At 44.2% G+C, this 123,896-nt stretch overlaps 1 protein-coding gene across 2 annotated transcripts; it reads left to right on the top strand.

The window, feature by feature from the left end:
* Positions 1 to 3,278: 3,278 nt before the first annotated feature.
* On the top strand, positions 3,279 to 100,705 carry LOC129335940 (V-type proton ATPase subunit S1-like). 2 transcript variants are annotated; one of them, XM_054988834.1, is made up of 10 exons: positions 3,279 to 3,419; positions 26,784 to 26,910; positions 27,015 to 27,083; positions 45,768 to 45,961; positions 46,396 to 46,436; positions 48,265 to 48,350; positions 75,177 to 75,421; positions 84,921 to 84,974; positions 95,186 to 95,423; positions 99,486 to 100,705. In XM_054988834.1, the coding sequence occupies exons 1-10, from the start codon at positions 3,307 to 3,309 to the stop codon at positions 99,693 to 99,695; spliced, it is 1,377 nt and encodes a 458-aa protein (XP_054844809.1). In that variant the 5' UTR covers positions 3,279 to 3,306; the 3' UTR covers positions 99,696 to 100,705. The 2 variants fall into 2 exon arrangements, with proteins under 2 accessions (XP_054844809.1, XP_054844808.1); XM_054988833.1 differs by having other exon boundaries at positions 46,393 to 46,436.
* Positions 100,706 to 123,896: the final 23,191 nt, after the last annotated feature.

The following is a 123,896-nucleotide window of genomic DNA, read 5'->3' as shown; positions in this document are numbered from 1 at the left end:
GTCACGCACCCTTTCTCCTTTTTATCACCGTAACCTTTGTTCCAGTGTTAACTATCCATCGAGTGGCAAGGGACATCTGTGTCTTGATCTTAAGCAAAATCTATGACTATTCTGTCTTGAGCAAAATCTATGACTTCAGTAACTGACAGTGCACCAGGAAGGGCCATCTTCCAAGCTGGCTTTCTCACTGGCGGGGCTAGTGACACTAAGTCCAAACTCCCAGTGCTCAATGACCATAACTCCCAAAGCAAAATTCTGCTTTTTAACATCTCCTTTTGAGAAACTGAGTCTTCCTCTGGTCAGGTGTTGATAGTCAGAAACCATCAATCGGAGGAGCTTGCCATCTGTCATAGTTCCAAACCAGATGTGTGCATTAGGACTTCAAGTCTAGTAACAAGGGTAGAATGTTAATGTTAAGTCTAGTCCCCTGGTTATTTTCCCGGAGGTTTATTTATTTATTTATTTTAAATACAGATTATTATTGTGGAGATGGTAGTTTCAAAATATTGGCGTGATTGAAGACAGGCTGTTTAATTGTAGGACTTGTTTTCTGCCACACTCACAATCCTGAAAATACTTTCCTTAAAAGTGCCAGTATGTTTTCCTTGAGTGATTCCGCACATGTTGGATAATGCACGTCCAATCCTCTTTATAGATCATTTGGAACAGATGTTTTTGTGTACAGAACAAAAAATCCACCTCAAATGATTGATAAAGTGCATTGAAAGTGCATTATCCGATGTGTGCGGAATCAGCCCTTAGAAAGGGTAAATGCAAGTTGAGTGTGTGTGGAATTTTTGGCAAGGAAAGAACTACTCCCCCTCCTTCTCCATATTAGTCTTGTCTTTAAATCGTGATCTCTGCAGTTCCTATAAAAAACGTATTTTTAAAAGAAAAAAACTTGCCTGCCCAACTAATCACAGGACTACACAGAAGAAATAAATGGCACCTGGGCTGTGCTACTTTGGACTGCTTGGGAGAGAGGGTTCACATAAGTACTCCTGTATACATAAAAATTCAGATTGAGGAGAAGGCTACGTTAGAGTCTTTCTCCCTGATATTTATTTACATGGATGAAATTTGTTTGTTGGATAATCGTTTAATCAAGCCAGCCCCGATCTGAACTCTGAAGGGGGAGAGCCCGGATGCCGCTGTTCAGCAAACTTTTATAAATGCTGAACAAAAATAGAAAAGTTAGAATTGTTTAGTTGTCTGTACCTAGGTCAGGTAGTTTACCTTTCCGTGTTTATCTCTAAATCTATCTTTTAAAATTAAAATGCTGTAAACTTGTTTAATTCAGTGTACTCAATAATTCCACGAGCCTAGATGATTCAATACCATTCATAGCCTGAATAGGAGTAGGTGAGCTAGAAAAGATCCCTCTCACTGAAAGAATGGGGAGGGGGGATACACCCCAGCTCCTGGGTACTCTTCCTCCAATCCCAGCAACGTCTCCAAAGGTGATTCCTACCCTAGAGAAGAAATATATGAGGTCCAAGAGCAGCAAATTTATTCTGATAGTCCCTGCAGGGTCGGATCGAGAGGGGGTAGTCTGCCCCTGGCGCCGCCAAGGAGGGGGTGCCGGGTGCAGTTGCCAGCCGCTGGGAGAGTGCGGGTGGCAGCGCGGGTGGCCTCCCAGCCCCCCATGCTGCCTTTCGCCTGCCCCGCAGGACAGGGGGCGTGCAGCAAGCCGGCTGCCCCCTGTCCTGCAGGGCAGGTGAATGGTGCGGGTGGCTTCCCAGCCCTTGGTGCTGCCTCCGCCAACTCTGTGGCGCGCCGGGGCACCCGGCTTGCTGCGTGGGTGGCACGCTCCACCCTGTGTGATGATGTCACAGAAATGACATCATCACACAGCACCAGGAGCACGCGCGAGGAGCCGGACTTGGGTTGCCCTGGTCTCCAGCAACCCTAGATCCGGCCCTGAGTCCCAGAGACGGAGTTTTCACTCATCATCTATGAGAATCTGTGTAGAACGTGGTGATCAAACCTCTTCAAGTGAGCAGGCTTGCCTCACAGGCAATACACATTCAACAAGAGAGGACAATTTATGAGAAGAATTTCAGTACAGATGTAGGAAACTGAATTTATGAAATGAATGGGATAGTTTGTCTTTTCTGTAACTACAAAACACAATAAAAAAGATTACCCTGAGGCACAGTTCTGAGAAGGGTGCTACATTTGAAATATATTATGATAAGGCTTCTGTGGAACATAGAAAGAGCTTTATTAGATTGGACTCTGTTTCCTCTCTCTGCCGATGACTTGTCCAGGCTATTCTGCTTTACAATACATGCCCAGAAGCGATAGACATAACTGAGACTGGCAACATGTTTCTTTTACGAAAACCCCACTTCTGTTCTACACATTTTGGGCCTAAATGGCACCAAACTTTAATTCAAGCTGAAACGAAATAGATATGTGAGAACTGTGTTCCTTTTCCTGTACCACTGGTCTAGGCTGCTGAAACCCATTCCTCACATAGAACTGACATAAACTGCTGTCTTATTGTTTCCTCCTCCACAAGGAACTATGATGTACAAATATATGCTACAGTTGCAACTTGCCAACACTCAAATGTGCGACATCAGCTTTCAGAAATGTGTGAAGGAGAATTAAAGTGAGGGACATAAGAATAAACGAATAAATAAAAATAAGTGAAATGAGACAAATATCTGAAACCAAGGCCCAAGATTTTCTGCAGATCTCACTTTAGACCGTGAAATATCATCAGTGAATGTTGTGTGTGGAGTTGAACTGCTTTGGGATGTCTGAATGTATGCATGTGGACTTTGCAGCCAGTGCCTATGTTAACGCTTAGTCTTGCAAGCTCGCCAATATGCACATTCAGTCTCAGAGAGTTCCAACTACCACAGACTATGGCCCTAATGTGTTATCCTTTGATAGACAGATAAAGAGATGGCTTCTTCCTTCACCTGTGAATCTATCTCTAAGCATCAGTAATAGGAAATTCAGTAGAGGTAAGCTAAGAATGTACCAGAGTAGCTCTATTGTAATGTGACAGGTAATTGCTAACATGGGCTAAAATAAATTTCCTTTACGGCAAATGCTGCTATGGTCTAAAGTCTACACAGGGGCCCAGATGGGTGCATGCTGTAAAAGCATGGCAAAGTTCCCAACCAGGTGAGAATTTATTCTGTTTGAAAGCAGTGTTTTCACAAAACAGCCTCACCCAGCATCCGAGCTGAATCTAGATGCTTCCAGGGTCATAAAAAAGCTGACTCTTCCATTGCCAAGGGCAGTGTTGCCTTTGCAGCTGACAAGTCAAGAACAAGGCCAGCAGGGATCATGGCCAGAGGCAGTCGTGTTTCATGGGTTCAACTATTTGGCTTCTTCGGCGTTCTGTGCAGAGGGGTTTTCTCTGTGGCTCATACACCTATGCTTCTCTGGTCCTCAGACCGGTAAGAAATCCAGCATTGTGCTATGATTTGTTCCTGGGGGGGGGGCTTGCTAGGAAAACAGTGGCCATGGTAATATTTTGTGTAGCACTAACTGCACGTGAATTAGGAACTCTGGCTTTCGGTCTGCCTTTTAAAAGTTGTGAAGGCCACCACTTACTGGTTGGGTGTGTCTTTAGGTCTTGGAACCCAGTGGAGAGAGGCAAGCCTAGAGAATGGTCTGAGGGTCACAAATTTCAGATCAGTCACCACACAGTTGGGAGAAGGCCCAGGAGCTTCGTGAATGTATAACACAGGGTTAATGCCTCCTTTCTTGAATATTTACTTCCTTTCACCTTGGTGCTGTGCTAGAGCGTGTCTAACTATGGGATTAACATCGTTGCTTTCCCACCCTCTCCAAAGCACCATGTTAGGTGGCTCAGCTCATCTGATTAGACATCCTATGTTGCACCCAAAGTTTTTGGGTGTGGAATATCAACAGTAGGACAGCCTGCTTATTCAAAATGAGTACTTTTTAAAGAATGTCATAAAAGATGCAGATGTCATTGTTATAATGTTATTGTAATGTATTTACAATCAGCAGAATGCTGTGGCAGACGAACTACCCTTTGGTTGCTTTTTTTGGGTCACAAGCATCATCGTATAGCTAGAGTGCTTTTGCTGAAGATTTTGATTTCTCTATTTACTTCACTTACACTCCACCCTTCTTCTCTCCTCCATTTTATGTTCACAACAACCCTGTGAGGTATGTTAGACTGAGAATGGGCAAATCCACATGCCCTCAGAGCGTCCCGGCATTGTGTTAAATGTTCGTTAAACACCCAGAAGTATAGCGTCTTTCTAGCACGATTTCTGAAATCACGCTAGAAAGACGCTATACTTCTGGGTGTTTAGCGAACACTTAGCACAACGCTGAGAAGTGCCAAGGGCGTGTGGATTTGCCCAATGATTGGCCTAAGATGACCAAGTAAGCTTCCATGGCAGCGTGGTGATTCAAACCTGGGTCTCACAGATTCTACTTGGATGCTCTAGACACTACACCACACCACATTAGAAATCTTCAGTAATTACAGGTTCCTTTGTAGAATAAGAAATGATATGCTCCAAAGGTGCAAACCTATCATCGGATCATCTCCAAGCATTCAACAGTTTTGCACAGTTTCTCTACTTTTACAACAACAGGAGCTCTGAACCGAAATGGTAACGGCTCTCCTCAGCGTCAGTGTTGCAAGCTTCTGCACGAAGGATTATATTGTCAGGATTCTAGATCGTGCATCAGTTCTGACAGGCATGATGAGTTGACTTGTGTGAATGTTACCCTGTGTTGTTTAAGAGGACAGACTAATCAAATCTTAGCATGCAAAAGAAATGTGTATGCAGGGCTTTTTTTCAGCGGGAACGCAGTGGAACGGAGTTCCGGAACCTCTTGAAAATGGTCACATGGCTGGTGGCCCCGCCCCCTGATCTCCAGGCAGAGGGGAGTTTAGATTGCAATCTAAACTCCCCTCTGCCTGGAGATCAGGGGGCGGGACCACCAGCCATGTGACCATTTTCTCTGAGGGCAACCCACTGAGTTCCACCATGTCTTTTCCTAGAAAAAAAGCCCTGTGTATATGGATTTCTTTCCTCCATTGATATGAATGGGTAAAATCATCATGTGCTGCATACAGCCCTGGAGCTCCTGTGCCCTGTGGATAGGTCACATCTTCTCCTTCTAAGAACATATTATGCACAAGGACATTCTGCACTGAACTTGCCAGGTTGATGCTGATCATCTTTTTTCAGAGGCTAGGAACTTACAGTTAATAGTTCAGTGAATTTCAAATAAAAGAGTCAATGGGGAAATCTGATTTTTTTTTTAAAAAAAAGGAGAATGAATAGTTTTACGGCTGGTTTGTCTTTTGTCTTCCCTTGGGAACTCTTGCTTCTGTTGTCTCCATAAACACCCAGAGCAGCACCTGACCGGCAGCCAGAAACTGGTTCCGTGCAGGTTGCGCTACCTGATGGCTTCAAGTTCCATGTTCAAACCAGCCTGTGTTTACCCTGCATTGTAATCAGTAAACACTAAGCCTAAAGCGGCTGTGACCTTTGCCTTGTAAAAATCCAACTGCCTGACATAAAAGATGTTTGTTGACTGGTTAAAGCAAATGACGCTGGGGAGGAAAGGAGCAGAGAGGAAGCAGCTGCTTTGTAGATCAAGGAGGAAGAGGCTATGTTGAGCAAGCAGGAGATACTCCACCTTAAAAGCAGTATAGTTTATTTCTCCTGCTGAGTAATTTAGCTCATGGTTACTAGGGACCTCAAGTCTCAAGCAGACTTGAGATCAAAGCAAGATCTGCTTCCTGTCCAGGATTCCAGCTTCATGCAGTGCTGAGGGTCATTTCTCCTCCTTTTAACTTGTCTGCAATTGCATGCTTCTTGCTTAAAGTATGCCCTGCTAGCCTTAATGTTTGCTTGGTCTGTCTTTCCTACATGCTGACTCCATGCCCTAATTAATTTTCTGGGCCTCTTTGGTCTTGCACCTAGGGTTGCCAGATTCAGGTTGCAAAATTCCTGGAGATTTGGGGGGTGGAGTCTGGAGAGGGTGGAATTTAGGGAGGGGAGGAACTTCAGCAAGGTATAATGCCATACATTCCACCTTCTAAAGCAGCCAGAGAAACAGATGCCTGTTGGCTGGAGATCAGTTGTAATTCTGGGAGATCTCCAGCTACCACCTGGAGGCTGGCAACCATACATATTGCACCCTTCTTTTGCCAGCCCTGCCCTCAGGATGGATTGGGCCTCTAAAACAGCCTAGGACCAAGCTGAACTCCAGGCTCAGACCCAACCAGCAGCAGTGCAGCGCACGAGGAAGATGATGAGTCAAGGGGGAGGTTGTGGCTCATTGGTAGAGTATTTGTTTTGCATGCAGAAGGTCCCAGGCATCTGCATTCCAAACAATCAGGTAGGGGATGGTCCCTGCCTGAGACCCCGTGAGTTAGGGTTGCCAGCCTCCAGATGGTGGCTAGAGATCTCCCGGAATTACAACTGGTCTCCAGGCCACGAAGATCAGTTCCCCTGGAGAAAATGGCTGCTTTGGAGGGTGGACTCTATGGCATCATACCCTGCTGAGAGCTCTCTGCTCCCCAAACGCCACACTGTCTAGGCTCCGCCCCCCCAAATCTCCAGGAATTTTCCAACCTGGAGCTGGCAACCCTACCACAGGAACTTATACAGTTCTGACCTGAATAGGTCAATGGCTTGACTCACAATAAAGTAGCTTCATGTGTTGTTTAAGTGCTGTTACTTCTGATGGCAATGCTGGGGCTTGGCTGGGTAGCTCGTGGTCCCCAGCAGACTTCTGGGGTGATGATCCACTGTGAAAAGGCCAATTCATCCCTGCCCCCCCACCTTTCTGCTCCACTTCAGAGATCCCTAAATACACAGTCAATATACTTTTAAATTAACTTCATGAACTGAAAAAAGGACATCTCGTGAAATCCCTTCTGCTCCCCAAGTATTATTTATGGATGTGACAGTGTTGCTATAAATAGGACAGCTTAAAAAAGAAAGCCACATTAAAGCTGTCCTTTGCAAAGTGAGCCTTTGGAAAGGTGTGCTTTCAAGCCTTTCTTGATTGACATGTGAAGTTAAGAGCAACAGGGCTGTAAATGGCAGCATCCATTTTAACAACAGACAAGCATAAGTAATGGGGCATTTGCTAAATGATTATTGAAAGCAGGGGAATAGCTGAGAGCTGCAATATTTCAGCAGGAGATAAACGGGTATCAGATATAGGTGGCAAGGTCGGATGCAACACAACGCCTCCTTCTCAGCCCCTCTGCTTAACATTGCATAGCATTTACTTGAGTCTTCAATTCTTTTTCCCTCTGGAAACTCGCCAGCGCATTAGCACAGACGTTCCCCACTCCTCCTCCAAATAAGCACCATCACCAATCAGTTTTGCAAACCTTTTTGTGCCAGCACAAATCATTCTCTCTCTTAAAAAGGGTGGGCAGGCTGATCCCGAACTGCTCTTTTGATGCTGCAGTGTGCTTGCAAGAAGCTAGTTTTGTGGACATCTTTCTGCTTTTCTGTCCTGTATTGGACTGCTCCCTAATAAGGATTACATGAAGGTACCATTTCAGGAAGAGTCACACTGATCTATATGGAGCTATATGTTTTCCCTTTTAGGGCAAACACAATGCATTTGGCCACAGTCTTATAGAATTGAGCTGAAATCGAAGGACAAGGCAATAGAACAACTTCTAACAATTTCCAGTTCTTTTATTAATGCTCATAGACCAACAGGTCATAAGAGAACAGGAAGAAATACAATAATGTATCAATGTACAAACACAAATACAGAGTTTTGCATTAAGAAATAATGACATTAAATGCCAACTGCAGGAGTCACACATTTGGATCAGTATCTGCCAATGATTTAGCTACAATCTCTTGTTTTGCAACAAAACTCCATTTTTGATATACATTGTACTCCATTTGTTACGAGCCAAATTAAATTTGTTGCAATCAGTAAAGAAATGCCAGGCAGTGTCTACGTCCCTGGATTTGCAATCACAAAGCCGTTCAGAGAAAGGCATTCCTAGAAACCTACCTGCAAGTTCCTCTAATGGCAGGACATTTAGTCTTGCCTTAGAAAATAATAGTCTATATTAGGTAACCATTAAAAACTTGCAATAGGCAGGTAAAGTCTTTGGGATTGGGAGACCCATATAATATAAGGAATATACCCTTGTGGATATACAGCCAGTACTCTTATTTATCATAGTGTAGGATGCTAGATTTAATAAGCTTATGTGCAGCACGGTAGTGATGTAGTGGTTAAGAATGGCAGGACTCTAATCTGGAGAACCGGGTTTGATTCCCCACTCTTCCTCTTGAAGCCAGCTGGGTGACCTTGGATCATTCACAGCTCTTTCAGAGCTCTCCCAGATCCACCCACCTCATAGGGTGATTGTCATAATAATAATAATAATAACACACATTGTAAACTGCTCTGAGTGGGTGTTTAGTTGTCCTGAAGGGTGGTATATAAATCAAATGTTGCTATTGTTATTGTTGTTGCTGTTGTTGTTGTTGTTACTTACAGTGTAGATACTCAGTGTAGTCACTCTACCTCCTGTTTACAACCTCAAAATATATTTTCAAAATGTTAACTTCCTAGTGATATTCCATAAAGTTGGTGAGAACAGTGGTAAAGCAGGCCAAATGTGTCTGTTGTTCAGAAATATCAATTGTTTTCAATCAGAGAAAACCTTTGACAGTTTATAGTGACAGCCAGCTTGTGCCAAGATTGGGAATGAAAGCATCTTGTAAATGATTTTCTCCAATTTGTCAAGACTGGTCTATCCAATATTCCCCCTGCCGCCTGCAAGAAGCTTAAAGGGAGACATAGGCTGTTTTATTTGGCATGTGGAAGTGATCCAGTGAATACAAACAAGGTGAGCAATTTCATAGTTTCCCGAGGAGAATTTTCCTCTGAGGAATCCAAGGTGCTAAATTGTAAGATGACATTTCATACCAGGCCTTTGTTGGGTTGCCACTCCGAATAAAATTCCTTCAGGTAGAAGTGAATTAGGCTGTCACAACAATATCATTCGGTGAGATGCTTCGGTACCTTTCTGAAATTCTACTACAACAGTCATTGATTTTAATTCTGTAGCCCCTTCAGCTGCCACTGGCAATCGGGGCATTTGACTTTGATATCTAGCCGTTGTATGTATGTCATGAAAATATATTTATTATCTGGACTGTTTGCTTATACGAGACAAGGAAAGGCATGGCTGTTTTTATCTATTAGGCTTCCTCTGATTTGAAAAGACAACTAAAATCTATTAAAATATATCCAGTCTCCAAATCTGATTGTTTTTTGGCCACTCTGAAAAGGAAGTGAAGGAGGGTGGAACAATTTTTCCTTCTGCAGAATTCTACCAAGTACTGTATCTAAAGTCATTGGTCTCCTTGTCCTCTGCTTATTTGTTTTCTACTGAGAACTAGGAGTGTGACTACAAGTAACTTTCTTCACATGGAGAACACTAGATTTTTCTCGCAAGGTTACCTGGGAAGTGAAGTCTGAGTGGTCCTTCCCCTCTCTGATAGAATCACTGCCTGAAGAGCCAGAAGAGGGCTTTGTTTCAGAGGATACTGACAAACATCACCTCAGTTTTTTCCTGACAATCTTCATGAGAAGTGATCTAATAGCATCACCTGGGAGTTTGTTCTGTGACTCTTTTCAGGTTCCCTAGCTCGATCTCCCGTTAAAGGATCTGGCAGTAGAGGATGTAAAAGATCTCTGACTGAGATCCTGGAGAGCCACTGCCAGTCTGAGTAGACAATACTGACTTTGATATATGTGTAGAGACCCATTAGTTTGCAGGTAAGGACAAATATGAAGCACTCTTGGCACATAAACCGTGGATTCCGATGTCTCTACACTAATATATGGAGTATGGGAAACAAAGAAGAATAACTTGAAGTATTAATACAGGAACTATGACCTAATTTCCATTACTGAAAATTGGTGGGATGAGGCACACAATTAGAATATTAGGACTGAGAGGTACAATTTGTTTAAAAGGAATAAATTAATAAGGAAGGGTGAGGAAATACATGAATCTGAGCATGTAAGGTCAATTAAAAGTGTCTGGGTAAAAATAAAAGAAATAATAGTGATATTATGGCGACAGTCTACAACTGACCACCAGGCCAGGCAGAGTACTTTAATGATATACCCCTAGACCAGACTGCAATATTTTCAAAGAGAAGGGACATAGTGATCATGGGAGATTTCAATTACCCTGATATCTGTTGGAATTCAAACTCTGATAAAAACTTAAGGTCTAATACATTCCTGACTTGTCTTGCTGGTAAGTTCATCTTCCAGAAAGGGGAGAAGAAAACAAGGGGCTTGATTCTCACCAACATGGGAGAACTGGTTGATGAAGTGGAAATATTGTGACCATGTAATTTTGAAGTTTAAGATATTGGGTAAGGGAAAAAATGAATGTAGTCAGACATATAGGTTGGATTTTAGAAAAGCTAATTTTAAGAAGATCAAAGTTATGTTGAGTAGAATCCCATGGTCAGAAATACTCAAAGAGAAGGGAGTTCAAGATGGGTGGGTGTTTCTTAAAAACTATATATTGAAAGCACAATAAAAATGAGTCCAATGAGAAGGAAAAATAGGAGGAACCTAAATAACCCAGAGTGGCTCTATAAACAGTTTTCTAAAGATCTGAGATTTAAAGAAACACATTTAAAAATGATAGGAGGGCCATAGAACCAAAGATGAATATAAACTAATAGCCAATGCTTGTAGGGAGAGTGTTAGAAAGGCTAAAGCTTAGTCATAGCATAGGTAAGCAAGAGATGCTAAATACAATGAAAAATGTTCTTTGGTTATGTTTGGAGCAAGAAAAAGAATAAGGAAGTAATAGGCCCACTGTGGAGGAAGGAAATTGGGAGTTTGACAGGTGATAAAGATAGGGCAGAAATGCTCAGTTCCTACTTTGCTTTGGTTTTCACTTGCAAGGGAACTGTGCTCAGCCTGGCAAAAAGAGAACACATGAGGAAGGAAGGGAATTTCAGCCTAGGATAGACATAGGGGTGGTATGTAAATGCCTATTTTCTTTAAATAAAATCAAGGCTTCTGGGCCAGATGAATTGTTTCCTGGGGTACTAAAAGAACTTGCTGATGTAATTTCAGAGTTTCTGTCATCTTAGAGAATTTTTGGAGAACAGGTGAGGTGCTGGAAGACTGGAGGCGGGAAAATGTTGTTCCCATCTTCAAGAAGGGGGAAAAGGAGGCTACAGATAACTATTGACCCATCGGCTTAACATCTATACCTGGAAAGATGTTGGAACAAATAATCAAATATGATGAGTTCTCCTTCAGGAGAGCTCATTCACAGCTATGGAGTTGGATGTCATCAATATGCAGATGGCACCCAACTCTGTATCTCGCTATCCAGGTCCCCACAGGATGCAGTAGAAATCTTAGATCGCTGCCTGACAGCTGAGGTGAAATGGTTGAAAAACAACAAATTGAAATTGAACCCAGACAAGACTGAAGTGATGCTTGTTGGAAAAGCAGTGATCTTGAAGAACATTGTACTCCCCACTTTCAATGGAGTTTGTCTTACTCTTGTAGACTCAGTTAAGAGCCTAAGGTTTATACTGGATCCAGCATTATTACTAGAAAAGCCAGTTAAGGCAGCGGCAAAAAATGCTTTCTACAACCTCACTCTAGCCTGGAAGATGGCTTCTTGTCTTGACACGGCTGACCTGGCCACTTGGATCCATGCTATGGTAACATCAAGGTTTGACTATTGTAATGGTCTATACATAGGTCTCCCGTCTAAGTTAACTAGGAGGCTCTAATTAGTGCAAAATGCTGCAGCTCAACTGTTATCAGGAGCGAGCAGGAGCATGAACATCACTCCCATCCTACAGTCGCTCCATTGGCTACCCATCAGTTACTGTGCTTAGTTCAAGGTATTAGCTTTTACATACAAAGTTCTTCATGGCTTTGTTCCGGCATACCTATGGGACCTCTTCCTTCCCTATGTTCCTCCACAGCAGCTTCGCTCATCTGAACAAGGTCTCCCGCAGGAGTAGGGCTGCCAGACCCCTGGTGGGGGTGGGGGATCCCCCGCCCCCACACTCCCACCCCCACCCCCACCTACCTGGCCAGCAGGGGGGGCGCACACCAATGCACGCCCCCCTGCGGAGCTGCACGCCCCCACGCACAGCAGCAGCCAGGATCAGGCCTGTTTCGGCCTGGATTGGGGCCCCTGTGGAGCACGGGAGGCCCACAATGGACCCAATCCATGCCAAAACGGGCCCGATCCATGCCAAAACGGGTGCGGATCGGGCCCATTTTTGCATGGATTGGGCCCGTTGTGGGCCCCTGCAGAGTGCAGGAATGCTCCCATGCTCCACAGGGGCCTTAAACGGGCCCGGTCTGTGCCAAAACGGACCTGATCCTTGCCCAAATGGGCACAGATTGGGCCCATTTTGGCGTGGATTGGGCCCGTTGGGGGCCCCTGCAGAGCGCAGGAATGCTCCTGCGCTCCGCAGGGACCCACAACGGGCCCAATCCATGCGTGGTGATGTCACTAAGTGACATCATCGCGCTTGCAGGAGCGCGCACCCCCCCCCTCAGGTAAGTGCCAGGCCCCAATCTCCTGCTGGGAGATCGAGGGGGCCTCGCAACCCTATGCAGGAGCCAGTCTGCACACAGGTGAACTCAGCAGCAGCCCGTACACAGGCTTTCTCTGTGGTGGCCCCTATCCTGTGGAATGACCTGCCTGAGGAAGTCAGAAGAGCCCCCACTCTCCTGGCTTTTCATAAATGATGCAAAACCGAATGATTCAAAAGGCTTTTTACTCAAATGGGAGGGCTGTATTGTAGGGATGGGGTCTCAGATGTTTCGCTAATGAGTTAGGGACCATAGACTTCCATCACTATATTACATTACATATTAACTGCTGCTTTAAATATGTACTCCTATGTACTACCAGTGCTCCATATTGTCTAATGTTAGTCCTAGAACTGATTATGTTCTGCTTCAGTATTTCTTCTACTCTATATTGTATTCTTGCTAATACTGTGTCTTTTAAACTTGTATCTATTTACCTTATAGTATTGTTTATGAAATGTCCTTGATACTGTATTGAAATGTCCGTGATACTGATTGTACTAATCTCATACTGTGTAATCCGCCTTGGGTCTCAGTGAGAAAGGCGGACTACAAATGACATAAGTAAATAAAATAAATAAATAAATAGAATAGTCAGTACTCGAACGTTTAGAAAAGGCAGCTGTGATTACTAAGAGGCATCACAGCTTCTTCAAGAACAAGTCATGTCAGACTAAACTTATCTCCTTTTTTGAGAATGTTACTACTTTGGTGGATCAGGGGAATGCTGTGGACGTAGTTTATCTTGATTTTAGTAAGGCTTTTGATAAAGTTTCACATGATATTTTTGTTGACAAGTTGGTAAAATATGGTTTGAAACCTATTTACTGTTAGGTGGATTTGTAACTGGTTGACAGATGGCACTCAAAGAGTGCTTGTAAATGGTTCCTCATCCTCTTGGAGAGATGATATGATAGCCCAAGTATTTGAAAGGCTGTCACATAGAGGATGGAGCAGAGTTGCTTTCTGCTGCCCCAGAGGATTGGACCAGAAACAAGGAGTTAAGATTAAAGCAAAAGAGTTTTCAATTACACATCAGGAAGAATTTCCTGATAAGAGTGGTTCCTCAGTGGAACAGGCTTCCTCGAGAGGTGGTGGGCTCTCCTTCCTTGGAGGTATTTAAAAAGAGGCTAGATGGCCACCTGACAGCTATGATGATTCTCTGACTTAATATGAATGTAGACAGATCAAGAGAGGGAGTGCATGAAGGAATGAGCTGGTGCTTGGCTCTTTCTTATATGCCCAGGGTAATGCCAATACTATTTGGGGGTCAAGAAGGAATTTTCCTCAAGGCCAGATTGGCCAGGGATCCTGGAGCTTTCTTGCCTTCCTTTGGGCACAGAGCAGGGGTCACTGAGGGAGGTGGGGGAGGATAACTGTGAATTTCCTGCATTGTGCAGGGGTTGGACTAGATGACCCTTGGAGTCACCTCCAGCTGTATGTTTCTATGCTTCTATGATGGACCAGGGTGCTGATTCAGTATAAGGCAGCTTCATGTATCCATATGTTCTTTCTACAATGACATACTTTTGATTTCAGAACTTTTAGACAATTATGTTTGTGGTTTGTAACATCAGACTCTTCATCAGTGACATATATTGTGGAAACAAGGGTAGGGAAGTTGGCAGATTCTTTTGTCTTACAGTATCTCATCATGCAGTTCTTTGGAAATCTGTGACATTTAGTTCCATAAGACCTAGGCATTGTGTGAAGGTGAAGGTGAAAAGCAGACGGAGTGAAGTGTGTGTGGGGGGGTGGTCAGTACTTGTCCATACTGCATTTCTATTTTATCATATGCTTTTACATGACCCACCTAAGCATAGAGCCAGTTTGGTGTAGTGGTTAAGAGCGGCAGTACTCTAATCTGGAGAGCTGGGTTTGATTCCCCACTCCTCCGCTTGAAGCTGGCTGGGTGACCCTGGGTCAGTCACAGCTAACCACTCTGAGTGGGTGCTAATTTGTCCTGAAGGGCGGTTTATAAATCAAATGTTGTTGCTATCATATTACCATACTGCATGCCTCCTGAATAATCCACTTAGGGTTACCAATGTCAGGGTGGAGCCTGGAGTTCTCCCATAATTAAAACTGACCTCTACACTATGTTGAACAATTCACCTGAAGGAAATGGCGGCTTTGGAAGGTGAACCCTATGGGATCACATCCTTGCTGAGTTCCCTGCCCTCCCCAAACTCCATCACCTCTAGATACCTTCCCCAAGTCTTCAGGAATTTCCCAAGCTGGAACTGGCAACCCTAATGACAGTGCAATTTCACAACCACCAATGCTTATAAGTAGACATGGGTACGAACGAAAAAAAACCCCGAACACCCTGTTTGTCATTCAGTGCCATCCACGAACAACAAACAACGAACATGGATGAACATTAACTGTTCCTGGACATGTTCATTGATCGTTGTTTGTGGGGGCCAGAACCACTCCCACCCCCACCCCCCACTTAGCCCCCCTCCCCTCAAACCCACTTACCTGGCCCTTTAAAGATCCCTTTAAACTATCAGCTGGCAGGCAGCAGGGGGTTCCCCCCTGCCACCTGCCAGCTGATAGTTTAAAGGGCCCTTTCCTGCCACATGCAAGGGGCAGGGCCCTTAAACACCCCACAAACTGATCTTCTCAATGTCCAATACCCACCAAATTTGCAGGGGACATAGTCCTCACTGTCCTCTGAAGATCCCCCAAGTTTCAGAGAGATTGCACACCGGGAAAGTCATAATCCACAGGTCTCCCCGTTGGCTGTCATTTTCTCTTCACAGTGGCAAAAATGGGACTCTCTGCTGGAAGTACTTTGAAGGGTTAAAGCCAGAAGGAAAGACAGAAGGAGTTCAGACAGAGTTCAGTCCCTCCTTCCCTCCGGTTGCCAAGGGGATTGATTGCAGCAGGTGCCAGACTGTCTGGCTTGCCGAAAGGCTGCTGAAGGCAATGAGCTAGGCTTTTAACAACTACCTGTTTGGTTAGGATGGGGCCTCACGAACAGCTTGTTCAAGAACAGCAGATAAGGCTGTTCGTGGGTTTTTTCTGTTCATAATGCTGTTTGTACCCATGTCTACTTATAAATACTAATCAGGTTATCTATAAGGTGGATTGTGCATTTTTATTCTAACTTCGCCCCACTTAGAATTTGGCTTCTAAAAATCTTCAAAAAATAGCCCTTACATAGGTTATTTGAATTAATGAATTACATAGGTTATTTGAGTTAATTAATTAAACAGGTTATTTGAATTAATTAATGCTTCATTGCTGGTTGTCTGGGCAGACCCACATGGTCTGTGCATGTGCAAGCCTGCCAGTTGGTAGGTTCTGTAGCTTTAAATCTGTGAAGAGGAATGTTTTTCCTTCCCGGGTGTGTGCACAGCTGTTTCCTGCCCTCACAGCCCATGCTTTGGGCAAGAAGACGCCTCTACCCCCAGTTTCTCTTTTGCTGCTGTTTAGTGAGAAATGTTATAGCGGGCTCATTGATCTCAGGCTTCTTTTGGGTCGTTGTTGCAGGAGATATGTAGAAGAAAGTACAAAATATTTGTGAGATCCATGGCTGATAAGGCCTTATTCAAAAAGTACATGCAATATGGCATTAAAATGATGAAGACACACAGGCATTCCTTCTGGCTTCTGGCTTGGAGAAGGGCATAATGTTGGGGCGTATAAGCAGTGACAGGTCTTCATGTCCAAAGGCTGCACTGAAAGAGCCATGCTGAAAGCTTTTCTTTGGGAAAGAGCTGTCTCTAGCTTCAGCAGCGAAATCTTCTGCATTAGCAGAGTTTAAGGATCATTCGAACCCGACACAGTCAGCTGCCCCAAACCAGAGTACCACAGGAGCATCAGATCTGACCCCACCGAGTTTAATCTGCTCAAGATCTGCTTTGGACCTGCCAGAACTGATATCTAAGGTTCCTTCTTTGACCCTGATGCTGGCTGGCTCTCATTCAGATCCACACATCACAAGGTCGAGATATCTGGAGGAGAGAGATCCAACTCATAGCACTTTGGAGCCCCCAGAGACGATGGCAAAGACAAAGGCATTCTGGCAAGCATAAGTTTGCTCATCGAACCCAAACCAGTATGGGAAGATGTTGAGATCATTGAATCCCACCACACTCCATCAGTTCAATTTAGGTCTCCCTCACTGTTTTCCTTGGAGGAGGAGGGCAAGTTGGTCCGCTCTCGATCAGACCAGACTCTGTGGAGTTATAGACATACACATCAACAGAAATGCTGTGCTCATAGGTGCCCTTGATAGTGTTGAAAATACAATGTCTTGTGTACAAAGAAGGCAGAAGACACAGAATACCTGCAAGGGGCAGCGGGTCTGACAGTTAGATAGATGGCAGAGTGGGATCCTTCTTTCCTCCTCTCTTCTGTCCTTCTTGCATGTCTCCAGATTGGTATTCTTAGGCTACTTCCTGCTTCTTCCTGGAAGTCCCTCCTCCCTGTTTACTGAAGTAGTATCTATTCTGTTTTTCTCTCCTTTCTATCAAAGTTGTAGTTCCTGAATAAACTCTCTTCATTCACTCCTTAATCAGACTCAAGATCATTCCTAAGATATATCAGACCCTACAGATAGTACCCTCATGGCATGCCTCTGCTAGCCAACACTGATTGGGGTGACATGTATCACCCAGAATCTATATTCCAGATCTGACCCAGTCAAAGATGTATCAATGCTTTTCATTCGGGATTCCAGCATGGTCCTCCATGGTGTTTCATCTTTCAGAGTTGGAGGCTGAGATGGATGCTGCAGATTGGAACCCTAGCATCCCATTGGATCTGTCCCCTGATGAGTTTGTGGGGGGACAGGGAGCCAGTGTTGCCAACAAATTAATTCAAATTATATACTGAGCAAATGCTGCAGATGGCAAAGTCATTGAATACAGATGTTTTGTCAACAAACCGAAGGATAACATTCTTCAACATCTATATTCAGGAAACTCCTCCAACATTGCTTTCCCTGTGATCGAAGGATTCATTGAGTTGATGTCTGCCTTCTGCAATGTCAAAGAAGAGAGTAGGGTCCTATAAAACCAAGGAGGATAATTATGCCTTCCTATTCACACATTCTCCCCCATCATCGCTGATAATGGAGGAAATGCAATCCACACATTGTCAGGATATGCACGCTATGACAAAGGGCAAGAAGTTGGATGCAGTCATTAGGAAGTTTTATACCTCCTTGGTGCTGAACATCAAAATTGCTAATTATATCACTATAATGGGTGCATACTAGAGGTGGGCACGAACTGAAATATGAACCAAAATTCATCACGAACCGGGCCGGTTCATGGTTTGCAAACTGGAGGTTTGTCAGAGCCCATTTCGACGAACTGCCATTAGGCCAGTTCATTTGGTTCACTTTTTGGTTCATCATTGCAGACAGCCTGGTGCTGATCAATCAGTTTCCTAGGCAACGGGGGGGGTAGGCTTTCTGTAGCCCCGGAAGTGACCTCCTGCTGCCCCAGAAGTGACGTTTTCATGAACCAAACGAACTGGTTCATGAACCAGGGCAAGTTCGTGAAAGTTCGTGGTCCATGGTTCATGAAACACGATGAACTACGAACCACACAGTTCGGTATTTTCCCCGTTCATGCCCACCTCTAGTGCATACCAGATCTTTCTATGGAATAAAATGGCTGTGTACAATGAATACTTACTCAAAGACCAAAAAATCTCTTATCAAGGTCATCCAGGAGAAGATGCTCCAGTTTTCTAAAGAGCAGATTAAGGCTGGTTACAATGTGGCAAACTCTTCTACCAGGGCACCTCCCTCTGTTGTCCTCAGGAGATATGCCTGGTTGCATTCCATTGCACTCCCTCTGGAGACAAGGAACAAGGTGGAGGATATGCCCTTCAGAGGCAAGAGCTCTTTCCCCCTAGATGAATGTCTGTCCCAAAAGAGAAAGGACCATCATATGGCCAGATCCTATGGGAGCCTACCCCCTTAATCATTTGCCTCTGTGCCCCTTTAATTAAACCTTGCAAAAAGCCAGCAGCAAGATTTTGTACAGGACAACACAGAATAGGAATAGGCAAAAAGCAGTACATTTCTACCAGATCTCTTCCTTCAAAAAGCAGAAAACTCTTGAAAGCAATGAAACTGATCTCAAGAAAGAGTTTCAGACCAGAATGTAAGGATTGGTAAATAAGATATAAAAAGTACCACATTTCAACACAGGATGTTTAGCTTTCCAAAAGTTTTGCTTCCTCATATCGTTTTTATATATAATCGCATCTATTCTTTTGTTACATCTAATTAATTCAGATTCATGTTTCACATACTATTTTTAAATTAATAGCAGAGTTTTGAAAAAACTCTTTAAAAGACCCATCTGGGTATTTATTTCACACCAACTTCCCACATGAAAAAAAACACCGAGTTTAAACAGGGAGTTCTTTTCCTGTAAAATCATTTCTGTTATTTCTTATTTCTCTGTCCTGATGTTTACCATTAAGAGAATTAAACAAAACCACATTGTAAATCTTTTAAAAAGTCTTAAAAGGTTACTTAAATTCATTGACTCTCTTTCTCTCTCTAATCTTTAGAAGACATACAAAAAATTTAGTAAATCCACACAAGGTTTCCATTAGGATATTTTAGCTATTTGTAAGACTGAATAAGGTAGGTGCGTATTTTTAATTGGTATGTTTTTATAGATCTGTTTTTATTTATTTATTGTACTGGTCCGGCTGTTTTATCAACTTGTTTTATTGTGTGATTCGTTTTCCTGACTTATTTTATGGACTAGTTTTGTTTTGTTTTTATTGTTTCAGTTTTGATCTGCCTCAAGCTGATCTGGAGAGGTGGCATACAGATTTCCTAAACAAATTAAGAAACGTTTGTTGGTGTGTGTCCCCCCCCCGCCCCATTATGAAACTCAAAGCAGAAGACAAAGAGTTCCTGGGAATGCTTCCATCCCAGCACTGGCTGCAGCTTGATCTCTGCTTTGTTTCAGCAAGCTTACTGTATGGCGTGTGCTTTCCAGCCATGCCACAGTAATCACAAGGAAACAGTTCACTTTGTCAGTATACTGAAATTGTACGATTAGCTATCCCATAGTCTAAAACATAAATATTTGTGTTCACACTCTGTTTCCCATGAGGTATACTTCTGCTGTGAAGTTCTAGAAGTGTTTGAAAATTAGAAAACCAGCATTTTAAGGAAGCAATAACTTCCCCACTCCATAGAGTGGTGGGCCTAATCTGATCTTTCTCCCCCCTTGGCCCTGTCATGGTTACTTTAATCTTAAAACGAAAAGCCCACAGGAATTCCTGATCATGAGTCTCCAACATCAACCCCTCTATATGGCGGTGTGCAGGGCTTTTTTTCAGCTGGAACGTGGTGGAACGGAGTTCCAGCTCCTCCTACCTCGGGCACAAGATTCTGAGGGGCTGTTTGGCACTGCATGGAGATCCAGCGTGAGTGACTGCTTGAGGAGGGGAGGCTGGATCGTTGTGAGGAACAGGTCTCCCAAATAGATATGAGGGACTCACCTCAGCTGCCTTGAGGAGGATACAGAGGCAGGGCTGGAGAAATTCTACAACCCTCAGAATTCTGCACCCAGGGCAAGAGTTCACGACTATTGTGATAAGTATGATCTTACTGGGTAGTTCCTATGTCATTTAATACCACGCTCCACACACAAGATAGGGGGTTTGTGTCTCACATTTGATGTAACCCCATAGCGCATGAAAATATTATTTCAAAGATTCCCATGTGTTTCTCCCTCATTTCCCTCTTGAGAGTTCCACCACCTCTTTTCCCAGAAAAAAAAGCCCTGGCAGTGAGCAACTTGCTCTTTGCCTAAGAAACACAACAGGGGGGCTTGTGTGCTTCTTGAATGTTCCCTGTCACCATTTGCTTGAGTGTCTGAAGGGGCTTCAAAAGCACTATGCATTTCTATCATTGTGGAGAGGTGAGATGTGGGCCATTTTGGTAGGTACTGGGATCTGACACCCTCGCTCCCTGCTAGCTATCCTTCTTATTCATATGCTGGGGTCTCATCTCTGAATTAAATAAAATTAGAACCAACTCTGAAGTGAAATGTACAAAACCCAAGGGCTTTACATTCTGTATGACTTTAGAAACTGTATAATGTTGAAGAAGTCAATTAACAGCAGATAACAAGCAAAAATTCTGAATTGTCCGGGCTTTCCCTTCTGAGCATTAAAGATATATTTAAACCTTTTACTCAGATCTATGTCAGAGCTGACATCTGTTTCTCTGGAAGTTGTAGGCACAAGTAATTTGTAGTATCCTGGGCTTTGTACTTGTTAGTTTAATATAGTTTTGAAACTCAAACAAATTAGCTAACAGTGAGAGACTGCGTGGTATAGTGGTTAGAGTTTTGGACTAGGACCTGAGAGACCAGTTTCAAATTCCCATGCTACCATCAAGTTTACAGAGTGACTTCGAGACGGTCATTCTTTCTCAACCTAATGTACATATTAAGGTTGTTGTGAAGTTAAAATGGAGGAGGGGAGATCCATGTACATCTCCCTGAACTTTGTGGAACTTTGTGCTCAATGAAACATATTGTAAATGCTTATGCAAACAAGGACTGAGAAAATAGCTTCAAAATGTGTCTTTGATATTTCACTTGGAAACTTTGCCAACAGAATAATAGATTATTAAAACTAATAGATATTATGAATTTGCTGTGGGTCCAGGTAAGTCACCAAATGTCCAGGTAATTCATTATATGAGGTTGGCAGTGAAAAGGAATCCTTTCTGTATTGGGGTGTGTGGAATAAAAGGAGGTGAACTCCATGTTAGCGACCTGAGCAAGTTCCATATCTCGCAAGCTAGAATGAGTGGTAGTGGGGTCCTATTTTGCTACACATTCCACAGATTATGAATTTAGAGATCTATGTGTCTCATTATCTGGACATGTAGACAAGTGTATCACATGAGGTTGGGTTTGGGATTTTTCTTTGGACCAAGATAGATACATGGAGCTTCTCTGTAGAAGATTATTGATTACATTTTCTTTCCTGAAACAAATCAACTGAGAACCAAACTACACGAGATGAATTACATGCGTATGACACATGAATGCACTTAACACATGTTTCCCGTGTCCGGCGATGCCGGCCTTTTGTCCACCCCGACACCCTCTTTAGGCCCTGCAGCACAGCCTCTGGCAGTACCTCAGTTGCAGGAGCCCCTACAGGCCTCCAGGCCTCTCTCACCCTTAGGCCAGTTGCAGCCGACGCCCAGGCACAACTCTGGGGAACAGCCTGCAGCCACTCAGCAGACTCACCTGTCTCCTGCAGTTGCCCAGATGGCTCCATTCCATCCAGGTTCACAGGAGGTTGCCATCAGCATAAGCCAGGCAGGCACAGGCTTCAAGATGCCAAGGGAGCCACTGGGGAGGGTTCAGAAGCAGCAGGGGTGAGCCAGGCAGAGAGCAGACCAAATGCCCCACCCTAGGTGGGGATGGAGTGGGTGGGGCCAGGAGACTGCAGAGTCTACCCAGCCCTCCTATCAGATAGGCTGGGAGCAGGGCCAGTCAGGGAGACTGGGTGGTGATTGGGGGCAGAGCCAGGGAGGTGGGGCAAGGGGAGGCCTTTAAATTCAGCTTCCTGATTTTGCAGGGAGAGACCGCTGGATGGTGCTGCTACTCCCAGGGCAGGAGAAGGAACAAGGTGGTGCAACCCCCTTCCCTGCCCATCTGAGGCCGGAGGACACCTGCCTGGAGAGCTGGTAGGATGGCAAGCCATCAGGAGAGGGCGCCAGTGAGGGAGGAGCCTCACACCCATTGCTTTCCTGTTCACTCACACACCGTGGCTACACTGCACACGATGAGCACTCGATCCCGTGCTCGGACTGGAACGTGTTTCTTCCCTATTCCTCCCAGACGAGAGATGGTATCCCATGATATACCTTCTCTTCACGCATGCTCAAACTTTCTTCTGAAGCTTTTCTGAGAGGGAGACTTGTTTACTCAATTGGACGTATCAGGAAAAAAACCCACTGAGTTTCCTGGGGGGGGGGGACTAAAAATGGGGGTTCCACACCTTTTCACAGATGCCCTCCAGGAAGGGGGCTGGACAATCCCCACTTTGGGAGCTGTGGCAGCATTTCTTGCTGTCAGCCAAAATCAACTCTTTCCTACCTGTTTGTCCCCAGCCACCTCCGATCTCCATTATTACATATGGGCAAAACTATGGGGACTATCCAGGGGGATGGGGTTGGCATTTTGCAAAATAAATCTACAAATTTTTCTGGGAACCTACTGCTAACTGTCCTCTAAAGACCCCCCAAGTTTCAGGGAGCTTGGAGCTTGGGGAGCTGTTTTATGGCCCCCCAAAGAAGGTGCCATCAGCCATTGCATTTTTTCCTACTGTGGAGAGAAACTCACAGCAACTGGGGTAACACATTGATCATGCCTTTTCTGGGGTCCAATCTCCCTGAAACTTGGAGGGTCTTTAGAGGACAGTTAGCAGTAGGCCCCCTGAAAATTTGGTGGATTTTGGACCTTGGGAGCCATTTTATAGCTCCCCAAAGAAAGTGCCATCAGCCACTCCATTTTTTTCTATTGTGTGTCAGACAGGCAAGCCAGCCTGTCTGCCATACCTGTGAATTTAGATCTACTGGGGGGGGGGGAGGTAGTAGTGTAGAGTAGTGTAGTTGCTTTCTTGCTTCGCTGTATCTCTGCTACATTTTGTTTGGGTTATCAGTACTGACCGTTTGGGAACCAACTTTGGGAAACTCGGCTCTGCATCTTTTCCAGGACTTTCATGCTTCTGAGCTCTGCACCAGCTTTAACTAACTGTCATTTGAACTGTGAGGGAGGAGACTGGGGGTCTAACCTTTCTGGGAAGACTTTGCTTTGCCATTCCAGGCAATTACTATGTACAAGTGCATTTCTAGGGATCAATCTCTAAGAAAGACCTTTAACTCATATAATGGTGTTTGATGAATTGGAAAGTCTGAAAGAATCCCCTAGCCAGATCTGACATTGTGGAGAGAAACTCACAGCAACTGGGGAAATCCATCGATCATGCCATTCTCAGGGTCCAATCCTCCTGAAACTTGGGGGTCTTTAGAGGACAGTGAGGAGTAGGTCAACTGCAAATTTGGTGGATTTTGAACTTTTAGAAGGTCATTTTAGAGCCCGCAGCCACCCCATTTTTTCCTATTGGGGACAGAAAATGATAGCAACTGGGGAAACCCATAGAGCATGCCTTTCCTGTGGTCCTATCTCCATGAAACTTTGGAGTTCTTTAGAGGACAGTGAGGAGTAGGTGCTCTGCAAATCTGGAGGATTTTTCTTGCAAAATGCCACCTCAGCCCCCTAGATAGCTTCCCTAGTTTTCCCCACCGGGAATAATGGAGATTGGAGGTGGCTGGGGGCATCTTCTTTTGGGGCACATAAAGTGCCCCCCTGAAGTCCAATATTCATGAAACTTGGGAAGTCTTTAGATAACAGCTAGAGGTAGGTTCCCAGCAAATTTGGTAGAATTCGGTCCTAAAATCCCCCCCCTGATCCCTAGATCCCTGGAAAGCCCTGAATCGCAATTCCCATTGGAAATAATGGACAAATTTTACCCAATTTGCTCTGTATTGCTGATCTGAACTGAAGAACTAGGCATGTTTCTGAACTTTTACTCAGATGTTTAATCATGTTTCCATGATCTTTCTTCCCACCTCCTTCTTACCTCGACCGAAGACGCTGTATGGAGAGGAGGAGGAAGTTAAGAGGGGAGGAGAGTGCAGGAAGGAGGAGTAGGGAGGCAGTGGTATCAACTAGAAGATGGGAATTAAAAACATGCCAGATTAAAAGCAAAACAGTTTGGGTGTAAGACAGATCTAATGGCAAAAAGAGGGGACAGGGAAGTGGAAGCTGCCCAAAATTGACACTCTGCAATGATGACTTGCTGATTATGACCATGGACACTTTCCAACCGTGACTATACCAGTTACACAACATGTGCATGGATAGGACTACAGGACTTGTGTTCACCCTGGTAAAATGGACATGAGCAGGTAGGAACAGACATGATTCTAGACACTTGCGTAACCTCGTGTAATTTGTCTCGTGTGGTTTGGTTCTGAGAGCATATAAGAACAACCTTGCTAGAACAGACCAGGAGTCCATCTTGTTAAGCATCCTTTCTTCCCCTCAATGACTGACCAGGTAGCTTCAAAAATCATGCTATCAGGGCAGGAAGACAACAACTCACCCCTTCCAGTGCTGCTGCTGTTCAGCCAGTGATATTCAGAGCCACACTCTTTCGTTATGCCACTTTAAGGAACTTAAATTTGCACTTGCTTTTAGAAATGGATGGATGGAGTCATCCAATATTTTCACAACATCGTCTCCAAATTCTCTCTTTACTACAAGCCCTGCCCCACATAGCTTTTGTATATGCAGGCCCCATGGCCCCCAGAGTAGCATTTTGGGGTGGTCAAAGGGGACTGCTTCCTCCCTTTTATTATATAATAATGTGTGATATGTTAGCCAAATATTGCTACATTGGATTGGCCTGCTGAAATGTCGGCTGTCTTGCTATATTATAACATCCAATAATCATGACTGAGGGATGTCATTATCTTTTGTCAACCTATATTGAAGACGTTATGACATTTTTTTAATATTTAAAAAGAGATTGTAGCAGGTTCAGCTATGCAGTGGAAGAGGTGGCCCAGTGCACCTGCGATTTAGCGATCTATAAAGATGTAGCAGCTATAAATCCATATTTCAGGAAGTTCTGCCTGGAATATAAATTCAGAAGCATCCTAGTATCTGAAGGAAAAAGAAAGGTCTCCTGGTGGATAGGAAGCGAAGCAGAGAGGGAAAAGAGGGTTGCAACACATCCATGTTTTAATAACTAATATTTTGGTTAGAAAGATATATCTAGGGGTGTGCACCAAAAAGAAAACCTGGGTAATCCAAGTTTCATGTTTTTTTAAAAGTCTGGGATTCCTGGAATCTGTATCAGATTCTCTGAACTGAGTTAAAGAATCCCAGAATTAACTAGCCATTGGGGGAAAATGTCTTGGGGGCCGGGGGGCATTTTTTAAGCAATATCCACCAAATTTTGAGGGAACCAACTCTTGACTGTCCCCTTGAGATCCTTCAAATTTCAGGAGGATTGCACGCCAGGGTCCAATTCTATGAACCCCTTAACAAGCTGCCCCCAGCTACTGTCCATTGTTTCCTATGGAGGAAACATTTCTAAGTCCTTTAAACTCTGTGGCTTCCCCCTACCTCCTTGCTTGGGATTCTCTGGTTCAACATTAAATCACTTGCAAGGTTATTGTCAAACCAGAGAATCCCAATGTAGAATCAGAGAGTTCCTATGTCAAACCAGAGAATCGTAAGCCTGCAGCTGCCTGCAACTCTGTGCTACAGCCAAATAATCCAACCCAGCAGTGTCCAGGAACCTGGATCTGATCCAGGGTTCTTCATTGGCAACTGGGGGAACTGGTTTTCACTGGAATAAATCTGGCTTTTTCCCTGGTTCCTAGACCCAGATTGCACACCACCAAATATATCCCACTACATGGAAATTAATCTTAAAGAGATGGTGAAAATCATATTGGGATACCTTTCCATGTCAAACACAAACATAAGAAGTAAGCCAAACTCACAAGTGACCATTAACCTTGATTAAAATATCTGCACTTAAGCCCCTATTTATGACAGGGAGTTGGTTTCGGGGATACAAGAAAATGCTTGCAGATCACCTCTAAAACGTGACAATTGCAGTGCCTGCGCCTTTTTAAACGATGGGAAAACGTGCTTTTGAGAGACTGTCTGGTGTAGTAGTTAGAGAGTTGGACTAGGACCTGGGCTTGGAATCCCCTCTCTGGTGGGTAAACTTGGGCCAATCACACACTCTCAGTTAAACCTACCTCAAAGGGTTGTTTAAATAGAAGTGAGGAGAATGATGCAAGCCACTTCTGGTCCCTACTGGGGAGAAAGATAGTCTATAAATGAAGCAAATATATACAAATAAATAAAAGGCATGGCTAAGGAATGGTGTCTGTGCATGTGCAGAATGCCTCTCCCTCGCCCCCAAAGCACGCAGCCAGCCTCAGGACCAAAGGACGTTGCTGGCACTTGACTGCCTCCTCTTCTCTAAGATTAACTACTCCCTTGATGTTTCAGCATCTGTGCTAAGGGGAAAAAAACAAGTTGCTGTTTTATTTTTAGATCTCTCCAAGGCTTGGCAAGTAATTTACACGAAGGAGGCATTATCTCCCAGCAGAAGCTGCATAAGTTACTGCAACACACCATTCCTGCAGATTCCAGAAACCTTGTCGTGTTTCTTCAAGACACTGTAAGTATCAGTAATTTGTCTCGTCTCATGGCCCCTGAGTGCAGCTTGTGGGTAATGAGCCACGATGCCCCCCCTGCGACCTACGCTCTCTTTTTGTTTTCCAGCTTAGCGTGGATGACTTCACACGTTACGCAGACTCTGCTGGAAATGAAACACCATTTCTCAATGTTCAGGCAAGCATAACTGTCCCATATGGCGTTCCCCCAGCAGCCTTCAAAATCAAAACAAAATGATGGTTGAAAGAAGCGATGGAGTCATTGTAATTCTGGTAACAAGGCAAAGGCACTCTCAGATTTGATAAATGTCATAAAAGAAGTTTTAAGTGGCAGTAATTTTCTTTACAGCTTTTGGAAGGGCATCTGAATTTACAGTTTGGTTCTGCAACTTGATTGTTGGCAATGAAACTGAACAGGGAACAAACCATTCTCCGTTCCCAACCTGCTACTGGGAAGTCCATTTATACATATGGTACCTTTAAAAAATTCAAAACCAAGCTGGTTGTTTAAAAGGGGTAAATTTATCCTAATAATTAATTTATTTTTCTGACAAGCTTTTCCTCATAAACATATACTGGAAAATACTAATTTGTTAAGACATTTCTTAAGAACAGGGGCACTTTTAAATTTTGTTTTGCTCTATGGGGTCACAAGAACTCCAAAACAGAGAAGTAGTGTCTGTGCAAATGCAGGAAAGAATCAGTGTGAGTTCCGATGATGATGATGATAAAGAAGAATTGGCAGCGTTGCTCTTTGCTTTCTTCTTGAGGCACTGCTCCTGTCAGGGAGAGATAATGGACACGTGGTGGCAGCTGGGGAGAGATGAAGGCGCTGCTGCTTCTTTCTCCTTTCCCAGACTCTTGGCCAATGCAGCAGAAAAGCAGGCGAGCACTAGCCAGGAAAAGATGGATGTGCTGCTGCTGTTTTCTCTTTTCCTCATCTTGCACCTGCTACCCCAGCCCCACCTGAGAGAGAAGATGAGCAAGTGGCAGGGCAGAGGAGGGCTTCCCTCCACACCTTCTCAGAGCCTTCTCCCTTTCCTGACTACCACTGCTGCCACCTGCCTACCCTTGGCTGCATGGATGGAACCTGGAGCTTGGAAAAGGAGAAAGGACCAACAACACCTCCATTTCTTCCTGGTTGCTGCCACACATAGGGTTTATCCTATTCCTAGAGCCCCGTGGGGCAGAGTGGTAAGCGGCAGTACTGCAGCCCAAGCTCTGCTCACGACCTGAGTTCGATCCTGGCGGAAGCCAGGTTCAGGTAGCCGGCTCAAGGTTGACTCAGCCTTCCATCCCTCTGAGGTCGGTAAAATGAGTACCCAGTTTCCTGGAGGTAAAGTGTAGATGACTGGGGAAGGCAATGGCAAACCACCCTGCAAAAATAGTCTGCCAAGAAAACGTCGTGATGCAATGTCCCCCCATGGGTCAGTAATGACTCAGTGCTTGCACCGGGGACTACCTTTACCTTTACCTAGTCTTAAACCTATATCTCAATTTTATATATTCCTAGTCTTAAACCTATATCTCAATTTTATATATTCCTAGTCTTAAACCTATATCTCAATTTTATATAGAAATCGATTGTTTGGTTGGTCAGATCAAGTTTAACCCTGTTGACCCCATAGGAGAAATAGTTTAGCTCCTTACAGAATCTAACAGAACTTCATCTTAAGTCCAGTCAATTTTCCCTCAGACCAGATTCCTGCAACAACATTTAACTTGAAACTTCCACCATTTTATGATTGCCTTCCATGGCAGCCATTTTAAAAATTGGTCTCCCACAATGGCAATTTTGTGATGGCACCCACCATCTACCCTTTCTTAAAATTCCAAAAGTGGGCACAGTCTTAAAAGGGTTGGGGTTATTTATACTTTTTGGCCCAACATCATTGCTCTAAACATACTTAAGCACATAATTTCAAAGCACATTAATCACACAAAACGTTTCATCATCCTGTGAGAGATACTGCATTATAGCATAGCACATGCTTTTATTGTCACATCTACTCCAGACCATCATGGCTACCCACCTGAAACAGTGAGACATATGTTATTCTATTAAGGCGTGATTAAAACCTATCTGGAATTTCTATCTTATAATTTGGAACTCCTGCAAATATTATTATTGGGCTTTCCTGCTCACTTCACCACCTTTAATTATACTTCAGACTTAATTTATTTTCCATGTTGTCAGACCATTCAGCCAACCTGTCTGTGGCCTGCACTGTCTTAGAAACTCACTCACTACGAGCGGAACTACAAGTGACAAAAGGCACAGGTTGGACACTTGTCAGCTTCCCTCAGGTTTTGATGGGAAATGTAGGCCGCTTGGCGGAATGTTGGACAAGTGACAGTTGAAAAGTCCATTGGACAGCAGTCGGAGAGCCAAGCTGCAAGACTAGGATGCCTACATTTCCCATCAAAACTTGAGGGAAGCTGACAAGTGTCCAACCTGTGCCTTTTGTCACTTTTAGTTCTGCTCTACAGCACTCTCTGTTTGGAAAAACAACAACAACTGCAGCACCCAAGTATAAAATAGATTAACTGAACGTAGGCACTCGAAATATTTTTTTTTCTTCTTTGAAATTCCCACTTTATTTAAAGATGCACTTGCCTCAGACCATTTCCACATGGCTTACCTTCCCTCGGAATGACCCGGAGCATCACGCAAAAAAACACGGAAGGTCGTGTTTTCTCATGCAAGATTTGTGTGACGTTGTGCAAGTCTCGCACGAGAAAATGTGATCTTCTGCTTTTTTTGCGCAATGTTCCGGGTCGTTCCGAGGGAAGGTAAGCCATGTGGAAATGGCCCATATGACCACAACCTGTCCCCAGTGTTTTAACTGTTGTCAGCCCCAAAACCTGTTTACAGTGCAGGTTGAGCCCTGTTGTAGATGGAGCCACAATAAAGTGCTTCTGAGCATGTGCAGAATGAAACCAGCAGGACACAGGTTCAGTGTAGTCCAACTGATTTTACAATGCCAGTTTGGTGTAGTGGCTAAGAGCGCTGGACTCTAATCTGGAGAACCGGGTTTGATTCCTCACTCCTCCACTTGAAGCCAACGTGACCTTGGGTCAGTCACAGTTTCTAGGAGCTCTCTCAGCCCCGCCCACCTCACAGGGTGTTTGTTGTTGTGGGGATAATAATGACATACTTTGTAAACCGCTCTGAGTGGGTGTTAAGTCATCCTGAAAGGTGGTATATAAATCGAATGTTATTATTATTATTATTTATATATTGCATATGGTGTGTGGAATTAGAACCAGAATACATGAAGGGCCATTTTCTCTATTATAAACTTCCCCATTATCTAAGATTTTCCTTGGAAGCCCTGCCATGTGTTCCCATGTGTCTGAATGGCAGTGGGCTGCTATGCAGGATAGTGCCTTCTCAGCAGTTAGGGACTTTGCTTCTCAGGGAAGTTCACAGAGCCCCATCGAGTGTCAGGAAAAGGCAGGGTTTTTTTCCACAAAGTGTTGGGCAATGGGCATATGATGCGTATTTTGCCTATGGATTATTTCATTTGAAGCTAATTTCAGATGATTCAGTTGAGATGCTGATAGTCTTATACTTACGTGTTACTTGGTACAAGGCAGTAGTCTTACAGCGGGACTACAAGTGACAAAAGGCACAGATTGGACACTTGTCAGCTTCCCTCAAGTTTTGATGGGAAATGTAGGCGTCCTAGTCTTGCAGCTTGGCTCTCCGACTGCTGTCCAATGGACTTTTCAACTGTCACTTGTCCAACATTCCGCCAAGCTGCCTACATTTCCCATCAAAACTTGAGGGAAGCTGACAAGTGTCCAATCTGTGCCTTTTGTTACTTGTAGTTCCGCTCTTAGAGAGGCATAACTCTACTTAGGACAGGACGATATGCTTTGTTATTTATGGTGATTTTTATTTTGTATTGTAATTTTCATTGATTGTGGCTACTTTGGAGAATGTATTTTAATGTTTGTTTTATTTATTTCACTTACTTTAATAAGTAAGTGCAAATTTATTCACTGAAGCTCTTAATTGTGGTTGTGCGAGCATGGAGCAGTATGTATTATACAAGCCAGAAACTCCACTACTTGCAGAGGAAAGCTATCAGACTGCAGACCTTGGAGATGTTTGCAGTCAGATATTAGATTTGTTCAGCTACATTAGCAGCTGTTTAGATCCTTGGGGATTAATGGCTTTGTATGCCACTAAAGTTGCATTTCCATTTCAGAAGGGAATTTTGCAAACTGGCTTGCCATTTGTCTTCAATATTCAATTTACTTCCTATTTCAACGGCGAAGTACAGCAGTTGAGCATTTTTGAAGATTTCTTTTATAACCGATAACTTGTGAATTGTCTTGCTCAAATATGAGCGATCATTCTCTCATTTTCAAGCTTTCATTTTTGTTTATTTTTGTGCCATACTCATATACCAGAATGGTTTATATGCTTAAAAGAGACATAGCCTGTTGTTGTTGTTGTTGTTGTTGTTGTGTGTGTATAGTTTTAAAATGCACAGCCTCATCACAGGATCAAAATGGCTATCCACACAGTTAACTTCTTAAATACAAACCAATTACCGATGTATTAAACGTAAGTGTTACAAGTTAACAAGCTAAAACATTCCAAAGTCTCAATGAGTAGCATCATAGACCTCCAAGTGCTTGCTGAAGAACTGCTTTACACTGTCACTTGAAGACAAACAAGGAAGTGACTCTGAAGTATGGAACCCAGAATGAAGGATTGTAATAAGGTTGCCAGGCTGAGCCTGGGAACTGGTGGGAGGGTTGGGGGTGGGAACATGGTGGGGGGCATTGTTGTGAGCATGATGATATCACCTCTGGGGAAAACAGGAAGTGATAAGGGGTAACTCTAGGAATTACCATCACTATATGGTAAAACTGTAGACTCTATAGTAAAACAGTAGGGTTTCTGGTGATTCCTAAAGCTACCTGTTGTCACTTCTGAGTTTTCCATCTGGGCTTATGATGATGCTTTTTTGTTATTTTCCTCCTGCTGACACTTGGAGATGCTGTGGGCAATGATAGCTTGGGTGAAGGATGCCCTGCCTCCACCTGGAACTTGGCAGCCCTGAGCTAGAACCACAGCAGAAAAGCTCTTGCTTTTGTTCAGGAAGTCTTGGACAGAGGATATCATCAGGAGAAGTTGTTTTGATGGCCTAAACCAGTGCGTGAGTTTGTATTGGGAGAGGCAGCCCTTCAGGTACAGATCTCCCCCATGGCAGGCAGCCCTTCAGGTACAGATCTTCCCCATGGCAGGAGACCACCTACTGGAACCTTAGTTCCCCATCACTGCTCCTTTGGGAAGCAGGAGAAAATTTTAAAAATCACTGTCACAATGACAACGTGAAGTCACTTCCAGGGAAAAGCAGAAGTGACATCATGCTGCTCTAGGAATTGTTGGAAACAGAACGGTGTGACATCGCTTCTGGTTTTCCTGAGAAGTGACATCACATTGTGCACACTGACTGCACCCCCATCCTAGGTTTATTCCATTAAGATAAAATTCATTTAATAATTCTTGCACTGAATTCTGATTTTTTTTAAAAAATTAACATCTGCCCCGAAGAATATTTTTGCAAAGAGGAGCAAGCATATTCACTTAATTTGGCCCTTCAGTACAATACAGCCTGGTCACAGCAATACTTTATTGTAGTGTACCATACTTAAAATTTATTGCCAGCAGATATGAGGGAATTTTTACTCTGGTGTGTTTTAATACCCTTACCCTTCTTGGAAGGCAGATATCTCCACATTCTTTTTCTCATTTGGGTTTGTTCTTGCCAAATTGGAAAGGTAGAGACCGTTGACTATGTATTGCTACAATTTCCTTACTATAAGGACATAAATTATCAATATATACACTGGTATTAATTAAACTTTACAGCATTGATCAGAGACAAAACATTGGCCATTTCCATACGGCTTACCTTATTCTGCAAAATTGCGAAATCTCGCGACATTACGCTGTTATCGCATCTTCTCGCACTATAACAGTGTCTTGCGAGATTTCGCTATTTTGCAGAATAAGGTAAGCCGTGTGGAAACGGCCATTGTCTCTCTTTTTGGCTAACTGGAAACCCTTTATTGACTTCCTGCACGAAATGAGGAGCGACTTGATGATTTATGGTTTTGATCATTAAGAAGATAATGAGGGAATATAAAACAAGTAGAAGGGAGAAGTAATGGAAAATAAAATTTTGGAGAGACTAATTTTGCTTTTTAAAAAAAGGTAAGTGTTGTAGAGAAGAATGGAAATGAACTGTGTTATTGTTTTTTCTTTTTTAAGCTCCAAATTCTGTAACTGTTTACTCTTTTCTTATTCTTGTCTTTCTGCCCTTTCTATGGGCCTTTATTTCTATTAATAAACAGGTATAAATTGCAAAAAAATGTTCTTTTTAAGCTGATCTTGCATGAAAATAATCTGAACAAATGGATATTCCACTTCATATTAAGTAACAGATATGGAGGATTTCCCCAATTCCTGCAAAATCACTGGAGATAGAGTGGGAAATGCATGATTTTATCATTGCCACAAGTTTATCATACAGCATCCAAGATTCTCTTTTCCTTCATTTTATTTCTCTCTTTTTTTGAAGAATACTTTTTATTTAAAAGTATTTTATTTATTTATTTTATTAAAAAGCTCAATAAAAAGGGTAGAGAAAAGAGAAAGAAAAGAAGAAGTAATACAAAAGAGAGAGAAAAGGAGAAAAAACCAAAAATTAAAGAAAAAAGCGAAGAAAAATAATACATATTTCATTTTCCATTTTTCTCTACACCACCTACCATATCTTTACAAACATTATACTTGTAGTTCTGATACCTCCAAAATTTACCTTTTCAGTTCTGCCCCTAAATTTATCTTCTTAGAAATCAAATTCACAAATCATCAGTTTGTTTTTTCTCATCTCATGCAGAAAGTCAATAAGGGGTTTCCAATTAACCATAAAGATAGACAGTGTTTTACCTCTGATCAGAGCTGTAAGCTTAGCCATCTCTGCTAACGCCATCATTTTCACATCCAGTCATCCATTGAAGGCAATACTGTACTTTTCCATTTTTGCACATACAAAAGCCTAGCTGTTGTTGTCATATATAGAAACAGGATACCATATGTATTTTCCAACTGTTTGTCTGTTAGTCAAACAAAAAGTCTTCTGGCTTAAATTGTATATTGATCTTCAAACTTTTCTGTATTTTTTGTGACCAAATTTTTTTGGATTTAAGACAAGTCCACCAAACTTGATAAACTATTCTTTCATATTGCTCACATTTTCAACATATGTTTGACATACCTTTACTCATTTTTGCTAATTTAGCAGGAGACATATACCACTGATCCTTCATTTTATTTCTCAACAACCCTGTGAGGTAGGCGAGGCTTATAGAGTGAGTAACAGGTCAAAGGTTACCCTGTGAGCTACGTGGGGATTTGAACCCAGGCCTCTCCAGCCCTCGTCCGTCACCCCGATCATGAATCCACTCTGGCTCTCAGGACAAATATCGCAAGGCAAAAACCAGCTGGCATGTGCTGTAGACTAGTGTCACTGAGTACCACTAAATTAATACTTTGCAGGTCAACTGTTATGAACACATTTAACAGAGATTATAGATAATGATGAAAAAACTCATTTTTCATTACATTTTTTTGTCCCCACTGTATCAGCTGCTCTGCCCTTTCTCAGCTGGTTCTCTTTAGGAGATTATGTCAAGTTCAGATGAATATTTTATCAACTGAGTGATATACCTTTCAGCAGAGTTAAAAGAATGATTAGTGGGTGAATTCTCAATCCAGCGATAGGGCATGTGTTAGAAATATAAAAACTGGATTATCAGCAATATAAACCAAACGTTTCGAGAACAGCAGCCGTGCTAATTATCTCTTAGCTTATCATGATGATGGCCAAATAGCTATTACCTGAGAGGAAACAGATGGTTCTTTGATTTACTTTTAACAAATGACGCTAATGGATCAGCTTTATAGATAATGATCATGTTATTCAGGTCCTTTAAATGGCTTCCTGATGTGTAAAGCAGTGAGGCACAGGCAGGAATGTAGCTTAGGGTGCATGTGCTTTACATGGTTATAGGTCTTACCTACAGCAGAAGATGCATCCCCCTGGTCTAGTGGTGATCAGATGACCGCTGTGACGAAGATGCATATTCAGATCAGTTATGGGTATCACCTTTTCTGGAACTGGGTGACAATAATTGGACACAATCCTGGTCCTCCAAGTATGGACAGCAGATTGAGTCTCTACACGCTTTGACGCATGTTCATCAAGTGTAGTGAGATACAATGTTAGTCAGGATTCAGGAAGCGTAGTTTAAAAAGACAGAGCCGGCAGAGATCTTGCCTCAGAGGGTTTGTTAATTTCAACTTCGCCTCCCTGAAGGCTCTGTCAATTCCACCTCTCCAGAGAGAGACTCTGGGGGTGTTTTTCATAGGAATCAATGCCTCTTTCTCCCTCCATGCTACTACTATACCATGCAGCCACTGTACTCTGACGTGGCCAAACAATTTTATTTATTGGTTTACTTTATATAGTCTGCTTTTCTTGCCAAGGCTCAAGGCAGATTGCACAATATGAAACAATGCAATATAACAAAATGGTGAATGTATTGTTCTGTTCTCACTGCTTTATTTTCTACATATGTATTACCATTCTCTGCATTTTAGAGCATATTGTGCATAATACTCCATGCTTTGTTTTCCAGTTTCAGTAACCCTAGTCTTATTGCATTGCTTAATATATATCTCATAGTATTAATTGCATCAATGTACACTGTATATCCTATATTAAGTCTCGGTGAGAAAAGCAGACTATAAATATGTTATCATGCGGGGGGGGGGGCTTATAAATTTATATACAATAGGGCCAAGCTACACATGACGAAAGACACTTGCCTGGCAAGTGGATTGAGTGGAGGGCAAGTGAACAGGGAGAAATACACTTGCCGTTCAAGTGTCATTCGTCACTTGTAGCTTGGCCCTGAGACATCCAATAAACAGTACAATAGGACTAGGATTACAAAATTAGAAATCAGTACAAAAATCTATCAGATATGAGATATCATAAACAATGCAATATATGGAATTACAAAAGTAGGAGACAATGCAGTAATAGCAAGATAATAAATAAAATAAACAGTAGAATAAACTACAGCCCCGTTCCCTCCTGAACTATTCCAAATGTCTACTATTCCAACAAGCCAAGGATCTCTGACAGTTCACATAGGACAATCAGCCAATTATTCCATCCCATGTCTCTTTGAGTCTCAAAATGGTCTGCTGTATGGCCCTATGTTTGTTTTGCTTGCATAGTCATTTGTACCCTGCTTTTCTCTTCATCGGGGGACTCAAAGCAGTTTCCAAAATAAATGTAAAAGTGTAACTGGAATCAAACAGGCAAGCTGAAACACGTGCAGCATGATGTTTCAACATTCAATAGTTTGGCTCTCACAGAGCCACAGACAACAAGCTTGCCAAAAGCTCGTGTTGCTACCTGCAAAGGAGAAGGAACAGAAGCTCAGCCCAGATCTTCTTTGACTGGCAAAAAAGCTGTTCTCCACCTTTGCTCCCCTGTTCATTTGATAGGAGTGGCTTGACTGTTTGAATCACACCCAGAATTTCCCCCTGTTGTCATCTCTGTAGTGTTGCCGTTCTTAGCCTGTTAATTGACCTACCTGAGGAAGCTGATAAAATGGTTCACGTAGTTTCTTCCTTTGAAATCAGCGTCCTAAGGGGAGCTCAGGCAGTACGGAAATATCTGAGCAATCAAAATGAGATATGAAAAGGTCAAGGAAGTGCTAGCAGCCAGAGGAAAGGAAGCAAGAGTAGAGGGAGAAATCTAGCAACTTTAACAGCTAAGAGATGGTGTGCAACAAACTGTTAATGTTAGGAAACTAGACAGAACAGACATTGATCTTAAATGAAATATATATATACTGGTGGTTGTTACACTATGAACCAAGGCAGCATCTTTGCACAAGAATCTCTACAACTTCGTGTTTAATTCTGATGTTCATACTTTTTGTCATTTGGCAGCCTAGGAATGGTTTAATGTATTAGCCTACATGCTGCTTTAATTGGAATTTTTCGTATTCAGATGAATCCAGAATATGACTTTTCCAAATGTACTTCTATATTACAATAAATTGATCCAGCACAAACTGATCCAGCTCTAATTCAAGGTGGTATTGACTTATAAATCCCTATATGGTTTGGGACCAGCAGGGCTTTTTTTATGGGGAAAGAGGTGGTGGAACTCAGCTCCCAGGACTGCACAATGATATCGCTTTGGGTCAGCTGAAACAAGGGGGGAGTTTTTTACAGTTTAAATCGCCGCTGGCAAAAATGGTCACATGACCGGTGGCCCCGCCCCCTGATCTCCAGACAGAAGGGAGTTTAGATTGCCTTCCACGCCGCCAGCAGCACGGAGGGCAATCTAAACTCCCCTCTGTCTGGAGATTGGGGGCGGGGCCACCAGTCATGTGACCATTTTCAAGAGGTGCTGGAACTCCGTTCCACCGCATTCCAACTGAAAAAAAGCCCTGGGGACCAGCATATCTTAAGAAGCACTTTCTCTCACATGAACCTACCCATCCACTCCTGTCATCTTTGGATGCCCCGCTTCAGGTGCCTTACCATCTGAAGCCGGACAGGTGGCGACCGAAAAAAGAGACTTCTTGGTCATGGTGTCAAAACTTTGGAACTCCCTCCCCAAAGAGATTCATCTGTCTCCCTCTATTGCTGTCTTCTCCTTCCGCATACCCCCAGTAACTGTTATTAGCCTTCTCCCTGGTTTTTGGTGTTATGTGCATTTATATGTTTTTATTGCATATATACTTTATTTTAAAAGTTTTCAATGTTGGAGGACTCTATTTGGGTGGGAAGACAGTATAGCAATGTTTTAAATCAAATAAATAAATTCCTTAGAGAAGATGTGTTGGCTTATCAAACTCATAAGCAAAACGCATGGATCTCTAAAGCGAGAGCAGCATTCTTGGCTGGTGCATCTTGTGTATTGTCAGCCTGGCTGCCTGATCGTCTGAATCAGAACAGCTTCATCATTGCTGACAACACCTTTCAAGATAGTTTTAAAATATGTATGAGTGGAGAGCTGTACTTTTGTAGCGTATGATTGAAGCTAAGCAGTTTCATTTGGGAGGGCATTAGGTTTTCGTTGGTATAATAAACTGGGTGGCAACTGTGTGCTTCCTAAAGGCACCAGGGAAAAAATGGAAGGGTGAACTGATCTTATGCAAAAGTTTTAACAGAATGATAAGGAAGCATGAGGTAGTCAGCTAGATATGATTAGGCAACTTGGGAATTTAATAAGAAAAGTCACCATTCAAATTGTGGGAGGAAAGGTAGAAGGGCAATTAATGAATCACGGCCAAATTATTCCCCCCCCTTTAGCCATCTAAAAACAGTAGCTATGGGGGCTGTCACACAAGGTAGGAGGCCAGCAAGGCCCAGTAATTGGAGCCAATGTCTATATAATTGACTGCTATATGAAAGAGGATACTGGAGAAGAAACTCAGTTGCTACATTCAGTTGCAACATTCAGTTGCTACATTCTTGCTACAACTGCAAGAATTCCTGAATGATGCTGTAGTCCTGGACCTATTCCAGTCCGGCTTCCGTCCTGGCCATGGGATGGAGACGATCTTGGTTGCCCTCACAGATGACCTTCGCAGGCATCTGGATCGAGGCGGGTCGGCTCTGCTTGTGTTACTTGATCTCACAGCAGCATTTGACACGGTCGACTACGACTTGTTGGCCAGCCACCTCGCCGACGTGGGGATTAGGGAGACAGCCTTACAATGGCTGGTCTCCTTTCTCCAGGGTCGGGGACAGAGGGTGGCGCTCTGGGGAGATCTATCGCCCCCTCACCCCTTGGTGTGTGGGGTTCCGCAAGGGGCGATACTCTCCCCAATGTTATTTAACATCTACATGCGCCCCCTCGCCCAGTTGGTGCGGAGGTTTGGGCTGGGCTGTCATCAATACGCGGATGATACCCAGCTTTTTCTGTTGATGGACAGCCGGCCAGACACGGCCCCAGACAATCTGGCCAGAGCTCTGGAGGCTGCGATGACATGGTTGAAACAGAGCAGGCTGAAATTGAACCCAGTGAAGATGGAGGTCCTGCAGCTGAGACAGGGGCTGCCAGATGTTGGGATCCAGCTCCCTGCCCTGGATAGGACACCACTGGCAACTTTGCCAGTGGTGAAGAGTCTGGGTGTGCTCCTGGATGCCTCCCTATCGATGGAGGCCCAGGTCACGGCGGTTGCCAAGTCTGCATTTTTCCATCTTTGTCAGATCAGGCAACTTGCCCCCTACCTGACGCCCCAGGACCTGGCTACAGTGACCCATGAAACAGTCACCTCCAGGCTAGATTACTGTAACTCACTCTACACTGGGCTACCCCTGGGCCTGATCTGGAAACTACAACTGGTCCAGAATGCGGTGGCACGAGTCCTGACTGGTATATCCTACCAGTCACATATCACACCTGTCCTGCGCCAGCTGCACTGGCTTCTGGTTGAATTCCGAATCAGGTTCAAGGTGTTGGTTCTTACCTTTCAAGCCTTGAGCGGGTTGGGACCGGCATATCTTCGGGATTGCCTCTCCCTGTATGTTCCCCAGAGACCGCTTCGATCAGCAGATAAATGTTTACTGGTGGTCCCCGGCCCTAAGGAAGCCCTCCTCGCTTCAACCAGGGCCAGGGCCTTTTCAGTCCTGGCCCCAGCCTGGTCGAACGCTCTGTCAATGGAGACCAGGGCCCAGTGGGACATATTATCATTCCGCCGGGCCTGTAAGACAGAGCTGTTCCACCAGGCATTTGGTGGTTGAAAGGGGCAGTGCCATGTTGGCCTCCCACCTTTGGGGTGGGGGGTTCTCCCCACCATTGCACCTTAATGTATTTGGTTAATTTATTTTATTATTGTTTATTGTATGTTGATTTTAGAATTATTGGGTTTTTTGTTTTTATTGATTTTAACTGATGTTCACTGCCCAGAGCCACTGAGGATGGGCAGTTTATAAATCAAAGTAATAAATAAATAATAAATACATCTAGCATAATCACAATATTGGGGAAAGACTTGGCTCAGTGTCAAGGAAGTTCCCCAGTTTAATTCCTGGTATTTCCAGGTAAAAGACTCCCAGATAGAAGGTGCTTGTAAAGACTGTTCTTTGAATGAGCCATTGCCAATCTAAATGAGAGTGGACCATATGAACCAATGGTCTCAGTCAGACGGTCAGTCAGTCAGTCCCTTTATTGGCATAAAACAAAGTTAGACAAAATCAATATTTGAATATACAAAATAGAATCCAAAATCAATCATCTCTCCAGAGCTTAGATCTTATAGTTCCTAATCTGAAGAAATCTCGCTACTGAGATGGTAATATGGGGGCACTGATCTGATAAAAGGAGGGAAACATGACTCACTTCTGGTAGCCTGCACCTGTTGTGCAAAATAGGGTTAATTAGGGCTTCCTGTATCTGGATGTGAAAATCACACCAGAGAAGAATATGAGCAATCGAGTCTGGTTCCCTGTTACTGCATGAGCACGTTCTTTCGTGGTAGGATAATTTCACAAACCTTTCATAAAGAACTGTGTACGGGAAGAAATTAATCTTGCTAACATAAAGGCATGACGTAAATGTGGGGCTGTGAGCTGTGTGAAATAAGTAGCGGGAAGCTGCTGTCTCAATGTTATAGTGAACTGAAGAGGACAGCAAGCTTTGTCTGGAAGGGGTCAGAGAGTTTGTTTCTCAATGTCGAGGAGTTTCTGTTTCAGGGATCAAATGCATGAGTTTCATCTAGCATAAAGAGGGGGTCCAGAGGTATACCAACTGACTGGCTTTTGTATTGTCGAAGGCTTTCACGGCCGGAGAACAATGGTTGTTGTGGGTTTTCCGGGCTGTATTGCCGTGGTCTTGGCATTGTAGTTCCTGACGTTTCGCCAGCAGCTGTGGCTGGCATCTTCAGAGGTGTAGCACCAAAAGACAGAGATCTCTCACCAAAAGACACTGAGAGATCTCTGTCTTTTGGTGCTACACCTCTGAAGATGCCAGCCACAGCTGCTGGCGAAACATCAGGAACTACAATGCCAAGACCATGGCAATACAGCCCGGAAAACCCACAACAACCATCATGACTGGCTTTTCCTCAAGATTAAATGAAATCAGTTAGAGAAAAATGAGTCCGACAACATTAGGGAGATATAGCTGTTAGATCCTGCCCAGTAATGGAGGCGTAGTCAGAATTTCAGTGTCGAGAGCCAAGCTCTAGTCGTCAGGAGACCCTGCCCTGTCTTCAGGCACATGGCCTCATAGCCGCCGCAATTTGGAACCCCAAGAGTACATTGCAAGAATATAGCTTGGATCTGCTCAACATGGGAGTTGAACGAATTGATCCAAATTAGGGATGCCATAAAGTAATTGGGGAACACCACTTTGGCATTAAAAACTTTCACGGCTGCAGGGACAAATTGGTTTCTCTTCACATAAGAAAACCTAATAATCGTGGACAGACTACTTTTGGCCAGCTTTAATGCATATTTCCTCTGAGCTGTCCACTTGTTATTATACGGAAAGAGGACTCCCAAGTATTTGAAATATTTAACTTGCTCTAATGTATCAAGTTAAGTGCCTCCAAGACCTCGAAAACACCAAAATTTTTGCTTTTTCAAAGTTGACGGAGAGCAAGTTGGCCTCACAAAAAGATATAAATGTAAGTTGCTTGAGACCTTTTTGAGGGTGGGATAATACAACCACATCATCTGCATACAATAAGGGGACCACTTGAGAGCTCAGTTTAGGAAAGTGACCATCAACGGCGTGTAGGGTAGGATCTAGGTCGTTCAAAAATAGATTGAATAAATAAGGAGCCAGAATACAGACTTGCTTAACTCTACAATTTATGGGGATCTTAAATGTTAACTGATCTGAGCCCCCATGTCTAACTAGACAGGTGTTAGATTAATATATTTTCCAAATAAGAAATTATAGTCATTTTTCTATACCCATCATATGTAGCTTATCCCACAGGAGGTTCCTAGGTATTGAGTAAAAAGCCCCTTTTAAATCTAGAAAGGCAGTAAATAGTCCCCCTCCCCGCCTCGACACCGCTGTATTTGCCTTCCAAATGGGCAAGGGTTATTGTAATGATTTCAAATGTGTGTGTGTGTCTTTAAATGCTTGGTGTGGTGCAGATGGATGGCAGATGGACAGCAGTCCATGGCAGATAGACCCTCAAACCCCTCACAGCAAGCACTCCAGTGCATTGGTTGAAAAGGATTTGATTTAGAGATCCATTAAGTTCATGGATACATCCATAGGTAGGAAAGGTTGGCATGAACAAATACACAAGCAAAGGCACTATTGATATAGGGAGTACTATTCCCCCCTACCTTGGAGCAGTTTGCATTTAGGCGCAAAAATCTAAGAAGTTGTGTGAGAACACAATAGCTTAGTCTGGATAGAAATGGCAGAAGATTACATAGAAAGCAAAGCCTTTCTCTCTCCCCTGGGAAATGGTTACATTTTTGGTTCCAGCTGCAAGGCCAGCACTGCATATTTTCAAAGATAACAGGCTGGTTACTTTCTCTGTGAAATCAGCATTAGTAATTTCGTTTTTAGGCAAACCAAGAATGGCTTGGTATGTGGCTACTTACAAAGCACAAAGTGAGCATGGCATAAAATCATACAGTAGATCAATAAAGTAAGCAGATCAGATCAATATATCAGTTCAGAGAATACATCAATGGCATGACAGAATGGGGGTGAAAGAGAGGGATGAGTGAGTAATATGACTGGCTGATGACTGAGAGTGTGGGCGGAGTGAACTGCTGTTTCAGTTACTGAGTGGAGAAAAAAGATTCAGTTTGGGCAAAGCAGGCAAGCTGCGTGGAAGCCTGAGCATGTTTAAGCATTTCTGAGAGAAAGATAACCTGTGTGAAAACCTGAATTGTGTATTTTTGTGAAAGTACATTCAGAGCGGAACTACAAGTGACAAAAGGCACAGGTTGGACACTTGTCAGCTTCCCGCAAGTTTTGATGGGAAATGTAGGCATCCTGGCCTTGCAGCTTGGCTCTCCGACTGCTGTCCAATGGACTTTTCAACTGTCACTTGTCCAACATTCCACCAAGCTGCCTACATTTCCCATCAAAACTTGAGGGAAGCTGACAAGTGTCCAATCTGTGCCTTTTGTCACTTGTAGTTCCGCTCTCAGTCAGAGCAAGAGATGCAAACTGTGTGTGCGCCTGAGAGAACGTCTTATGTGTATATGAGTGAGAAATTGATGTCTGAAGCAGGCAAACTGTGTGTCCAGCCTCAGAGAGAAAGTTTATGAAGATCTGAGTGTCGATGCCTATGAAAAGAAATGTTAAGAACAGATAACACTTTTTGAAACCATCAAGCTTAAAACCAATACACTTCTTGTAAAAATAAAAAATTAGTTTGTTTTTTTAATCCCAGAGTTATTCCTATATCCCGTTCCTTTCTCCAGGGCCACATAGTACCACGAAGGAGCCTGACGCTTGAGCACATTATTAAAGGGGAAATTTAAGTTATTTTGGAATATAATTCCTGGTGGCAGCAATCTATCCAGAAGGGGCAAGAAAAAAAAGGGGGATAAAGGCTAAAACTAACTGAGAAAAAGAAAAGAGGTCATTTCAGTTATATGCTGGTCTACTGTTGATTTGCCCTCACAGAATCCAATCTGTTCAGTTTCCAAGAAGTTTTGATTTGAAACTCAGGAAATAAGTTTGGATAGCGAATGCCTAGCATAAAGCTTGCCCACTACTGAGAGAAGGCTGATCAGCTGGTAATTTCTTGGGTAGCCAGAGTCACCTTTTTAAAAAATTGGGACTAAGATAGCATTTGACCATGAGTCAGGCATAATCCCTGTATTGTCTATTATAGTGAAAAGAGTGGCGGGGGGGGGGGGAGGCACTAGTCTGGGAGGTCTATAAATAATTCTGGAGGAAATCCATCTGGACCTGGGGCCTTCCAAGATTTTTATTAAACCTTTACTTTCACATAGACTGACAGCCATTTGGGTAACCCTGACGGGAGTTCTTCTTGATGCTCAGATACAGTAATGGAGGGATCAAAGAAAATTTTTAGAAAATGATCTGTCCAAATCTGAGCAAGTATAGAGCTCTAAGTGCCCCAGCAACTAGAAGCCAGAATTGTTTGCTGTTCTTCAACAGAGATGCTTTAGTTAAAGAGTCCCAGCTGCTGATAGTATATTGCCACTTTTTATGTGCTGTAGTGATTTGAATTTGGGTTTTTTAATTGAAAGTACACCTGGGGTATATTGATAGCCTTACTGTTAAGATAATCATGGTAACTCGGACTTTAAGCTCTGACATTCTTTATCGAACCAAGGGTCAATGTTTCTCCTGGAGGGGCTGTGAGAGCCTAGAAATTGCTGTTGCAATAGGCAATTAATAGTGGCCACCAAGCAGTTATAAGCAGAAAGTGCATCAAAAGAATTTATGGCATTAGTTAGTAGTTAGGTTGTCTCACTAACCCCACCAGAGTGTATTAACTGGACAATATCTGTCTTTATTTGTGGGGACCAGGGCTTTTTTGGGGGGGAAAAGAGGTGGTGGAACTCAGTGGGTTGCCAGCACAGGGAGCAACTCGTGGCGGGAGGTGGTGCCCCTGGTACCACATGTGCACGCGCAAAGTGCATGCATGCTCCCAGGGCCAATTACGTCACTTTGGATCAGCTGGAACAAGGGGGGAGTTTTTAAAAGTTTAAATTGACCTAGGTCAAAATGGTCATGTGGCTGGTGGCCCCGCTGGAGTGGCACAGATGGCAATCTAAACTCCCCTCTGTCTGGAGATCAGGGGGCGGGGCCACCAGCCACATGAACATTTTCAAGAGGTTCCGGAACTCCGTTCCACTGCATTCCAGCTGGGAAAAAAGCCCTGGCAGGGACCATTTGATTCTCCGGAAAGTAGGTAGAGTTTCATAGGAAAGAGAAGGTGTAGAGGATACACAGATTAAATCTTTACCAGATAGAACAATAATTAACGAAAGGTGGTCTCTATCATCACATGCCCCCACAAAAAAATCTAGAATCCATTATTTCAGATTTGGGGAGACAATAACATAATCTATTACACTACAGACCCGCCTGAAGGCAAAAGTATATTCACCTGGCGTATCACGAGGAAGGGACTGGTCTGGCTCCGTATAAGGCAGCTTAATCTGTTCCATGCATTCCTTGCTTAGTTACCATTTGGATTACAGCTAAGTCAGCGAACCAACTCCATTGCAAGGCATTCCATTGAAAGGGAGATGTGAAATGTTGTCTATTATTTATTTATTATTATTTTATTTTATTTATATCATATTTGTATTCTGCCCTCCCCGCAGAATCTCTAAATGCTGCAAGTAACCAGTTGGTGGGGTAATTATCCTGCTCATACATGTATAGAGCTGCCTTAAGTTGCTTGACGTGGATCATCGTAGGTCAGAACCATTAGAAATAATCAAACATCCCTTGTTAAAAACAGTATTTGCCTTTTATCAGAGCACTGAGTTTTTTTATCACACCATGAGCTGATTGCCAATCTGCTGGTTCAGTTTACTTCACGCACAAAGATTAAATTTCCTCCCAAAATTTTTAAAAGAAAACATTTAAATATGTTTGTTAGACTCACTGATTATCATTTGCTGGATTGTTTTGGTAACGAAATTGCATGTCAAGAAGAACACTTTTTTGAAATAATGAAGAGTATAAAAGACTGTAATCAAGCCTAGCAGAGTATAAAAAACAATAATCCCTCCATTATAATTAACTTTTCGTTGTACTTATTACAGAGACTTCTTAAGAATTCCTCCTCCTCTTTAGTTTTGTCAGCGGTTGACTGCCAGGCCGTCGCTAACCTAACAGAGTACCTTCAGAAGACACTGAATTTGCCTTTGGTGAATGTAGATGGCACTGAAACGTCACATCTAATGGTGAATGCATCCAAACCCGATCTGTTTGTGATCAAGCTACAACCAACCGCAAGGTAGGAGGTGCTCTAAACATCAGGACTCTTGCATGCATGCACAAAATGGCGGTCACTTCTTAAACATGGAAGTAATGATCCACAACATTCTGAGTCTTGCAGAAAAATCTAAACACTTGTTGGCATTTCAATGATCTTGTGTCTTGGATGTTTCCATTTTGTATTTTCCAAGCTGCTAATTCTTCTAATCGAGTTCCAAATCAAATAACTGGCTGTCTTTTTAAAATTACTCCTAGCATTTTTAGATATTACATATAAAATACTCAGCTCTCGAGATAAACAAGAAATCCTTCCTAATTTTTATATCAAGTTAGTTTACTATATCCTGAATGAAGCATAGACCTGAAATAAAAGTCCTTTGAAATTGCAGGTAGTAATTTCCAGTATTTCTTCATATGCTATATTTTAATTTTTCTTCCATTTGTTCCCAGTAGAAAAGATGAACCTTCCACTTTAAAGGCGCTCATGGAAAATGGTAAGTTCTGTGCATTTGTAACTTTTTGCTATAAATATTTGGGGAGAGTTTTTACATGTGGAAAGAGGTTTCTATGAATTAGTAAGTATATGCACCGAATATGAATGCAGATGCAAATACAAGACTTCCCTTGCAATCTCTAGCCCTGTTCTCATGCTCCAGTGAATGCATGTAGATCCTGCCAGTACATGGGTACATCAGCTTGTAAGACAGAGCCAATGTGCATTCACTTTACAAATGAAACTGGGAATCAGTACTTGGATAAACGTGGGGTTTTGTGTCACACATTCACATCACACACATGTTGAATATAACATGAGACGTTATCAATGCACATACAAAGAACAATCAACCAAGAAAACATGGGCTAAGCACTAAGCAGCTAATGAAATATGGGCTAGAGATGTTTAACGGGTAAGCTTCCTTTTCTTGTAGATAATGAGTCTCTCTACACGAGGCCTCTTACACAAGAATGCTCAAGTATAGAGAGATGCAATGTTAGCTGGAAGGTATTTCCAAAAGAAAGAGCCAAAAGCTCTGTCATTTTCACCTCTCTACAGAGCAGCAAAGATCCCTCCTCAGAGAGTTTGTTAATTTCCTCTTCGCCTCCAGAAGGGGAGGTGAAATAGACAGATCCATCAGCTGCACTTTATCCAGCTCCCTAGCACCTCAGGATGATCTGGGGTCCTGGAAATTTTTTTATACGTATTCTTCCCCCCCTCCTTTATAACAACAACAATATTCAATTTATATACTGCCCTTCAGGACAACTTAATGCCCACTCAGAGCATTTAACAAGGCTGAGAGAACTCTGATAGAGCTGTGACTGACCCAAGGTCACCCTGCTGGCTTCAAGCGGAGGAGTGGGGAATCAAACCTGGTTCTCCAGATTAGAGTCCTACCGCTCTTAACTAGAGATGGGCACGAACCAAAATATGAACCAAAATTAAGCACGAATCAGGCCGGTTCGTGATTCATGAACCGTAGTTCATCAGATCCCATTTCTTACGAACCGCCACAAACTTTAGGCTGGTTCATTTGGTTCATTTTTTGGTTCGTGACTGCAGACAGCCTGGTGCCAATCAATCAGTTTCCTAGGCAATGGGGGATGGACTTCCTACAGACCTTCTGCTGACCCGGAAGTGACCTTCTGCTGACCAGGAAATGATTGTTTTCTGCCCTGGATATGACGTTTTCATGAACCAAACGAACTGGTTCGCAAATCAGGGGCAGGTTCATGAAAGTTCGTGGTTCATGATTTGTGAAATTTGACAAACCATGAACCGCATGGTTCGGTTTTTTTCCAGTTTGTGCCCATCTCTACTCTTAACCACTACACCAAACTGGCCTTACCTTTTTGAGCTATGGTTAGAGGGTTCCCCCCCCCCCCAGCTCATACCTGCTTAAAACTCCAGGACCTAACCATAGTCTAAAGAAATGATTTAACAACTTCATTGCATGCCCACACCATCCAATCATATTTCAGCAAGAATTAGCCATCACTTCAGCAGTACAGGGACTTCTTTTTCTTTCTTCATCCACTGAAACTTCTCTCAGTAGCCTTGTTAATGTATTTTTGTATCAACTTCGATAGTCCCTAAACCTCCTCTGAAGTGTTGTTTGCATCACTTAGTATAAACACTAAGCTCTTCAGGGCAGATGTCTTATTCTGGTTTCTGTAATTGCTGCATAGATGTTGGAACTCGGTAAATACTTTAAATATTAATAAGCATGGACCCCCCCTATTCAGGACTTGGCATGCATTATTCTCCAAGATTTCTTTTGAACTTGACTTTGCTAAATTATTGTAATACCTTTCTGTTTACAGACAAAATAATTGGAAGGTTTTCTGAGGCTCTGCAGCAGCAAGGGGTTCCATCTTTGATGATTTACACTGCCAGGCAGCCATCAAGGGTGAGTGATTTCCAGTATCTACCAGCATCAAATATTTGACCTGTGACAACTTACCTAGCAGAGAGTTGCTTGCTGTATATTATTCTGCCTGCCGAGCCCAAAGTGCTTAAGGTCTATGGAAGAAGGGGAGTAAATCTTGTAGTGTTGGTTGAAGTCTCAGTAAAGTTACTGCCAGTGAACAGAAACACTTAAATCAAGTATTGCTATGCCACCAAGAGGACTACTATATTGTGATGTCCTGGAAGGAGGGAGGATCTTAATACCTCTCTTGAAATGGGAATTATGAAGGAACAAAAGTATGATGTTTTTCCACAGGTAGGTTGTCGGTCACTACCGTACTCTCAGAACAAAGACAGTGGGCTACAGGGCATAATAAAAATATCAAAAGGTGCCATGCTGGATCAGTGCTCGATCCTGTCCAGCATCCTGTTTCAAACAGGGCCAACCAGCGGCCCTGGAGGACCAACAGGCAACACAGAGGCCTTCTCCTGATGGTGTCTTAGAGTATGAGTTTTCAGAGTCTTACTGCCTCTGGATATGGTGGCTCCCTTAAGTCTTGGCTAGTAGCAATTGATGGACTTAGCATCAGTGAATCTCTCTAATTATCTTTTATAGCCATATATACCAATGGCAATCATTACATCCCCTGGCACTGAATTCCACAATTTAATTGCTCGTTCAGTTTTTTTTTTTTAAAAAAAAAAACTTTGCTTTCTTATTTTTAAATGACTCAATAATGTTTATTGCTTGTGGCCAAAGGCCATCACAATTAAGCAAATAAACTGCATAAATAAAACATGAACAATAAATGATGCAACTATAATGATAAAAGACATAAAAGTACGTTAAAACACATTAGCACCTTTGTTATACACAGGTGAAGGAATCTCAGCCATTAAGCCCTGCTCGAGCCCGGATTTTCTTAGCTGCCAGGGTGAACTGTGCTACTTTAGAGAAGATGTATGAATACAAATCCGAAAGAAGGAGGGTTAGTTTTTCACCACAGGAGAGGAATCAATGACTTTTAACATTTCCCTGAGAAATTTATTTTTGGGCGCTGTATAAAAAAGGCAGAGCAAAAGATAATGTGCAAGGTCTTCGTGGACTGAAGCTCCACAAATGCAAAAATGGGTAGCAATTGGTATTTGTGTGTAACGACCATCTAGAATGGCTGAGGGCATAGTTTGTAACCTTGGAGAAGTTAAAACCATTCTAAGACAAGAAAGGGTGATTTTGGTCAAATAAGAGGCTCTGCCATGGCCCCTAAACAACTTGAACCAGGGAGAATATCTGGAACAGAGAGCGGTACTTCTGTCTCATGCAGCATTGATCTTGAAGACCCAGCCTTGTATATTGGGACGGGCAAGAGGACACTCTGAAAGTCATCCACCAGAGAATAATGATGGATTATATTGTTAAAGCCAGCGGCGCAAATGGTGTCTGAATGAAGTAGTGCATAGCTCTACCTTAAGAGCGGATTAGTGGAAAGAATCCTTTGCTTTCTTCAGAATCTAAATAAGGCCAAGTGCAAATGGGCTTTAATAGAAGGTAACCCAAGATCAGCCCTCACTAAAGCCACTGGAGCGCAGTGAGGCAAAGCTAGAATTCTCCTTAAAAAGAATTTTTGGATTAGTTCCAAGGTCAAGATCAGACACTCATAGAGCAAGTGTTTGGAATCTTAAGATTCCCCGAGGGCATTTTAGAATCTAGAAGGATTCATGGACATTTGTGGGCAAACCTTTTTAATGGCTTTCCCCTTTTTGCAGGGGGTTGGGGCCATATTCACTTTTGCCTTCAGTAGTCAATAGTCAGACCTGAAACAAGACCTTCTTTCGGAGGCTGAGTGCAAAATATTAAGTCCAAAGTGTGGCCTCTTTCAAGTGTGGAGCCTATCAGTATTTGAGAGAGGCCCAGGGCTGCCATGGAAACTATAAAATCCTGGGCTGTCCCTGATGTGGAGCATTCAGCATGGATGCTGAAGTCTTCCAGATCAATCAGTCTAGGTGTCTCCAACACCACATCTGAGAGAACCTCTGCCAGCTCAGAAAGGGTGCTTACTGGAGAGCTGGACAGTTAGTAGACAAGCAGAATACCTAATCTATCTTTAGTTCCCAGTGAAAAGAGCATACAGTCAATGCCAGCTATAGTTTGTACTGGAAGTCTGCAGAAATTGAGGTTGATAACAGCAACCCCTCCCCTAGCAACCCTTCATCCCCAGCCACCATTGTGAGGTTGGTATAGGACCACATAGCCAGGCTGAATTAGGAGGGATAGACACACCATTTTCCTCCAACCAAATCTCTGTTATGCAAGCAATATCTACTTCCTCTTCCTGTAACACCCTAGTAAGGCATGTAGTTTTGTTCCTTACAGATTTTGTATTGTATCTCATTAGAGTAGCAGTGCGGGGAGGTAGTGGCCACCTTTGATAGATCCTATCCCCATATCTACCAACTTCTATCTGCACTGGAATGGTACATTCACCATACATCTTGCACTAGGTAAAGAGAGCTCTAAAATGTATTCTAAAGCCACATATTCACATGTTCAACATGCTAGCAGCCACAAAGACCTCAAACAACACTCCAGTGCTACAGACATGGTGGACTAATGTAAGTTGTGCTTGATAGATGATGTTTCCATACCAGCTGCTCCTGGTAACTAGACATGGGCACGAACAGAAAAAAACCCCAAACACCCTGTTTGTCGTTTGGTGCCATCCTCGAACAATGAACAACGAACATGGATGAACATGAACTGTTCCCAGACATGTTTGTTGTTCGTTGTTCATGGGGGCCAGAACCCCCACCCCCACCCCAGCCCCCCACTTAGCCCCCTCCCCTCAAACCCACTTACCTGGCCCTTTAAAGATCCATTTAAACTATCCGCTGGCAGGCGGCAGGGGGGATTCCCCCCTGCTGCCTGCCAGCGGATAGTTTAAAGGGTCCTTTCCTGCCACATGCAAGGGGCAGGGCCCTTTAAACACCCCACAAACTGACCTTCCCAATGTCCAATACCCACCAAATTTGCAGGGGACATAGTCCTCACTGTCCTTTGAAGACCCCCCCCCCCCCCAAGTTTCAGAGAGATTGCACACCGGGAAAGTTTTTAAGGTGCTACTGAGTGTAAATCTCGCTCAATTACTGCAACTAACATGGCTACCCACCCAGAGCTTTGCTTGCATGCTGAAATCCTTTCATTTTCACTGAAGTAGCTGGATTGGCATCTCTGTGCTGAATTATGCCAATAATTTGTACATGTTCTATAGCAACTAACTTAAGCCCCATTGATTTCAGTGGGACTTGACAGTGACTGCTTTTTAATTGGATTGGGGTTATGTTTTTCAGAGCTGAGACACAAACATGGCTGTAACTCTTTGTTCTCTCTAATTTTGACTCCAGGGTCATTGTTGACGATGCTGTACCAAATGGCTCATGTAATAGAAAAATTTTCCATGTTCATTTTTACATTGATGTATCACAAAGTATACTCTGCAACTTCAGAAAATCAGGGAGAAAAGAGCAGGAAAAAATGAGATGCAGATTGCTTAGCAACCTCAATGATTTTGTCCCGCTTGAAAAGCAGCCAAAAAGAAGAGTAGCCGGCCCTGTGCCAAAGTGGACTCTTGCTCCCCTCAGAAAGTTAATCTCTAAAATGCCTTCAGATTTTCATTTGCAGCATGCAAATTATCATATTGTGGGAACCAGAGATGCAGTCAGAGGCGTATCTGCACTTAAGAAGCAACTCTTTATTTACCAGAACTTCCTTTAAAATGTGGGGCAAAATTTAAAACAATGCAATCCCATAACACACAAATCTTGTTCCAGCAGTTTTGGAGCCTACTTGCTCCTGTGACCTTTAGATAGAAAACAGCAACTGTTTACCTTGGAATAAGATCCATATCATGCTGTATCAGAGTGCTGCAAAATTGCTGTAAAGCTGCCATAAAGCAGGTAATTTCAGAAAGACGTAAGGCAGATAACTGGGCATTAGGTATTTTCTTATCAAGGGCAACATAAAAGTCCCATGAATATTTATTTTACCTTGCCTTTTCTCTATCATCACAGCATTCCTGTGTGGAAGGTTAGACCACACAGTCTAGGTTAGACGTAGCACACAGTGGTAGTCAGGGTTTTTTTTCCTGGGAAAAGAGGTGGTGGAACTCCATGGGTTGCCAGCACAGGGGGCAACTCCTGGCTGGAGGTGGTGCCCCTGGTACCAAATGCACGCACGCAAAGTGTGCACACACTCCCAGGACCGCACAATGATGTCACTTTGGGTCAGCTGGAACAAGGAGGGAGTTTTTTAGAGTTTAAATCACCCTCGGTGAAAATGGTCACATGGCCGGTGGGCCCTGGCCCTTGATCTCCAGACAGAGGGGAGTTTAGATTGCCCTTCGCATGGCACGGAGGGCAATCCAAACTCCCCTTTGTCTTGAGATCGGGGGCAGGGCCATTGACCATGTGACCATATTCAAGCGGTGCGGAACTCCGTTCCACCATGTTCCAGCTGAAAAAAAGCCCTGGTGGTAGTGATTGGCCAAAGATAATTTAGTGAGCTTCACAGTGTAGTGGGGATTTGAACCTTAATCTCCAAGACCCTAGTCTGCCCGTCTAACTCTTATGTCATGCTTGCTGTCATATATGAAATGTATGTTCAAGCAGGGCTTTTTTTATGTGCAGCAAACCAGTCATTCTGAGTTAGTCACTCTGTAAAGTGCCAGGAAGTAGAGGTATGCAATGAAAAATTTTCCATTCAGCTTCAGATTTGGGGGTTCTGAACCAACTATATACCATTACTGGGCTTTTTTCTGGCTGGGCCATTGTGAATTTTGGATTTGTTCTTTGCAATGAGGGCTTCCAGGCTCTTTGGGGCAACTTTTTGTAGTCAACAGCACCAAAATCACATGGTACACAGTCCTCCCTCTAAACCATTGACCCATCAAGTTTGAGCACACACAACTTAAGAAAGGCATCAGGGAGAGTGCTGGGCAGCTGCACATACAGATAATGTTTTTTTCAGGGGACGGGGAATGAGGCTTAACCGAAAACTGCATCAGCCATTAATCCCCCTCCTAGTCTAAACCATTGGTCCACTGAGTTTTTCCTTAAGCACAACAACATACACAACAACAACGGACCCCATAGAAGGCAAGGGTCAGTAGGTGCATGCTATGGTGGGAAACTGACTAGCATTGATGCTCAGTGTTCTACAGCAAAACGGGTATTCTCTCTGCCAATCTTCTCCATTGCCCAGTTGGAGGCAGGCAGGAAAAATTATTCTCTGAATTTCACGCCTCCTCCCACCCAAACAGACCTATATTTTCCCCATAAGTTTTTTTTTTGCTGTGAGAGCAGGAGGATTGATTTTGAAAGGGGAAAGTAGGTGCACATTTGCCATATAACTCAGAAAAAGGGAGCACTCTGAAAGACTATAGAAGTAATGCTAGACAGGCCTACTCAGAGGTGCATTCCATGTTATTCAATAGTGCTTACTTCCAGGGAAGTGTCTTTAGAATTGCAACTTATGATTGAAGTCTTCCAGGGCTTTTATCAAGTTTGACTGAACGAGCAGACCACTTGCACCTTCCACTCCTTCAGCAGTTTTCTTCGCTGATTTGGACTGATGGTCCAAATGCCCTGATAGAGGTGGAGGAGACAGATCAGTGCCTGGATAGCACTGCAAAACAAACCAAGAAGCACCCCAACAGGTCTACTCAGATGTAAGTCTCATGTTATTCAATAGTGCTTACTCCCAGGGAAGCATCTTTTGAATTGACTATGAAGTCTCCCCCTTCCTAATGTTTCCAAAGCTCATAGGCAGGGACGGGTCTCACCTTGAATGGGCCCAATTGGCAGGGAGACAATACCATTTCCTGGATAGCAATGGGGGGGGGGAAGATGCACTCACATGCATTGTACTCATTCCCCCTGTCATGGGCTGGGACAGCCCAAGTAGAGTTGTCCAAGTCCAGTCTGAGGTCAGAGCACAAGTCCAAAGCCAGGAGTGAGTCCAAAGTCGAGAATCCAAAAGCCAAGTCAGGAGGTCTATAGGTCAGTTACCAGTCAGAGTAAGGGCAATCCAGAAACAAGGTCAAGGCACAGTCCAGGGGTTACACAGCAAGAGCAAGAGCCAGCAGAGTGATCGCTGTCAGAGCAGGATTCTGACATGTTGCTTCCATGCCTCCTGGTCTTTTGTAGCTAGGTTTTCTAGACAGGCTGGGCTTGCAGCCAGCTGCTTGGGAGCTATCTTGTGCTCACTCCTCATCACACTCAACAAGCAGCTGGCATCTGGCCAGGAAGTGTGCACTTTGCTGCCTCTCCTGCAGCTCCACACGCTGCTTTTTTTAATTTAAAATTTTTATTGGTGAGTACATAAAATATTACACACATTCCCCATCTTACCTAAATTATATCAACCCCCCCTTTCCCCCCCTCCTTATAGACTTCCAACAGCTTTCCAACCCTTAACCCATCTTATTTAAATTATTCTCAGCTATATTCTTCTAAATCATATATATATTATATCTCTTACTCTAAGCATATTCAAATTCTTCTATATTTCAAATATCCAATCTCTACATCACTATTTAACCTATATATTTTTAATAAAGTCTTCTTAATAATAATACTAGCTTAGATTAATTAATAACTAAATATTCCCATTAATGGTAAAGTTACTTCTCTCTCCCCTTTGTAAGGTCACAAATTAATAGTTCTCAAACTGCCACAGTCCTCCTCTCACATCCCATTTTTTTTCTAGGTATTGTTTCAATTTCCCCCAATCTGCAATATATTCTCCTGGATCAAGATCTTTCAGTTTTCTTGTCATTTTGTCCATTTCTGCCATGTACAACAATTTGTAAATCCAATCTTCTATAGTTGGTATTTCTTGCCCTTTCCATTTCTGCGCATATAAAAGTCTTGCTGCTGTAGTCATATAAAATAACAATGTTCTATACTGCTTTGGAACATCTTCCATTCCCAGGTTCAGTAGCAACAATTCTGGGTTCTTATTTATTTGGGTTTGCAAAACCTCATTGATTGCTTCAATTATATCTCCCCAGTATTGCTTAGCTACCTCACAAGTCCACCACATATGATATAGTGATCCTTCATGCTTTTTACATTTCCAGAATCTATCTGACATATTGATATTTCCTAGTGCAATTTTCTTTGGTGTTAAATACCACCTATACATCATTTTATATACATTCTCTTTGATACTAGTACAAGTTGAAATCTTCAATGTATTTTGCCACAAATGCTCCCATGATTCCATTGTTATTTCTTTATGAAAGTTTATTGCCCATTTCACCATCTGTACTGTCTCATCTTCCGTGTGCCATTTTAGAAGTATTTTGTAAATTTTCGAGATTTCTTTTTTACCTTCTTGTAAAATCACTTCTTCTAATTCCGAATTTTTCAATCTTATTCCTCCTTTTGAGCAGTCCGAGTTATAAAGATCTCTGATTTGCCTGTATTGAAACCATCCATAATGAGAAGATAATTCTTCTTGCGTTTTTATTTTTAACATTTTGTGTTCCATCAACATTATCTCCTTGTAAGTTAAACATTGTTGTTCATTATATACAGCTCTGGGATCTATTACTTCATATGGTACCACCCATGAGGGGATACCATCTTCCATATAATCCTTATATTTCTTCTAGATTGTGAAAAGGCTTCTTCTGATATAGTGATGCAAAAACATAGAGTCCGCTTTAACTTTGTCATACCATAAATAGGCATGCCATCCAAACAGTTTTTTGTGTCCCTCCAAAGCCAGCAATTTACGGTCTTTTAACGTTATCCAGTCTTTTAAACAGACCAGACAAATTGCTTTGTAATATAATCTTATATTTGGCAGTTGCAGTCCACCTCTTTCTTTCGAATCTTGTAATACTTTCATTTTCACACGGGGTTTCTTGCCTGCCCACACGAAGTCTGAAATTTTTCTTTGCCATTTATCAAGTTGTTTGAAGTCTCGAATGATTGGAATTGTTTGCAATAAAAACATCACCCGTGGTAACACATTCATCTTCACTGCTGCTATTCTTCCCAACCATGACAAATTCAATTTATTCCATTTTATCAAGTCTCTTTCTATTTGTAGCCACAGTTTCTCATAGTTGTTTTTGAATAAGTCTATATTTTTCGCAGTCAGCTCAATCCCTAAATATTTCACTTTATTAGTTACCTCGCAATCTGTTATCTCCATTAATTCTTGTTGTTTTTGCTTCGTCATATTCTTACACAATATCTTCAACTTCTTTTTGTTCACATAAAATCCAGCCAAATCTCCAAATTCCTTTATTTTATTTATTATTTTTGGCATATTATATATTGGATCTTCAACTATCAACATTACATCATCCGCAAATGCTCTGACTTTGTAGGAAAATTCCTTTATTTTTATGCCACGAATTTTATCGTCCTCTCGGATTTGGATCAGCAGTATTTCCAAGATCAAAATAAACAACAATGGAGACAATGGGCAACCCTGTCTTGTACCTTTACTTATTTTCAGTTTTTTGGTCAAATCGTCATTAACTACAATCGCTGCACACTGGTCTTTATAAATTTCTTTAACCGCTTGTATGAACTTTCCTCTCATTTGCAGCTTTTCCATAGTAGCAAACATAAAGTCCCAGGTCAGGTTGTCAAATGCTTTTTCCGCGTCCACCAAAAAGAAACCAACTTCCCTATCACAATGCTTATCATAGTATTCAATAGCGTTTATTACTGTCCTTAGATTATCCTTAATTTGTCTATTAGGTAGGAATCCAGCCTGTTCTTCTGCAACAAATTCCAACAGCCATCCCTTTAACCTTTCTGCCATAATTTTCACAAATATCTTATAGTCATTGTTCAGCAACGAAATTGGCCGATAGTTTTTGACATTAGTCAAATCTTGTCCATCTTTCGGAATCAGTGATATGTTGGCTTCATTCCATGAATCAGGAATCTTTTGGCCTTGCAAAATTTCATTCGTTACCTCTCTTAAAAAAGGTGTCAGTTTATTGGCCATCATTCTGTAGAACTTTGCCGTTATTCCATCTGGACCTGGCGCTTTCCCTAATTTTGTTGATTGTATGGCTTCTTTTATTTCTTCCTCTGTCACTTCCCTGTTTAACTTTTCTTTCCATTTCTCTGAAATTGTTGGAAGCTTCATTTTCTCCAAATATTCCGCTATTGAATCTCTATTCACCTTCTTTTTTTGGTACAGTTTTGCATAAAATTTAAAAAAGGCTTTACTAATGGCTGATTGATCCATCAGTGTTTTGTCCTCTTCTCGAATCTTAGTTATGGTTTTCTTCTCCTTTTTTTTCTTTAATTGCCACGCTAAATATTTCCCAGGTTTATTTGCACCCTCAAACAACTTCTGATTCATTTTTTTCAAATTCCACTCCAATTCTTTATTATTCATTGCCGTCAATTGTTCCTGCAGGATTTTTATATCCTGATATATTTTCTTCTTCCCTGGTCTTTTCTTGAGTTGTATCTCTTTGGCTTTAATTTTTTCCATAATTTCATGTCTCTTTTCTTCCTTTCTCCTTCTGTCTCTTGCATTCAAATCCATTAGTATTCCTCTAATCACAGCCTTATATGTATCCCATACCTTATGAGTTAATACATCCTTATTCATATTGTATTGTTTAAAGAATTTGGCCTCTCTCCGTAACAACGCAATATTTTCTTCTGTCTACAGCAAGTCCTCATTTATCCTCCATCCTCTTCTTTTAGTATTTTTCCCAAATCTCCACATAATTGGATTATGATCTGAGCCTACCTTAGGTATTATCTCCACCTCTTTAGTCCATACCACCAATTCTTTGGAGGCCCAGATCATATCAATTCTTGATAATGTAAAATGTCTTGCTGAATAAAATGTATATTGTCTATTTTTAGGGTTTTGTCTCCTCCATACATCTTCCAGACTTTCTTGTTCCTTGATCGCAAAAAAGGATTTTGGCAAAAGTCCTCTTTTTTTGTGTGCACTTTTAGATTTCCTGTCTTCTTCCAAGTTTGTAACTCCATTGAAGTCGCCTGCCAGAATTATTTGATCATAGGTCAGTTCATCTAACTGTTTCTGTAAGTCCTTGAAAAATTTTTCTTTCGCACCATTAGGCGCATAAATTCCAATCACCAAAGTCTTTTTTGAATTCCAAATTATTTCCACTGCTATATATCTGGCTTCTATATCACATAAAACTACTTTGGGCTGCAGCTCTTCCTTTATATACAATACAACTCCTCTCTTCTTCTTTTTGGAAGCTGCTGCAAATTCATTTCCAAGTTTTGCAAGTTTTAAATATTTTACATCCTGCTTTTTAATATGTGTCTCTTGCAAACACACTATATTACATTATTGTTTTAGAAGCCAGTGAAATATGGTCTCACGTTTAGAAGGTGAATTTAGTCCGTTTACATTCCAAGATATAATTTTACACTCCATGATCAAATTTTAGCTCCCTTTGGTAAGTCTTTTTCATTGTCTTTAATAAACATTTCCATCTCCTGGCCAGATCTGATATTTCTCCTAACTCCACCAAATTCGAAAGCCAGCCCTTCAGGTATTTCCCCTCTGTATCTGATTTTCAAATCTTTTAACATCTGGACCAGCTCTCTATACTTTTTCCTCTCCAACAACACCGATCTGGGCAGCTCTTTCATAATTCTCACCACTTTCCTGTTGACTCTAATGGATCTTGGAATTGTTTACTCACAATTGACTCTCTAGTGCTTTTGTCTGCAGCGCTCTCTGGGTGAGGCTGGAGATCTGGGCATCCTTGGCTGTACTTCACCAGTGGTGTTGGAGCTGGAGGACATTGGTGCCTCTTCCTCAGCTGCTGACTGAGGACTTTGGGCAACTGGTGGCTGGGTGGTGTTGGAGCTGGCTCAGCTGCAGGCTGTGGACTCTGATTAGCCAGCAGCTGTTCTTCCTGATTGCCGGCTTCTGCTGAGTCAGGGTTGGGTACATGGAGTTCCTCTTCTCCTGAGGAGTCAGGGCTGGCTACATGAGGCTCCTCTCCTTCTGAGGAGTCCTCACTTTCAGTGAGCCCAGACTGACCCATGCCAACAGAGTTAATTAATAACATAAGGGCCCTCTCCCCTTGGGATGTGATTGGTGAATGTCATTTTGGAAAACAAGATGCTGCTATGTGAGCCTAGTGCCTAGTGCTGCTGCTGTGATTCATGAAACAAAACAAAACACACAATTTTTGGGGTGGGAGTGTGCTGTTATAACTTGGTTTCCCGGATGTGGTTCATCATTCTAGAAACAACCATTTCCATGTGTATTTCCACCTCATTTTTTTTTTGTTTTGCACCGCAATCTCATACCCTTGTGGTTTAGCATGAGTTGGATCTGAATACATCTAATATTCTGTGATTTATGAGTGTTTTGCCATGGCTGAATGCTGCTGCCAATTTCATGTATTACCAAGTGCTTAAATGGAGAAGGATTGTACAGAGGGACATCCCAAGCTGCACAAAACAGCCCATCCTTTTCCCTCATCCTTTTCTGCCTCCTTCTTTGAATAGTAAATTATGTTAAAAAAATTTAACTTCTAGCTATAGACAATATACTTAATTATTTCCCAGCTATGTCAGCTGCATTCCAACACATGCAGAGCAAAGATAAGTTTACAATAACTACAGAACTGCTTCAAGCTGGTTGAAGCTAGCTGCATCTTTTTCTGGTATGTATGCTCAACTTTGTGGAAGACTAAAAAGAGCCAAAAAATATAACTTCTTTGATGGATGCATCTTGTTGTTTATTCTATATGAGTAAATCATGATTGGCAGTGCCCGTTTATCTGTCTGCTCTGTACAAGAGGGATTTTTCCTCTAGTTGTTATCAAATTCTTCTTCAATAGTACATCAATTTTCTTACAGTCAAGCCAGTAGGTGTAGTGGTTAAGACAGCTGGACTCTAATCAGGAGAACAGAGTTTGGTTCCCCACTCCTCCACTTGAAGCCAGCTGGGTGACCTTGGGCTAGTCACAGCTCTCTCAGAGCTCTCTCAGCCCCACCCACCTCACAGGGTGTTTGTTGTGGGGATAATAATGACATACTTTGTAAACTGCTCTGAGTGGGCATTAAGTTGTCCTGAAGGGTGGTTTATAAATCGAATGTTGTCATTGCTGTTGTTATATAAAGTGGATGTCCATATCTATCCTGACAGTGTTTCCACTTTCCACCAATCTCCATGCTATTACCACTGGCTTGGGGAGAGTTCTGTATAAGGAAAAATGTGAAATGTTACTCCCCCACCCCAACAAAAGGATGGACCAAACAAGATATGATATGAGAGATCTAGGAAAGATCCTAGCATTCTCTCTGTGTTTATGAGAGAGTCAGAGAGGTCAGTGAAGGTCAAATCTCCAAGATTCCCCGGTCTTTGCATGTAAAAATGATCATACCATATCACTGTGCAAAATATCTTTCCTCACCCCACTCTTAATACTATTACATTTGAAAGACAAAAAAAAGATCAGAAATTTCCTCTTCACTTGTAAATGAAGTGTTGTTGGTCTACTTTTTAAACAAACCTGTGACACTGTGAAAACAAAGAATGTAAAAACTAAACTGATCCTCTTATAACTAATCTTTCATGATATATGTCAGTCTCCTGGAGATTAATCCAAATGACTACATGAAAAGAATGAATAGTCAGCTGCTGGAGAAGTTAGAGACTTAACAGCAAGTATTAACTAGATTTGTCAACAAACCAGAATTTTGAACTGGGTTTTCTGGTTTTTGAACTTGGGGGATGGGTGTTAGATGTGAAGTTCAGCTTAAGAGGAGAGGATATCCCCATATCCCCCATCATGCTTTGTGCATATGTTCTGGACAACTGGCCTGGCCCTGTGCTGCCTGCACCTGGGTAACACTGCTAGTGGTGTGTGCAATTTTAGGGTTGCAACCTCCACATGGGGCTTGGAGATATCCTGGAATTACAACTGATCTCCAGACTATAGAGATCAATTCCCTTGGAAAAAATGGCTGCTTTGGAGGATGGACTTTATGGCATTATAGCCCTACTAAGGGCATTATAGCCCTACTAATATTGTGCATTGCATGAACAATATTTCAAATTCATGTAAGGGAGTAAGAGCAGATGGGAAGCAGTGGCCACTCGAGGCAACAAACAGCCCATCCCTGTTGCAGCAGGTGTGATGGCGGACACGATCTTCAAACCCGCTTGTCCAGACAAAGCAGCAAGGGTAGTCGGAAGATGCAGCCATTCTTTCCTTGCAGCCTGATCAGAGTGCTGATGCTGGGTGGCAGGTAAAGCACAGATCTGGTTTTTGAAATTCATTCTCCCATAATTGCTTTGCCGTTTATCACATGATTCCGTTTCAAAGCATGACAAAACATTTAGGTTATCTGCCCTCCAAGGAAAGAAAATACAGGTGAAGGTAGGAATAGTTATATATCCTGTTGCCAGGGGCTGTAATAATGTCACACTTGGCAGATCTCACTGACTTCCCACTCCATTTGTCAAATGATTTAGTGCCAGGCTTTCTTCTTGTTAGTGTATATTTGCTTTTGCACTCAGCATGAGCAACCTTGCTGGGCTGAGGCAGAAACAGGAAGAAGAGAAGCAGAAGGAATGCCTGTGCAGAGATGTTCTTTGTTTGAAGCAGGGCCTGACCCTGTATTTTTTTTTTAAAAAAATCATTTTGTGTTCTTTGCAGATTCCTTCATCATTTCAAATGCAGACTAGTCAGTGGATGTAGGATGACGGGAAAATGTCATCGGGGCAAACACACACATTTATTAGGGTGTATCCAAATGTCTGTCCTACTTCCCTCTCCTTCTGCAGTTTTCTGGGTTTTGTTCCTGGATCAGCAGAACTTCAGGAAATTAGAGATCTGCAGTCAGAGGCAGGACTCAGCAGAAATAACTGCCCCCTCTTCTGTGAATGAAAATAGTACCACTCCTCCAGAAGAAGTGTGGTTTGGATACGCCCCAGTGAAATAAATTTGCTATAAAAGACACAGTTAGGACTTAAAGATTCCTGCATAAGTTCCACCTTGAGGAAATGAGGAATAATCAGGGCTTTTTTTCAGCTGGAACATGGTGGAACAGAGTTCCGGCAGCTCTTGAAAATGGTCACATGGCCGGTGGCCCCGCCCCCTGCTCTCCAGACAGAGGGGAGTTTAAATTGCCATCCATGCCGCTCCTGCGGCATGGAGGGCAATCTAAACTCCCCTCTGTCTGAAGAGCAGGGGGCGGGGCCACCGGCCATGTGACCATTTTCACTGGGGGCGATTTAAACTTTTAAAAACTCCCCTCTTGTTCCAGCTGACCCAAAGTGACATCATTGTGCGGTCCTGATTTCTACCACCTCTTTTCCCATAAAAAAGCCCTGGGAATAATAATTAAAACCCAGGCTAGACAAATTCTAGATTCCAGATCTTTGGGGGGGGGACTGCAAAACAAGGACACCTGGAATGGATTTCAGCCCCATTTTGCAAGGCATGCAGGGTAATAAAGAACATCATGACTTAAGTAGTACTTCTCATACCAGTCGTAAAGAATCCAAATCCCTTTTCCTGAAACTAAATGAAACTGAAAACAGAAATGGAAAAACCAATCTGTGCATATTCCTAATGTGCATTTATGGAATCCGTTAAAGTTGCCCTCATTTTCTAACATCCAACATTTAACATTTCCCTGACCTGGATAGCCCAGGTGAGCCTGAGCTTGCTAGATCTCAGAAGCTATGCAGGGTCGGCCTTGGTTAGTAATTGGATGGGAGACCTCCAACAAAGACCAGGGCTGCAGAGGCAGGCAATGGCAAACCACCTCTGTTAGTCTCTTGCCATGAAAACCCCACCAGGGTCACACCATAAGTCAGCTACAACTCGAGGACACTCTCCACCGCCACCACCTACCATTCTAGTGAGTCTCTACTCCACAAATCTTTCAGGGTTTGCTAGCTGAGGGCTGGCAACCCTAGCGTAATCTTCACCCTGCCCCACCCCCAAGCCTAGATAGATAACTGAGGGCTGATGAGGTAAACTCACAGGAACAAGTTGGTTTACTTTTTAAAAGTGATCATGAATGAAGTTTATTCAGAAACACATTTGAGGTAAATGTTAAGCCACCAAGAGCTGTGGGATGTTTGGCTTTAAACAGTACTTGTCCAGAAAGGGCAGAGGGAAGGTTTTTTCAGACAGGTTCATAAATGCAGTACTCTGTTCCAACTCAGGCTGCATTCACATACTTTGAATAATGCACTTTGAACACACTTTAGCAATCATTTGCAACTGTATTTGACCCAAAGTGACTTATATTGTTTTCCTCTCCTCCATTTTAACTTTACAACAATCCTGTGAGGTAGGTTAGGCTGAGAGTGTCTAAATGGCCCAAGGACACCAGCAAGATTCCATGACAGAGTGGGGATTTGAGCTTGAGTCTCCCAGTTCCCAGTCTAATACTCTAACCACTATGCATCACTAGCACTGATATCTCTACAGATCTTTAATTCACATTCCTGTTAAACTAATAGCACTTCTACAACCCTTCTCTCTAACTCCCAGCTTCCAGCTCACTGCCTAAACTCCAAGGGTCAGATCTTACTCAGAGCCAAACTACAAGTGATGAATGACACTTGAACGGCAAGTGAACAGACTGAGGGCCAAGCTACAAGTGACAAATGACACTTGAACAGCAAGTGGATTAAGTGGAGGGCAAGTGAACAGGGAGAAATACACTTGCCGTTCAAGTGTCATTCGTCACTTATAGCTTGGCCCTGACGTGTATTCCTCCGTGTTCACTTGCGCTCCACTTGTGCTCCACTGTGATCGAGTGGAGCACAAGTGGAGCGCAAGTGAACAGGGAGGAATACACGTGAGTCTGTTCACTTGCCGTTCAAGTGTCGTTCATCACTTGTAGCTTGGCTCTGGGTCTCCCTGTACATGACTCCAATTGGCTGGTTCAGGTTGCCACTCTCATTGGCTCTTGTGTTGCTGAGATAAATATCTGTGCTCTACCCATCTCACCACCCAGAAAAGTCACATTCAGTTATTGAAATGGTATTCATTTTTGCTGCTGCTTGGCATAACATATGTATGAGGCACGTTGCCTGCGTTTGAGAAAAGCCAAATGATTTATTACCCTTTGGGCTCAAAGTAAAATGTGAATGAGAGTGTGTGCTTTTCCAAAAAGTAATACACTCCCTAACGTTTCCTTTCATCCTTGTGAGATGTCTAAATGCCATTTCCGATTTCAACAAGTCAAGCTCAATCCTATTTGGGAAATACAGGGCCCGCAGTGCACTTGTGAATGCAACAGCAGCCTCAATTTTCTCTTTTTTCTTGTGAATAGGCTGTAATCTAATGCTTTGCAGCATCCACCTGACTTGCTGATCTATACATCGGTGCTGAGATTTCATTTATTTGGGACTGATGTTCTCCACCGTTTGTAGCTGTGCGCTTTCACCTACATGCTGATTCCTACACATTGCCGCTCTATTCACGTTCCCTCATGCAACAATATGTTTAACTATCTTCCTTAGAATCTGGCTATAGGATGAAATTTTAAAGTATAAGGATTGTTAGTTTTTTTCCAAACCAAACATACATTGGCAAGCTTGATAGTGATCTTTAATTATTTTTTTACATTTTGACATATCTCTGTTGATTGTTACAAAAGGGCAGTTTGCAGAAACGTCAGACAAACTCTGCTTTATTGGTCTATGACCCAGTTAGGGCCTGAAGGCGATGTCTCATTTTTCTGCCATTTGGTACATTCAAGAATACAGTCATCACATGCCTTCTGAATTTTTAAAGATACTCTTGTACGGGTGAGATTTTTTTTCCAGAGAAGTTTTCTAAACAAGCTGAACTATAATCCTTTAAAAAAGTTTCTTAAAGGCACTTTAAGCAGGGCTTAGTAGCAGTTTATAAATTTTAAGAAAAATATCACTCTGGCTTTACACCTAAAGAAATACAATTTCCCTTCATTTTTCCTAAGGGCCAAAACATTTCCAAAGGGGGATGAAGTTATTCTGTATATTTTGGCTAATCAAGTTATCCTTTTTAATGCACACGCAGTCTATTTGTGGAATTGTGTATTTGAAAAACCAGGAGTTCACAATTGTACAGAAGATTGTGCAATTTTTTTTTCTTCATGCAGAGAACACTGTTAATCACTATTAGACATGGGCATGAACCACATGACGAACCAAAATACCCCACGAACTGCCTGAGCGTCTGTTCGCGATCCGGCAGTTCATGAGGATCCATGGCCAATGAACCAGCGTTCTTTGGAAGCCTAGTTCATTGTGTTTGCCCGCGGTTCATGAAGCCAGACAGTCAGGCATCATCAATCAATTCCCTTGGAAACGGAGCTGGGGGAATGCCTGAACTCTGTCTGCACTCTTTCTGTCGCCCTGGAAACCCGAATCGAAGCCCAGCTTACCTTGATCAGCAGGTCTTCCTTCCAACCATGGAGCTGCAAATTGGTTACAATTGGTTACATGGGAGAAGATACCCAGGGGAAGGAGGGGGAAGGGGGGGTGTTCTGTAGCCATGGGCACTCCAATCTCATCCCTGCAAACCCTGATAGGCAGTTCTGATGGCCAACCCCTTGTACACTGGGCCAACGTCAACTGGTGGCTCTAATTGTATCAAGTGGGAGTTTCCTGGGGGCCTTGGATTGGAGAGGGTATAACTCCAAGATCCCTATTGCAATCTTGACCAAACTTGGGTGCTGGCTGGAGGAGAGCCTGCTAAACACTCCCTGTGAATATGGGCTCTCTAAGTGCAATGGGGGCCGTTCCGACACCCACGAACCACAAACCACAAACCGGTTCAGTAACGGGAAATGTTCATTATAGTTTGTTTGTTTGGGTTTGTTGGTGGCACCAAACCACGAACCACAGGTTCATTAATTTTTTTGGTTTGTGCCCATGTCTAATCACTATCCCTATGACTAAAGCAGGGGAGGGGAAAAGCACACAGTGGGTTCAAAAAGGGGAAGATGGCAAGAATAGGTCTCTGATCCCCCTCCCTAATCTGCAGGAAACCCTGGACCCACACCACTATCTTAAACCTCCTCTAAACCTGCTGGAGACAAAGACTGTACTTTTGAGCTATCCTTAAGTTGCTACAGAATCATGGCAGCAGAAGTGTGAGGTGTCAGTCAACTGGAGCGGGAATGGGTGAAGGGAAAGAGGCCACCTGCTGCTTGCTTCTGTATAGCAAGGGACTTCAAGGAGCAAGCAAAAATGGGCTGTGATGATACATGACCTCAGCTGTGCTTTGTCTCCACCCAGTTCTTTCCATGAGATCATTTAGATGGTGCTTGCGAAAGGGCCCTTAAGGTTTTGAAGGACAGGGAAGAGGCAGAGAAGATGTGGCCTTAGATGCATGTTCTCTGTTCCTGGACATTCACGTGTCTTGTTTTATGAAATACCAGTGCTTTCACAACCAGGTCCCATTTAGGGAGAATTACTAGATGTGAGAAGTGCAATTATTACTTGATAACTTTGAATTAATCCAATAAGATGTAATTGCCCAGTAGCATTAGATTTATTTCTTAGCTTTCCCTAGATGAAATTCATATTTGTGAATACGTGACCCTGCCTTAGACTGAATTAGACAACAGTTCAGCATTGTCTCTGATTGGCAGCAGCTCTCTCCGATCCCAGGCAGAGGGCTTTCAGAGCACCTGCTGCTAGGTGTTTTAAACTGGAGATGCCAAGGATTGAACCTGGAACCTTCTGCATGCAAAGCAGATGCTCTACCACTGTGCCATGGTCCCACTTAGGACCAAAATACCTGTTACATGGGACATGAGTTGGGTCACGGCCCTGCGCCAACTCTCAGTCACATGTTTATGCAGGGACTCACCTTTAAAAACCTCTCAGGGCCAAACTACAAGTGACGAATGACACTTGAATGGCAAGTGTATTCCTCCCTGTTCACTTGCCCTCCACTTGCTCTCCATTTGATCCACTTGCTGTTCGAGTGTCATTTGTCACTTGTAGTTTGGCCCTCAGTTTCACTGTGTGATTTTAAGGAGGAAGAAAGGGCTTCAGGCTTCCTTCCCAGGCCATTTTCTCCAGCAGGAATGACTGTAGGGTGGACCTGTTTGCCCCTTCCTGGCCACGTGGAGCTACAAAAGGGTACAAACAGGTCCCCCCCCCCAAGAGCTGTTTCCAATGGCAAAAATGGGGCCAAAGGGAAGCCTGGAGCTCTTCCTCCCCCCCCCCCCCTTGCAGCATTTAGAGCTATGTGGAGTGGCTGAAGGGTTTTTAAAGGTGTGTTCCAATTAGTCTCTCTACGCAAGACATCTTACGTGGGGACACTCAAATGAAAGATCTTACATTTGTTCTCCCTTTGTGGAAACACATGCATTGCTAGGGAGACAGAGTACACTTGAATCTAAGACCATACAGAAAGTTAGTCATTTGAGCATCCCTGTGTAAGATGTCTTGTGTAGAGAGACTCTTTGTGAATGTGTGGCTGAGAGTTGTCATGCACCTGCAACCCAACTCACGTCACATCTTTTTTCAGCCCTTGGGAAGGGTCCTTTTGCTGGCATAAATCCGGTCTCAGAAAGCACTGATATGTCACTGCATGGGAGATTCCTAAGTAAGGTTACCAGATCTCCAGCATTCCAAACCCCGAGATTTACAGGGTGATTGAGTGATCTGTTTTTTTCATTTATATTCCCCATCAATCTCCCCAACGGGAACCCAAAGTGATTCACAGCATTCTCCTTTCCTCCATTTTATCCTCTCTACAACCCTGAGAGGTAGGTTAGGCTGAGCGTGTGTGACTGAACCAAGGGCACCCAGCAAGCTTCCATGGGAGAATGGGTATCTGAACCTGGATCTCCCAGATTAGGATCTGGGTCTAAACACTACAGCACACTGTGACACAGTGGGGCCTGGTGACATCCCATTGAATGGTAGCAGTAATGATGGTACTTCTACATCCCACTAGGAATTGCATCGTGATATCTGTAAATGTGTGTTCTGACAATAACATAGCTTTGAATAGATTAAGAAAAAGCATGGAAATGAACTGTGTATGAAACATAAAATTGGCAGTGCAACTAGATTATTATTTCCCATCTGCTTTATGCTGGCATGCATAGAAGTCTCAGGGCCAAGCTAGAAGTTATGGCTTCCCAGGGTTTTATACCTGTGTCTGCTGAAACTGTTTTTAATTGACTTGTAGTTATTTAACACATTAAGAGCTGTGAGGGCCCCACCTCCAGAACAGGCAAACATTGGGGCAGCCCTAAGCACATGCAGATGCTGGCTACCCAGCTAATCCGGAGGCATGGCCTTGCTGGGTTGGGGGGAAGAGAGGGATTGCCCTTCAGCCCTCCGTGCACCACCACCACTTTCCTCCTGCTCTCGCTTCGTTTCACAGGAGAAAGATGGCTATCCAGCCATCCCTTGCCACATCACTCCAATCCTAAGGCAGACATGAGCTGCCTGCCCTGCCTCCCTTTGCCCAGCCTAGCACCAAATCTGCATGCAGGGAGGGAAAATCTCAGGCCTGGTTTGGTGGCGCTTCTTTGCAAAGGTGCCAAGGAGAGGAAGTGCAGGGCAGACATGCTGGGCTTCAGCAGGCACAAGGAACTGAAGGCATCAAGTCTTCTCCCTCCCCCCGCTCCTTCCACTTTGGAACGTTCCCTGAATCCATCACTGTTAGCATTCACACAACCCTGTGCTAGTTCTGTAAGATGAGCAGAACCCATGCTTCAATTTGGGTGCTTTCACAATGCAACTTCTGCTTCCAGGATATTTATGTGTTTGTGAGTCACTCTGCACTATTGCCGAAGAATGTTTCCATCCCGCATTTCTGTTCATTTTTTTATTCAGTGAGGATTGCCAAGTGACATTCCCAAGGACAGCAAGCAGCCCAGCCATCTCTTGCACCTTGAACTCATTTGGTGGGTGACGTTAACAGCAGGAAAATGGCGGTGGGGCCACATGGACTTGCTGGCCAGGTCACCATCTTCCTCCTGTGAAAGGATGAGCAGGAGGAAAGCAGTGGTGCCAATGTACCAAGGGCTGAGGGGCGATCCCTCTCCTTCCCCCCCACCTAGCACACCAGGGTGAGGTGGTGAGGCCACACCTCTTGGAAAGCTGATTGGCCAACAATGCCACATGCCTAGGGCTGCCCCACTGCACACCTGTTCTGGAGGGGGCCTCTCATGGCTCTGTGTTTTAAAACTACAAATCAATTAAAATGGTGTCAGGAGTAGACATGGGCACAAACAGAAAAAAAATGAATATGGTGTTCGTTGTTCATTGCCATCCACGAACAACGGACAATGAACATTGATGAACATGACCTGTTCATGAACGTGTTCATTGTTCATGGGGCCCAGCAGGCTCTCCTCCAGCCATCAAGATTCCTACTGCACCACACCCAGAAACCCTACCTGAGCAGGCAGCAGGAAATGTACCAGTGATAAATAATAGCTTGGCCCAGAGCCTGGCAGCAGCCTTGGAACTTGAAGAGGTAGATCCCTATCCCACCATACACAAAGAAAATTCAAGCTCCAATGCACTCTCCCTGTCTCTCTCTCAAAATGCCAACAGCAACTCTCTCCCTCATTGTCTGCAAAACCAGAGCTGGATCCCCCTTCCCCCCTACTCTTTGCTTCCTTGTAACAAATTTGGAGCTCCACACTTGAAAGGAAGACCTGCCTATCAAGCTAAATTGGGCTTAGATTGGAGTTTCCAGGGCAACAGCAGGAGTTCAGACAGAGTTCAGGCAGTCCCTGCCTCCGGTTGCCAAGGGAATTGATTGCAGGTGCCAGACTGTCTGGCTTGACGAACAGCAACAAACGAGGCTTGCAACGACCACCTGTTCATTTAGAATGGGGCCTCAAGAATAGCTTGTTTGCGAACAGCTGATTGGGCTGTTTGTGGCTTTTTTTAGATTGTATTACTGTTCGTGCCCATCTCTAGTCAGGAGATGTGTATAAACCCTGGGAAGCCATCACTTCTAGCTTGGCCCTTAGAAGAAGCCCTGAATTGCATGGACTAGCTGCTGTCCCTAAGTCTTCAAACTGTTACCCTGAGGCTCTGAGAATGAGCCCCCAACCCTATTCCCAGCAGCCCTACAATAAGCTGTCCCAGTACTTTCTATTGAGCTACCTCATGGCAGGCAAATCCCGTCGGTGAGTTTTCTAGGAAATGTACATGAGCAGAATTGGGCCGGAATTTAGTTTCCTGCTTATTTACATTTATTGTAAAATCCAAGTGGCTTTTGCTTTCTAAGATAGCATTTTCACATTTATTCCTTTGAGCTATACATGTCCTGGGGAGGGGGGACGCTAAACTGAAAGCAGCTTATTCCCTTATCTATAGTTGCTGCTTATATGGGTCTATTTAGCTCATCCAAGATCACCATTCCAATCCGAAATAATTTAAATGTGTTATCTTATGCTTGAATGAAATGGCTAGAGGTTCTTTTTCCTCACTTGCTCTGGGAGAGTTGGCAGCTCATTCCTCTTCTTCATATAATTTAATAAATAGCTGAAATGAAGTATTGTGTTTTTCATTATTTTATTGAAGGGCAGGATACCTGCAGCTAAACGTTGTTAAAGTAATTGTAGCATGGCAATGGAAATAAAAGCTTTGGAATCCTGTAAATGTGTTGTCTATATCATTCTTTCCCTCCAAACGCCAACTATTCCCCAGTGCTCTGCCATCATTTCTTCCTACATAATCTTATTTTCTGTTATTAACATTAAGATTCTCACTAAACAATACGCTAGCCTCCAACGTCCCTTAACATGCAGTCAATTGATTAAACACAGTATAATTTAGTCTTCATAACCTTTTCTCAGTGTGAAATAAAATGGTTACACTTCTAGAGCAACAAGAGAGATTAAAATTTTTAATTAAAAATGGAACACGTATACTTTCCTTTGTAATATATTCCTTTATTAAAACCAAACTGTAGCAAGCACCATCTAGTAATTCTTAGTTGCGACTGAGGCCTATTGAAAGAACAGAATAGGACTTATCAGATCAGATTGCAATTGCGAGGGCTCACATGATCAAATGATCTTCCATACAAAATTCCTTGCTCATAGAAAGCTAGCAAATCAGAGAAATTACTCGGTCAGAATCTTTCTTCTTGAGCTCTAGCAGAGGAATTTTTTTTATATGGGAGAACATTCAATTATGTGGGCTCCCACTTTTCATCTGAAGTACAACTCAAACAACCATTTACCCTATCAATGAGAACTAGGCTTTAGTAGTATCTAGAATTTGTTTCTATATTTGCTACTTTTCACCACAATGGGGACCCAAAATGGCTTATGTTGTTCTCTCCTTCTCCATTTTGTTATTCACAATAACAACCTTGTGAGAGGGTGAGGACGAGAGAGAGCAAGTGGCCTAAGATCACCCTGTGAGTTTCCATGGCACATTACGGATTAGGTTTGCCATTTGCCCTGCACTTGGCCCCAGTCCCCACAAAATTGAGGATTGGGAGAAAAAATGGCCAGAAAATGGTCTCCATAGCAACACTTAGGGAAGTTATCTATGTCTTTGTGGTCTACCACAGAGATGAGGGGAAATTCCTAGTGTCACTTGGAAGTGATGTCACATCCTTCTCAAACCCCACCCAGGAACCACCATCAAACTCTCCCAGCAGTTGTTGAGGCAGTACAGGCACCCATGGTGAGGATTCAAACCTGAATCTTGTAGTTATAATGTAACCACTATATCACACTGGCACCATGCAAGTTGCAGCTAACTTCTGCTGGATTGTGTCCAGAGTGTAGGCTTCAATATTGGAAATTCGTTTGTAGTGATTTTTTTAAAAGATGTTTTTTATTACACCTGCTGACACAGTTGGTGGAAGGTTAGGTTAAAATTACATTAAATACTTCTTAAAATTATCTAATCACTCCCTCAGTTTGGGAGTTAGTGAAGTTGTCAGTTATTACATTATTATAAATTAGTAAATTAATGTTATTACATTATTTACTTTAGCTGCCTTGGGAGCTTGGGTCCCTTTTGAGGATTATTTTCCATTTTTCCAGCATCAGACAGAATTCCCTGAGATGTCCTTTTTGCTATACTGCATAGGAACCGTTGACATGGTAGAAGGTTTCTCTATGTCTAGGTATATCCCAGGATTGGGTTTGTTCCCCAGAACTCAGGTACTCTGAACCCCGGGTGCAACAGGCCTTCTCCAGCAGGCAAATAGGTCAACATGTGAAAACACTGTCCCCCTCTACTCCCCAAATCCTACATTTATATCCTGTATGATGACCCAGTTCTGGAGGAGAAGCCAAGTAGGTCTTTTGTAGCATACAGCAACCAAGACTCCTGTGTCATCTTAAAGACACTTATCAAAGAGACTGAGTGCCTTAAGCTCTCATAGGGTTGAGTGCACTTTGTCAGATGCATCATATGCCCTGTATGTTCTTTCTAAAGTTGTGACTCATGTACATTAATAAGGTTTAATAATGGCAGTAAACGTGTTGGTTGTGTACATGCACAGCCACTGTTATTTAGATCCATGGCTCAGTTTTTAAGGGGAATGCATGTGGTGTGCAGGCCAGCAACGGTCCTGAAGGATACAACACAGGTGCATGATCGTAGCATACATGCTACTTTGTCCTGCTTCTGTTGCGATCGCCTAATGCAGTTTGCTGTTAAGCACATGGGCTGCATCCATACATTGCTCAATATTTGCAATTGGATTGCCTTGTCCACATGGGAGGATCCACATGTAAATGGTTGCTGTCTTACAAGATGTGTGGATACAGCCACAAGGGTGATGGAACTCTTGCAGCTTAGGCCGCATCTGCACGTTTGGGGGCATTGCCCTGCCATTGAGTTATAGCAGTCATCTGCAACTGGACCATCTTGTCTACCACAAAGAAATGTAGTTGCAAATGACTGCTATAATGCAATATCCAAGGAGGCAAGGACGCAACCTCAAAACACCCAGTATAGTCTCCGAACCCTTCTAGTTTTGTGATATGACTGCCATGTCTCTAGAAACTGGGGGATCAGCCAGTCATGTTGAATATAGCTGCTGGCCTAAGTGAACAGCTTTGTTGGTACTTGACCCCCCAAAAGAGGGCTTGCACAGAGATGCCAACCACGGTCAAACTGTTGACTCAGAGTAATAATAATAACAACAACAAGATTCACTGACTCATAATCAGGGCTTTTTTTCTGGAAAAAGAGGTGGTGGAACTCAGTGGGTTGCCCTTGGAGAAAATGGTCACATGGCTGGTGGCCCTGCCCCCTGATCTCCAGACAGAGGGCAATCTAAACTCCCCTCTGTTTGGAGATCAGGGGGCGGGGCCACCAGCCATGTGATCATTTTCAAAAGGTTCCAGAACTCTGTTCCACCACGTTCCAGCTGAAAAAAAGCCCCACTCATAATGCTTACCATCAGTGCAAGAAGAGTATAGGTGTTTCCTAAATCCTTCTCTGGCATCTCCTCTCCTCTTTTTCCTCTATTCTCTTCAGCTGACCAGCTACTACTGTGACCGGCTACCGGCAGTGCTAGTTGGCCAGCCAAACATCTGCCAGGAGAAGAGAAGAGACTTCCTGCCTTCTTCCCTCCCTCCTCCTTTTCTTCCTTTCTGTGCCCCCGCCCCTCCACCACACATCTTAAGCATAATGTCATGCAACCTGAAGTGACATTTCCAAAAAAGCTCCAGGAATGCTTCCCTACCCCAGAACCTCTGATGCCTAATATCCAAGGCATCCAGTGCAATCAGGGAAATACAGTTCCCAGGATACGTGATATCCTAATCCCATGCTTTTTGGGTACTACCAGGGCATTTTTTTTCTGGGAAAAGAGGTGGTGGAACTCAGTGGGTTGCCAGCACAGGGGGCAACTCTTGGTGGGAGGTGGTGCCCCTGGTAGCACATGTGTGCACGCAAAGTGCACGCATGCTCCCAGGGCCAATGACATCACTTTGGGTCAGCTGGAACAAGGGAGGAGTTTTTAAAAATTTAAATCGCCCTCGGCGGAAATGGTCACGTGGCTGGTGGCCCCGCCCCCTGATCTCCAGACAGAGGGGAGTTTAGTGGCGTGGAGGGCAATCTAAACTCCCCTCTGTCTGGAGATGAGGGGGCGGGGCCACCAGCCACGTGACCATTTTCAAGAGGTTCCGGAACTCCGTTCCACCGTGTTCCAGCTGAAAAAAGGCCCTGGGTACTATATTTCTGAGACTGCACTGTGGGGCCTTCGAACCAGCGTGTCCAAGGAGGCCACGATGGAGGGGGAAAGGAAGTAAATAAGTGGATTGTTCCATCTTCCTGGCTTTGCTAGCCTACCACCTACCAACATCTGCTTCCACAGCAGCAGGTTATTTGGGTTGAGGGTGGGGTTTGGAGAATTTTGTGCTGCTCCTAATGACATTTGGAGTGCCTTCGGATTCAGAGTATGATAAGCAATCAGACATGGTTTAGCCTGACGTATTTGCTGATTTACCAATGAATCATTTAGCTCAATTCTGAGGCAAGTGCCATGTGCATCACCCCTCACTACTTTTAAGAGAAGCAGGAGAGATTTAGCAGCCATGGTTTTGCCTCAACAATGGCAAACACACTCTCTAAGCACCATTACAAGCCAATGTTTTGTCAGCTCTTCTAAGATTCTGGGGGTCATGTCTGGAATCTGAAAAACTGACTTTGTGTTTTTTTTACTCTACAACTCCATGACCATAATCGAGAATCGAGATATGCATCCATGTGATGTTTGAATTGCCAGCACTGAATCAATATCTGTTATTTCTCAAAGGTTTGTTCTCTATCAAAATACTTTCAGATGTTCTTATCATGTTTTTCCAGGTACCAGTGCAATTTCATGGGGCTGGGCATAGCAGAAGACAATTGATGTCTGCTGAAGCACAAGATAACAGTCTTTATGCTCCAGTTTATGCGCTCAATGGGACTCAACCATGCATCCTTTTTTATGCCACTAATTTCAGCCTCATCGTAACCAAAAACAAGGAACTTATTCCTCTATCCAATTTAACATTTGGGTCTCCCAAAGTGAACACCAGTTCATCTTGGTGTCTATCCAGCAATGCCATGTGAGTACGGGTAACTTTTCAGTACTAATAGCATTTAACAAGTAGCATGTTTAGTAAGCGAGCTGGTAGTTGTCATCAGTAGCATTGTTCCTTCTTCATCTTTGTGGTCTCTGGCAGGCCACACATGGGACTGTGCAGGCCAACTGCAGATGTGAATTTGCAAGATTTGTAGAGTTTTCTATGTGCTCAGAGTTCTCCCCCCGCCCCCCGCCCAAACCTGCATGTGACTGCAGGAAGGAGGAGCGCTCTTCCCCCAGTCCTTTCTTTCACACTGTGGAGGTAGGATACATTCAGAGCTTTCTGAGGAAGATTTACCTCAGGGTGATCTTCCCTCCTTTTTTTTTTGCTCAGTTTCTCTCTCTCTATGAAGCTTCTCTTTTCATGGCTTTTTAAAATAAATGTACTGAATGTGGTACAAAAATGGTACAGTCATACGACCATGACTTGTGCCTCAAGAAGGCCATAATGTATTGGCCTATATGGCATGCCACCAGTTCACACTGAAGGCCAGAAATGAATGACAACCAGGCTTAAAGCAGCTCTTTACAAGAAAGCTTGGAGGCTCATGTACCACATCCTACAAAGCAGTCAGAATCAGAAAAGAAAGTGCGTTCGCCATCCATCTCGTCGGCACCTCCAATTTCAACCTTGCTCCGGCACCTTCTTTGGAGCTAAGATCAGCTTTGGTTCCACAGAAGTCCTCAGAACCACCATGTAAAAAAGTGAAGAAGAGGACAAAACATTTGTCAAAGTACTCCCCCTTCACAGATTGCCCCTGGTGAGCCTCAGATCTGACAGGGCTATGGAATGGGAGGAAATTCCTCCTCTTACTCTGTCGCTGGCAATGGGGATTCTGAACTCTGAGTCATCATTGGAAGATGATCTTGTAGAAATTCCGTCTAGGAATTGACGTACACAGAGCAGAGCATCTCAATCACAATAACTGGTCTATCAGATCTGATGTCTTGGGGTCTGCAGCAACCTCAGTGGTTACCCTACCCACAAGCACCATCCCCCAGGTTTTATCTTCAGTGAGGACCATGGAATCAACAATTGTACATGTCTATGATGCAGACCTCTATTCAGATGGCACTACAAATGGGAACCAACCCCACACCATCTACATCGGCAAGTTTGTCCCGTGGATGTAGGAACCAACTATGGTTCTGACTCTGAAGCAGAAGACAGTCCTCCTAGATTGAACCTGGGTTCTGTTGTGGCTTCCAAACCATCTCCATATGACACAGATCATGTGCTGATTTGGGAGAGAAATTGCCAGCTTGTTCTGAGGGGAGGGGGAGTGTTCTGAGCACATAGAAAGCTCTAGAAATCTTTCAAATTCACCTCCACAGCCAGCCTGCAAGTGCGTAGTCCCATGTATGCCTGTACAGAAGACTACTAATTGAACAACAGTTACAGGTAAGTGCAACCCTGTTTTCCCTGTGCATATACATGCACACAGCACTGGTGAAGAAAGAAAGAGAGGTGTGTTTTTCAGCATCTGCAGATGCTTTTCTTTGCTGCTGAAAGCAGGAAGACATGCTGTTTTTGTATAGATTTGTGGTTCTTCAGAGGGATGTTTTTGTTTTTACTGAATGAAGCAGCAGCTGAGGGTGCATTTTGAAAGGAGAGTCTGGTGTATGGAGTGGGGACAGAATTAACCCTTTCCCTTGGCTGTTATCCCACCAAACATTGTCCCCCACCAATTTGCTTACAGTAACCCAGATTTCCACCACCACCTGAGGTAAAAATAGGTTGTGAGAAGAGATGGGCACGATCCAAAAAATTTTAATGATCTAGCGGATTGTGGATCAGCTCCGACGACGATCCCGAATTAATGACCCGCGCCGATCATCTCCCGTTCCTGAGCTGTGCATCATGGATCATGGATGCCAAAGCAGGGCACGCTGGTATTATGTGGGAAGGTGGGTGATGATGGCGGCTGCTGGGCCTGGCGGGCAAGGGGAGGCGGCGACGAGCTGCCTCCCCTCAGGTCCCATTCAGCAACACAGGAGGTCTGTGTTTGGCCGTCAGAGCTGCCTATCAGGGTTTGCAGGGATGAGATTGGAGTGCCCATGGCTACAGAACACCCCCTTCCCCCTCCCCCCCCGGGTGTCTTCTCCCAACTTGTGACTGCTTTGCTGCTCCATGGTTGGAAGGAAGCCCTGCTGATCTAGGAAAGCTGAGCTTCCATTCGGGTTTCCAGGGCGACAGAAGGAGGGCAAACAGAGCTCAGGCATTCCCCTGGCTCCATTGCCAGGGGAATAGATTGCTGGCACCTGAGTGTCTGGATCCCCGATCCAAGCCCGAACGCCCCGATCCAGGCCTCTCCCGATCGCTGGATCGTTGGCCATGGCCGATCACGATCCGTTGGATCGTGATCGCGCGATTGCCATTATCATGGTTTTTTTTTATCGTAATGCGGATCGTGCCCATCTCTAGTTGTGAGTGCCATTTTTGGCAGTAATGGCCCAAGGGGAAAGGGATAAGATGCCTTATCTCATGCCAGTCTTCTTCTTCACATTGTAGCCACAGTAACTGTTTTTTTACCCAGTAACAGCCCCTTTAAAGTATCATTGAACTACATGGAATGTGCAGTTCCACCCTGAATAACCACAGCCAGCCATTGCAGTCTAATATCTAAAGAAGGTTTGTCAGAGGGTAAGTAAGAGAAAGGGTTGTGGCTTGGTAGTGAGGCACTTGCACTGAACGTAAACATTCTGGGTTCGATCCCTGGTCTTTCCAGTTGGAAGATCTCCAGACGGTCTCTTACAAAAGACCTTTCTCTTCCTGAAATTCTGGAACATTCCCGCCAGTCCAAGGAGACAAAGGCTGTTTCCACATGCTCTTAAAGAGACGGCCCACTCACCAAACTCTGGCGAATTTTCTCACTCACTCCATACATCACTGATTTCAAAGCGGAAGCGTTGTTGGCTTCTGTTTTTTTCAGCACCTTTTCTGAGAACGCAATTTCCTGCACTTTCCTGTGCCCCCAAAAAGACACTGAAAAAACGGAAGCCAAACAACCTGCTTCTGCTTTGAAATCGGAGACATCGGAGTGAGTGAGAAAACCCGCCAGAGTTTGGTGAGTGGGCTGTGTCCGGGGTCTGAGCCCCAGCCCCCAGACTTGACAAGAGGGAACAGCAGGTCAACCGGGCTGACGGGCAAACAGAGGGGGCAGCCAGCAGCCAGCAGGTCAACCGGTCAGCCAGCAGGCAGTAGGTCAACCGGTCTGACTGGCAAGCAGAGGGGGCAGCCTGGGGACAGCAGGTCATCCCCTCCCACGGGCAAATGGAGCCAGAACCTGCCGGCGCCAGGGGCAAGAGGCAAAGGCCCAGGGCCTCAGGAGTCAGGGGGAGACAGAGAGAAGCCAGCGAGTCCCACTCCCCTGGGGAAGGAAAGGGGACTAAGCAAGGCAGAAGGGGGCAAGGGCAGAGGGATTGGGGGCCCAGCAGTCACCCACCCAAAGACCTTACCTAAGGAGGAGAAGCAGCAGCAGCCCCAACAGCCCAAAGCCACGCCCCAGCTAGAAAATAGTAGCCTGGCCCAGGAGTTGCCAGAAGCCAAGCCACTCCAGGTGGGGCTATTGGAGGCACTCTGCAGGAAGCCCTGGGCAACCAGCCAAGGAGCCGCAGCTGGACCCACCTTCAGCCATCAGCTCAGCCAGGGAGGCCGAGCTGCTAGCCAGGGGACTGCAGCTGGACAGGCCTTCAGCAATCAGCCAAGGCAGGGAGGCTGGGCAGCCAGGGAACAAGGCACAGCTGGTGCTGGTCAGTGGGGCCAGATCAGCTACCCCAGCTGCAACTGCTTGGTGCAGCCCAAGACTGGGCTGGAAGAGGGGTGGGGCAGTAGAAGGAAGCCCTATAAAAGCTGGCTGGGAAGAGCCCTGTGGTGGTGGATGTGAGTAAGGAGTGATAATGTGGAGTGAGAGCGGTGCAATGCAAGAGTGGAGGTTTGGAGGAGAGTTCTGGAAGGAGGGGATGAAGAAGGACACAGGGGGCAAGCAGGCCAGGTTGAGCAGGCCAGCGAGTGGACTGAGAGGGAGTCTGGGTGAGGTATACCGCCCCTCCTTTCACAGAGCAGGGTCCTGCAGCATCCCTGGCCCCCCTATGACGTCAGGAGCAGACCGCCCAATGCCACGCCCAGCGGCAGCGGCGGCAAGCCCTGACAAGTTGGTGGCCCGTACGGGGAAAGCCGTTCCGACGCAGGCGCCAGTCGAAGGGATGTATCCCAATGCCGTAGCCCCAGCAGACCTCAGACTGTGGCTGGAGGAATGCTTGGACAGGATGTGGAGGAAGTTGGAGGCGGCCTTCCAAACAGCTCAGGCAGAGCTAATGCAGGCCGTGGAGCAGCGGATGCAAGCCTGCACACCCACAGCCTCCTCGCCAGTGGTATGTGCGTTGGCTTGGGAAAGTAACCCACCACCTGGCAAGCAGGTGCTGAGTCTATGCGCCACCGTGAGGATAGGCCAGCTGATCCTACAAGCCCTGTTGGACTCCGGGAGTGCAGTCTCAGCAATTCGGCCCCAACTCCTCCCAGCTGCCACCCCAGTGCACCGCTGGATCCCGGTGACGGATGTGATGGGCCGCACCCAGCCGTACCCTACGGCCCTAATCACGGTAGAGTACCTAGGGGTCTGCCACCAAATGGAAGTTGCCCAGGTAGCTCACCTACCCGTGCCAATGCTGCTGGGAAGAGATGCCCCGGGGTTCTTCAGGCTCCTCCAGCAGGCAGCGAAGAAATCGGGAAGAGACGCCCCAGGGATCGCCAGGCCTCGGCGGGAGGCGGCACGGGAATTGACAGACCCACAAGTTGCCACCACTCTGCAAGTGGAGGAGGCCGACGACCCGGGAGAGGGTCCCTCCACCAGACCAGGGGCAGAACCACAGACTGAAGACCCAGCTGGACCCCCAGCAGATCGCCCATTCTGTGATGCCCAAGGGGCAGATGAGTCCTTGCAGCGCTTGCGAGAGACAGCCGCTCGTGAGGAGGAGCAGGTGCGGGATGAACGGAGGTCCCAACGGCTCCCTCGCATTGAGAAGCAAGGAGGGGTTTGGGTTCGCATAGCTCGTGCCCCGAATGGCCAGGGAGAGGTCCGCCAACTACTTGTGCCAGCAGGCTATCGGCCGGAGGTCCTCCGCACCGCCCATGAGCACGCTTGGGCCGGGCACCTGGGGCACCACAAGACCCTGAGGAAGATCCTCGAGCGTTTCTTCTGGCCCTCGGTGAATGCGGACGTGAAGGCATACTGCCGCTCATGCCCCACCTGCCAGAGGGTGGCAGCGAGACGCCCGCCAAAGGCCCCTCTTTCCCCGCTGCCAGTGATGGGGGTGCCCTTCCAGCGGATAGCGATGGACTTTATCGGCCCACTGCCACGCACACCCCGGGGCTACCGTTTTGCCCTGGTGATCGTGGACTACGCCACACGTTTCCCGGAGGTCATTCCTTTGAAAACTATGCAGACCCCGGGGGTGGTCCGGGCGTTGTCCAAGCTGTTCGCAATGGTGGGGCTGCCCAGCGAAATCTTGACAGACCGGGGAGGGCCCTTCCGAGCAAAGGCCATGTGTCAGCTCTGTCAGAACTTGGGGATCCGGCAGGTGTTCACCTCTGCCTACCACCCCCAAACAGATGGATTGGCAGAGCGCCTGAATCAGACTGTTAAGGAGGCCCTGAAAAAGATGACGCATGACAAACCTCACCAGTGGGACCTGTATATCGACCCCCTGATGTTTGCCCTCCGAGAGACCCCCCAGGCCTCCACTGGCTTTAGCCCATTTGAACTGCTGTATGGGCGAAAGCCACGAGGAATGCTCTCCCGCCTGGTGGAGCAATGGGTCCCCCAAGCCAGCCCCCCAGCCCCCCCAGTCCAGGAGTACGTGAGCCAACTCCGCGAGCGGGTGCAGCAGTTCCAAGCAGAAGCAGGCCGACGGCTGGCCCACGCCCAGACACACCAGAAGGCCGCGTACGACCGGGGTACGCGACAGAGAACCTTCCAGCTGGGGGAGAAGGTCCTCGTCCACCGCACAGTTTTTCCCAGGGAGGAGGGGGACCCCTGGCGAGGCCCCTATGTGGTGACAAAGGTACTAGGACCTACCACCTATGAGGTCCAGTGTGGGCCTCGTCGACGCCAGAGGAAGACGCTCCACGTGAACCTGCTGAAGAGGTGGTACGAGCGGGACAGCGAGGAGTGCCAGCTGGCGGAGGACCCCCTGGAACTCCCGTCCAGTGAGCTGCCGTGGACCACAGAAGGCCCAGAATTCGAGGAGCCCAAGGTGGACCCCCAGCTCGACCCAACTCAGCGGGCCCAGCTACAGGCTCTATGGGCCCGGGTACCAGGCGTCTTCTCCCGCAGACCAGGTAGCACCAGCCTGATACAGCATGCCATCCCAACCGAGCCAGGGCAGGCGGCTCGGGCTACGTGGCGACCCATCCCTAGAAAGCGGTGGGAGGCGGTGGAAAAGGAGACGGACGAGATGCTCCAGCTGGGGGTGATTGAGCCCTCACAGAGTGCCTGGAGGAGTCCAATAGTCTTGGTGCCCAAGCCGGACGGGACCACCCGCTTCTGCGTCGATTACCGAGAGCTGAATAAGGTGGCCAAGTTCGACGCCTATCCCATGCCCCGAGCAGATGTGCTGGTGGATCACCTGGGGTCCGCTCGCTACCTGTCAGCTCTCGATTTAACCAAGGGGTACTGGCAGGTGCCCGTGCGACCTGAAGATCGGGAGAAAACAGCCTTCGCCACTCCCCAAGGTCTTTTTCAATTTAAGAAAATGCCTTTCGGGCTCCATGGTGCAGCAGCCACGTTCCAGCGACTAGTGGACCAGGTGCTGGGCAAGTGCCGGGCATACGCTATGGCCTACATTGATGACATCATTGTCTTTAGCCCGGACTGGCCCACCCATCTCCAGCACCTGGAGTCAGTCTTGAGAGCCCTTCAACAGGCCGGACTGCGGGCCAACCCAAAGAAAAGCCACCTGGGGTTCCGGGAACTCCAATACCTGGGCTTTGTGGTCGGGGGAGGACGAGTCAGGCCACCACCGGACAAGGTGGTCTCAATAGCCGACGCCCCACAGCCCAAGACCAAGAAGCAGGTTCGGCGATTCCTAGGACTGCTGGGGTATTACGGGCGGTTCATCCCCCACTTTGCCTCCCGAGCGGCGCCCCTGACAGACAGCTTGAGGAAGGGGCTGCCCAACCAAGTCCGGTGGACCCCAGAACTAGAGGCAGCTTTTAAGGACCTGCGGTCAGCCCTCTCCAATGCCACTGCCCTATGGAACCCAGACTTTGACCGGCCCTTCACACTGGCCACGGACGCCTCGGACACCGGCCTCGGGGCCGTGCTGACCCAGGAGCGGGATGGCGTGGATGTCCCAATTCTATTCCTAAGCCGGAAGCTCCAGCCCGCCGAGAAGCGCTACGCCACGGTAGAGCGGGAGGCCCTAGCGGTCAAGTGGGCGGTTGGGGCCCTGCAGTACTACCTGGCCAACAACCCCTTTGTACTGCTGACAGACCATGCACCCCTGCAGTGGCTCCATCGCATGAAGGCGCACAACCCCAGGGTGCTGCGGTGGTACCTCTCCCTCCTACCCTTCCAATTCACCGTCAAATACCGCCAGGGGGCGCGGCATGTGGACGCGGACTTCATGTCCCGCATGTTCGAGGCTGAACCGGACCCCCACAACTCAAAGCCAAGCGGGGAGGTGTGTCCGGGGTCTGAGCCCCAGCCCCCAGACTTGACAAGAGGGAACAGCAGGTCAACCGGGCTGACGGGCAAACAGAGGGGGCAGCCAGCAGCCAGCAGGTCAACCGGTCAGCCAGCAGGCAGTAGGTCAACCGGTCTGACTGGCAAGCAGAGGGGGCAGCCTGGGGACAGCAGGTCATCCCCTCCCACGGGCAAATGGAGCCAGAACCTGCCGGCGCCAGGGGCAAGAGGCAAAGGCCCAGGGCCTCAGGAGTCAGGGGGAGACAGAGAGAAGCCAGCGAGTCCCACTCCCCTGGGGAAGGAAAGGGGACTAAGCAAGGCAGAAGGGGGCAAGGGCAGAGGGATTGGGGGCCCAGCAGTCACCCACCCAAAGACCTTACCTAAGGAGGAGAAGCAGCAGCAGCCCCAACAGCCCAAAGCCACGCCCCAGCTAGAAAATAGTAGCCTGGCCCAGGAGTTGCCAGAAGCCAAGCCACTCCAGGTGGGGCTATTGGAGGCACTCTGCAGGAAGCCCTGGGCAACCAGCCAAGGAGCCGCAGCTGGACCCACCTTCAGCCATCAGCTCAGCCAGGGAGGCCGAGCTGCTAGCCAGGGGACTGCAGCTGGACAGGCCTTCAGCAATCAGCCAAGGCAGGGAGGCTGGGCAGCCAGGGAACAAGGCACAGCTGGTGCTGGTCAGTGGGGCCAGATCAGCTACCCCAGCTGCAACTGCTTGGTGCAGCCCAAGACTGGGCTGGAAGAGGGGTGGGGCAGTAGAAGGAAGCCCTATAAAAGCTGGCTGGGAAGAGCCCTGTGGTGGTGGATGTGAGTAAGGAGTGATAATGTGGAGTGAGAGCGGTGCAATGCAAGAGTGGAGGTTTGGAGGAGAGTTCTGGAAGGAGGGGATGAAGAAGGACACAGGGGGCAAGCAGGCCAGGTTGAGCAGGCCAGCGAGTGGACTGAGAGGGAGTCTGGGTGAGGTATACCGCCCCTCCTTTCACAGAGCAGGGTCCTGCAGCATCCCTGGCCCCCCTATGACGTCAGGAGCAGACCGCCCAATGCCACGCCCAGCGGCAGCGGCGGCAAGCCCTGACAGGCTGCCTCTTTAAGAGCATATGGAAACAGCCAAAGTTGAGTTAATTAAACTCAATATAAGTCAGACACATATGTTCAAACATCCCTGAACAGCTCTTGCTGAAGAACCAAAGGTCTCTGATGACCCAAGTCTAAGTGTCTTTTATGTCTTTATAAATGTTATTCAAACTCAGGATTTCCTTGATAAAAGCATAACGCTTGTAGCTGCTCAATTTATAAACAGCCTTGTATGAAGTGCATGTAGAGAATTGTATCACCTGGGCTCCATCTTCTGTATTTCTTTCCCTGTTCATTTCAAAAGGAATAATTATATGTGTTTCTATGCATGCCCATGTCTTCTTTCTTTATTTCCATCCTGTCCTCTGAGATGCCCTCATTTTCCTCTTGTCTTTTCACCGCTACCAAACAACCATCACTATTACAATAATTTCCACAGTAAGATCTTTCAGGAAATCCAATGTTAAGACTGAAACGAATGATAAATATCTTCATGGATCAAGGTTTTCTCAGCAAATATTTTCCCCTTTTGTTTGCCAGGCAGATGATAGTATTCTCTTAAAACATAGTTTCATCACATTTGTTCATTTGCTGTCTTTTCGTAGTGTCTGTTCTTTGTATTTAGCTACTGATTTAGATAATTAAATTTTATTCTATTAAACAAGAATGCTTCCATTTGAAAATGGTCTAACATTTTCTTCATTTCCTCTCCTCTACAACTGTTAGATTGTCATTACAATACACAGAGCCAGTGAGTTGGATCAAGAGTCTGGAAATAAGGTACTTTTATAAATTACCTGTAATATCTTTAAACATATTTTGTAAAGGGTGGCTGTAAAAACAGGGATATCGAATTCTGAATCAGGATGACTCATGAATTGATTGCCAATCCACATATTTATCATTGTGATCATAGTGTAGTCCCTGGGCCTGCTCAGGCCTGCCATGGAGAAGCTTCTAGAGCTCTGAAGAGTACTTTTTGGTGCTCCCCTCTCCCCTCTGTGCACTGGTTTTCCCACCTTTTTTGGCACACGGAGGGGCGCAGAGAACACTTACCCTCAGTTTTCTCTCTGCCACCACAAACAGTAGAAGTCCTTTTCCGCTCTCTTCTCAATTGTACGTCAGAGCTTCCTCAAGACTTTTATGTTTGTCAGGAAGACTCCCTCTCTCACACACACTTTTTCTCCTGAACTGACAGAACAGAGTTTCTGGAAAAATATAGTAATAATAAATAACAAAGAGGAGCAAATGCAGATGTCTTTCTCACTGGGCTCAGGACCATTTCTCTAACTCCCACCTTTCTGTCTTCAGCCCATCAGGCCTGTTGAGTTCTTACTTTTTGCTTATTACAAAATGGCTGACAAGGCACTTTTTAAAAAAATGTGTTCTCAATAAAGGGCAAGGATGCCATAATTGGACAATCATGCCCTCAGCCTAACTCTGTCTTGGGGAAGAACATGACACAGCTAGATGTTACATTTGCTGCCAATTTACCTGAAGGCAAGGCGTGATAGAGCCTAAAGACTCAAGGCTACTTTATGGGGAAAGGCCTTAGAAGCCTCTTCAAAGGAGAAATCGGCTCTCTCCCCCTTGGCACAACAACCTACAGAAGTTCTTTGGGCTTCCTCCATTCCACCCAGCATTTCCTCAGATCTGACACTTCTGGTGGTTCCAGGGGCTCCCATGTTTCTATTGGGCCCCACTCGTTCCATCTGCAGACATTGAATGGGACTCTGTCCATTGCAGCAGTTATGAGCAGGCTGCAAAAAAAGGCAAAATGCAAAATGAAACATTGGGAACCGAGTGCTCCATCTATCACTTTGAAATCAAAACGTGCTTCTAAGTCCCCATGTAAGAAGAAGCCGTCAACAGCCTTTCCGGTTCTGAGGATCCCACTTCCACATAGCCATTCAGAACCATCTCATCACTCCCTGGCTTCCATTTCGGTCGGATAGATTGTTCACTCTGTTAGCCCATTGCTGTGATTTGACTGGACTGACTTGCTGCCCCTATGCTGCTTTGCTGCCCCTACGCTGCTTTGCTGCCCCTATGCTGCCGTTCTCCACCTGCTTCTTGAGGGCTTCCTAGATCCTCTAGTTTGAGGTACAGTTCCCTGTCATCCAGAGGACCATGGCCATACCCACCTTACAGTCCATGTATGGAAGGATCTTACCCCTTTCAGTACCTTAGAGGGGCCTCCTTACCAATGTTGTATAGATATTTATAGAAGTTGGAGCCATTCTAGAGACTTACTAGAACCTACCTTATGTTTCAAGTGTGACAGGGATGCTGGATCCATTCCTAGCAGGGCCGGCGCGTCAATGGAGGCAGGTCCGGCAATCGCCTCCAGTGCAGAGGCGCCAGAGAGGGCGCGGGGGCGTGTGCTGCAGAGCAATTGAGCGAGAGGGCTGGGAGGATGCACACGCGCCAAGCATTCCCCCTTATCTCCTGCCTGTCGCCTCACAAACTGGAAAGGAGCAGAGGAAAGGTGATAAGTTTGTTTTGGGGAACTGGGGGTGGGGATGGGGTGGAATAATGACAGAAGAAAGCAAAGGGGAAGGGGAAGGAGAAAGCAGGAAGGGCCTAGAGAAACAGCTGCACATCAGGGTGTGCGCTTTGAATGAGCTGCTGAAGACGCAAATCCTCCTTCCAGGCACAAGCCTGCTGGATGCGAGGGTTCCCAAAGACCATTCTGGGGCGGGCTGCTGCTGCTCTCTCTTCCAGGAGGCCCTCGCATTGGGAGTGGGGAGGGGGGCTTGTGCCTGGAAGAAGGATTTACGTCTTCAGCACAGCTGTTTCTGTAGGTCCTTCCTGCTTTCTCCTTTCCCTTCCGCTTTGCTTTCTTCTGTCATTGTTCCATCCCATCCCCCCTCCCTCGCATTGGGAGTGGGGAGGGGGGCTTGTGCCTGGAAGAAGGATTTACGTCTTCAGCATAGCTGTTTCTGTAGGTCCTTCCCGCTTTCTCCTTTCCCTTCCGCTTTGCTTTCTTCTGTCATTGTTCCATCCCATCCCTCCAAGAAAACTTGCATGACGCTTGTCTCATTTGGTCTGGCTCTAAGTTGCCTTGTGCTGCTGCCACCGCCGCTAATATACAGCTGCGGGCCAGGGTGGCAGGTGGCCAGGGCGGTGCGGGGCAACTGAGCAGTCAGGGTGTGCGGGTGCACACATGTGCACGTGCACAGGGGTGGCAACAGCCCTGAAGCTCCCCCCCCCCAGCCTCAGACACCAGAAACTCTGGCACCAGCCCTGATTTCTAGCTAACTGGTTCCGTTTGAAGGTAAACCTTCAGTTCCATCTGAACATTGATTCCAAAGTAGATATTGCTTTGGAACCATCATCTGTGGATCCATTTGCTGATCTTCCTGAGCAATCTCCTAGTGAAGACCTGTGTCTTTACACTGAGAAGAAGGACTAAATCTTTGGAGATAGAAATCACCACTCCAGCTCCACAGTCTAAGGATCACGTTTTTAGGGCCATGAGTTCTACTTCTAGGTGACCCATTGCCTTGCCTATTATGGAGGGACTTCTAGATGTTACCATGGATCCCTGGAATAATTCTGCACCAGTCCCTGCTTCTCTAAAGAAAATAGAGGATCTCTACTGGCCAAAGTAGGACTCTTCTTTTCACTCTAATTCTATCATGGGCCATTTCTGGACAGCCAAAGCATCTGGAAGATTGCATGAAACTCACGGAATGAAGCGTCTTCCTAGCGTGACTTCCCACCACGATCCTGTTTAATGGTGTGATTTCTTGATATTATCGTACCGTTAAAGGGGATCGTGCCAGGAAATTGTGCTAGGAAGACACTTCGTTCCATGAGTTTTGTGCAGTCTTACAGGTGCGTGTGAAAATGGCCGTGGTGGAGATTCTGCAAGGCAAGCAAAAAAGTTCCAAACACAAAGCACTGCTGGACAGGGAAGGATGGAAACTGAGCCCATAAAGAAGGAAATGTTATCATCCTCTGCTTTATGGTTTAAAATCTCTAATTATCCATCTATTATGGTGAGATATCAATTATCTTTGTGGGAGAAGATCACCCTTACTTAGAGCTGCTTTCAGAAGATAAGCGAAAATTGGCAAGGGTTCTACACTTAGAGCTGCAAACTGTCTAATTAATTCCACCAAACATTTTGTGGATTGTGCTGCAAGGAAACTTGCTTTGGCTATCACACTCCGCTGGCACTCCTAGCTCAGATCCATCACACTTTCAAAAGAGGTCAAGGCCTGTACTGAAGATCTTTCATTTGAAGCAAAAGAGATTTTTAGCTCCCCAACTGACAATGCTCTAGATAAAATCCAGAAAAACAGGTTCACTTTGAGTGACACTGAGTGTCACTCAACCTCACCCTTATTCCAGATTCTGCCCATACATCAAGTTCTTCTCATATCAATATAGGGGCCAGCATTTCTATCCACATCTCTCGCACCCTCGTCACCAATATGAAATACCTTACCAGTCTGGTCCTCCTAACCAGACCCGCAGATGCTTTAACAACTAGAGAGGGGGAAACAGCATTCACAATTAGCAAAACCTTCCTCTGCCACTCAGAAACAGGGTTTTTGATCCTTCTGCAGTTGCTAACGTTGGTTCGCTAATTTATGTTTCCCCTGTTACTTGGGAAATTATCTGTGACTTTGGGTGCTCTCTCTTGTTCAGTCTGGTTATGTTAGAGTTTCTTTCCAGACCACCCACCCACCCCTCCTAGTTCCCATCAGTTCCCTTTGCAGTTCTGCGGGCAGATGTTCTGAGTTTATTACCCAAAGGTCATGTAGAAGAGCTCCCAGTTCATGAGTGGTTTACAGGATTTTATTTACGCTATTTTTTGGTAAATGGAAAAAGGGGAGGAGACCTATTTTAGACCTCAGATTGCTGAGTAAATACTTAAATATTAAAAGGTTTTGCATGGTTTCCAATACAAATATTGTACCTCTACTAAGAAAAGATGCTTGGTTTGCCACCATAGATCTACTGGATGTCTATTTCTATGTTTCAATACATGTTTTACGCTACCATGTTTTATCACTTCAAGAGGCATACTTGTTTTCCTAAATAAATCAGCCATGATGTTTGTTCCCTGAACTTGAAAGGGTCCTTTAGTCTTGTTTTCCTCTGATTCCCACATACAGGAGCATGAGGTGCAAATAAAGCAACAGAAAGGGAATAGCATTTTGATATTTTCCTTATGGAAATCTAGCACAGCAAGCTGAAAGGGGAACAGCTATTTCCTCCATGCTTTGCTAATTTCCTATTAGCATGAAGTTGATTGATTTGTTTAGTGTTTCAAAAAAAAAAAAACCTCAAAGAAACATCCAAAGCTGCAAGCCGGCGCATTCATTCTGAAAAGGGGCAGCCTGTTCTACCATGTCAGAGTTCTGCCTTCTCATTTCCACTTCATTCTCCTGCATGCCTAATTGTAGCCCTTCCTGAAACGAAACCTTGCCTTCAAGTCATAGATGACTTGTGGCAACCCCTGGTGGAGTTTTCATGGCAGAGGTGGTTTGCCATTACCTGGCTCTGCAACCCTGGTCTTCGTTGGAAGTCTCCCATCCAAATGTTAACCAAGGCCAACACTGCTTAGCTTCTGAGATCTGATGAGATCTAGCTCACCTGGACTATCCAGGTCATGGCCCTTCCTACCATGTGGCAAATTCCTTATGAAAAGGGGAGGGGACCTGAAACAGCACTTTCCAATATGGCCTGGGGATGAACTGGTCCAAGACATAATCCCACCAGACTTGTTTAGGGCTGTTTTGACCATGCACCAACCATATGATAAATTTCATATCATAATGTACACAGTGTGAATTAATGTATATCAATGCAACAAAATAATGCCATCTAGGTTGCGTATGTATTCTCTTATTGCATCCTGCTTCTTTTTTGTCCTTTTGGAGAAGTTTCGTTTTCAAAGAACAAACCAATTCAAAAGCAGTGAGAGGTCATTTAGAGAAGAAACAAAATTAAAGATTCATTTAACAGCAGAGTGCTGATACCAAATATTTAATGTAAATTTCTTGCACTGTAGCTCAGGGTTTACAAACTGCCATATGAGGATGCCTTTCTTTGCAGAACAAAATTCTGTTATATTAACACAGACATGTCTTTTGCTAGGTTTTCATTTTTTAAAAATTCCTTTACATAACTAAGTATCTTCCCATTTTTCCTAAAAACAAAGGAAGGTGGCAGAGAAGATATTAGCCTTTTTCAGGTGTTACACTGCAATTGCACAACTGATGGTTCATAAATGTATATCCATTCCATTATTTTTCTCACTTGATGACTTTCCCTCCTTGAAAAGGCCTGTTTGAGGAGATATGAAACTTGGCCCCGATATAGCATTTGAAGACTTAGTTCCTCAAAAACCCTGAGAAGCTTTTCGTCCTAACTTGATGTACTCAAGAAGGTCAGACTCAGCATGAAAAAAAGTTCTTGGTTTGTATGTCTGATCTCTTCCAGCTTAAGGGACTTACTGAGGCATTATTAGGGGCCTTTCAAAGCCTGGCACCAGCAGTCTGTGGCATTTTATCAGTGATGGGTCGTCCACACATTCGACGCATGAAAAGATGCTGGTAGTCATCAAGAGATGAGTATGCTTGCATGGACCAGACCTAGGTTAGCAACAGTCAGCCTGGCTGTATTTGCAAGGGAACCAATATTCACTGAGCTTCCATAGAGAGTTAATTCATAGGTTCTCCAGGGCTGTGAAACATGAAAAAAGAAATCACAAATGTGTACAGGTACCTTGTACACTTGAGGGCTAGTTGATACAATTCCTGAGCACATGGCCAGTCAGATTGTCTGTCTAAGCTAGTATTTTATCGACTCTGCCTGTGCTAAAGACGTCATCTGGGCAGTCCCATCATATACATAACCTACAATTCCATATGCCTCTGTTCAGTAGAATGGGTTTGATCCAGTGACACATGAACAGAAAAGGAAATGTAGTGAAGTATGTTTTGTCTTGCCCAGGGAACAGCACAATGGCTGCAACAACACAGCACTTCAATTTTAAATTATATAATAGGACGCATATGGAACAATGTAAAATACCACAGATGGTTCACGTGATTTTATTACATTTGGTTTGGCAACTGTATCAGAAGAAATACCTTGTGCAATGTCGTGGGCGTGTGGAAAAGATAGTGAAGATACAATCCCTTTCACTTATTGCAAGCAGACAAAGAGGAAAAGTTGGAGAGTTTCCACTCTCACAAGGACTATTTTGCACACGGAACTCTTCCATAGGATCCAAACCAATGTTTGCATACTGGAATATATAGTATTTATTTAAAACACTTCTATGTCACCTTTCCACCAATCCCATGGTCCCCAAGGCAGTGAACATTTCAAACATTAAAACAGCATTTAAAATACACGGACGGACGGACGGATGGATGGACGGACGGACGGACATTTTAATATATTATTAAATATATTGTTTAAAACGATTAAACAAAACATGGACACACAAACCGGGGAAAATGCTAATAAGAGAGAGTGAGGGAATGCCAAACAAAACAAAAGGCTTGTGAAAGACATAAGGGATAGGCCCACAGAACTTTGTAGGAAAAAAGTCTCCCCTCCTTGTAAAGTTGATGCATCCTGAATACATTTTGTGTTGTTATTAGCCCAAATATTTTGCCAGTTGCTGTGACTGGGGACATCCAGAAACAGGGATAGCCAAAGTGGTGGTGAATACAGGCTGGATGGTCAGGGGACATAGAGTATAAGTACAGGAGGGCAGAGTTTGCTGTCCCAATGCTTTGCCCGTAGTTCCCCTGAAATTAATACTGTGTGCCTTAGTCCTTCATCCCTGCCTAACATAGTGGCTTACCAGAGGGATTACATAGTACTGTAGGGAAAATATAATTGATCAAACTGAAGTGGTGGGGAGTTATTCTAACGAGTAATAAAAGCCCACCATGAATCTGGGTAAATAATGTTAAATTTAAAAGCTTAAATCTTCTTGCGCCATGGTTCAGAGGGTTTTCAACAAGCAACAGTGGATGGCTTGCAGTGGATGGCTTGCAAAATCCAACCAGATGTTACAACGCAGCACTGACAGCTTCCATTAGAACAGCATCTGGCAGATCTACAAAATGAAAAACCTGTAATTATTTAGGAACTTTTACTGTTAAAAAACGTTGCTCTGGGAGAAGAACCTTGTTCAATGCAGTTCAATGCAGCTTTGCAGATGCATTGGGAGCAGCATTGTGAGCTGCCAGCAGGCCACGATTCTAGGCATTTTAACATTGCTGGGATACAAGATTTTCATGTTACAAATCCCCTCTTCCTAACTACTTTCTCAGCTGGGGGGGGGGGAGGGCAGGGGTCCAAGACCAGCCCCAGATGTTCTATAGAATCATTAATCTTTCAATAGTTGAGATTTGCCTTCTGTTTTTTACTCCTCATGTCATCATATTTTTTAAAAAAATTCAGAGCAATTTGCCACATTTAAAGCACTCCGCAATCCATACGGAAGTATGTATGGTATTATAGTCACACATGTTGATATATGTAAAATCTGGAAAAGGGAAATGTGATAGCAGTATCAACTGTACAACAGTCTTATGTAAATCATGGCTTATAGAATTGTAATAAACAAGCCTCAAGTTTCTCCAACATGATGTCCAAACCACTGATAACTGAATAAGAGGAGCTGGCCCAGAATATATGACTGCATTTCCTCAGTCTGGAAATAGCAGTGAGAATGCATAGGAGCCCTGGGGATCCCAGATAGGGTTACCAGATCACCTGCTATGGTGGGAGACCTTCTTCTGATAACCTGTTCTTCCTGATCTGGGTAGCGAGGGAGAAAAATAAACCAAAAAATTGCCACTGCACCTCTGGTATGACATCATTTCCAGGGAAAACCTAGGCATCAGTCGACTCTAGGAGTTGCCAGAAACTCTACAGTTTCCCCTGGAAGTGACATCATGCTGTTGCCAGTGGTGTGCCCCATGTCCCCATCCCCAGACTTTTGGCAGTTGCTAGGCTCTGCCTGGCAACCTTAACCCCACTAGGGTTACCAACTCAGGGTTGGGAAATTCCTCGAGATTTAGGGGGTTGGCTCCTGGGGAGGGTGGGGTTTAGGGAGGGGAGAGAATTTAGTGGGGTTACATATAATGCCTACCCTCCAAAGCAGCCATTCTCTGCAGGGGGACTAACACCTGTTGACTGGAGATCAGTTATAATTCTGTGAGATCTCCAGGACCCATCTGGGGATTGGCAAATCTACCCATGGTAAACTTTCAGAAGGGATTTTCATCAATGGAGTAAACTTTTACTTCCCTCCTTCCACCCGCAGCCTAAAATGTCCTCTAAATGATGCTCCCCATGAGCTGGTATCTCCAGCAACAGCATGAGGGAGTAATCAGAGGTCTGCAGCAGGGGGAATTGTGAGAATCACCCCTGTCCCAATTGTCTATGGGATCTACCCACAAAAAGATTTTTAGGAGGCCATAGGAGATGGCCATAAGGTGAAGCAAAGCTGGAAGTAATAGGAGGGAAAACAGAGGTGATGGGTAGGACCCAATGGAATGTCAAGAATGAACTTAGGTTGTGGATTTTGTAGGTCTAAGAAGTGGGTACAACTTGATAATTTCAGAAATAATGGAAGAGGCATTTTTCTCTCTCAACACTTATTCAAAACAATTACACTCCTGTTCAGGCATATGTTCTCTAGTAAACAGCAACTGTGTCCATCTTTGTGCACATGAATCTGTCCTCCCCAAGAAGGAGAGGCCCCTCTTCTTCTGCCCAAAGCAAATAACTTCTACATGCCTCCTTCTTCCTATGCTGTTAACCTTCAGCAGAAGATTCAAATTAAGGAAGTTCTCCAGCTTCTCGTTTGGTGTAGTACGGGACTCTAATCTGGAGAACCAAGTTTGATACCCCACTCCTCCACTTGAAGCCAGCTGGGTGACCTGGAGCTCTCTCAGCCCCACCTACCTCACAAGGTGTTTGTTGTGTGGATAATAATAACATACTTTGTGAACTGCTCTGAGTGGGTGTTAAGTTGTCCTGAAGGGCGGCATGTAATTTAAATGTTATGTTATTATAGCTTCCATGTTTGCACCTTTCAGCTCTGCAGCATGCAAAGCAATCTGCTGTAGCACAATGGTTAAGTATTTGGGCTGCGAATCAGCACTCTGCTGGTTCGACTCCCATTACTGCCATGAGCTCAGCAGGTCGCCTCGGGTAAGACACTCCTCTCATCTCCAGCTCCCCAGCTGTATTGTGGGGATAATAATAATACTGACTTTGTTCACTGCTCTGAGTGGGCACTAGTCTGTCCAGATGGGTGGTATATAAGCACACTGTTTATTATTATCATGATGATGATGATGATGACGACGACGACTATCATCATCATCTTTGCAGGTATCTCTAGCTCTGCAAAGCTGAATGGCACCTTTACAGTTTTAAGTAGATATCTAACTGCAACAGCAGTGAGAGACTGTTATATGCTCGAAAATGGAAAGCCACAATATTACCTACAATAGCGGAAAGGCTGGAGAAGATAGAATATACCGAGATGGCCAGACTTACATCTTTGATTAGGGAAAAGGCATTGGATAAATATATTGTTTCCTGAAAGCCCTTTATAGACTTTTTGTGGGAAACAGAGAAAAAGAACTGATGGTTTGAGCATTTGAAGATTAAGAGGTGGAGAAAAATGTTCTAGAGGGAAAGGAAACATAGTAATTTAGGATTAATTTGGAGTTAAGGTATAATATTGATGGTAAGGGTAAATCTGGAGTTAAAGTATTTTGTTTCTTTTGTTTGTTTCTTTTTCGGCAGATATCTGTTTTTTCCTTTTTTCTCCTTTTGCTGTCTTTTTATTAATTTGGAAAAAAAAATTTCAATAAAAACAATACAGATTAAAAGTATATATTTTAACTGAATCCATGTTTCTACCACCTGTTATCTTGATGCTTTTCCACTGTAGCTTCCAACAGTGGGTTCTGTGATTCTTTTCTCTCTAGATTTGTGATGACCAACAGGTTCTACGGAGGCTCTGCTCGAAACTGGCTCACTTTAGATTACGTTGAGATTGTACAAGACAATGAGACTGCTGCTACATTTAATGTCTCCATGATCTCCAGTCCTGTGGAGTACTCATTTCGTTGCCAGCTGGTGGGAACAAGCAGCCAGTATGGTGCAATGCTAATTCCAGGGAATGATGCAGCAAAAAGCTGGGAAATTGTCATTTCTGATTTCCAAGTGAGTACACATTGTCCATTTCGGAGGCAATTCTAAAGCTATTACTGATAGTAAGAGTTTCTGAAAGACATCTATACAACTTCACCTTTGCCTTTCCTTCAGCCTCAAGGCAGAGTGAAAAGAGGTGTGTTCTCCCAAACAACAGTCCCCGTTCCACTCCTCCAGTGAGTTATTCAATAATGAGGAGAGAGGTAAAGAGAGTATGGACTATGTACAGAATGGTAAGGACACCAAAGCACAAAGAACCAGGAGATGCCATAAAACCATCCCCTGAAAAGAATACCTCCTCTTTTATTAAAATGGCTTCTTTGCCGCTTTAAACTGGGCTGCTATTGCAAAGCCAGTGTGATAGTTAAATGGTAGAGCACATCTTGTTCCTATGAAAGGCTCTGTGCTCAGCCCCATAGTTGAGGCATACGCCGTCCCTTTCAGGCTTCTTCCTCCAAATAGGCCCCACCTTCTCTAGACTGCTCCAGACACTGCCCTGTTGCTGCTTATGTGCTTTCACTCTCTTTCTGTATTATCTGTTTGAGCCATTCTTATAAAAACAAATGACATTATATGAGGAAAGAAGGACGGCAGGTAGGAATTCATTGATCCTGCCCCTGAGCTTCTGTGTTATCCCCAGCCAGCAGAGAAAGGGACTGAGGCCTGAAAGATGAAGAACAAATACAGTACCAGAAGTTATTTTGGTTTCTCTCCTCAGATTTGCCCATTTTGACTACTATTATCTTTTCCCTGATAATTTTATGATAAAATGTGATCAGTCTTATTGCTGGTTTTTATTATTGTTTAGGTTGATGGTCTCTTGATGGTCTATTTTATGATTTATGATTGTTTTATTTGATTGTGGGAAGCTGAACGAGGAGTATTTATGCTAAGGATTGCTAGGTATAAATATTTTAAAGAAAGGAAAAATAAACATGTGAAACAAGTACATGACAGTTTATCATGTACTTGCTTCTTGCATGGCATGCAGGAATTTTAACTAATCATTTATACATTTATGGAAATATATAATAAATATTCATGGGTGGTAAACAGGTGAATCAAAAATTCACTATGGGTCCAGCCACAGCTATGATTAATGCTCTGCAAACCCAGGACAACTCCCAGAGAACTCCCAGCTTTGAAGAGAAATCCGATTTATCTTTTAAAAATTGGAACTGTAAAATGTTAGGAATGTTGTCTGCATATGCTCAGATGGCTGAGAAAAAAACTGGATTGGGGGAAAGGGGGAGCAGCAGGAAGGGAAAGGAATTTTCCATCCCCAATGAATTGTGAGTTCCCACATCTATACACACACTATACACACACTAGCAACAGAGGATAATGAAATGTATTAGTATTTAAAGGTGGACTTTTGGGGAGATGTGTGTGCTGTTTATAATATATGACTATATGCCACTACCTCTCTCAAGTAGGAGAAATGTGTTACCCTCTCTTTTTACTTTTTCAGATCCTAGGGATTTTAGGAATGTTATTGGTATATCCTACTGTTGCAAAGTGTCTTTCACATTGTATCTTTATATAGGGTCAAAGAGTCAGGAGAAAGCACTCAGGAAGGATACACAATAAAGTTTTTTTGGGGGAAAAAACCCCTCCACTATTCTTTCAAAATACAGCAAATAGGAGAGCTAGAATCTTTGTCTAAGGACCTTGAAAAATTTTGTGTGTGAGGGAGAAAGAGACAAAGAGAGAATGCTATTTTATATGTATTTATAAACGTAGTCATCAAAAAGCTTCAGACAATTGCATTTCCCCCCACTACTGGAGTTCAACAGCGTCCACCGCGGCAGTGGCAAAACACAAAGAAGATTACAGCAGAATGGAATATTACAATGCCAAACTAGACAAGGCATTTTAAGACAATTAAAGCTCCATACTGAGTCTGATTTGGTGGGGGGGGAAGGTTAGAAGAGCAATTCTGTTGCATCCTGAAACAGCAAGCATTCCTGCCTTCAGCTCCCTCGGTCCTTCAGCTTCTTTGGCTGTCTTCACACAAAATGCTTGATTAAGATCAAAGCCTTGCGACATACTTCAGGTACAAAGTACATATTATTTTTTAGGCGCTCAATACTCAGTGGAAACCCAAAATGGCATTATGCATCGTCTTCTTTCCTCAGTCAGCCATTCAGATCATAGTGCATGACACCTTTTGCAACTCTGGCCTGATGCTTGAGGAGGAACTAAGCAAGGAATTGTTGTTGTTGTTATTAATGCCATTTATAGTCTGCCTTTCTCACTGAGACTCAAGGCGGATTACACAGTGTGAGATTACTACAGTTAATATCAAGGACATTTCCATAAACAATGCCATAGGGTTAATAAATATGTTTACAAAGACATAATATTAGCAAGAATCCAGTACAGGGTTGACGATATGTTGAAACGGAGCATAAACAATTATAGAACTGACATTAGACAACATGAAGCACAGGTAGCCCATAGGAGCACATATTTAAAGCAACATAAGGCAACATAGTGGTGAAGTCTTTGGCCCCTAACTTATTAGCGAAGCATCTGAGACCGCCCCCCCCCAACCCCGACAACACAGTCCTATCTGAGTAAAAAGCCTTTTTGAATAATTTGGTTTTGCATCGTTTGTAGAAAGCCAGGAGAGTGGAAAGCAGCCCATGTATGGGCTGCTGTTGATTTCGCCCATGTGCAGGGTGGCACCTGCAGGAGACCCTGAATGAAGTTGCTGTGGAAGAACATAGGGAGGGAGGTGGTCCCACAGGTATCCTGGACCAAGGTCATGAAGATCTTTGTATGTGACAACCAATACCTTGAAATGAGCACAGTAACTGATAGGTAGTCAATGGAGTGACTACAGGATGGGAGTGATGTTCATGCTCCTGATCAGGGCTTTTTTTCAGCAGGAACGCAGTGGAACAGAGTTGCGGAACCTCTTGAAAATGGTCACATGGCTGGTGGCCCCGCCCCCTGATCCCCAGACAGAGGGGAGTTTAGATTGCCCTCTGTGCCGCCAAGCGGCATGAAGGGCAATCTAAACCCCCCTCTGTCTGGAGATCAGGGGGCGGGGCCACCAGCCATGTGACCATTTTCTCCTAGGGCAACCCACTGAGTTCCACCACCTCTTTTCCCAGGGAAAAAAGCCCTGCTCCTGATAATAGTCAAGCCTCAGCATTTTGTACCAATTGTCCTATCCAATGTGCCCCAAATCAAAAGACAGAGACCAAGTGCATAAACATGCAGCAACAAAGGATACTGAATGGCCACTGGAGGTTGCTGAGCTGATTTCCCAGCCCCTGACCTGTTTTCCAGCTATTTTTTAAAGGTTTAAACTTTTTTTTAGCTTTGTTTTTAATTTTTTGTTTACTGTAGATTCTTAAAAGGGGGGGGGGGTGTTTGAATTTCTGTTTGTGCCTGTGCAGAATGGCCTCTGCTTCAGGGGAGACACAGAAGGAGATACGAGTGATCCTGGCAGTGAGAGAAAAGGCTCATTGCTGCAGGCCTATTCTGGGCCTCTCTCCTTCCCTACCTTGCATGGAGATTATGCCATTGCGAAGGAAATCCAGATCGTACTGATCTTTCTCCCATCCAAAAACCAAATCAACTGTTCAGTTCTAACTCAAGAACTTTATCTCCTGATTAAAGTAATAAATATTTCTGGATGATACAATGAAAGCACCCCTTCGCTGTTTAAGGAGCTGAGTGGTAGAACCCAACCTTTGTAAGACAGAAAATTCCAAGTTTAAGTTCAAGATCTCAGACTTTACATAAAAACCTGGACAGCCGGGTTCAAAAGACATGATGTGTGTTTGCTCTGAATTAGCATAACATAGTTCTTAAATGCATGAGGGTTATACAGTAATCTTGACAAGAGATCGGTTAAATGCCTAATCTTTATGAAAAACTTAATAGGTGCTACCTTCTAGTTTTCCTAGGCGACAGCCTTAAAATACCCCTTCATTTCTGAAGTTGAACTTACACCTTTCTCGTGGTTACAATAACTACAAGGGCATGTCGTTAATGAACACACAGTGTGAGGAAGTAGAACACGAAGTACACATCGCTCCTGTGTCTTCTCTTTTGCAGATTCAAGCTTTCAGCGTTCAAAACACCACCTTTTCATATGCAAGCGACTGTACATCCTTCTTTACCCCTGCAATCTGGATGGCTCTGGTGACCTCATTAGTTTTGTTACTGATCCTCACTTACGGAATCCACATGATTGTAAATCTCACAACAAACAATAGATTTGACGACCCTAAAGGTTCACGTCTTTCTGTTCCAGAGACTGAATAACTGTGTATCTAAATTTAATGTAACAGTGAATGCCTTTCAGACCTAATAATGTAGAGGAAAGCACAAGCAAAGTTATGCATGATGTGTAAGCTTTGGACAAGGGTTTGCTTTTAAAAAAAACATGCGATTGTTAGCAGCAGTGATAATTCTGCCAGCTGTTACCTCTTTTTAATAGTCGCCGGAATGAAGGTCTTGAGCAGCAAAGCTGATGCCACTCGCAGTGGTTGCCAGCCATTAAGACGACCAGTAGGTAGTGCCAATTGCTTTATAATTGCTGTTTGAAAAGTGTGTTATAAAGCTATTCTGGAGAAGGATTTTAAAGCAAAGCTTAATTCAGAAATTACTTGTTGAATTTTTAATATCTTTTAAAAAATCCATTCTTTCCAAATACTATGGTCAAATAAAACATAGGAAATGAACTTAAATGGAGATTTCACACCCTCCGTTTATATAATCACATTTCTATAGCTTTCTCTGATCTTTTCAACTCTCCCCCCCCCCCATGAACTACATCTGAAACGTCCTTTTTTGAAACCGCCCGATGTGCAATCGCTTCCACATCTGCTATCCAAAGAGAAATTGTGATCTTGGAAAGTTGCCATTCTTCCGGTGATGAACTGTCATCAAATACATATTAGGCCATTTTTCAGTCCTCATGTCCCTGTGCATGTTGTCACTCTCCGATTCCAAAAATCCATGACTCCACAGCAGATTGTGATTGTTTGTGTATGCCACAGTACATGGTCATTGCTTCTGTTCTGTGATGATTTGTGCACCTGTGCCTTTTTTCTCCATGCCTGCAATGCCACAGAACATGAAGCACGCTATGATGTTACACGGAAATGTTGCCGTGTTCAGTAAGGCCTGTTTGCTCACTCACTAGAGAACATTTAAGAAAAGGCAGTATTCTAAATAGTGCCAATGAATGTAGGGAGTACAAACACCAAGGTGCTGGGCAGCAGAGACCTGCCATGTCTTTGGAAGGACGAATTGCAGGAGGGATTAGAAAAAGAAAATCCATGAATGGTTTTGGAGAGGGATTTATGAACAGTCTTCTTTACACAAGGAACTTATGTAACTCTGTGTTTTAGAATTTAGAAAATAAAATAAATAATATAGTAAAAAAAATTAGAAGGGCAGATTTCATGGTTTCACCCTAAAATGCAAAGTATCTGCTACTTGTGGACACAAGACTGAAAGAAAAGGCATTTTTTCATTTCTTTTTCTTCTCCTACATGGGAGGTTGTGGGTACTGCAGCACATTCGTATGGCTAGCACAGCAGTGCATTTTTTAGTTTTACCACACCAATTCATATTTCATATTTAACTACAGATTAGTCTGAAGCTACAGCTTTTATCCATTACTTTCCCATGTAAAGCTCACCAGCCCAAGTGCGTTCCGCCTGTATACTAACAGAGCTACCCCACCAGTGAAGTGAGCAACAAGAGTTCTAGATGACTATGAGAGTCCCACAGATGTGTTGAAGAAGGCAACAGGCTAAAAAGTTGAAAAGACGAGTTTCTTATAAGTTATACATGATTTTTAAATGATTCCATTTAATAAAAGCATATAATTGCAAAGTATATGTTGTTTACAATCCAAGGACAGAAATATGTTCTCAGCAGTGGTAGACTGTTGTAAAGCAGAGGGAACACCATTGCCTGCCTGATCTGCAAGCATATATCTTGGAATAATAAACTGTGTTTTTTATAGCAGTATGCTTTTAAGACTTGTGTGAAGATTTGAAGATCAAAAGCGCAAGTAATATATGTAATCAAGTAAGGTAAAGGTAATGCAAGCGCCGAGTCACTACTGACCCATGGGGTGACATCGCATCATGATGTTTTCTTGGCAGACTTTTTGTTGCAGGGTGGTTTGCCATTGCCTTCCCCAGTCATCTACACTTTAACAACAACAACAACAACATTCAATTTATATATCGCCCTACAGGACAACTTAATGTCCACTCAGAGCGGTTTACAAAGTATGCCATTATTACCCCCACAACAATAATCACCCTGTGAGGTGGGTGGGGCTGAGCCTGAGAGAGCTCCAGAGAACTGTGACTAGCCCAAAGTCACCCAGCTGGCTTCAAGTGGAGGAGTGGGGATTGGGGAATCAAACCCTTCTCTCCAGATTAGAGTCCCACACTCTTAACCACTACACCAAACTGGCTCTCACCAAACTTTACCCCCAGGAAACTGAGTACTCATTTTAACGACCCCAGAAGGATGGACGGCTGAGTCAACCTTGTGCTGGTTACCTGAACCCAGCTTTCACCAGGATTGAACTCAGGTCGTGAGCACAGCTTGGGCTGCAGTACTGCAGTTTACCACTCTGTGCCACGGGGCTCATATGTAATCAGGAAGTTATAAGAAAGCTGAGTATTAATGGCAATCTGGTTTGTACCAGCTAATCAGAGTTTTTCCAAAGACTCTAATATATTTACAGTTTCCTGAGGAAGATTCTCACAAACTTGAAATATATTGGATGATTTTAATTAAAGACCCCTTCATAGCACTTCAGGGCTAGTCCCTCGGTACATGCTCAACTTCATCTTCTCACTGTACAAAATGGCTGCCATGAGGTGAGGGGAACTTTAAATGGCTTCCCAAGGCTACACATGCCACTTCAGATTTCCAAAGCAAAAGTTTGCATACATGCAGATAAAAATCTTCTGATCTATCCGGTGAGTTACTGCACAGTGCATACAACCATCTTGCCCCAGTACAACAGCTGCCACAAGAAGCAGTTAGAAGGAGCCTCAACTTGCAAGTCATTTTTGATTCTCTAAAATGAACTAGTAGTAAACAGACTATGGTGTAATAGTTCTTAAAATACCCTGCAAGTACAAGGATTCACCCCTCCTTTAAGAACAAGACAGTTTTAAATAACAATAACAACAACAACAACAACAATAACAATCGATATATATACTGCCCTTCAGGACAACTTAATGCCATACTCAGATCAGTTTACAAAGTGTGTTATTATTATCCTCACAACAATCACCCTGTGAGGTGGGTGGGGCTAGGAGAGCTCCTAGAAGCTGTGACTGACCCAAGGTCACCCAGCTGGCTTCAAGTGAAGAAGTGGGGAATCAAACCCAGTTCTCCAGATTAGAGTCCTGCTGCTCTTAACCACTACACCAGCAGACCAAATGTATATACATTAAGAAAAGCTTTATATTAGAAGACTGCAGCAACAGAAAAGCTGTTTAGGAAAGTCTAATGAAAACTTTCATTAAAAGTTTGGATAGGCATCAAACTTGACATGTTTTATGTAAAGAAATCCTGTCTTAGCAGGCAGTTAAGAACGGGTAGGTAAATTTTGAGGCTTAGAAAGGAATTGTAATCCTCATTACCACCAGAAGGTGGGGTGCTAATAACACCTCTTATTGCAATTGACAGCACTTATCTTGCCTATTCTTCACAATCATCTATAATCTTGCTCGCTTATGTTTCTTCCCCTCAGATCTAAAAGAAGGAAAAGTCATTCTGACAGCTAGATTTTTTTTGCTGCTGTAGAAGCCCGTATAGAAGAGTATCAATCACTTTTGTGTGTGCAAAGTATCTTCTGAGAGTCATCCCAAATGTAACAATGGCATTAAAATGGGGGAAATGTAGCCATTGGTACAGTGAAGAACTAGCAATTTTCTGTCTCCTTTTAAAGAAAATCAGCTTCAGAATACATTCCCTCCAGCTGTGTTCCCTAGCACTATGAACACTGGAGGAGTCCTACAGGAGGCAGAAGAAAGATTGTGGTTCTTTCATCACATTGCCTGATACTGTAGGAAGACTAGCAATCTATTTAAATGTTTAGAAAACTAATACATGTTCAGCAGCGGAACATATCTTGGACCTCCTTGCTTCTCTGGAATCCAACTCCAGCAGCTGCCAGACACCTTTGTGGCTGCACAATAGCTGTGGTGGTGGCAGTCAGAGTTTCATTTCCTTCTGCCATACAAGCCGCTTTCATTCCACTTTCCGTGTGGTTCAGCAACAAGGAACTGGCACCTTGATAATCAGTCTCTGGTTAATGAGGTCGCTCCAGTTCTCTGTTTAAAACTTCGGTTTCTCTTTCAAACTTTTTTATCCAGAATTCTGTTCCATGATTTGTTGAAAATTAATAGGAAGTATGATCAAAGATGATCTCAGCCAGATTTTTAAAGTAACTCTTGAATCACTTTTATTGTCATATAAAAAGAGCCCAGCTGGATCAGAACAGTGGTCCTTCTCATCCAGCATCTTGCCTCGTAGAGTATCCAACCATTTACTATGGAGAGCCAAACACAGGTCATAGAGGCTGAGACTTTCCCCTGAAGTTGTCTCCTGGCACTGCTATTCAGAGGTTTATTGCTCAGGGGAGACCCAGTTTGGTGTATGGTTAAGAATGTGGGACTCTAATCTGGAGAGCCATGTTTGATTCCCCACTCCTCCACTTGAAGCCAGCTGGGTGACCTTGGGCTAGTCACAGTTCTCTGGAGCTCTCTCAGCCCCACCCACCTCACAGGGTGACTGTTGTGGGGTAATAATAACACTTTGTAAACCGCTCTGAGTGGGCATTAAGATGTCCTGAAGGGTGGTATATAAATTGAATGTTGTTGTTGTTGTTGTTGTTGTTGTTGTTGTTGTTAATATGGAGGTTCCCTTTAGACACCATGGCTAGTACCCACCTATCCTTTGTGAAGCTGTCTAATCCCCTTTTAAAGCTGTCTGTGCCTGTGCCCGTCACTATATAATCCGGCAGTACATTCTACATTTTAATCACTCATTGTGTAAAGAAGTATTTCCTTATGTCCATCCTTAATCTACTGCTCAGCAGCTTCATTGACTGCCCTCTAGTACTTTGGGAGAGAGAAAGTTGTCCCTAAAGTCCCAAACTGTAGGATTTGATTTCAAAAGAGGGGACGTGAAAAAAAATGGGGGGGGCAGTTAAAAGGGAAACACAAAAGAGTCAAATCCCTAGAGGATGCTTGGAAGCGATTTAAAGCCACACTAATTGAAGCCCAGATAGAATGCATTCCCAGGTTAGGAAAGGTATTGCCAAGGCTGAGAGTATCTCTACACAAGACATCTGTTACATGTTCTTCAAGTGTCAGGTGATGCAATGTTTCCTGGGAACTGTAGTTTTAAAAGAGTCACTTGGGATCACAGTAGAAAGGAAGGTTGAAATACAAGCAAAATTAGGGCTGGTTCCACACGGCTCCCCGCTGCTTGCAACAACCTGGAAGATCACACAAAAAAAGGGGAAGGTCGCGTTTTCTTATGAGAGACTTGCACGACATCACATGACGGCATGCAAATCTCGTGCGAGAAAACGTGATCTTCCGCGTTTTTTGAGCGATCTTCTGGGTTGTTACGAGCAGCAGGGAGCCATGTGGAAACGGCCTAGGTTAGAAGCATTTTTCTAGTGTTCAAGCCTTTAGTCCCCTCCCCCTCTCACTCTGGGTGGAATCTACCAGGTCTTAAAATAGAAGTTTTCAAAGACAGAGTGGTCTTTGCAATTTTGCAATTCCACCCAGAGTGCAGGGAGGGGAGGAGAGACTGCCCTGCCCTGCCCTGCCCTGCCATTGAAAACAGTGATCCCAAGTGACTCTTTTAAAACCATGGTTCTCAGGAAATATTGCGTCACCTGACGCTTGAAGAACACGTGCCACATGTCTTGTGTAGAGAGACTCAGAGAGAATGCCTGCATGGTTAATGACCGAAATCAAGGAAGCTATAAAAAGCAAAAAGAACCCCTTCTTTTAAAAAGTGGAATGTCTGCCCCAGTGAAGTGAACAGAAAAGGCCATGGGGACTGAAAAGGCCAGGAGAAGCTCTATGAATTTTCAGATATATTTGTCATTCAGTCATTTTTCGTTCACTTTACCTTGATCTGCACTGAATATTTTTTTAGCTTGTCTTTTATTCCCAAATCAGTCGTGACAACATATCAAACCATCTGTATACAGGTTGGCAACTTAAAAAAGAAAAGCCCTAGTAGTTCCTTTTAAGTCTTCTGTCTCATTCATCATGACAAAAAGGCAGGGCTTTTTTTCAAGGGGAACGCGGGGGAACGGAGTTCCGGAACCTCTTGAAAATGGTCACATGGCTGGTGGCCCCGCCCCCTGATCTCCAGACAGAGGAGAGTTGAGATTGCCCTCCGCGCCTTCTGTCTGGAGATCAGGGGGCGGGGCCACCAGCCATGTGACCATTTTCTCCAGGGGCAACCCACTGAGTTCCACCACCTCTTTTCCCAGAAAAAAAGCCCTGCAAAAAGGTAATAAAGCAGTTTGTCATCAAATAGCAACAGTCTTTCAAGAGCAAAGCAAAAAGTGTTGCCACATTTCAGGTCCCTGAATGAGTGCTAATAATGATACCACCTCTGTCTGGGCACCCTTTCAGAACTCAGGTGGGTGTAGTCATGACGACATGATTTGAGGTTGTAGCAAAAGCTTTCAGGGGTGGTGAAACCTTTCGATTGCTTCATTGCACTTCAGGATTCCTGGACATAATGAGTTCTGTGTGAAATGTCACCAAGCTCATCGCCCTGCTCTTGCCAAGAGTCGGGGCATGTTGCAGAACTGCGGAACGGACTACTTCACTGTGGACCAAAAGTTCAGAAGTGTGATTTATGAATCATCTTTTAAACGACAGCCTCAGCAGGAACCAGATTCTTGAGTGTTGTAAAGCTTTTGGAGAAAGGTGATGACTCCACAAGAAACTAGGCTGTGTATAATTTTGCAACTTTCACATAAGTGAGAAAGAAATCTTAAGCATAGTTAATGGAAATAATTTCACTGCTTCTAAACATGAGATTGGGTCCTAAGTGATCTCTCAACCCAACAAACCAAAGGGCCTTTTAAACATGAATGTAAACCGCTCTGAGTGGGTGTTAAGTTGTCCCGAAGGGTGGTATATAAATCAAATGTTATTATTATTTACAAAATATATTGTTATCAGAGCTTTTTTTCAGCAGGAACACAGTGGAACGGAGTTCCGGCACCTCTTGAAAATGGTCACATGGCCAGTGCATCTCTGTCTGGAGTCAGACAGAGAGTCCCACTGCTCTTAACCACTACACCAAACTGGCTGTCCTTGCCCTATTGTCTGGCCCTTGCAGAACACAGAAGCTGTTCATTTAAAAGAAACTAGGGCAACACTTAAAAACCCTCTCAGTTATAGGGGATCTAAACCATATTTTAAATAGAAGTACTCAAATTGGCCCTATCCCTAGTATGACTTTCTTTACATTGTCCTGACATTTTTCATTCTGTGGTTACCAGGGTTAATTGGCCACAACATACCATTACCTGTTATGAAAGCAACAACACGAATGAAAGCTCTACTTGTTCAGAAGCCTGCAAATCTTAATGCAGGAAAGGAAAATGAAGCAACAACCTGCCAAGAGGTGGTTCCCTGCTGCCTCATTCTGTGTCCCAGCCACACCTCTCACTTGAGCACACGTGGGCTGACCTCTTTAATCTCATGCCCTAAATGATGGAGATTTGCTTCAAAGGCAGCCCAGACAGAAGCACCTGCTCTTGACTTACCAGTCAGTCATCACCGGACCTGCTCCTATTGGGAATTTCCTGCCAATGTGCCAAAAAATTCTATAAAACCACCTCTTGGCACTGCAGCTTTTTGAACTCCAGATTGGATGACTGTGTGACTGCAGGTATGTTTTTTTTCCTCTTCAACATGACTTTAATCTGAGTTCTAATAGCTTTCCTAGCCACGATCTTTTTATTGTATGTATAAGATACAGCAAAATTAATATTCGGCAACATGGGAGCCACCAGGAAAAGGGCAGATCCTTCAACTATCTCAAGGCAAACACTGTTGTGGAATACAATGTACTCGATCACTCTTTGTGATCTTGATGGGATATTTCCATTCAAAGACCATGCTCCCACATGGAGCTCCCACATGATCCATATGGGAGCATGGAGAAATGCAGGTATTGGGAGAAGAAACAAGTGTTCAAAGTAGTGCTCATATATAAAGTTGTGCAGATTTCCACCAATCCCCTCCTCCCTCTGCTGAGAGGGCCCCAGAAAAAGGGGCTGGGGCTCAGGACTAGTGAGTACTGTCACAAAAATAGCCCTGGTTAAAAACGGACCATTTTTCTTAAGTCATTCTGCACATCCCTGCAGAAGGGCTCTAGCAAAGAAAAATATGGAAGGGAAAAGAAGGGGCAAACTTACCACCTGCAAGCTTTGCAAACTGAAATGAGTCTCCATTTCTAATTCAGAAAGTGTGACCAGATGTCCGTGCGGTCCATACTGGTCAAGTTTGGGTGTTTTTCCAACGTGACGTATGCTGGCCCTGCCTATCAATATCTTTACAGAGTTATTTCCATTTAGAGAGCAAGGCGGTCTAAAAGAAGAACGAACATGCAAGTAAGGAAATCAGAATGCAACTTAAAGTTGCAGTCCCTAGGATGTTTGCTAAGGATGAAGCACTGAAATCAATATATTGTAATTCCAGATAAAGTACCATTGGAGTACCATTGTCTGCCTTCTCTTATACGTTAGAGCCGTGTTACATGTGACAGAATACATGTTACGTGTGACACAGTTTGGATCATTGGTTCTCAGTTCAACTCTCAGTCACACATTTATGCTGAGACAAACCTTCAAAAACCTCCCAGTTGGTCTATGTGGCTCCAGGCTTCCTTCTCATGCCATTTTCTCCAGCAGAAATGGCTGCAGAAGTAGGTCTAAAAGAGGAGGGGCTTCAGGCTTCCTTAAGTCAGGGATGTGGTCTAAAAGAGGTCTAAAAGAGGAGGGGCTTCAGGCTTCCTTCTCATGCCATTTTCTCCAGCAGAAATGGCTGCAGACTGGGTCTATTTGCCCCCTTCTTAAACCCAAGATGCCCTGGGATGGACATATGGAGGCCAAGGAATGAATAAACAGATGTCCCCCCCCCACGACTGTTTTTATTGGCAAAAATGGCCCAGGAGGGAAGCTTGAGGCCCCTCCTTCCCCCTTGCAACAAATGGAACCACACAAAGTGACTGAGAAGTTTCAAAAGATTCATCTCTGCATAAACGTGTGGCTGAGTTGGGCTGGGCACCTGTGACCCAATTGACATTACGCATAATATGTATTTTGGTCCTTACACTAGCCTAACAGAACTAATGGACAATAAGTAGGAAATGTATTCTCCTTCTCCTATGGATTCTACTACTATAGTTAAGCTGGTGCACTGACAAATAGCAATAACTATATTGTTATTTACACCTGCATACATTGCAACTTACTTGCAACTGGCCTGAGAATTAAAGCTCAAGACAGGATCAAACTTTCCTCATTTAACTTAATGCTGAATAACATCTTCATAAGGCAAATTACCGTCATTCCCATTTTAAAAATAGGGAAGTCAAGCTAAGTGATAACAAACTGGGCTTCAAAGTAGGTCTAAAAGGCAGCTGACAGCTCCCAAGTTGGAATTCATTGCAAAGCTGAAACTGCAGTAAGGGGTCCTTTAAAAGAGATCCGTGAAGCAGTGTTGCCAACCTGTGGTTCTGTGTTTCGTTCTTCCATTTTTATTTGAAAAGCATGAATTGGTTGATTTTCTAATTTCAAGTTTCATGTATAAAATCTGATTACCTTTTCAACATGCGCTTGAGTTAAAGATATAGAAAAAAAATCTCTGTAATCGGGCTTTGCCTTGATGAATTAGTTTTTCTTTCCGAGAGGTCTGCATTTGCTTTGATTAAACAAAGACTTGTAGATATTGAGATGCAAGAACTTAGGAGCCTCGCCTCTGGTAGATGTTCCCCTATGAGATGGGGGATTTCCTCTAATGGTTCTTTGGCAGAGTATTTTTCTGGTTTGACTTCCCCTCACCTTCGGAGAGCATTTATGTTAGCGCGCTTTAATGTTCTTCCTTCTGCGGAATTCCATGGGAGGTTTAAGAAAATCCCTTACTCCACAAGGTATTGTGCCTGTGGCTTGAGGGATATAGAAAGTACTGAACATGTTCTCCTGTAATGTTTATTGTATTGTGATATCCGCGCCATTTATCTAGAACCTTTGCTTCAAAATCATGAAGGTCAATCGGACGACAGTAAGACACGCCTTTTACTATCCACACATAACCCTGGGATCATTGAGTCTGTGGCTAAATTTCTTTGTTGTGCATTGAAGAGGAGAAGAATGGTTTAAGTGATGGGGCAAGGGATTTTTTTTGTCTCCTTGCTGACTGTGCATATGTATGTCCTGTTATGCCAATAAAGGGATTTGATTTGATTCGAGTTAAAGAGATCCTAATAAAATGGGTCACAGGTGCTCTTAGTTAATTATACTTAAAAGTGAAGGGGTTTTATCATTCCAGCTTTCTGCTGGTGAAAAAGGGAGAATGGCTCCCTTTTAACCACAAAAGGCTATACTAAGGATCATGGGACCATGTGGACAAAAGCCCCTTGGGATAGGGCTGCAGTGATGAAGAGTGGGAAAGCTGGTAGGAGCCAATCCAGCAAAATATGGTACACTTGAAAATATTGGAAGCCATGGCCCGCTGACATACAGGCGAGCTGGTTTGTGGGGCCATTGGCTGGCTGGGCCTTGTTCTAGAATCACACAGGAGCCGGTGGCTCTCATTGGCTCCTGTGTGATTCTAGAACAAGGCCCAGCCAATCAGAAGTGGCCAGCTGGGCAAAGGGGGCGTGCCTTGCATGCACTCAGTGTGCAGCTGGCCGCGCACCCTCACATTCATCGCATGCTAGAATGAGTTATATCCCCTGCATCTTTTATATTCTCTACATCTGAATCACCACACATTAATAGCAATTTAGGTGGCAGTTAGCTATCACTGTATTTCCTACTTGTATTAAATATCTTACCTGGCATGTTTGGACTGGAGTGGTGACTTCTTCACTGATGTAACTGGGAAAGATCTGGGCTTAGTTGTTTACATCCTCTCAGTATTACCAGGCTTGGCCCAAAGTATATTACTTTATGTAACCATAATGATGTTTTCAAAGAATTTTAATCTCTACCTGTTCCATTTCCACATCCTTTGAGGGAATAAACAAATCTTTTGCTGGGACAAGTCCAGCTGTATCATGGTATTTAATAAGGCTCAGTAATGTGACATCTAAAGTTTAAAAGATAATATTAGAAAGCACGTGCACTTTCTTCTGGCATCTTTTAAACCTCTCTATACATTTTTTTGCCAATGACTGACCTATTCTTCATAAAATAGATCAGGCCAGGACTTGGAACAACAGTTTGCAAAATATAACCATTTAGTCTGCATATATCCTTGTAGCTCCTGTTATTCCAGCTGGCTGTACTTATATTGTCTGTTCTTCACAATCACCTGTAATTACGCTCATATATTTTTCCTTCCCTAGTATCTAACAGGAAGAAAAGCCATGCTGATCGCTGGCTCTTCTTGCCTCAGAGATACATATAGAAGTGTGTGCGTGAAGTATCTCCTGAGAGTCATCTATCGTGGTTTTTCAAACACAATATTTCGCCCCAAAGTGGCAAATACCAAATGTAGAATTGCATTCATACAAATGTGACACTACTGCAGGGATCAAGAGAGAGGGCTTTGTTCAAAATCTATGCTGCAATCCAAAACAAATTACTCAAAATTAAGATGACCTTAAGATATCACAGCAGCGGCATGAAAGCTTACCCATGATCTTGCACCTTTAGGTTTGATGTCACATTGGTCTTAAGCTTGGTGTAGTGGTTAGACTAGCCATCTGGGAAACCCAGGTACAAATTCCCACTCTACTGTTGATGTGGAATATTATCTCACCCTTGGGGAAAGCATCACCTTCATACAGACATACGGGCACTAGTTTAGTTTAGTTTATTCGGTGTTTAACCCGCCCTCCCCACAAGTGGGCTCAGGATGGGGTACAACAGTCATAAAATTCAATTGCATAGCAAATTCTACAATAAAATTCAGCAATTAAAATTATATATATACAAAAACCTGATATAGTTGGCTACACATTCCTGCACCCAGCATACAAAGAGGAGGTAGACAGACACACAAGCTGTACTCGAATACTGGAGACCGGTGGGAGGTTCAATGATGGTCCTGACGCTGGCCTCAACCGTAAGCCTGGTGGAACATCTCTGTCTTGCAGGCCCGCCAAAATGATACAAGATCCTGGCGGGCCCAAGTGTCCTCAGACAGAGAGTTCTACCAGGTTGGGGCCAGGACCGAAAAGGCCCTGGCCCTGGATGAGGCCAAATGAGCCTCCCTAGGTCTAGGGATCACCAGTAAGTTCTTACCTGCTGAACGAAGTGCTCTCCGGGGCACATACTGGGAGACACAGTCCCTCAAGTATGCTGGTCCCAATCCGTTGAGACTAGGAATCTCTTTGTCTTTTCTAAAGCAATGAATTGGCCACTAAACCACTGGGCTATATCAAGGTGATTATTCTCTATTATTAATCTCTGACAGTTAATTAGCCCTATGACTGAAGAGAGGTCAGAAGTTTATTTATTCCAGGTGTTCAATGAATACATTTCGCATCCAGCCAAAAATCACTCAGTGTTATGTTTTAAGAGTTTTATTCAAAATCAGTCTGATTGCTCTAGAAATGATTAAATATAAAAGAATCACAATGATACATTGGAACTTTGTTTTATCTTGCAGCCAGTTTGGTATAGTGGTTAAGAGCGGCGGGACTCTAATCTGGAGAACCGGGTTTGATTTTCTACTCCTCTGCTTGAAGCCGGCTGGGTGACCTTGGGTCAGTCACAGCTCTTCCAGAGCTCTCTCAGCCCCACCCACTTCACAGGGTGATTGTTGGGGGGATAATAATAGCATACTTTGTAAACTGTTCTGAGTGGGTGTTAAGTTGTCCTGAAGAGCAGTATATAAATCGAATGTTGTTGGTGCTGTTATATTAAAAACCACTAGCATCTGGCATTGGCACCAAAGATAAGATGGTCTCACACAACCCACATCTGAGAGATTCAAGAGTTTTTAGGTGTGGCCGCCTTATATATATCCAATTATGTATACCTCATATTGTTATCCAATGAGGACTCCTTGTAAATTGCAAATAAGGAGAAGCCTGCAAAAGGAGGAGTGACTTAGGGATCTCTTGCATCTATGTATACAAGGATCTCTTCCTCTAGAGAACCCTTTCAATAAATAGGCAGATGTTCAAGGTACTTCACTCATGTTTATTGTCTTAGCCATAGGCCATAACAATTCAAACAGTAAAACAAAAGAGCACAGTAATATCACAATTAAATAAAATGGACAATAAAACCAAAGACTTACAGTGAGTCCCAAGCTCAGTCTAATCTTCCTTGCTGCTAACGTAAATAAAGCCACTCTGTTGGAAACTTAGGGATATACATCCGAAAGTAAAAATATAACCAAGTCCAGTTCAGAGATACCATGACACCACGGAATAATAGGAATAATAAACTTTTGCCTGGGACCTTCGTGCCATGGGCACCTCAGAACGTAGTGTACCACATCATCCACTTCCCCCATGTCACAGAGGCAAAATCTAGAGGGGGCAGGGATACCAAGGAAACGGCTAGTACAGATCATTGAGGGCATAGATTGGAATCGTAAAGAAGCGAAAGCCGTTCTTCATTCCAGGGTGACTAATTTCTCCAGATAGGAGGACCTACAATGATCACTTTTAAAGGACTTAAATAAGGGTGCCATAAGACAGCATGCAACCGCGTCCTGATCCAAAAGTCCATCCTCATTGAACACCCATTCCTTCAATTCTCGTACTTGGTTTTTATTACTCTGTAGGTCATCAGGGATTGAATATTTCAGCTGGATAGAAGTCAAGTAATCACAGTGCAATCTTAAGAAAAGTTACTCCAGTCTAAGACCATTGAAATCAATGGGCTTAGACAGGAGTAACTCTCCTTAGAATTGCACTGTTAGTCTCTTGGAGGATTTCAAGAGCAAACAGAAGCTTTGGGCACCCAGGGAATGCTGGGGTTTTTTCCTATACATTTCCCCCAGTAAGACAGAATTCTTACATTAACCCTGGCTTTCAAGGAAACAATTCCCAATCCTGCCCTCATTAATGCCACGGGAGAACCCTTGGACAAAGCAAGGATCCGTCTCATAAAGTAATTCTGTGCTGTTTCTAATGAAGACAGTATCTGCTCCCCCCATCCCCAGATCTCTGGACCATATAACATAGCTGAGATTACCTTGCTCCCAAACAATTTAAGAACTGGGTCCACCATACCTCCTCCTCTGGAGAAGAAAAACTTCAGTTCTTCATGGCAGCAGCCTTTAATTCTGTGATGTGGGGGCACCAGGAGAAGGTTTCCGAAAAGGTTATACCCAAATATTTATACGTGCTGCATTGTTCAACCAGGGTACCAAGAATGCTCCAGATAGATTTCCTTGGACGTTTCCTAAAGACCAGGACTTTGGACTTGGCATAATTTATTCGCAAGCCTTCCGCATTGCAGTACTCACCCAATTTATTCAGGAGCCTCCTCAGGCCGATCTTCGTTAAGGACAAAAGAACCATGTCATAGGCAGATGTTCAACCAAAGGGGTTTTCTTTTTAATTTATAAAATAACAAAGATAATGGCATAAAATACACCCAGAAAATACACACACACTGCTAACTAGAGAAATCCTGAGGAAAGTTGGAATAGAAGTGGCGCTCGGGGGAGATCTATCGCCCCATCACCCTTTGGTGTGCAGGGTTCCCCAAAGGGCAATACTCTCCCCAATGTTATTTAACATCTACAGGTGCCCCCTCACCCAGTTGGTGTGGAGGTTTCGGCTGGGCTGTCATCAATACGTGGATGACACCCAGCTTTTTCTGTTGATGGACGGCCGGCCAGACATAGCCCCAGACAATCTGGCCAGAGCTCTGGAGGCTGTGACGGCATGGTTGAAACAGAGCAGGCTGAAATTGAACCCAGTGAAGACGGAGGTCCTGCAGCTGGGACAGGGGATGCCAGATGTTGGGATTCAGCTCCCTGCCCTGGATGGGAAACCACTGGCAACTTTGCCAGTGGTGAAGAGCCTGGGCGTGCTCCTGGATGCCTCCCTATCGATGGAGGCCCAGGTCACGGCGGTTGTCAAGTCTGCATTTTTCCATCTTTGTCAGATCAGGCAACTTGCCCCCTACCTGACGCCCCAGGACCTGGCTACAGTGATCCATGCAACGGTCACCTCCAGGCTAGATTACTGTAACTCCCTCTACGCTGGGCTACCCCTGGGCCTGATCCGGAAACTACAATTGGTTCAGAATGCGGCGGCGCGGGTCAGGACTGGTATATCTTACCAGTCACATATTACACCTGTCCTGCACCAGCTGCACTGGCTTCTGGTTGAATTCCGAATCAGGTTCAAGGTGCTGGTTCTTACCTTTAAAGCCCTGAGCAGGTTGGGACCGGCATATCACCGGGACCGCCTCTCCCTGTACGTTCCCCAGAGACCGCTTTGATCAGCGGATAAATGTTTACTGGTGCTCCCCAGCCCTAAGGAAGCCCGCCTCACTTCAACCAGGGCCAGGGCCTTTTCAGTCCTGGCCCCAGCCTGGTGGAATGCTCTGTCAATGGAGACCCGTCCCCAGCGGGACATATTATCGTTCCGCTGGGCCTGTAAGACAGAGCTATCCCACCAGGCATTTGGTGGTTGAAGGGGGTGGTGCCATGTTGGCCTCCCACCTTTGGGGTGGGGGAGGGTTCTCCCCACCATTGCACTCGGTTAATTTATTTTATTATTGTTTTGTATATTGATTTTAGTATTATTGTTTTTTGTTTTTATCGATTTTAAACTGTTCACCGCCCAGAGCCCCTGGGATGGATGGTATATAAATTGAAATATATATATATATATATATAAAAAGATCAAGGGTTGGGTTGTATTACGAGTTCCAGGAGAGGTTTGAGAGCAAAGAAGTTTCCATGAAGGAGCAGCATGGACTGCCAGCGTCTCATGAAAGGGGAGAGAGGGGACTCAGACAAGCAGTGGGAGGTCCCAGGACACCCTGAGCACATGGCAGGACAGCCTAATCACAGGGCAAAATGTGTCCTGAGGCAAAACTGACATCTTGCTCCTAAAGACAATAGCTTAATGGCTGTTTCCAGAATGGAGGCAATAGGACTGGGAAGCCTTGATTGTGCCTTCCTGACAGGAACTAAAGGTGTAAAAAGATAATTGATGACTCCTGATGACTGGATGGGTGAGGCTCATCAGTCCCTGAGTGGGGGAAATTGGATCAGGAAAGATCGGGATGGTGGATAATAGGGATGCTGGACCCCTGCTGGGGGCAGGGGATTCCCCGCCCCCCCCTCACCTACCTGGCCAGTGGGGAGAGCGCAGCTTCCATGCACGTTCCCCTGCTGCACCGCATGCTCCTGTGCACGGCAGCCGCCTGATTTGGGCCCATTTTGGCCCGGATCAGGCCCAGATTGGGGCCACTGCGGCGCACAGGAGCGCTCCTGCCCTCCACAGTGGCCCCAAACATGCCTGTTTCAGCCCAGATCGGGCTCATTTCAGGCCTGTTTTGGTGCAGATCAAGCCCGTTTTGAGCCGCTGCAGAGTGCAGAAGCACTCCCATGCTCCAGAGGGGCTCAAATGGACTCAATCCGCACCAAAACGGGCCCAAAACAAGCCAGATCTGGGCCGAAATGGGCACATTTTCGGCTGCTGTGAAGGGCAGGAGCGCTTCCGTGCTCTACAGTGTCCCCAATCCGGGCCCCTGCAAAGCATGGGTGCGCTCCCAGGGGCGGCATGATGACGTCACTTCCCAGAAGTGATGTCATCGCGTTTGCAGGAGCGTGTACCTGCTTTGCGAGCACCCCCCCCCGTCCCCCCGCAGGTAAGTGCCAGGACCCAATCCCCCACCAGGAGGTTGAGAAGGCCTGGCAACCCTAGTGGATGATGAGATTAACTCAAGAGCTCCTGGAGACCCTTTTGTTATTCAGCTTTGCACACCTCCAGGGTGGGGCCTGAAGCTAGTCTGACCTCATACTCACATTACAGTAGTTTTCCATCTTAGCCAGGCAGGCCTGCTTGGGCTTAAAGCACATGAGGAGAGGGACTCCTTCATAAACCTTCTTAATAATGTGAGGGCAGGCCTGACCGCTAAAAACATGACTCTATTAAACCATCTAATTCATTTCCTCTGAAAGGATGATGTAGACACTTCTGGGCACTTATTGAGACATTCCAAAGAAATACTTGTTTCAAAACTGTATTCTGCCTGTTCTGCTCTTTCTACAATTTAATCTGGGCATGAGGCCATTTATTCATTAATGATCTTTCGCAAGGATGGAACAGTGACCCATGCTGACACCACGAGAAACCAATATATGGTTGCAGAAATTCTCAGGCCTGCTTGTTGAATAGTCTATACCACTAGCAGATAGAGTCTGTGACATTGTGAAGTTCATAGGATGACCTACAGCCAGTCATGCTCTCACAGGCTAACTTACCTGACAAAGGTGTGGCAAGGATAAAATGGAGGAGGGAAGAATAATATTTGATTTATATATATATACACACCCACACCACTCTTCAGGACAACTTAATTCCCACTCTGAGTGGTTTACAAAGCATGTTATTATTACCCCCACAACAAAACACCCTGCGAGGTGGGTGGGGCTGAGCAAGCTCTGGGAAGCTGTGACTGGCCTAAGGTCACCCAGCTGGCTTCGAGTGAAGGAGTGGGGATTCAAACCCAGGAGTCCCGAGCTTTTAATCACTACACCAAAACTGGTGTGTTCTCTCAAACTGAATGATATACCTTCCTTGGAGGAAGGTAGAAACAAAAGTGATAAAACTTACTTTTTCTTTGGTTAGTATTATGGTACTTCAGCAACACTAATTGGCGCGTTGCACATGGGTGGGGCCAGTTTTATGGATCCTTACCACCCATTTGTTGCCCTCAGTCCCAGATGGGCAATGGTAAGAACCTCTGCAATTGGTCCCACAGCACAGAGACAAGCCTTTAAACTTTAAAGTATTATCATGGAATGACATCTCCCACACCATGGCCATGTAGGGCACCTATTTTCCTTTGCGGTTGATGGCTCTTTATTCCTAAAGATACATTCAGAACATCTGATTGAGTCATTGCTAGATTTCTGGCTCTTTGCTGCGTTATTATGTATAGTACACTAAACCCCAGTCAAGTTGCCCATCTTTGGTCCTGTATCATTGGTCCCTCATGCTTTGATGTCACATTAAACTTAATGTACACTATCCTCCTCATGGGAAAACACATGACACAATAGGAATCTCCTGGAAGTGAAAACATAATCAATCGCGTTAAGAGGAGTTCTGAGGGCTCCATTCTTCCCCTTTCTCTTTTTGCTGGCTGTAAAGCTTAGAGTCTATTGCTCAAAAGTCAATGGAGGACAAAGAACAGGTTGGAGACATGCATAAGTACCTTTTATGCTTCTTTGCCCAGGGAAAAGCTGCTTATTTGTTTGGAAAATAAAGGTCATAAGGTTTAAGTTATGATATTTCAATCATCCCCATAGCAACAGGCTCTAACAAACAAGACCTGAATGTAAAATCAAAGCATCATTTTCAAATCAATCAAAGGATTAAGAGCATTTCATTTCAGTCTTATGAATTTCCTCTTTTTAAAAATGCTTATTGCTGTCATTCTTAGCTACCAGATCTGGCTCCAGTCCTAAAGTCTTGCAGCCAATATGCCTTAAAGAGGTTACTGTGTTTGGAGGACTGTGGCCAACACCGGCATTGTGCTTATATGACATTCACTGTACTCACAGAGGCAGGCACTGGCAAACCACCTCTGTTAGTCTCTTGCCACAAAAACCCCACCAGGGGTTGCCATAAGTCAACTCTGACTTGAGGACACTCTCCTCCACCAATGGTAAAGTGAGTGGTCATCATGACAATCATGGAAGTAGCAGAACCCATCTAATCACAGCAAGGTTTGGGTCCCTATATACTTGAGAGATTCCCCCAGAAAAAATATAAATTTATAAATTAATCAAAAGACACACACACACACCCAACTAGCCTGGTGGAGGCAGTGTAAAGTGCTGCCAAGTCACAGCCAATTTATGGCAACCTCATAGGATTTTCAAGTAAGAGATGGACAGAGGTGGTTCGCCATTGTTTGTCTCTGTGTAGTGACCCAACCACAGACTTCCTTGCTGGGCTTCTATCCAAGAACTAACTAGGGCTGACCCAACCTAGCTTTTGGTGATATTGGGCTAGCCTGGGCCATTCAGATCAGGGCTAACTAGCCTGAGAAGGGCTAGAGAAGCTTCAGATTGAATGGAATTATTATTATTATTATTATTTTAATCAATATATCTTTATTAAAAAGTTATAACAATAAACTATTAAACTATATGCAATCATGAATTTGCAGTCATACAAGAAGTTAATACTGGAATCGTGAGAGCCATTGAGTATCAGTTGAAATGGAAAGAGGGTTCAAGTCCCTGAGAGTTTATAGAATCCCAGAGAGGGAGATCTGGAAATGGAGGAAATTTCCAAATTGTTCCCCACTCCTGTTATTTCTGATTGGGAATAACCAGATTGTTACAACTTGTTAGGTAAGCTCTTGGCTTTATGTCCATAGCAGCTGAGGAATAGAGTTTGGTTCGTAGTATAGATCTGTGGATGGATTTGATTCTAGATCTACAGAGAGCCAGTTTGGTGTAGTGGTTAAGAGCGGCAGGACTGTAATCTGGAGAACCCGGTTTGATTCCCCACTCCTCCTGCTTGAAGCCAGTTGGGTGACGTTGGGTCAGTCACAGCTTCTCAGAGCTCTCTCAGCCCCACCTACCTCACAGGGTGATTATTCTGGAGATCAAAATAGCATACTGCTCTGAGTGGATGTTAAGTTGTCCTGAAGGGCAGTGTATAAATTGAATGTTGTTCTTGTTATTGTCTAAACAGGTGTACTAGGGTTGCCAACTCTGGATTGGGAAATTCCTGGAGATTTGGGGGGTGGAGTCAGGGGAAGGAGGAGTTTGGGGAGAAGAATAGTTTCAGCATGGGGGAAGGCCACAGAAGCACCCCCCTTCTCCACACAGCCGTTTTCTCTTAAGGAATAGATCTCTATAGTCTGGAGGCCAGTTGTAATCCCAGGTGATCTCCAGGCCACACCTGGAGGTTGGAAACCCTGTGTGTGCCCTAATCCTGATCATTATGCCTGTAGTCTCCTGGATTTCTCCGTCAGATGTGCCTCAGTCCCTTACCTTTTCCTCAAAAGCCTTTGCGTGTCTATTTGTTGCCTTTGACACAAATTACTTATTGATCCAGCTGCAGCTTTTGTCATCAGGAAGTAATCTAATCTCTGTAACTGCTGGAAACAAATGTGGCCACACTTCGAGGCCTACAGACAGGTTTGGCTAATAATTACAACCTATTAGCCCAGTTCCTGACACAATATCTATAAGGACTGAGGAATGGAGTTTGACAATACTTCTACCACCTGACTTTGACACTGGTCCATCTGGTTTTCCTGTCAGTTTTTCCCCCTGAGCTGTTTTTGAGGGCTAGGCCTAAAAGCCACAATGATTCTTGGGAGGGGGGGGTATGTTTTTTAAAAAATCTACAAAGAACATTTATCTATAGTGCATTCATCATGCCTCCTTTCTCCAAGGGGCATTGTTGTATACTCATATAGAGAGTATTTGCTCCTCATGTTGACCAATTTACCGGAAATTCGCATACAGCATTTCCATAGAATGTGGAATATGAGTGGCACATGGTGTATTCTTCACACTACAACATAGGATGACTGATGGGCCTGGTGATATCACAGAACCTTTTGTTTATTATTTAAATATCTCTACCCTTGTTTATCTCTTTGGACTCAAGGCAGCTAACAAAACTACAAGAAGCTTCAAATGCACAAAAACAGTACAACAGCCAATCTGTGAGAAAAAAACATCATTGCATTGTTGTGTGCTCCCTGACTCAATGGACTGTAGGCAAAATCACACCAAGGCAATCAGAGGACTACACATATACTGAAATGTACACTAGTCAAAAACAGTTAACTCCTTGGCACCTCTAGCCTGGAATAGAAACACTTCTCCTACATTGTGAGGTAAGGAAGCAAGAACTGATAAGAAAGATTCATCCAAAGGGTGTTTTAAAGTACAACAATAGTTTCAGGTGGGTGGCCAAGTTGGTCTGCAGTAGAGGAGCAAGATTTTTTAAATTTATTTTTATTTATTTTAGATTTGTATTCTGCCCTCCCCATGAGCGGGCTCAGGGCGGATAACAACATACTAAAAATACAATTAAAAATTCATATACATTAAAAACAACACATTTAAAACAGGATGGTGGACAGCCTTCACAGGGAGGGTTAAGATTTATACACCCCTTTTTCCAGGCCAGCGGAGGCCCAGCCTCAGCTATATGCCTGGCGGAACAACTCTGTCTTGCAGGCCCGGCAAAAAGATAGTAGATCCTGCCGGGCCCTGATTTCAGCAGACAGAGCATTCCACCAGGTGGGAGCCAGGACCGAAAAGGCCCTGGCTTTAGTCGAGGCTAGGCGGGCCTCCTTAGGGCCAGGGACCACCAACAGCTGTTTTTCCCCTGATCGGAGTGTCCTCTGGGGAATATAAGGGGAGAGACGGTCCCATAGATACGCTGGTCCCAGTCCGCATAGGGCCTTATAGGTCAATACCAGAACCTTGAATCTGATCTGGTACTCCACTGGCAACCAATGCAGCTCACGTAAGAATGGTGAGTCCAGTAGCATCTTAAAGACTAACAAGATTTCCAGGGTATATAGCTTTTGAGAGTCAAAGGTCCCCTAGTCACAGTATACCCAGTGAAGGACCAAGACAAGCATTTTCTTCAAAGTGGTTCTTCCTTGCCATAACAGAGTCCGTTATTTTATTGGTGTCCTATGCTGAAGATTGAAAAAAATCTGTAATAAAAAGAACAGTATAACAAGCAGAAGGAAATAATTCCAGAAAAGTAGCTGTATTACGGTGAACAGATTAAGCCCTATTGAGCAGAGTAGGATTTCGAGTAGGTGCAGTTAGCCTGTTGCAGCAACAATAAATAGCCATCTTGTGGCATCATAAAGACCATTTTTTTTTAGCCTAAGCTTTCATGGACTAGAGGCTATTTTGTCAGATGCATGTGGTGGATCCTCATCATGTAGTTACAACTGATCTGCAACTATTACCATGGGACCTTGTAATAATCATTCACTTAAACAAAAAAGGATTGTAAAAAAGCACAGAGGACAAGGGTAAGGTGGCTTCTGCCAGTTATGGCAGCAAAAGTGCCATTTCTATTTTCAGAGGCACAATAACTTTTATTAGCATATACTAATATATATGCCTTGACCTGGATAGCCCAGGTGAGACTGATCTCATCAGATCTCAGAAGCTAAGCAGGGTCAGCCTTGGTTAGTAATTGGATGGGAGACCTCCAACGAAGACCAGGGTTGCAGAGGCAGGCAATGGAAAACCTCCTCTGTTAGTCTCCTGCCATGAAAATCCCACCAGGGGTCACCATAAGTCAGCTATGACTTGAGGGCATGCTCCACCACTGCTAATATATATATATCATCACTGTGAAACCTGTAGGTAAGCTATGGTTACTAGGCCCCCTCATGCTCCTGAAGGAGGGGGACCCAGCACTTACCTTTTAGTTCCTGTTCTGGGGTGGCACATTGATGTCACTTCTGGGAAGTGATGTCATTGCACAGGGGCCGAGAGCACTCACAAGCTTTGCAGCAGGTCAATTTGGGACCTGGAAGTGGCACCATCATGTCGCCTGGGAAGCATGTTCCCCTGCCCTCCCCCCCCCACAAGCCAGGTGAGTGGTGGCAGGGGGAGGAAGATGGGAGCAGGGATCCCCCTCCCTCACTGGGGAACCTGGCAGCCCTACAGTGAGCTCCTGAATCTGGCCCTGATTAAGGAACCTTATTTTGTTTCCTGGCCAATCACTCTTCTACATGAGAGGTACTGTACTGGATCATACTAGTGGTCCATCAATTTCACTACTCTGCATTACACAGTGATCAGCCAATTGTCCTGGAGGATCAACAAGCAGCCCATAGAGGCAAAGGCTTTCTCTTGATGTTGTCTCTCCTTGCATTGGTAATCAGAGCTTAACTGCCTCTGGACACGGAGTTACCTGTTAGTTGTATGGCTAGTTGCCATTGATGGGCTTATCCTTCATGAATGTATTTAGCCACCCTTTAGAGCCAACTGTACTTGTGGCTATCACTATATCCACTGAAAATGAATTCCATCATTTAATTTCTCATTGAGTAGAGAAATACTTCCTTCTATCCATTCTGAATTTATTCCCCATCAATTTAATTGGGTGTCCTAGAGTTCTAGTATTATTAGTAGAGGTGGGCACAAACTGGGGAAAAAATGAATCGTGCAGTTCGTGGTTCGTCCCATTTCACGAACCACAAATTTTCATGAACTTGCCCCAGTTCACGAACCAGTTTGTGGTTCATGGGCTTTAAATGCCCCTTTCCGTGCTGCTGCGAAGCACGGGATATTGGAGTTTAACATGAACCAAATGAACTGGCAGACCAGTTTGTGGAAGTTCATGGAAAATGGGCTTCCATGAACCGCTGGTTTGCGAATTATGAACCGGCCCGGTTTGTGATGAACTTTAGTTCGTATTGCGGTTTCTTGCTCATCTCTAATTATTAGCAAGGGAGAACAAAAATTCTTTATCCACTTCAACCAAATGTACATAATTCTATGAACTTCTGTCATCTCCCTCTAAGACAGTGCTCTCCTAAGCAGACCTATTCAGAATCCTGCTCAGGTCAATTCAATGGGGCTCATTCTCCCAAAAAATGTCCTTAGAATTCCGTCATCTTTTCTGAGAACTTCAAAAACCCCAGATTCTTTAGACTTTCCTCATAGGAAAAGAATTCCAACCCCTTAATTATCTTGGTTGCCCTCTCCTGGACTTCCTCTAGCTCCACAACTTTTTTTGAAATACTATTGTAGCTTTTCCTATGCATCCCTAATCTACAACAGAAATGAAAAAAGTGTGGTTCCTGTTCCCTTTCATTTACTTGCTAGTGTATGCTAAGCAAAAATGGGGGGAAATCAGCAGACATATGCTAAATGGTTCATCACTTTTCCAAGTGCTGTAAATTTGGGCAAAACTACAGGAGGGCTGCAAAAACCAATCAATGCTTCTATGCTGTTTTCAAATAATCAGATAAGGTGGAAAATGTGGCTGCAAATTATTCCATGTGCACAAAGTACAAAAATCGTAAGAGACAAT

Source organism: Eublepharis macularius, chromosome 9, assembly GCF_028583425.1.
Source record: "Eublepharis macularius isolate TG4126 chromosome 9, MPM_Emac_v1.0, whole genome shotgun sequence".
NCBI classification, from domain to species: Eukaryota; Metazoa; Chordata; class Lepidosauria; order Squamata; family Eublepharidae; genus Eublepharis; species Eublepharis macularius.
The sequence above is the reverse complement of the archived record's forward strand: the minus strand, read 5'-3'. Positions and strand labels throughout refer to the sequence as shown.

Excerpts from the sequence above, each read along its gene's own strand:
- LOC129335940 (XM_054988833.1), top strand. The coding sequence starts at position 3,307 with ATGGCCAGAGGCAGTCGTGTTTCATGGGTTCAACTATTTGGCTTCTTC. Across the intron at positions 3,420-26,783 it reads CTTCTCTGGTCCTCAGACCG|ATCTCTCCAAGGCTTGGCAA; the intron begins GTAAGAAATCCA and ends TTTTATTTTTAG. Across the intron at positions 26,911-27,014 it reads TCGTGTTTCTTCAAGACACT|CTTAGCGTGGATGACTTCAC; the intron begins GTAAGTATCAGT and ends TTTGTTTTCCAG.